Source organism: Chenopodium album, chromosome 19 (genome assembly GCF_948465745.1).
Source record: "Chenopodium album chromosome 19, dcCheAlbu1.1, whole genome shotgun sequence".
Lineage (NCBI taxonomy): Eukaryota > Viridiplantae > Streptophyta > Magnoliopsida > Caryophyllales > Amaranthaceae > Chenopodium > Chenopodium album.
The window spans coordinates 186,386-329,915 of record NC_137852.1 but is presented as its reverse complement, the minus strand read 5'-3'; the positions used below and the strand labels follow the sequence as shown (position 1 = coordinate 329,915).

The window sequence follows — 143,530 nt, the reverse complement described above, 5'->3', positions numbered from 1 at the left end:
TTCTTAGCATGTTAAATACATCTTAAACCTATAACCATAGTTCAAATGGATTAGTTGATTTACTTTTTCTCTACCTGGGTTTAGTGCAAGTGGAATTGGCGGGCCATATATTATAGTGACTTAAATGTGATGGTTTAATTGGGGAAATTCAATTGTTTTCGGGGATATCGTCCCAGATACGATCATGATCGCAATAATGTTTTCAAAAACCTTTTTCATGAGTAATGCAGTTAGCTTGCTAAAGTGCAGCCTAAGATCACAGTTGCAGTATGCTAAATGAAACCTTTAATGCAGTAGAGATGTGAAGGAAGGTTGGTTTGTAATGGAAAATTATAATTGTTTGGGCTGCATATCTATTACATGATTACATCCATTGATTGGGCTTCGTATCTATTACATCCATTGATTGGGCTTCATATTTATTACATCAAAAGCTATAATTAGAAACTTACTGTTATATAAAGGACTGTTTTACCCTTTGCTCTCTTTCTCTGCCACCTTTTTGGAATTCCTGAGTCCTGAGTTCCCTTTTACTTGATACTTGTCTGTTGATCAGAGCGAACATTGAAATCATGCGAAGAGGAGACCGAGTCTTTTTTTGTGTAATGTAGCCTACAAAATTTCTGTGCCTTTCTTAACCCATAAGAACAGAATTTTAAATCTCTGAATGTGGTAAAGTTACGAACTTGCAGTCATTTTATTTCATCTTTGGATCTGTAAAATCCTCCTGTGTTACATTCTGTTTCACTTTTTCATAAACAAAAAAACTTCTGTTCTTTCATTTTCAGCTTATTGTCCTGTATTTCTCTTATTTGTTCAATCACTTTCACTAATGAAGCGCTAGTCACTTTTTACTGTTTGTTTCTAGAGTTAATATTAGTATCCAGCCTCATTATTGTTGATGATCTTATTGTGTTGTTGATTTCAATTTAGTTGGATTAGCTGAAAGCTGAGAATATCTTTATAGCTTAAAGTTTGAAGTCAGTGAATTGGAAGGTATGTAGGATTGTAGATATCCCACTAGTCATGACATTGGAAGCTCCTGTACCATTTAATTGTTTTGTCTATTAACGATACTAATTCCTAGCTTTGATGTGGAAGCAAGGCAGCTTGAAAGTTGTATACGAAGTACTTGGATTTTTAATTGTAACTTAGAGGTGGTCTGTGGTCCAGGTGGGACTTGCCATTTGGCTACCGGGCTCAGCGGACCGAATAAGCCCGACCCAGCTAGCCTCATGTTATTGTTATAAATAAATGTAGTGTCTCACTTGAACTTGTGTAGCTCTATTACTTCGTTGGCCGGTCACCAGCTCAGCTAGCCCAACCCGCTGCCCATTTTCTATGTGAATTATTGTTATTTGTGCATTTGGTGATGATACTAGTACATAATTAAGGTCTGGAGTATTGCTGTGTGACTCTCTTAACTACTAACTGCGCATGATGTATTAAACTAATTATTTATGGACTATGTTTAAGACCTGTTAGATTCTGCTAACTTCTCCACTTGCAGTAGGGTGTATCCGGTAAAGTTGCAGATAAGCGTTCTGCAAGTATATAAACTTGGCCCTTTAAGATCTGTAAAATTAGCTGACAGTGGCTCAAAAATAAATGAGGTTCCATCTCTGACATTTGCAGTCGTTGACGTTACTTATTACTTGGGAAACTTACACTAATTTTTTTTTTGTTGATTGGCTGCTGGAATGTCTAAACTTCAATTCTTTATACAGCACTTCTTGTAATGTTTATGCATTTCTATTTATGTGATCATGTAAGTAAGATACCTCTACATAGAGGTAGTGTTAGCAAGTCAGGGGAATCTTGACCACAATATGTGTACAAGCCGGGATATCCTGCTCCCAACCCACCCGCTACTTTGCTTGCGGGGTGGGGGTTGGGGGTGGTGGACTGGTGGTGCAGTTCAAGCTGGTGCTGGCCAGGCCATGACTACACTGACTAGAAATAGAACCCGGCCCACTGACCTCCATTACCATCCCTCTAGGGAAATAGATTGATGGTTGATGGCATGATGCAATATCTAGAAGTCTATATCTAGAAGATTTTTCACTAGATATCACTTGCAAAAGGCCAAATGCATTTTATGTTGGGTTTGGTGTTTCTACTCTCTTGTCTTCTATGAATAATAGCATTATTAATTAAACATATAAAAGTTGAATACAATGCTTCCTATGCCATTTTAAATGCTATTTCCCTTAGAATTCTACTGTTGATTGGGACATTTTGCTCACAGTTTGTGGTACATTATCATTCTTGTTTGTCAGTTACTGTCTTATAGTTTAAAGCAGGATCAATTGGATTGTTTATGAAATATTGAGCTGTTTCAACATTAAAGATTAACTTTGCAGATTCTGACAGTCTTTCGTTTACAAGATTATGAACATGAAATTAACCTCCAAATTTTGTTACAAGCTGTGTATTCGGATGTCAACTAAACTAGTTGGTTAACATCATGAATCCAAATTTTGTCTACATAATTGCTTTTATGACTCTTTCTACACCCAAATTAAGCTGAAAAACTGTCAAGGAAGAAAAATCATTTTTACCTTTTGTCATTAGAAAATTTACATCATATAATCCCAGGAAGTAAAGAGAATAATTAAGCTAATAATTTTCCAAGCATATTGTAGCAAACCCCTAATTCTAGATAAGAAAAGAAAATATTCCTGTAAGAAAAAAAAAAATAGTTCTCAAAGCTTGAGAGATAGATCAAGCTTTGTAGATTCTTCTGAATTACTTTTAATCTGACTATCTCCACTCCACCAGCCGCCACTGGTGACACCCTCATCTACTATACTGAACCTTCCAGCTCCACCTCTCGATGATGGTCCTGCGGTGGCGCCACCGTGGTAGGTCTCTGACACCAGCTTCCCTACGGCGGGTTGCTGCTCGATAGGTAACCTTAACCACCCATGATGTCCGTACACATTTCCAGAAGAAGACATTGTCATATTATTATTAGTAGGAGTTTTATGGATCATTGAGTGTACCTGAATTCCAAGAGATCTATTGGGAGAACCATGTAATGGTAATGAAGCAATGTTTGAGTAACTGTGCTGCTGGTGCAAGTAAGGATGCCCAAAAGCTGCTGCAGTCGCAGCGATTGTTGCTCCTATTCTCTGGTTTCTTTTCGCAATTGTACGCTCTCGTTTATGAGCATTTTGGTGTCCACCTAAGGCCTGCGAGCTGTAGAATTTTCTCTGACAGTAGTTGCACGAGAAAACTCTCGGCTCGCAGTTTTCTGATCCTTGGGGAGGAGATTCTGACGAACTCTGAGATGATCCTACGTTTAAGCAGTCGATGAGATTGAGTTCGGCGTTGAATTCATTACATGAATCTTCATTAGAAAGCATTAAATCTAATGGTATTTGTGTCTGAGATACTGTTTCTTGCTCTGCATCCTGATCTTCTAGTTGTTGTGCTTCTTTGCTTGCTTTATGTTGCTGATGCAGTGACCTATACAGGCGTTCTCGTGGCTGATCTTCTTGTGATGCTGAGATCGTGCTCGATGTGCCCGAAAGACATGGCTCTAGCTCTGCTTGTTCCATCATCAGGTAAGTGGATTTTCTGCACTCCCTCTTGCTATTTTATACGAAGAATTGAATGGAATGAACACAAAAAATTCAATTTTTTTTCGAAGTTGTTTTTTTACTAGGTAGTGTATTGGGTTTGAGTGTCTCTTATGTTGATCTAAGAGCAAGAGACTTATTTATTCACTCCACAAACCTTTTTTTTTTTATTTGACACTGCACGTTATGCCTATATCTAATCTAAAGGGGCCTATGGCTAGTCTATTCATCTTATTTATATATTATTCTCATGGAATATGAATGTGCGCCATTTACTATGCTTGAAACCAATTAAATAAATGAGGGGAGAAGGGATGACAAACTTGTCTCCAAACGGGTAAAAAACATTAAATTTCAAGGGCATTTGTGGATTTTCCTAATCAAATACCGAGATATATTTAGAAGAAATAAAAGACTTCAAATATTGGATGTTTTTGTCCGTCTTTGAAATAGGCTAGCACCACAAGGACGAGGAAATTGTGTACATAATCGCTTTGAGGCTCTCTTGATTATTCCCTTTCTCATTGGTTAAATGGACCCCATATAAGTTGTAAAGATGCATATTTGGCGTAGAATTGGGGGCATATGATAAGAGTTTTGGTTAGAGGTGATAAGTTTTGATATACAGTACATAAAATTTGTCACTAGGCTAAGTGCCTAAAGAGTGAAATTTATGTGGGCTTATACCTGTTGGAGGTTAAGGAGTGCTATAGTAATGGGGGGACAAAGGTAACCTTGTACTGCAGATTAGACTATCAGTTAGAGGCAGCTTGTCCCATGTCACTTGGGGTTTGTTCCTTTTGTGAATTTTTATGAGGTGCCGCTTTTTTTGGACTTGGGGTGTTCCCTACATTAATTATTTTGCCACTAACTTAATTGAGTACTTAATTCATTAGCCTCCTTGTGCACTTAGAACTAAATTAGTTGTTTACCTCAATCAAAATTATTGCTTGGGTGGTACCCTCTTGATACTTATGATGACTTCTTAATTCCCACCAAATGAAATTGTAGAGAAGTGGTAGAAAGCCGAAGTTTCCCGTAAGTTCATATTTATTATCCTATTATATGTTTAGTTTTAATCATTTAATGCTTCACAATGTCAACATATAAGTTGATGTGACAAAAGTTAAATGGTTGGAACACATCGATACAAAGTGGGACTGAGATTCGTGTTACGATATGTCTCACACCTAGATATTGAAATGATTTCAGTAACAGTTTAGACTGATTGATCATTCGTAAATTTTCAAATTACTATTCAAGTAAGATAGGTACCAAGTGGGACTATGGATTCAAAATACGAGAATCCTTAGAGCCCCACACCTAGAGATTTTAGTGATTTCATCAACTAGTAGTTAAGGGTGGTTGATCACTTTGTGCTACTCAAGTTCAAGTGTTTAGGACTTGATGTTTAATGTTTAGTACTTCATGATGAAGGTCCCACAAAAAAAGGTCTAGTTATTAAACCATATATAGCAGAATGTTGCATATGGTAGAAGGTCAACTGTCATTAACTAGTTTGGTCTAAACTGTAATGATTGTCGGAGCACATCTTGTTAGAGACTCAAGATTGATTGGGTTAATTTGGTGGACAAAATATTAGGAACTAATCGCTTTCTCTTAAGGTCCTTGTCCAAGAAATTTCATTGTTTCAGTTTTGTCTCCCCACTTCTTTTGTTGCCATAAAATTATTCAAATTTCTTGCATATATTAGAATAAATCACCATGCGTTTAATCAAGAGTCAAAATTATGTGCTATGCGTCTATGCTTAATCTTAGACAACCAATCATTATTATAACGATTGTATATAGTTCATCATTAAGATTTGCGACGTTCACTACTTACTTGTATGTTACATGAACTTTTGTATAGAGAAACTCCTAATTGATTTCCGAGATTACAATAAAAAGTCAATTAATTTGTTTTCATTTCCAAAACCACCCTTCTCTCTAGCTCAAAAAATCTGAAAAGCACCATCATGTACACCATTAAACTACTAGAAAAACATATGTAGTACAATACAAAGTACTTTGTATCGTAAGAGTGTATTATCATTTGCTTGTATTGCATCATTTCCATGCATATAAAAATAACAAGTGAAAATGTGGCCGAATCAGGCAAAGCCATGTGTCAAATAATACATCTGACATATACTACTGCAACAGGGCAGTGCATGCTGATGGGTTTGTTTATCTTCTGATTCCTCGTTCATTGTCAGAATATGTATAACTAATTAGTATAATCAAAGATAGTACAATTTAGCTAATTATATTCCTAGAGGGAAGCATACTTGTGTCCTAACTTATTAAGCCTCTGACTAATTGCAGATTAATGTAATGTATTAATTTGTTTGTTTATAAATTGTGTTATCTTCTCATAGATTGCCAGTTGCCAAATATTCTAATGGTAGTGGTTGTACTTACAGCATGCATCTTCTTTAGTCCTAATCTTATTTTCTTAAACACTTAAATATAGCTATTATTTGGTGGGATACTCATCAGTTTGCACTCAAACTTTTAAGGTTTTTAAAAATCATCAAAAAGTATGTATGTGCATGTCAGAGTATTCTCTTTCTTTACCACAAATTAATTATTGAGATGAGATTTGTGGTATATTTTCTTCAGATTTGATGAGAAATTACCTATTTGAAGTGTCTCACTTAACTTGGTTCATGTTGCTCTTTTGCATTTTAATATTATTTTAATATAGTCCATGTGGTATAAATCAAATGTTTTGACACCAATATATTGACTGGTGTGATTACTTGAGAAAAAAAGGTTTTTCAGGCTTAGGTATCCATGTCCGACATAACATGTTTAAGTGTCCAATCTGCTTATTTAATCAAAATTTTCATGATTTTGGTCAATATTGTAGGGTTGAAGTGTCCTATCTATATGTTTGGGTGCCATATATTTAACATGAGTATTTGAGGTAAAATAAAAAGTGAGTTACATAGGTCTTATGGATTGAATAAGGGTCTGTTCTGACTGAGCTGAACTGAATATTTTATGAGAGAGGGAAATTAAGATAAGAACTGGACTTATTGGAGATGAATTGAACTGAATTGAAAATAAGCTGAAGAGAACATGCTCTAACTTTTTATCTTCACTATGAGATGGTTTGAGGTTTGACCTATTAGTTTCTTCTAATTATTAGAGTCTAGTTGACACTAACTTCCAACTCAAGTAAGCTAGACATCAATTGTAGGGATCGGAAGACATTCTCTAATAAACTACAATGATCTTTCGCTAGTTGATCTTAGCACTTGTTAGTTAGAAACATCGAGTCGGACTCTGAGGTGGCTTAGGTTGAATGAACTTGTATGACTTTAATCAGAGGTTGGAACTAAAAACGCGGCCCAATGAGACGCTCCCACGTGTCAAAAGGAGATGTGAGGGGTGTTTGTCGTATATCTGGAACACAGTGGCGATGATGACAAGTGGCCGACAAGTTAATGGGGAAGGTGAGGTGGAGTACTAGTCTTCTTCTAAATACAAGCCTAAGTCTCATTAAGCTACTTCAATATTGTGGTATTCTATGCTGTATTATTATTAGTTTAGCATCATCAAATCCTTAAAGTAAACTCTTTAAGATAAGTATAATCTTAGCTTTTGTTTTTATTATGATTGAAAACCAAACTCATGTGACTTTTGCCTAATAAATACCCCACGTAAAAAAGGTCCTTTGAAAAGAAAGAACCAAGCAAGTGCAGTTTGGCATTTTTTTGGTTGCTAATTACTCTCTTTTCTAATTATTAAACAATTTCCCTTTAAAATGATTCCATGTTGCACATCTTTGTCTAATCAAATTTTACCAAATCTCTTTATAAGATCTTTGTCTGTCTAAATAAAGCTTTGGTTGACACCTGAAAGAGGGGAAAGTTAAGGAAAGAAATTGGACTACCCCTTAAACTTTGATTTATGATTATTATGTTTAAACTAATGGATAAAGTAGACTTCTTTCATACACCATTTGTTCGCTATAATCGCAACGTGAAAGATGTACAATTTTATGAAGATGATATAGACTTGACTAGGAAAGTACCCCGTATGTGATAAGGAGAAAGAGAGAATCATACACCAAATAAAAAATATTATAATTATTTTTTAACTTTTTGATAAGAAATCGTTGCGATTAAAAGGAGTTGTAGAAGGGTATTCTTTCTATTTATCAAGGATTATGTTTAGGTGTGAACAATCTACGTTACTTAAGCTGCGCTCCTTCTCCTTGAGTACCTAACCCCACTTATCACAAGTCTTATTCTTCTTCTGACTTCTCTTTTAGGCCATTTTCAAACTAGTTAGAGGTAGTTGAGAGAGTTGAGATAGACTAGGATTGGTTAATATTATGATTATTTTAGAGGAGATATTTTGTGCCACTTTATTTTAATGGGAATTTCACGCATTATTATCAGGATTTAAAGGAATTCTAGTTGAGATCCTCTAATTTGTTAATTAAGTGTTTTACTTTGTATCCCGAAACCTCTTCTCCTTTTGACAGATGAGCGTTTCAAAAGTAAATAAGTTGGTTGTTTTCAGTTCATTAATTATTATGTGAATAAAGGAAAAGACGTTGAAATACTAGATAATAAAGAATACATTATCTCTAAATAGAGGAACTATTCTGATAGCCACATAGCCCACATTGGAGTTCCTTGTTTGGAATTTTGATGATAGGTTGTTAATGAAAATTCTATGAGATCGATGTTATCGAGTATTATGAAAGAATAAATCGAGTACATACCCCCTTTTCCTCTTAAAATATCTCTATTTCGCCGTCTCTAGAAATGCCATATACTTATTTGTCATATATTTTGGATGGAATTGACATTGTACATACATATACATGTATTGTAGAGGTACCACTCATGTTTGTTCGGACGGACCATGAACATAACAGTGTAATGGTGTATTGATTATTGATTAATGTGTGATCTGAATCTAAACTTTAGCCGTACCTTGTAATAATAGAAATTTGGGTTTCCTTTTATGATAATTTACATGAACTATGTAGCTTTCTTAATACATGCAGCTGTCTTCGTTCTGCCGCGTTACAATGCAATTTGACCTTCTTGAATCTTAGCTTATTCTTTCAAGTATTATCAATATATTAATAAATAACAACTAATCAACAATTTAGTCCAACTTTTTTGAGATTCGTCACTTTAGCTCCACTAAATTTTCATGGATGTGTACTGTAATATATTATGGTGATGAGGTTTTATTATAAATTTTGTTACTTTTGTATGATTGATTGCTTTAAAATTCAAAGCAAATGTGCTATTGGTTGATCCAACACACAGCCACCTTGCTTTCTGTTGTTTTGATAATATGGATGAGCTTAGACATCTTTAATGTCATTTCTTTAATCCTGTCTACTTTAATGGTGTCTTCTTTACTGTTTTCCTTTCTTTTCTTGTCTTTACTTTTATTTATTTTTATTTTTCTTCTTGAATCCTTGATTGATTTTTCTACTTGTGTTTGTCCAACATCTGTTAGTTGAATGAAGCTCCATATGTAGTCATCCGAATCATGAATTAAGAAGGGTAGTTATAAGTTTTCTATATAGTACCCCATTCGTTTCAATAAATAAAATGGTTACGGAGTATGTATGATTTTTCAAAATAGATCACTTTTTTTTTTTTTTTTCATATGTCATGCCAATAGTACCTCTCTAGGCTCTCCTTGTTGAATTGCATGGTTCTATAGAAACATGCGCTATATATAAGGTTTGTTCTAATTTACTGAAAACAACTGAACTGAATTTATTAGGGCTAAATTGAACTGAACTGTTTATGAGAAAAGAAAATTAAGAACTGAACTGATTTGAGCCGAACTGAACTGAATTGAATTGAAATTAAGCTACAGAATAAGCCCATAATACGGAGTACTTCATTGATTTTTGAGAAAGAGAAAAGAATAATATGGGAAGATTTATTTAAATGTATTGAGTAAAATATATAAATTAGAGAACATGCATATTATTTTCATCAAGATACTCTTAGGAAAGATAGTTTATTGTAGGCCCTCAAGGTTCTTCTCCAATAATAGGGCCATGGGAGGAATAGGAAACCCTACCTTAGAATTTGGAGTGAAATATCAGTCCAAATGCTAGAAACTAGGTTTAAGGTTGCGAAAAAATTACTCGTATAATGTTAGTTTCCCATGACGTGTTCTATGAACAACTTTGTTTTCAACTTTTTTTATTTTATTTATTTATTTTTTTTTTTTTTAAAGAAGGTAGGTCAGTATCCAACTATTTAGTATTGTTAGTTTACATTATTTGAATTCTTTATCTCACCAAAAGCATCTTTGTTGAACACATAACTAATAATTTGTAATATAGTTATGATTAAGTGGTAGATTTGCTAATCTATCACTATTATCTACGTACAAACTTTATTGTTTAGACCTATCAGTAGAATGTCTATAAAATCACTTGATCACACTATGTAACCATTTTGATTTGTTTTCATAAAATTGACAGAGTAAAAATAATTGAATACTTTGTATAGTTGTATTTGAATTTGTGCAAGATAGTTTATTACACCAGACTTATTCGTAGGACATGCAACCTTGGATCCATGCAATTGTCCTGCCCCAAAAAACACATCGCGCTATTTAAATTGACAAAATTTGAACTCGTTTGATCAGCAAATGTCCCAAAATCAACTACTGCCGATGGTCGGACTGTATCAATTACCAAAATAAAATGAAATTAATATTAAAAAAAAAAAATTATTAGTGACTTGCTTGTACATTATATTTAATAAGCTTTTATAATTTATATTTTTTTCGCTCTCTTTTAATTTCAACGTTACACTTGTCAATTATATTTTATACAATTAATATTTTTATAGATTAGTTATAATTTTAATATGTGAAACTATGTACTATGAAATATATATTAAGATGAAGTACTAAATAAGCATCTCCCCCAACTTAATTTAATTTAATTTAATTATAGTCTGATGTTCAAAGTGTCCTTTTAGTTTTAAGTCAAGTACATAGACTGATAAGTGGGTGGCAATTGGTCCCATATTCTTTGCTGGAGAGCAAACAAAACACCCTTTATTATTAGTTATCCTTAGCCTTAAATTGAATGAATTGCCCTTCACATCCTTTAAATTAGCTCCTCTATCTTAGCTTTTTTGTTATGTCCATGAAAGGGAAATATGAGACCTTAGCTTGGATTCTTTCTTTGGTTAAGATCTTTTTTTTGAGAAAAAGTTGCTACTTTTATTGGAGGTCATTTACACTTGCCTTTTGTGCTTCTCTTTAAAGCAAGTTGTTTCTTGCCAATAATGTTGTATGCAAACAGGCTATATTCAATATTCGCGTCCACGTAAAATGTACTTAGTAGTGTTAGTACAAGTTACTTTTGGTGATAACATTGTGTACTGAGTCAAGTGTGCACGTTACATGATTTTTTTTTTTCTAAAGTGAAATCGACTCGATCGATATTCTTTGTTGCACCCCCCCTCTCTATCATAGATGATTGACAATAACTATATAAACATGCATATCCAAGTAATGAAGGTAATAATGTTATGATTATGAAATAAAGTTTGGGCTGACTTTAGATGTAGAGCACAGAAGTAGGAGATTGAAGAAGGAATGTGTAAGAATGAAGGACCACAGAGTTCCAATGAATGAGCAACTAATCCCAAAAGTGAAGGGAATTGAAGATCCTATTTTATCAGAGTTTTATGCCCCTTCAACTTAAGATAAGGTTAGGTTATACTACTTGTTTACTTTCTTTCTTTTTCTATCCAAAAAGCTTACAATTAAAAGATGTAAAGTTGCCGTTGCCAAGAAAGTAAAAGATCATCATATATAAATAAATTTAATCTACAAGCTAAGCTAAGGCGTGTCATTCATCAAATCATACAAAAGTAGTACATTGAGGTTATTTATAATCATTTTTTGAGACTATTTTAAATATATTTGGTGGGTGCTCGAATCTTCTCAACCATGAGTATTGGAATTGGATTTTTATCAATTCAATTATTATGACTAGGGTGCATTTTTAAGGTAACATGTCCCAATATGATACAATATATTTACAACTTTATATCATAATGCATTTAACACTTTTTTTTTTCAAGGTCAAAGTTTTCAAAATTGATTGGATTTTCTAATAATATTGTAATATATAAAAAAAAAAATCATCAAACGTAATCTTGTTAAATTCTTATTGATGTGAAGTTTCGCACTTTTAAATTTTTATTTTTAATATATGTAAATATCAGTATGTATGATAAAAGATATCAAAACTAAATAAATATTTTCAAATTAAATTGTCATGGCTATTGTGAAACCGAGAGAGTAAAAAAAATAATGAACATTTTTTTTTTTTCATATATCAATTCATCTTTCATATAGGGAAAAAATACATGTTGTAGATAAAATATGAGTTGAAGATGGGAGATATTGTATCATATCATATGTCATATGTTTATAACTTTATATGATTTGAAAAGGAAAGTGAAAAAACCTACATATCCTTGTTTCTTCATTCTTATCCATGTAGCTTTTCCGACTATCTTTGCATCATTATCCAAATTTACTTATCTAAGTATTAAAATTTGTTAACTTAGGTGAACTTTATAAAACTCATTTAAAAAAAAAAAAAAAAAACAACCCCAAATAGAACTCATTTTAATTATAAATTGAACTTAATAACCCAAATTTAGAGCTCATTTTTTTAAAATTTAAGTGAAAATTCAGTGGACTAAGGGTCTGATCACATTTACTGAATTGAGCTGAACTGAATTGATTGGAGTTGAACTGAATTGAATAGAGCTGAAATGAATATTTTACGAGAGAAGATAATTAGGATTTGAACTGAACTGAACTGATTGAAGCTGAACTAAAATTAAGTAAATGTGAACAGACCCTAAATAAGGCCTAAGAACTAGTGTAATAGTTAAAACGAAATAGGAAAAGTATAAGTTGATATATGGGTTCAAGTAACAAAACATTCACCAATTAAAAAGTATAATGTATTAAAGAACAGATCCCCTGGGCCTGGGCTGGTTGGCTGACCCATTTAGTTGGGCTGATACTGGACCTTTCAGTTCAGTTGTGGTAACCGAGCATTAATTACTCCATATATTCCGAAAGGATCTTTAAGTCTTTGTTGTGGGCTCATTGCTCAAAGCCCTCCATAAACTTGCAACATTCTGATTTCTTTTCTAAATTTAAGTTATAGTTAATATTCCTACCACTTCATTATTATGACATCGAAAACATCATTATTCATCTAGTCGATAAAAAATAAGGAAGCATATATGTTACAATTATTATGGTTTATAAGATTGTATTGAAAGGTTTTAGTGAGTTAGATGGAGGAGGGGAAGAAGTTTACTATAGATATGGAGAGGAGGTTTTTATTTTAAAATGCATGGTAACATATATTCGTTATTATTATATTATTACTATAAGTTGTCATTAATCAAACGAGTTATTTATTGGAATGATGGATAAATCATCGAATATAGTTTCAAAATGATACACTACTAAACAAAATGTATTATGTTGAGAATCTATCTTTCTCCTTTGTTTGAGCAAGGCACATATTGTTAAGGAACAATATATAGCTGAAATCAATGAAATGTGGTTCATCAACGTCCAAAGATTGCAAATTATATTACTCATAAAATTTTGTTTGGAGCAATAACTTGTAAATGTTCATCTTATTGATAATCTCTATTATACATTCGAATGTATCTAAAATTTGAGTATACCTAAAACATTATTATTACATACTCATCTAGTCTAAATGACTAAAACTATAACTACCTATATATACTTGATTATTTGTACGGAGTAACTTGTAAGGAACTATTCCAATATCGTCATATAATTCATATTTTTTTTTGGGTATATCAATAATATAGTCGTACTTGTACAATTAGTTAAACGAGTCAAGCGCATGCATGTACTAAAAAACAGAACAAACAAACTAACTTTGAAAATATCTTTCCAAATTATCTCACGTTCTCACTTCTCTGCATACCAAAATGAATGAAGATAAATTATACTCACTCAGTCACTCACTAATAACCTATTTCTGGCATCACTTAACTTTAGTGGGAAGCATACGGTACGTCATGCACGTGACTCCAAAAGGCAAGGAATCTCAAAGATTTTGCAACAAAGATGAATCTTTTGTAACCAATAACATAATGGTGCTTAAATAATATTTAGCAGACAGTGCTTAGCGAAAGTTTGGCTACTTTGCATATAATTTATACGTTTTAATCATCAAATTATGCTCATTAATCTTGTGTTACAACCCATGAGATTAGTTATGGATCTTGTCTCCATCACAATGTGGGTGCACCACCTGTTTCTGTCTGGATCTGATTCCCCAAGAACTCGGACCTGAGATCCTGATACTCCTATCGGCAAGCTGAGAACCTACACAATGAGAAGAAGTTAGCTAACCCCGGGATGATCCGGGGATAACCACTCCAATGATAAAGTCAGAAAGTGTTTAAGAAGAGAAGATAAGTATGAGAGAGAAGGTAGAGAGAGAGAGAGTGTAATTAATGTCCTCATTAATGAGGTCTTACCTACTATTTATAATGATCCAACTTGACAGGTGGCTCTCATCCATGCAAAGCCTCCTACGCCAAGTGTCAAGCTTCTGCTGCCACGTGCCGTATTCCGACAAGCCGATATGTCTGCTTTCTGGTACTTATCGGCGCCTTTTTCACAATTACTCAGGGTTTGGTCACGTGCTTCTACAAGATATCGGTCCTGCCTAGATATCATCCCATACACCACCATTTCAGGAAAACGAATCATATTTGGTCTTTCTTAGAAATAGGATGTTGCCCCCTTCTCTTCTTATTTTAAGTAAAAAAAACTCATTAATCATATCTTATTTTAAGCTAGCTCTTCGATTGTGCTTGTGTTTATGAATTATGATCGACCTTAATTCAACAAACTATGGAGCAGTAATTAATGAGTTGTCTACATTGGTTTTGAAGATGGCAAAGGATAAGGTTAGTTTGTGATTGGTGAGACGATAACATAGGTGAGACTTTAAAGGGTTTCACACTTTCAAATTAAAGATGACAGTGGATTGTGTCGGGTACGTAATACGTTTGCCTTTAACACTAGATAGACCAAAAACATTACTTGTAAGTTGCATTGTATAAACATTTCAAACAGTCAATATTTAACTTATGTTAGCATGCTTTTCGTGTTGGTTGTGTCGTGCTTCTCTAAATAATGGCTTATGATGTATCTTACTTGATAACGTGCCGTGTCATGTCGACTATGTGCTTGTGTCATGTTCGTTGGGTGACACCATGCCACAGGTCGACTCAACCCAATGCCATCTTTAGACATGTCATCCCCTTCTGCATTTCTTGATTATTAATAATTAATACAGCTATCTTTAAATTTTGAATGTGTTTACTAATTATTTTAGGTCAATATCTAAAATGACTCTCATCATTGTCCAAATCTCGCATCGCCTCTAAATATAACCATCTTTGTTGTTAGTTACTTAGGATTATACAATCATTCTCTCACTAATACTAAAAACGAATTGATTCCATATTCTAACATTAAAAATAAAGGACATATAGTGGACCTATGATCGATCAATGAAACCAAGAGAATTAAAGGAAGGTATTTTTGGGGAGGATTTAAAATAGAAAAGGATGTTTGTGATAAATTATTGGGTAAGCTAGTCAATAGCAAGCTTCCTTTTTCCTTTTTCCAAAAATGCATGTCATCAAAGTCTACACAAAATCGTACTTATATATTTTATCTACTCACACTATCTTGTTCGAGTCATCCATAAATATATTCCTTTGTTCATTGCTGCACAACAGCACAAGTACTAGTTCATTCATGGTCAGAGTTATGGTCCATCGCTTTTCAAAATTAATAAACCAAGATAAAAAGTTGCTTTCATATAATCCCTTTTATTTTTCTCTTTTTGTTTTGCAAGAATATATAATAATCTCTTTGATTATCTTAATGGTGTATTATTATTATTCTATCCTAGTCATGTAATAAAGAGTTAAGTTTTAATCAATCATTGAAATTTAATTCATCAATGTAGGATACCTAGGTTGGCAGCTTAACTTCATGTCTAAGTGTACCAAGTTGGCAATACTTATAATTTCTTCATGTTCAATCCCCTTTACTTGGTTGTTGCTCCATCAATGAAGTGCCAAATTAAATATACTAATACGAGTACTTGATTATGATTTGATTTAATTAAACATAATATGGAGTACATTTTATATTGGTGTATGGGGTTCAAATTGCAAACCAAGTTATTATTAATAGTCTTTAGGCATGAAAAATGTCTCGGCTTAATAAACTCATATGTGAAAAATCATACTTAAGTAAATGATCATAAAACTTCGATTAAATACATAGTACGGAGTACTACAAATAGAGCATATTTAATTTGATCATGTGCACATGCACAAACATGATGCTCATTATACGCATATGTACACTCCAAAGTCCAAACGTTACTATATTTGGTATCGTAAGGCATAATTTCGTATTCTTATCGTTAGACATATCAATAGGAGCTTTATTGATTGCAAAACTCATGGAAACACCACATCAATTTGTAGCCAATTTAGTGTTTAAATTCTCGAAAGCAATAGGAGTAACAACTTGAAAGAGTCAAGACAAAACGTCTCCATTCAGAAATTCATAATGCTTTGTTACGTTGTTGAAGCTAAGGTGTGTGGATGGCCTAGATGTTTGATAGACTAGGCCGGCCTCTTGTTCACCTCGACCTCTACTCGTAGTTGTCAAACAACAAGGCCAAAATTTCACCTCTACATACTACTTCATCACCTTTTTGTCGAATTTTGTTTTCTCTTGGCTTGGCTTCATTGTCATTTGTGTAAGTGGGAATAGAATGACAAATAATTGAATAAAACAAAGATACATTACCTCTGTTAATTTTAACTTTTACAAATGGGTATTATTTGTGAAACATAAAAAATTCTTTTGTTACATCTAAAAATTAACGGTGGTAATAGTAAATGTAATGTTCAACATGAGTAGTTATTACACACCAATCAAAAAAAAATAAATTATGTCAAAATGTCATGCTTTGTGAAAATAGCGTGAAAAATAATCTATCAACAGTAATTTGAAAAAAATTTAAATGTGCATGCAAAGCTTTATCATATGTGAGAATGTGAGATTATCTCATTCCTCCAAATCACATGTAAAATTTGTACTTTAGGCAAAAAATAATACTACTGTAATAAATCCAAATCCAAAAACCTTTTCCTTAAACAAAATGACATGCGTCTTTAATCTGATAAAAAAGGGTGTAAACATGAAGCTTTATGCATAAAGCAGCTAAATAAAGTGAAATGATCTGACCCCTCCAACACCCTTAAAAGGATAAACCCCAACCCTCCTAAAAAGCCAACTCCCCTTAATTAATCTGCCAAAAGCTTTGCTTTCTTACACAAACAACATACGACTGTCGTTCTTAGCCACTTAAATATTTTAGGACTCACTATATTAATCTAATTGAACTACCATTATTAACAACTTTGTTCTATTTGGCATTTTATTAAATTAAATGTTTTCTAATGACAGACTAATAGTCTGGAGGCATGTTCACTTTAGCTTAATATCAGTTCAGTTCAGCTTCAATTGATTTAGGTCAGTTTCGGTTCTCAATTTTCTTCTCTTATAAATAATTCATTTAAGCTCTATTCAATTTAGTTTAGTCAAGTTTCTAATTTCATTCTCTCATAAACAATTCATTTCAACTCTATTCAGTTCAGTTCAGCTCCAATCAGTTGATTAAGTTTAGTTCAATTCAGCTAAGTTTAGTAAATCAAAACATGCCCTGATAACGTCTAAAATAAGTGTTTCAATTTGGCTTTGCACAATTCACGTACAACATTTATATCAGTGTGTATGTTGTATACATATGATAAAATATAGCTATATAAACATCTGTTAGTGTTTGGGTCCAATTTAGTCCAATTGGGCCTAGTCATTAAATGATCCAATTAAAAGCCCAAGGTCAAGGTTCAACTCTCCTATTGTGCTAAAGTCAAGATCAGTCAACAAGGCAAGTCCATTGGGCCAAGGCCCACTTCCCCCATATATGGAAAGGTATAAAAGCCATCAATATTACATTTGTACATTCATTCAAAAACAGCCTCAAGCAATTAATTCTCTTGCATAGCTTTCTCTCTCTACACATTGTACTGACTTTAGCATCGGAGGGGCCTTCCTCGGCAACACCCCCGAGGCTAGTTTACGTGTGTTTGCTGTGCAGGAAATCCTCGGCCCAACATCACTTGGACCGAGCCTAGTCTTCACCACTTCATAGGACTTTCAGCAAGGTCCCATTGTTTTTACCCGAAACAATTTGGCGCCGTCTGTGGGGAAGACTTTCAAAAAAAAATCTTTAAGCCAATTTCAATCGTTCTACCTCAATCTTAGTTCCAATGGCTAAGAATCGCAAGAACAAAAGTAACGGTGCTTCTCCATCGAGAAAACGCCGAAAATCACTAGGAGGGGATCCCTTAGAACGCCCCACTCCTAGCCTATCTCCTCCTCGGGATAGGAGCCCCTCTGCGGGACCCGACTCTCATGAGGAGCCTAGGGAGAGATTCACCGAATCTCCTATCATCCAGTCCAATCATCCACCGAGCTCGCCTCGGTCAAATGAGGACAACCGATCCACTCAAAGGACCCAATCTCATGCCCGGAGCCAATCCCGGAGCATTCACACCCATTCTCGCTCTCAGCCGAGGACACCCTTGACGGGGCCCAACTCGGAGGAGGTAGTGAGAGCTTTGGAGGTCCTCATGGAAGCCATGAAGGCCCAAAATATGCCGCCTCCACGCGACCGAACCCCTCCGCAAACCAGGAACCAGCGGAGGAACCTCGGCCAGGAGGGGAGGAAACTCTCCTCTTTCAAGGAGCTCGGCGAATGGGAGGAGGATACCTGGAGAACCGAGAGGGAGAGAAACAGGAACTCTCACTTCTTCAGGGAACCTTCCACTCATCTCACTACGAGCAGAGCCCATAAAAGCAGCAGTTCTGCCTCTCGGCCGGAAACTGCTCGCCGAAGCGTTCACGATTGTCTCGGCGATAGGGAATGGAGCGTGCACAGCCGCCTCTTCTACCCTGTAGCCGAGGCCCATACCTCCCAGCCAGGGACGAAAACCACTTCTACCTCTCTAAGAGGGCGGAGCGCGGTCCCTTCGGCTGGGAATAAAGGCAAGGCCGTAATGCTGCCTTCCAGTTCTCCATTCGAGCAGTGGATACTGGAATCCCATGTGCCGACGGTTAAAATCCCGTCGCACATTACTTATGATGGAACTTCGGATCCGAAGGACCATATTGCCTCATACGAGGCTCACATGCATCTCTGCCCCAGGTCCGAAGCGACTTGGTGCAAATATTTTCCAACCACTCTCAAGGGGGTCGCGCAAGCATGGATCTCCAAGGGAGTAAAGAAGGCTCAATCACTGAGTGGGACGATCTGTCCACCAAATTTAAGAGCAAGTTTTTCACGGCAAATCGCCGAGAGAAGACTACTGCAGAGCTTATGGGTCTGCAGCAAGGGGAGGCTGAGAGCCTCCGGGACTATCTGACTCGCTTCAGCAACGAGTCATCCAGCATTTCTCAGCTGGACCAAGGGCTGGTAGTTTTCGCCCTTCAACACGGTCTCAGAACTGGACCGTTCTCCGACTTCATGGTCATGAATTCACCCAGGACCTTGGAGGAGGCACTGAATGCATCTGACAAGTTCATCCGAGCTGAAGAGTGGAACAAAACAAAAACCCAACCTTAGTTTGGGGGAGGGAAACAAAAACAAGCACCCTCGTCTAAAGGCCAAGGCCAGAAGGCAAAGGGAAAGGCGAAAGCCTCGGAACAATCTTCGGCCAACGAGTCGAAGAAGGAAAAATCTGCTCCTTTCGCGGGCAGATATGAATCATAGACTCCGCTCTCTCTTCCGCGCGCTAAGATCTACAGCGTGACGAAGGAGGAGCAGAGTTACAGAAAGTCGAGACCACTCCCCGAGTGGTATCAGCGAAAGAATAAAAATCAGTGGTGTGAGTTCCATGAATCACCGGGACACAACACTGAAGAGTGTATCCAGCTGAAGGACCAAATCGAGGATATGGTCCCGAAGGGATACTTGAAAAAATATATCGCGGATCACCGCGAGAAAAAAGAGGCCGAGAAGTCTGAAAAAGACTCGGCAAGAAATTGACTTCCCCCGAAAGAACAGCAAAACTGCGGAAGGAAAATTCCCTCCAATCCATGTTATCTCGGGAGGAGCATGCTCTCGGAGGGAGCACAAGCGTCACCTCAGGGCTATGACCCATCGGTGAATCATGCTGACATTCAGCCACCCCAGTCACCGGTGCCGAACATGACGTTCACAGCCGCTGACTGTCGGGGGGTGACGTACCCTCACGAGGACCCGTTGGTGATCATCGCCACGGTGGCCAACCACGACGTCAGCAAAGTTCTAATTGACGGTGGTAGCGGAGAAAATATTTTGTTCCGAAAGGCCTATAATCAAATCAAGCTGAAGCCCAAGCATCTTACGCCGGTGTCCTACCCAGTATCCGGATTCAATGGGGCTTCAACTTATCCTGATGGGAAGGTTCTACTTCCTGTCACCATTGGCTGCGATGAAGCAGCTAGGAACGTCATGACTGAATTTTTAGTCATCGACGCTCCTTCAGTGTACAACGTGATTTTGGGGAGACCCATAATTCACGAGATCCAAGGGGTTGTCTCAACTTATCATCAGCTGATGATTTACGTTTCAGACGCCGGCTTCCCCGAAAGGATCCAGGGCAGCCAAAAGGAGGCCCGAAGGTGCAACTACCTCAAGCCATCCACTAGTCGCCCGGACGACGACGATGAGGATGAGGAGGAGAAAGAAAAAGAAAGAGAGCCGAGCACAAAAAAGCCGAAAGTTCTGAGTGCTTCGGCCTAAGGTTCTGTACCCAAAGAAAAAGGGTCAGAAAAAGAAAAGGCTAGCTCTTCATCTGAGCCGAAAAACTCAGAGAGCCAGCCGAAGAAGAAAAAGTCTGGGACGCCTGCTGATATAGACAGCAGGCCAGATTGTGAAGAGTCCAGTCCATCAACAATGGACCTGGACTAGCAGACTGAGACGGTCGAGTTGACCGAAAGAGATGCTGAGAAATGTGTAACAATCGGGATGGACTTGATCCGAGCACCCGTTGTGAGCTTATTCAACTCCTTCGGGACAACAGAGATGTGTTTGCTTTCTCGGCAGCTGATATGCCTGGGATAAGTCCAGACCTCATCTCCCATAAGCTTAACGTCGACCCAACGTGTCGGCCAGTTAAGCAAAAGAAGCGGAATTACTCCGCAAATAAGAACCGAGACATCGCAGCCGAGGTCAAAAAATTGCTGGACGCAGGCTTCATCGAGCCTTGTCAATATCCAGAATGGCTGGCAAATGTGGTGATGGTTCAGAAGGCCAATGGTACCTGGAGAATGTGCGTTGACTTCACGGACCTAAATAGGGCTTGTCCGAAGGATTTCTATCCCTTGCCGAGGATCGATCAGCTAGTCGACTCGACGAGTGGCCATGCCTTGCTTAGTTTCATGGACGCATTCTCGGGGTATCATCAGATCTTCATGCACCCCGACGACCGAGCAAAGACGGCTTTCGTCACGAACGCCGGGGTGTACAATTACAAAATGATGCCCTTCGGATTGAAAAATGCGGGGGCAACTTATCAAAGGCTGGTGGATCAGGTTTTTGCCGATCAAAAAGGCCGAAACATGGAAGTTTATGTTGACGATTCAATCGTCAAAAGAAAAAAATCTGAAGACCATGTTAAGGACCTGGCTGAAACCTTCGCCACCTTAAGAAAACATCAAATGAAGCTGAATCCGAAGAAATGTGTCTTCGGCGTGAAGTCAGGGAAATTCCTTGGATTCATGGTCAGCAAGAGGGGGATTGATGCCAATCCCTCCAAAGTCAAAGCAGCTCTCGATCTTCCTGAGCCGAAAACAAAGAGGGACGTTCAGCGGCTCACCGGGAGAATGACAGTTCTCTCGAGGTTCATTTCCAGAGCTTCGGACAAGGGGTTACCTTTCTTCAAAGCCTTAAAACTCCCAAAAACAAAAGAGCTCGTTTGGGAAGAAGAGCAAAAAGAAGCCTTCAAGCAGCTTCGGGAGCATCTGGCTCAACTCCCAACGCTGGCTAGCCCAGTGGAGGGAGAAACTTTGTATCTGTACGTGGCTGTCAGCCCAGCTACCATCAGTGCAGTGCTGCTGAGGGAAGACAATAAAATTCAGCAACCGATCTACTTCGTCAGTCACACCCTGACGGATGCCGAGACTCGCTATCCTCTACTCGAGAAAGTTTCATTTGCAGTAGTGGTAGCTGCTCGAAAGTTGAGACCCTACTTTGATTGCCATCAGATAGTGGTCTTAACTGATCAGCCGCTGGAAAAAGTTCTCGGTAAAGTTGAAAAATCTGGTAGGCTGGCCAAGTGGGCTTTCGAGCTCACCGAATTCAGCATCAGCTACCAGCCGAGAGAAGCCATCAAGGCTCAAGCTCTAGCGGACTTCTTGGCCGAATATTCGTACCAAGAGACGCTAGACGATGAAAAGAAAATCTGGACCGTGTTTGCGGATGGATCCTCCACCGTAAATGGTTCGGGGGCAGGGGTAGTGATAACCTCTCCCGAAGGCAAATCCTTTGAGTATGCACTCAAATTTTCTTTCAAGGCTTCGAATAACGAAGTTGAATATGAGGCAGCAATTGCAGGCCTAGAATTATGCATCTCTCTGGAAGCCGAGCATGTCTGTCTAAAAACAGACTCTCAGCTAGTTGCATATCAGATCGGTGGCAGCTACGAGGCCAAAGAGCCCTCCATGATAGCCTATCTTGCCAAGATCAAATCAGTTATTGCAAAGCTGAGAACTTTTGAATTTCAGCTGATCCCAAGGGGTCAGAATGCTCAAGCCGACGCACTCTCCAAACTTGCCAGTTCAACTCTCACTAAGCTGAACAGATTTGTATATGTGGAAGTGCGCCGAGAAAGAAGTGTCGACGAAGCACCTGAAGTGTGTTGCGCTGACCCAGAACCCAGCTGGATGGACCCCATCCTAGCTTTCAAGCTTCGGGGAGAAATTCCCGAAGACAGAATTTTGGCCTCCAAACTGAAGAGAACTAGCTCAAGGTTCATCGTCTTCAAGGGAGAGCTTCTGAAAAATTCCTTCTCAGCCCCATTGCTGAAATGCGTGGGGCCAACAGATGCAGATTACATCCTTCGGGAGATTCACCTCGGCATCTGTGGAAACCACATTGGGGGAAGGACCCTAGCCCATAAGGCATTGAGGGCCGGATATTACTGGCCTACCATGATCTCAGACGCAAAGGAGCTGGTCCGAAAATGCGAAAAATGCTAAAAATTCGCACCAGTCATCCATCAGCCAGCTAGAGACCTTCAGCCGATTCTTAATCCGCTTCCATTTGCCCAATGGGGGCTGGACATTTTGGGACCCTTTCCAGATGCACCTTACCAAAAAAGATGGTTAATAGTCGGCATCGACTATTTCAGCAAATGGATTGAGGCTGAAGCAGCTTCGAATATCACAGAGCAAACTGTCAGGAAATTTATTTGGCAGAACATTATCACCCGCTTCGGTATTCCGAAGGTTTTTGTCTTCGATCATGGGAGGCAATTTGATAATTTACCGCTGAGGCGGTACACAGATCAGTTCGGCATCAAATTGGCATATTCAGCAGTGTGTCATCCACAAAGTAATGGCCAAGCCGAAGCTGCAAATAAACAAATCCTCAATGCTTTGAAGAAAAGGGTTGAAGACCAAAAGTCCAAGTGGATAGAGGAACTTCCAGGAACCCTCTGGTCACTTCGGACAACTGAAAAAGAGGCAACGGGCTATTCACCTTTTGAGCTGGTGTATGGTGCCGAAGCCGTTCTTCCAGTGGAAATCGGCTCTGAAAGTTTGCGAGTGCACCACTTCTCGGCTGAGAACGAGCAACTTATGAAGGAATCCCTCGATTTCCTCGATGAAGTAAGAGACTCAGCCCGAGATAGAATGACTGCTTACAAGAAGAGAATCAGCAAATTTTACAACCGAAGGGTCCATGCAAGGCCTCTCAAAATTGGAGACTTTGTCCTTCGGAATGCTGCTACAGTTCAGAAAGGCCGAATCCATGGGAAACTCTCAGCTGCATGGGAGGGACCCTATGAAATTTATGACGAGCTTCAGCTAGGGACATACCGACTTCGTCAGTTAGATGGAACTGAGCTGAAAAATCACTGGAATGCTGATGTACTTGAGAAATATCATGTGTAAACCCTTTGGGGCAGAACAATCTTTGTAAGTACATTTTGAATTATTAATGAAAGGCCTCAGAGCCACCATTTCTATAATTTTTTGCAACTTTTTATTCTTTCAAGTTTTCTTTATTCTATCTACTCTTTAAGGGTTTTTACTCAGCCTCGTCTGAAACCTTCACCTCTAGGTAACTGGGTTTCAGATTGCTGACAAACTCGTCTTTTTAAAGAACTCTGGTCTTTCAACTGAAGTTAAACTTCAGTAAGACTTGTTCTCCAAAGACATGAGTCCATGGACAAGTCTGGGATATTGCCTTAACTGAGCCTTGTATCCCAGAAAGCCATTATCTGAAACATTGCCTTCAGTTGGCCTTGTGTTTTAGATATCCATTTTTAAAGATAGACAGAAAATCAAGGTTAACAGCAACTGTTAGAAATTTTCTATTCAGCTTCGTCTGAAAGTTAAAGAAACCTAACTCAGTAATCCAAAGACTGGAGTCTTCAGATTACTGAGGGGGGCAAGAAGCACTATCAGTGCAAGTTTATCTTCAGCAGAATTCTTCAAGCTGAGGGCTTTGTACTTAGCAAATTTTTGCAGAAAATTTTTCAAAATTAGAAACGGTAAAGCGTTCAAAGTAAGACAAAGCAATTGAAGGAAATGCATCAGATAAATGAGAGAATTGCTCGGAAAACGAGCTACAAGTTTAAATGTTTTAAAGACATAATGAAGTATCGGCAGCCGCCCACAAGCGGAAAATTACAGCTGCCGAAGTACATACAAAAACAGATAAAGCAATTTGTACATCAAGGCAAGCTGAAGCAAAAAACAAGGCAAAAAATATTCAGAAGCGGCAAGTCTAAAGTTGAGCGCATGATGAACCGCAAGATTCTGAAGACGACTACCCGAGTTCCTATGCTTCAGCCCGAGGATCAGACTGACCAGCAACACTGGGTCCCATTGTGGCCTCAGTTCCAGCAGCAGATGAAGCAGGCTTCGCACCCTGCTGAGCCTCCCTCTCCCTCTGTTCAGCCTCCAGCTCCCTTCTCTCAGCTTCTTCTTCGGCTTCTTCAGCCTCAAGGATTTCAGCTTCAACTGGAGTTGGGAACTGCATATGAGGGTCTTCGGGATCCTGGATCCATTCAGCACATTTGGACCAGTCCAGCTTCGGCTCAGCATGAAGGCAGACTCTTCGGCACACTCTAACCCCGTTCTTGAAACCCATGTCGTACTCTTCTTGGGTGTAGATACGGATCTTGAGTAGGGCCTCAGCATCGGCCAACTTCTTCTGTACCTCCTCCAAGTCCTTCTTGGATTTGTTCAGCTCGTCTGTAAGCTTGGAGGAGGAATCTCTCTGCTCGTTCAGCTCTTGCTGAACTTTGGAAGCTTCAGTCTTTACTTGGGTCAGTTCATCACTTTTGACCCTCAACTGATCCTCAGCCTCTTGGAGCTTCAGCAGCAGTAGCAGCTTCTGAGAGTTGGACATCTCGAGCTTGGAGCATCTCTTCAGCAGCCATTTTACTAGCTTCAAGAGCTTCTAGCTTCTGGTGCACCTCAGCCTGTGCAGCAGCTCCTTCTTTGATTCTGCTCTCAATAGCAGCCTTGAATTTGGAGATGTCCACTCCCATATGCTCCCGAAGGAAGTTCTCCCCTTCTATCAGCGGGGGAAAAACCTCCTTCTCCATTGCAGCGCAGAAGGTTTGGAGGGCCTTAGCAGCCTTTTTCTCATATTCCTCACCCTTCTGCTGCTTCTCTTCAGCTGCTGCTTGCTTCAGCTTAGCAAGCTTCAGCTCCTCATCTGCCACCTTCTTATCATACTCGGAAGCATCCACCCTATCTTGTAGGGAGTCTATCAGCTCTACAGTAAGAGTCTGATTGTGCACAAACTGGAAACAGAGGCACAAGTCAAAAAAAAAAAAAAAAAAAAAAAAAAAAAAAAAAAAACTGAACTGAAGAGTTGAACTGAAAAATAAAAGTAAGGAAAAATATTTACTTGCATCATCAGCAGTTGATTTGACCTTGCGGGGTCTGGAACTGATCTGCTGGATTCGCCCATCCCAGCAGTGGCCTTCAGCGACCAGATCCTTGCCCTATCTACTTTGACAGGCCAGCAAAATTGCCGAAGTAGGCTGCAGCACCTTCTCGGTTCTGGCCCCATATGAGATCCCAGATGTGATCTGAAATTGGAATGCGGGGGGCTGAGAAACCCATTTCTCCAGAATGCAGCGTCTGGAATGAAGGAAAGGAAGATTCGGGAGCTTCCTGAGCCTTAGATGGCTCAGCGTCTTCTTCTTCTTGCGCTTCTTCCTCATTCTTCTCAGCAGAGTCAATGACTATGACCTCTGCTTCTTCTTCGGGGGTGAGGACGAAAGCCTCAACCTCCCTCGCAATATCAGCTGCGAAACCCTCAGCAACGGGCTTCACAGCGTCCTCAGCATTGTGCTCAGCAGCACTCTCTTGGACTTCCTCCTCTTGGACCCCTCCCTTTGGATCGGGAGTTTTTTGATCCACCTCCATCTCAGGAGGTGGTGGAGGGGTCTTCGGCGGAGACTGGGGTGGTGGCTGGGGAACCCTCGGCGATCCACCGCTTTCCTCAGGTTCCCGAATGTTGATGCCGACAGACCTCGACCTCGTCTGGAAGTCGTGAGGGCCGATGATGGCCATCCTTCTTCTCCTTTTGCGAAGGGGCTGCTCGTCCATGTCTGATTCTTCAGATTCTTCTTGGATTTGGTCTTCGGGACGAACAGGGGCTTTCCCTTCTCTTTCTCCTTTGCTCTCTTCAGACTGCAAAAGACAGGGGGGCAGGAAGAATGTGAGTAAAAAAAAAAAAAAAAAAAAAAAAAAAAAAAAAAAAAAAAAAAGAAGCTAAAGCCTGAAAAGCTAAGTATAACTCACCGAGGTCTTCAGCAAAGCCTCGTCTTCTTCCTCAGCTGCCCTTGCCGCTGCTTCTTCCTCAGCAGCCCTGGAGGACCCTTCTCCTCCTTCACAAGCTTCAATAGCCCGTGCAACCTCCTCGGCTGTACGGGCAGCTTCAAGTTCCTCAGCTAACAGTTGAAGCCAAGGATCTCTCTTCTTCCACCAAGGCTTCTGCCTCTGATACAGAGCAACTGCCTCAATTTGGAGATGGGAGTGGTCTAGATGGACTTCCCTGTGCTTCGGATCGGTGATAGAGGGGGCCCGATCGATGATGACTCTCTCTCAGGTGACGCCGAGACGATTGTAGTCGACGCCGACGTTAGTCTCGTTTCGCTCTGAGTATGAGAAAAAGGGGCAAAGATTAGTTCAGCAAAATAAAAGACGCTGGATTGACTCAGCAGAAAGGTGCGAAACAAAAACAGAGAAAAATAAGCAATAAAGGCCTCGGCCCCAGCCGAAGAAACTTACCATCCCTAAACTTTCGGCTGAGGCCGACAGTTGCTAACATATGCTCTTGGAAAACGTAATGGTTATCCGGGAGCCAAGTCTCCGGGATATACTTCATTCGGCCTCCGGCGCCCCCAGGGTTCAGCATTCTGCCGAAGATATTTTGCTGATTGAGGTTCAGATCTGGGCCTCTATCCTCGGGAGGGCCCAGGCTTCCCATTTCAGGATCAGGCTCAACTAGATACCTGGGAGCGCTGAAGACATAAAGGTGGTTAGGATCTGTGGGCGCCCTAACCCAGATCCATTGACCCCTCCATTCCTTGTCTGAGGAGTCGTTCGGCCACATTGTTAAATACTGGGGCCGAAACTCAATTCGGTACCACCCAGGACCGTGATCTCCGTGCCCACTTTGAGTGTTTGGCACCAGCCGATGAAGCTTTTTGAAGCAGTGAAGGTTCGGCACATATCTGAAAAACTTGCAGACCCACAAATACGTCATCACCCTTCGGATGCTGACGGGAGTTAGCTGGCACAGGAAGACCCTGTAGTGGATCAGCAAATCTCGGACGAATATGTCCAGAGCAAACCTCAGCCCATACTGAAGCTGTCTTGTGTACACCCCCACATACCCCGGGGGTGGACGATGGATTCTATCGGATGCAAGGGGCATTCTACACCAATACCCATCGGCTTCCATTATGCCGTAGTGGAGCTCTATTTGTTCAGCAAACCGATATACATCAGCATGCTCTACCCACCAAGAGTAGGGGCAGTTCTTTATCATGGCTGAGGCAACCTCAGCATCCTCCCACTCATCAAATCCAGGGAGGACATCCCAAAGGACGACGGGGACCTCTTCGTCCTGCCCAGAAGCACTTGGCCCCTCCGTTCCTTCAGGAGGCGCCGATGAAATTGGGGTCGCCCTAATTCCTTCAGCAGGGTCAGGCCCCACTCTTTGTCCATTCCAAGTCCCAGTCCTGTTCCTAGGATCGGGAAATTGCCTTGCCCTTCTCGGAGCATGGGCCCTACCTCTAACTCCTCTCACCATTGTTGAGTTTTGAAGAAAAGTCGAAAAAAGGGGAAAGAGTTCGAATTCGAGGAAAATTAAACTAAAATCAAAGGAAATTACCTTAATCTGAAGCGGAATTTGCCGATCTACAAGTTGGTAGTGACGAATTTCAGTTTCTAAGCTCAATGCTCGGGGAATTTGCGAAGTTTTGATGCGGGTTCTTGGGTTTTCTCAAGAATTTTGGGTTCGTGTTTGTGAAGAAGTGAGGAGAGATAGTGCGCTTCTTTAGTTTTATTTCCAGAAAAGGGAATTTTAGGAGTCCGTGCTTTAATTTCTCTTAAATACCTCATTAAGTAACCGTTAAACACACGTCCCTATGATTAACCGCCCATTATCCGTCCAACTTCCATAAATTATCCATCCAGCCGCCGTTATTTCATTAATTGCGGTTTAAATTCAAATTTTTGGATTAATTAAATCATTTACTTCCATCCTTTTTTCTGGTTAATTAAACCCGGCCCGTCATCCTGCCAAATTGGGTCTGGGGGGCAAGTTGTTTGGGTCCAATTTAGTCCAATTGGGCCTAGTCATTAAATGATCCAATTAAAAGCCCAAGGTCAAGGTTCAACTCTCCTATTGTGCTAAAGTCAAGATCAGTCAACAAGGCAAGTCCATTGGGCCAAGGCCCACTTCCCCCATATATGCAAAGGTATAAAAGCCATCAATATTACATTTGTACATTCATTCAAAAAAAGCCTCAAGCAATTAATTCTCTTGCATAGCTTTCTCTCTCTACACATTGTACTGACTTTAGCATCGGAGGGGCCTTCCTCGGCAACACCCCCGAGGTTAGTTTACGTGTGTTTGCTGTGCAGGAAATCCTCGGCCCAACATCACTTGGACCGAGCCTAGTCTTCACCACTTCATAGGACATTCAGCAAGGTCCCATTGTTTTACCCGAAACAGTTAGGATTATCTCAATATATGGTTTTTGATGATCAACTTTTAATTTTATTATTGATATTGTTAATTAAACTTATTATTGATCAAAGCTCCGTGTTGATGAGTTAAATCTTGGTTCAAGCATGAGTTGGAAAACAATAGAGTAGAAAAGATAGATGATTTACCTTAATGGTTTCATTGTGTCTGTAACCAATGTGGAAAATGTTAGGTCGAGTTTCCAATTTGTAGGGCTCACAGTGGGCCTACTATACTTACATTTTTAGGCTATGTTAAATGTTTCAAGTGCCAATTATTGCTCATGAATGTAATCATCATCCATTCATCACATATGTGAGTACGAAGCAGGAGGAAACTTAAATTTGTAGTTCCATTTAATTAGTGTTTATTAATTACTCTTGTTTTAAAAAATTAAAACTTAATAATTTTCTTGTCATATTCATTACGGAGTAGTAAGATTTTATTATTTTTTTTTAGGAAATACATATTTAGACTGAAAAAACAAATAATGTAATGATACAACTAAAGTTTGATTGAGAAAGAAAATCATATTAGTATTCAAACTTAAATCATCACGTATTAGCGAATAAATTAAAACACAGTTTAAGTACTCTTTAACTTGTGAAATACATTACCATAGAAGGGTCAATGAATACGTTATGTCACCAAGTTTTTGCCAAATGACAAGCAATACGTAGTAGAATAAACTTGTGGAATCTAAGTTTAATATATTTAGGGCATGTTCACTTCAGCTTAATTGCAGTCCAGTTCAACTTCAATCAGCTCCTAATTCTCTTCTCTCATAAAATATTCATTTCAGCTCTATTTAGTTCAGTTTATCTCCAATCAGTTCAGTTCAATTCATTTAGTTAAGTTAAGCTCAGTTCAATAACTGCAAACAGGCCCTTATAGTCAACTATATAAATTTTTTTACATGTTGATGAATTCAAAGAGCAACTCAACACCTAAATATTGTTACCAAACACAATTTAGACTAGCTTAAAGAGGCATAGACAAAATGACTAGAATACTAGATACATGATTGAGAAAATAAAGAAGTCCATGTGAAATTACTTCAAAATTTTCAATTAATTCAATCTTCCAATTGAAAGAGAAATAAGGAGGAAAAAAAAAAAAAAAGTGGCGTGAATAGAAATGGAAGGTGTATATTGTAGGAAAAAATATGAAAAATATAAAGGAGCAAATTAGATCCTATAATGTTTTATGATTTGATGATTTCCCATTATTAGAAGGCAAACGTATAGCAAAGAGACATGTACGGTCGGAAACATCAAAACTGTTGATGTCAAAACAAACGACTGTCGTTACTATTTTAGAAGACATTCATCCTACGCAAACTGCCATTTTTAGGTTTAGGGGCTAGGGGAACCCTTAATGAAAAGTCTGAAAATCAAAAGTCACAAGCTAATACAAGGTTTTGACGTATAATCAATATTCACCATGATCTATCTCATAAAAACTTGTTTGATATCGAGCTTTCTAACTAATCAAATAAAGATTTGAGAAATTAATTGGACTAAATAATTTAGTTTCAAACAAAAAATTTGATCTTATGCATTTGGGTCAAACTTGGATGTTGACTTTTCTTGGATAATAGTTTTTCAAATGGCATCAAAATTAAAATTGAAAATATGGGCATGTTCACATTTACTGAACTGAATTGAAGTGATTAGAGCTAAACTAAACTGAACTGAAATGAATATTTTATGAGAGAAGAAAATTGGGTGCTGAATTGAACTGATTGGAGCTGAATTAAACTGAACTGAAATTAAGTAAATGTGAACAGATATTACATACGATGAATTATTATCATAATAATTAAACCTCCGTAACAATTTGAAAAAGTATAATACAATATATTAGCAACTACTCCAACGTTAGAAGATTGAACATTTATACAGATTACTAAACACTACGGAGTAATTATCTGCGGGTATTTTTTTTTATTTTTTAATAAATATATTTTAACAAATCATAAATGTTTGTGTGCTTTTATGTCCTAGTACTAGCTTATCACTTGCTTATGAAGGTAGAGATGAATGAATGATCCATGTCTCTTGCTTTTGAAATTGACTTTGATTATTTATATAATATTTATAATTATAATCATTATATACTTATATACAATTATATATTTTTTTTTTGACAGAGTACTTGATTGTTACGGAGTATATAAAAATTAATATTCATTTGATCAAAAAATTAATATTCATGATAAAAAAATATTACTACCTCCGTTTCTTATTTCTCGCAACAAAGGGGTATTATTTGTGAGATATAAAATATTCATTTGTTGCAAGAAATAAGAAACGGAGGTAGTACTACGTATTAAAAAAAAAAAACCCTTACAATTGAAAAAAAAAAAAAAAAACCTAAATAAAAGGAGCAACACTTTCAGCAAGTCTGACTGCTTGCATGCTTCATCCAGCTTTCACAGTGCCATCCATATATGGTTAAACTTTAAAGTCAGATACCATATAATTTTCTAACATTTAATTCTCATTATTTAAAATTTAATCAATTAATTACTTTTAATTAATTATACAGGGTACCTAAATTTTTCTAATTCAAAGTCTTCCTTTTTACCCCTTTTAAGTTTTACTCTTTCCATCCATCATATTATTCTGTCTTTCTCTTTCTGCAAATAAACTCTCAAAAATTTCTCAGTTGAAATTCATTGATAGTGACTTTAACTAATTCTTACTGTTTTTATTTATTTATTTATTTTCTCTCTCCTCATTTAGACTTTTAGTATTGCTCTGTTTTAAAACAGGGGAAAAACAGAGTTCACAAATCTCCCAAAAAATAAGAAAAGATAAGAACTTGTTGAATTTTTGGGGATAATTTGGTGAAAAAAATGACGGTTGAACAAAGGGAAGATGAATCAATTGATCAATTTCCAGTGGGTATGAGAGTATTGGCTGTTGATGATGACCCTATTTGTCTTAGGCTTCTGGAATCTCTCTTGAGAAAATGCCAATATCATGGTATGTTTTCTTAATTTATTATTTGATTTTTTTTTTTTTTAAATTTCATTAAATAATTTTTAATGGGTTTTTAGATTTATGATGATTTTCTGGGATTTTTCGGATATTGTGTTTGTAATAATTTCATGCTTCATTTCTTACCCTAGAATAAATTTCTGTGTTGTTTACTAATAATTTTCTGATAGTGTTCTAATTTTCTATTCTTAATTTACTAATGAAATGCAATTTAATTTTATAGATTTTTTTTTAACTCCTGTTTTATTATGTGTTTGCTATTGATTTTGTATCTGGATGATTTGATTATAATTCAGATATTATTTGCCTTTTTTTTTTTTTTTTTTTTTTCCAATTTGTGAATTTTCAGCATGATTTTTAGTTTCTTTGCAAGCAATAGATTCTCAGATTTGTGTTGAAAAGATTGTTACTTTGAGTTTTTTTGTCAATATAAATCCTCAGATTGAATGCCTATAATTTGGGTTAATTTGATTTATAATCTACAGTAACTAAATTTTGTAATATGAGCAATCTGTGAAATTGGGTTGAATTTTTAATGCCATATCATATTTTCTGAATATTTAGCTGTGACAAATGAGAATAATGAGATCTATTTGCAAACTTGAAGGGGATATTACTGACTTGTCTTTTAATTTTTCCATATTTTTAATAATTTGGAAAATTTTGCTAACATTGTTGCAAAATCAGTGTAACAATGTCTATTAGTCTCAAATGCATAATTCAATGTTTATTTGTTTTTTTTTTGGGTAAATGATGGTCTGATGTATGAGAGTTTTGAACATTGTAGTTACGACGACAAGCCAAGCCATTCAGGCTCTGAAGATGCTGAGGGAAAACAAGAACATGTTCGATCTCGTGATTAGCGATGTTCATATGCCAGACATGGATGGATTTAAGTTGCTTGAGCTTGTTGGGCTTGAGATGGACCTGCCTGTTATAAGTAAGCTATGAAAATCATTTTATTGTTGATTTCATTTCTTTTTAAATCATATTCTGTGTATCTTCTACTAATAGAAATATGTATAATTGTAGAAATCAATTTGATTCATTTCATTAATTATACAATAATGTAGAATATCTGCATTGATTGGGTGTATTTCCTGAATCATTGCTGTTTATGAAATAAATTAATGACTTGATTGTAGGCTAAAATTTCTTGGTTACATTCACCTCACTTCAATTTGATGATTTTTTTTAAAGACTTATCAAATTGGTTAGTCAGGGCAGTTTTAAGCCCGTTAGTTATGAGGCGGGTTGATTTGGATAATCTTTTGTGTATTAATTGTGGAATGCTCTCTTCACTTGTAATAAAGTCATAGTGCTATTTAGGGATGCCTAGAAAATTTGTCATCTTTAACAAAGTAGAGTTAGACTATTACTGAATTCCAAACATACTCTCATGTAAATAGAATTTTGGATTGTTGGAGAAATAATTAAAAGGAGACAACTATCAGTAAGACAGTTTAAGCAAAAATATAGTGAACACTTAGTTATGAGGTGGGTTAATAAAAATGTAAATATTAACTTTGAACATAGAGTTTTCAGTGGGTTTTGTGTAAGAAAATCTTGTTTAAACCCTGGAATATTTGGGGCAGGCTCGGTGTATGTAATGGGGGATCAACTTCTAACAGGTCTAATTTAGAGTGATTGTTTGTTTATGTGGGTTATTAGTCTTATTACTATAGCACAAGTTTAAGTGCTAAAATGGGAAAACTTGTGTTTACAGTGCTGTCTGCTAATGGTGATCCCAAGCTGGTAATGAAAGGGATTACGCATGGAGCTTGTGATTACTTGCTAAAGCCCGTGAGGTTGGAAGAGCTGAAGAATATCTGGCAGCATGTTGTCAGGAGAAAGAAGTTTGATCCTAAGGACCGAAACAGCTCTAACAGCCTGGACAAGAATTCCGGTGGAGATAATGGAACTGGAGGTCCAAACTCTGATCAAGATGCGAAATTTTGTAGAAAGAGGAAGGACCAAAATGCGGATGATGATGAAGACGATGATGAGGATGATAATGAAAATGAAGACCCTTCTGCTCAAAAGAAACCCCGTGTTGTCTGGTCTGTGGAGCTGCATCGCAAGTTTGTTGCTGCTGTTAACCAGCTTGGTCTTGAGAGTATGTTCTCTCTTATTCTCCTCTTCTTGCAGAATTTATGATGATTCTATAGTTTCCTTAAGATGGTCATTCTATATTTCTACAAAGGTATATGATATTCGGCCCAAATTCTATCAGTATGATCCTAATATGTACCTCAATTTACATTATAGTATCAACCATCAAGCTACATAGAAAACATCATGAGGTGCCGAGGATACATTATCACCAAGTTTTGCTATTAATATGAAATTCAACTTATAATGATGATTGTAATGCTCATTTCTGATCCAAGAGCTTTGAAGGGGTTCAGACTTCAGAGAGTAGTGCAAGATTGTTCTTGTAGCATTTTTTTTACAATTTTATTTCATCATTATTGTTATCACTGGTAGCTAGCTATTGTACTTTGTACTCAAGAGTTGAGATTTTCTTATCTTAAATGCTGATAATGTCTTCTTTTTGAAATGCAGAAGCTGTACCTAAGAAAATCCTGGAGTTAATGAATGTCGACAAGCTTACTAGAGAAAATGTGGCCAGTCATCTCCAAGTAAATTTCTGCAAACTCAGTGTTTTTATTATTGTAGAAAAACACCATTTCACAAACTTAGAATTTTCCTTATGTTTTTGTGTTTCCCAGAAATATCGATTGTATTTGAAAAGAATCAGCGCAGTGGCTAATCAGCAAGCTAACATGGCTGCCGCGTTAGGAGGGCCTGATTATCTCAGAATGAACGCAGTGAATTTTCATGGCTTCAATGCGAGTCCACAATTTCATAACAACTCTCTGAGACCCATCCCGCCCCCTGGAGTCTTGGGAAGATTGAACACTCCAGCTGGGATGGGCGGCCTTCACGGGCTCCCTCCTTCTGGACTTGTTCAGCTGAGCCAGCCCCAAAATCCAACTTCTTCCATCACTGACTCCAAATTCCACCCCAACTTGTTTGCTGGGGATCATACTGGGAATGTACTTCAAGGGATGCCGACATCATTGGAATTTGATCAACTCCACAAAAACAATACCATCTTAAGTGGCTCAAGCAATTCAATTCTCAGCCTTCCTAACAGTTCATTGACGATGCAAGGCCGTTCCTCTCAAGAAACACAAAGTCTTGACAGTTTTGGGGTGAACATGAATTCTGCCCCTAACTTGCTAGATCATAATAGATGTAGTAGCAGTTGGCCAGCAGCTGTCCAATCGCAGCCAAATTCTATGAGTCACATAGACACTAGGGTGCATGATTTTTCACCAAATATCTCTATCCAAAACCGGTTGCAGAACTCGAACATGATGGGTGAGAATATGATGCAGAACACGAGTCATGTGGCCAAGCAAGTATGGGATGTAGATTTTTTGGATGGCTCGGCAAATCCTTCTTTGACTGGCACTCACAGTGCATACAATCCAAGCAGCAGGAGTAGAGATACGGGATATGATATGTTGGGACAACCGGGGTTTGATTGCTTAGCCCCCCAGCATGACCAGATGCTCCAAAATTCAGCAGTTGACATGACAAGAAAAACAAAGCAAGGGCAGTTCATGGAACAAGGAGGGAGGCCTCTGGGAAATTATAATGCTGGTAATGGTGCCGGGTCCTTGGAAGATGTTGTGACCGCGATGTTTAAGCCTGTATGATCTTTCGTTTTCTTTGTGCAGGTATACTTCTTGAACTAGGTTTACACCCTTAATTATTGAATCCAATGTGCTGATAATTATCCTGTAAACCTTGTTACTTCACTGTGGGGTCGGTTCTATGTTCCCCCTTCATCATACTTAATTAAAAGACCTTTCACAGGATAGTAAATCATACCTTTGTGAAAGCATGCCTAGGTTCACTTGTAGTTTGTATGTCACGATGTTTTGAGCAATGCTGGTTTTTGTTTTCAACTAATTTGCCGTTTCTGTTTCAGGAACAAGATGTGAAAACGTCGAAGAATGGGGAATTTGAATCTGATATGTATTCCTAGTTAGTTGAAGGCTTGTTTAATGGTAGAAGGTAAACTGGAGAAGCACAGCCCAATTTGGGAAATCTCCTTTATTTGTAGTTTTATGATACATTTGCTACCTTTGTTTTAGGCTAAGTAGTTGCTGTTCTAAATAAATATTATGGTTAGTCGGTACTCAGATGCTTACCATGCCCCATTCTCTAATTTAAGGTTTCGTTCTTTTTACATGAATCTCCCTTTTTCGAACGTATCTGAAATTTGCTTCCATCTAGACTTTCTTCAAGTTATATGTACAAGCTCAAGATACCACCTAAGCAGTCTTTTTTCAAGGCAAATATGTTCACACGATGGCCTAGAAGTTCGTTCAAACATGTTTTAATAAACGCTATCCAAAGTCAAATCACAACTAGTTGAATTTCAAGACTTCAAGTGAAAAGAACACGCTTCTACGTTCTACTGTTATTCGCGTCTTGATGCTAAAAAATACTAGTATATGATTTCCATGATTATGTTTATGATTATAATTTGAAATATTTTGTCAGATTCAAAATGTACAAATTTCATGGAACCAGGCATCTAAGAGATTGGATAAGGTATTCCATTATTACTCCTCTGACATGAAGATGCAATCAAATGATATCCCATCTCTGAACAAGATACTCCTATTTATTTATCTACTGGAAAAAATAATAAAGACAATACTCCCTCCGTTCCACAATGATGTTCCTGTTTTCCATTTTGGGTGTTTCAAAATGATGTTCTTGTTTTGGAAACTTTCCTTTTTAGGATAATATTTTTTTTCCATGTCTACCCTTACAGAAAAATTAAAATGCCTAATATATCCTCATTTTAGTCTGACTCATTAATTACTTCAACATTTATTAATTCTGAAAAATGGTTTTACTTAACTAGGAAATCCCAGAGAGTTTCCAAAACAAACAGGAACATGGGGTACTTAAACAGCTGGACAAAATCTTTATCCACAATTAATGATATTCTCATAATCTCCATCTTCCTTAATTTTCACAAAAATTTCAAAACAGGAACATCATTGTGGAACGGAGGGAGTACTTTTTTGTACTATTACCTCGTATGTTAAAGACATCTTTGTCAGATTTATCTTTCAACAATGCAATGATCCCATCAATATGATTAATAATCATAATATGCCAAAGTACACATACATTTAATTTCAGGGTAATTATTTGCTAATGTCACCTTACATAAGCATGAAAGAAGCCAAATTATCTAGGGCTATAATTTACAACCTTCTTCATCACCCATCCATTCGGTGCCACATTTAATTTTAGCCGATAGCATCTATTCCAAGGAAGATTTTACAATGGTTACAAATTACAATACATTTATTGTCATTACAACAATACATAAGATTAATTAATAATTAGTGTAATTTTTTTTTTCTTTCGACGGCTACAATAAAGTTGTAGCTATTATGAGAGAAATATATAACAAAAGTTAATAAAATTAAAGGAACAAACCAAAATAAAATAAATTGTGGGTGTTAAGAAATATTGTTGAGGAAATAGTGAGAAAATGTAGTAAGGATTTGTGAGTTTAATCCAATCCTCACATCAATACCTTTGTCATCCTTAGGACTTTGCATGAAATATGCAACTTGTGGGACAGGAGGAGTTAAAGGGCATGCACAAACAGCTGAATTTGCAAAAGGGTGCATGAAATTAACCTTGTGAAATGGCATTCTAGTCCAATCTGAGACCATGGTGAGCTCCCTTAGGGATGGGAGGGCGTCCCCGGACCCCTCGAGTACCTCGAGATACGTGCTAACGTAATCATTGTCGACGGAGTTCTTGGCCATTTTGATCTTGTTGACAAGGGCTTCGTAGCTTGCGAGCTCAAGTTCGCCGGCTGTGAGGGCGACGGAGGCTAGAACATAAGCATTTCCACTGAAGCCTTGGGAGAGTTGGGGTGTGAGTCTTGTCCTTGTGTCTACTGCAAATTGGAGACATACCATTCTTTCTCTTCTTAGCCCTAGTGCTTTTGTTCTTGCCTGTAGTATTGTATAATAGTTCATTGATCATACATGCTACTCGTATAATATAAGATTATATATGTAAATGTTGTGAAATTATAATGAACATAAATTAATCTTATTAGCAATAGATAATCATACTATAAACAGATATAGCATTCACTAGAACCTTTACAATTTAAATGAAACAATTAGGCAATGGTACGGTAAATTGAAACTTCTTCCACCATAAATCATATTTGTACTGATGCAGCTTTGTTCAATCATCCCTCAAACCATGACCTAAAATGTGTGAAATGATACATACGTGGTACATGATACGCTGATACACCTTTAGACTTAACTTAAAGCTAGTTTAAAGTAGGTAGCAAATTATACTACCGTACTAGCTCATTCCATGTACCAGTTCAACTGTAACACGGTTTAGATATAAATGTAAAAAGATTAAGTCAATTGCTTATTAGCATATGATTTGATTGATTTCCATGCTTATGATAACCAAATATTCATTCAAACACACTTAATTAATATTAATAACTAGACGCCAATACGTTACGTTCGTGTTCATTTTGAACTTAACATGAACAACATTATATCATAAAACCCAATTATTGATTGTTTAGACGAGCTCAGAATACTTACCTTCCATAGGTGTGCAGTGACAATCTCAAAAGATGAACACGACGATGAAGAGTAGCTATTAAGGCCATAAGTTCTCCTCTTCAAGGTGTCAATCATCGACGAGGTGAAGTGAAAGGTTGTAAGAACACAATCATCTTTAATAGAAGACGGTACAAACAATTGAGGATTCATAAGCATGCCACCACTAGGAGCTGCTTGGGTGATCAATTGGTACAAATGTTGAATAGCCGCGACTTTTGTTAATGCAGCTTCTGGATTATTGTTGTTGTTAGAGTTGGATTTGAGGTGTAACAATATTTCTCGGTCATGCACGGGTTTATGCCAATCAAGTGCCTTAATTCCAAGCTTAGTAGCTTGAGTATTGGACGCCCAAGCTGATAAAAAATTGAAGGTTGCTTGACCGTCGAAAAGTGCGTGACTTGTTCCTACCCCAATTGAGTAGCCTCCACATCCAAATTTTGTCACCTGCATTATTAATCAAACAAGTAACATGTATGGTTACAAACAATGCGTTACATATACTTATTACAACATATATACACTACACTAAATCGATCGAGGAACTCCTAGTTGATCAATGATATTATATTGGGAAATCCCAGAATACCTACATAGCTACACATGTACATATAAGAGGTATTATTTCCATTAGATGTAAATATTCCTTTGTTGCAAATAATATGAAATAGAGGTAATAATATAAAATTGTTTTGAGTATGGACTAGATCAATAGTTTGATCCCTGAGATTATATTTCCGTTAATTATATAGATCATTGAAGTAGTATTATACTTCGTATAATTTATTATTGGCAACTAAATTCATGGATATAAATAGTTAAGAAATCGTTAGTACATGATTCACTTGAAATTTCTAAGGGAGTTATGGGCATCATAAAATAACAATCCTAGTAGCTATCTTACAAATTCACTTCTACGATTTAGACCGAAAAAGGATAATTGCTAGTTTGCTACTTAAAAAAAATATTTTCGATCAGTTATGAAGTGCTTCGTATTACCACTGAACTTATATTAGATTATTAGCTAGTAATCTAGGGGAATCATATGTGTCCAAAACCTGCTAAAGATATAATAAGATTAAATAGCTACATACATAAACATAAGCTACAATCATAAAGGCGTCGAAATCAAGATTATCTCAGTTCTATAATATAAGATGCTTATTGATAAACGCTTAAATATATAAATAGCATAATCTAAGAAAAAAATTAAATTTCATTTGATGCAATTAAGATATAAATGGTGAATTCCTTTTTCCATATCATAATCTTTTGATCATTGTGTTGGCAAGGTCTATAAAAAAATTAATCAAGGGGTAAAATAAAAGTCTTTTTCAATGGTTAAGCAACTAGCTAGGGCTAACTTATAAGAGCTTAATTAACATACATGTTGATAGGAAACTTGGATCATTTTAAACTCAAAGTTAATGGAAAAATATGGTCTAATTTTATAGAATATATAAAAATAAATACTACACTTGCAATAGTGAGTCATAAACATTATTCATAATAAAAATTTATATGTAGGAATATCTTTTTGAAGCAATAAGGAGTATTTTAATTTTCTTCTTTGGGTATGAACAAACAAGAAAACAAATCAACAAGAGTGAAAGAAGTGCAACAGCTTTTATATATAAAATTAAAAGCTGAAGTGTATGTTGTACAACATTAATCAGATCATATAACATTATAACAACCTTAGCTTCATGGTACACATATAAAGTACAACTATAAACTTACACATCACAAAACCTTTCTGACTTTCATCTTTTTATATTATTTAATTTGTAACAAAATGAAATTTTATTAGAGTTAAAGCAATTCAAGACTTAATTTATGTTATACTATATACGAAGTAACATACATTTATTAGCGAAACTTGCAATAATATACACATATTAAAATGTAAATATTCTAGTAAAGAGGTAAAATATACCAAATTAGAGTAAATTACCTGAGCAACAAGAAGGGGCATATCAGAAGTAGGCTTATAAACCAAATTCTCAAATAACTCATTATATTGAGAAAGATTACCGAGCTCCGAAACCCTAGTTTGTGTAACAGCTTCAACCATAATTGCACCGCCATTGTTGCACCAAAGATCAAGCTTATTCCCATTATTAGGGTTTTTACTTAATCTCCCGGCTGCTGGGTACCATAGTGACAACGTCTCCTCTAAACCCAATTTCAAGCTACTAAATACATAATCATTACCATAATTATGATTATGATGAGAAGGATTATAGAAAAACACCAAGTACATAAGTGTAGGACATTGCCTATCTAAATTGGAAAGCTTCATAACTTTGGTAGGTTGCATGGTTTTTGGATATACATTTACCTTTTTGGTGACAAAAACACTAGCCATGATTTTTTTGCTAAATAAAGCTTATAAATTTAACTAGTGTAATATATAATAAGAGTAAAAATGAATAATTTGGTTTTAATGAGATATAGATGAATGAGGGTTTATGAACATATATAAGGAGTAGAAGATACTAATTTGTAGCTAGGGAAGTAGATTCCTAGCAGCCGACCTTTGTCTTTATTAATAATGGATTTTGTTTAATAATCTATCTTATTAATAAATTAATTAATTAGAATGGTGTATGCCCTTTTTAAAAAAAAAAAAAACAAAAAAAACTTAACTTGCAAAAAATCCATTGAATTTGCATGGTACTGTACATATATTTGTGTAAACGACATGAAAGTTTATAAGTTTATATAATTATATATTATTTGACTTACATATTATTTATTGTCTGGTTCCCGCTATTTTTTATTTTCATTTTTAAAATAAATTGACAGAGACAAAGATATGCACGGTTAAAAGGTGGCCGGTTCGTCCATATGCTAAGTAGTTGTTATAATTTTCTAAAAATAGTTGTACGCTTAATTATAAAAATGAAGTATATATATTTCAGGAATAACAATAAAAGTTGAGGTGCAAAACTTATATTCATGAACCTACCTGAATTAAATTTAATACATAAAAGATGAAATGTTGTGGTTGTCCAAGGGATTTTTTTTTTAATTAATTAATAAGTTAATTAAGTTGTTAATAATGGGAAACAAATGCAGTTGTTAAGGCAGAAAAGTAGCAAAATAATGAAGAAAGACAAAGGTGTTGTAAAAAGTGTATTGATTCTAGTTACAGCGAGCTTTGTTTGTAATGTTTTCAAGTACCCAAGAAATTCTGGTAGCATACGTACAGATGCTCTCCAAGAATTTTCTTGTTATCTTTTCTTGTCTTTGGTCGAAAAATCTTTGTTACCTATCAACATGTCGATCACCAGGTTTAATTTTTCCAATGAACAATGAACGTGTACTCTCTTTGTCCAGAATTGATGGTCACATTCCTTGTAGTAATACAGAAGATAAGAGTTCTAATATTTCTCCTATATATGTTGTTATTTCTCCGTATTGTAATTGAGTATAATAGTTTAATTTTATTTTCTATTATACGATTGTTTGTTGTTTCGTAGAAGTTGAGAGTTTAAAACTAATATGATGCATGTATTATGTATAATGTATACATATATATGGTTTCAAAAAAAAAAAAAATGTATACATATATATCATGTAAATTAAGACATGTTAGCGTTAGTTAGAGTTTAAGACAATAATGTGATAATAACGTGACGAATACATATATAACTTATACGACTAAGGTTTATGAGGCTAATGAATCAGTATTTTTCTAATTAGTCGTGATGAATTAGAGATAGTATACATTTCAAAGTGGAGGTTCATAATTCTTACAAGATCAAAGGAGATTCTATCAAAAATTCAATTGAAAATGGGGAAAGAGAGCTCTTCAACCTTCTAAACGGTTAATATCTCTTCCTTTAACCTTCTAAATAATGGTTTATATCTCGTCTCTTTTCCAATAACAATGTAATGTATAGTTTGACATCTTAGTACTCTTGTACAATATTAAAACTCAACATGATCCATAATAACAGTAGTTGACTAGTGATCATATATGGCTCCAAACAACATTATATGACCCTGGAAAGCATCCCCTACAATTTCGAGATTTTTTGACACCGACTCTCGAAACCTCTAAATTTGGTCTAAAATCGTGGATTATAGACTTCATTTTGGACAATTTTTGACTTTTTTAGAACTAAAACTGAAAGACCTTGAGGTGTTTTCCTTGGACCTCACAAAACCTCCAGAGGCTATTTGAGTGGTTGGAACTAACCACTTTGCTTTTAACACAGTTAATATGACTGTTTTTGTATACGTCTCCTTTCATTAGTTAAAGGCCACCATGGACCTTTATGTGACCGACTAATGATTTTATACAGTCCTAAATAACATTATATAATCTATCTCGAGATGGATGAGTTCCTTACAATTTCGTGAGATTTAACACCAAACCCCAAAACCTCCGAAATTTGTCTGATTTCGTGTATTATAACCTTTAACTTTAGCTTCAAAGAATGATTTTAGACCAAGCAAGACGTCTATATATAACATAATAATTCCAGTATTAATTCTTAACATAATCTCATATTATAAGTATGGAAAAGACGTCTTATCACATTGCAACTTCGCACATGTCAACCCAGTTTGGGAACAAAGCCCCTTGGGAGTGAGGGGGAGGTAGCATGATATTGATGTATGAATATGAGATGATATGAAGGAAAAATAATAATACCTTTTTATACTTTAGTGAAGAAGGTTGGGTATATGTAAAAAAAGTCAGGGATTCTGTCTGGTCGTACAAACATGATTTTCGTACACACATTGTACCACTAAAAACTAACACAAAAGAAAAAACATATAGTTCTATATATCAAGTCCTAAAGAAATAAAAGATTAATTAGTATAATTGTAGTACTAATTTAGTAATAAAATAAGGGGATGTTTGTTAATAGGGGAAAAAAGAGAGGTGGGAAATTGAAGCAGCAAAGTTAAGCGAGTGATTTGTTGGAAAAACAGGTTGGCAAAGAGAGTTGCTGTTTGAGTTAAAAGCATGCGTGTTTTTGAAGCTCAACTTGTCTTTCTTTGGTTTCCACTTTCCCAGCACTTTGCCGTTTTTCCAGTCATCCCACAATTATCTTTACACTTTTTTACCTTTCTTACTTTTTTCTCACTTTCTTCCCTCTTTTCTAATTTAATCTTATATTAATTAAACACTACGGAGTAATAGATTATATTAGGTTGAATTAAAACATACCAAGTTTATCTCTATCTTGTTCTATTGTATTGCTATATTGTACATTTCCTATATTATCTTATGCGGTTATGCCTTATGGTGTGTGAATTCAATCATAGATTGTAATAAATTGGTCACTCCTTTTTGGCAGTGTTTGCCTTTCCTCGCCGGGTTGAGTGTACATATGCTGGTCGAGTATATGTACCCGTCCAGTAGTTGTTGCGTTGATATTGTATCACAAAGTTTAAACTAATACAAGTACGTAGTAGTACTGTAGTAGAGCTGTCAATTCGGGTATTCAACTCGAGTTTGGGTCGGGTCGAATTAGGTCTTGGGTTGAATCAATATCAGGTTATGTCGGGTTAATCTAGCTTTAGATCAGGTTCAGGTCGGGTCAATTTCAGTTCAAGTTATAACGGGTCGTTCACCTTTTCGAATATAGGTCGGGTTCAATTCGAGTTAAAATCAGATCGGGTTCAATTTCAGGTTCGGATTGTGTTGAGTCGGGTTTGGATGGGTTAACAAAATGGTACATTCGGGTTCGGGTTAGTGTTGAGTCGGGTTTTGGTTCAAGTTTAATTCTAATAAATATCGATGTGGCCAAGTTGAACTATATAATTAAGCCTTTCATAATTTGATCAAGCATAAACAAGATTTTATTAAATCTATATACGAATAATAGAGAACAAAAGGTATATAAGCAGAATAAAAGATTTTATCAAATAGGTTTGGGGGTTTACAGAATTATACCAATATATAAGCTGAATAAAAGGTATATAAAATTTTATTAAACCTTCCATGACTCGGGTTCATGTTTTAATTGGGTCGGGTACTAGTTCGGGTTCAGATTGTTTCGGGTAGGATTAAATCGGTTGACGGTTACTAACAAGTCGGGTGCAAGTTCGGGTTCAGGTCATAAAGTATTGGAAATCGGTTTTCAGTTAAGATCAGGTCAGATTTAGGTCGTGTTACAGGTCACTAGTTTCACAGCATTGTTCTTGTATAGGCTGGGTTCAGATCATTGTCGGTTAAGGTCAAGTTCTCGGGTCGAATCAGTTTTGGACAGCTATAATAATCCACACTTTTTGAGGAAATTTTGAGGTTTCGGGGCCCAGTGGCAAAAAGTGTTGAGACCGTAGGGAATATATCTCGGGGTCATATAATGTCGTTTGAAACCATCATTATATGTTGTCGTAAACGTACGTGGTAGGCTTGAGTTTACGAAATCACTATAAGTTGTGAACGGGTAAAATGACCGTTTAAGGGCATATTGGATGTTTCCACCGAACCAATTGGATACCCGAAGGGTATAAGGGACCATGGTAAATATCCCGGAAATTTTTATTTCTAGGTGAAAAAAGGTCAAAAAGTTGCAAAATTGAAGGCTGTATAATCCACGTTTTTTGAGGAAATTTTGAGGCTTTGGGGCCCAATGGCGAAAGGCCTTAAGACCCTAATGGATACATCTCGAAGTCATATAATGCCGTTTGAAACCATATATGATCATTATATGTTGTCATAAACGTCTGTGGTAGGCTTGAGTTTACAAAATGGATGCAAGTTGCGAACGGGTAAAATTACCTGTTAAGGGAATATTGGATGAGTCCACCGACCCAATTGGATTCCCGGAGGGTATTAGGGAACATGGTAAACATCTCGGAATTTTTTATTTATGAGCGAAAAAAGGTTGAAAAATTACAAAATTGAAGGCTATAATCCACGCATTTTGAGGAAATTTTGAGGTTTCGGGGCCCGGTGGCGAAAAGTGCTGAGACCCTATAGGATATATCTTGAAGTCATATAATGTCGTTTGAAACCATATATCATCATTATATGTTGTCGTAAACGCCCGTGGTAGGCTTGAGTTTACGAAATCACTATAAGTTATGAACAGGTAAAATGACAGTTTAAAGGCATATTGGGTGGTTTCACCGACCCAAAGGAACTCCTGAAGGGTATTAGAGATCATGGTAAACATCTCGGCAATTTTTATTTCGAGCAAAAAAAGGTCAAAAAATTACAAAATTGAAAGCTATAATCTAGGTTTTTTGAGTAAATTTAATTTTGAGGCTTTGGGGCCCGATGGCGAAAATTCTTGAGACCCTAATGGATACATCTCGGAGTCATATAATGTCGTTTGAAACCATCTATAATCATTATATTTTTTCATAAACGTCTGTGGTAGGCTTGAGTTTACGAAATCGGTGCAAGTTGCGAACGGGTAAAATGACCTTTTAAAGGCATATTTGATGGTCCACCGACCCAATTGAACTCCCAGAGGGTATAAGGGATCATGGTAAACATCTCGACAATTTTTATTTCCGAGCGAAAAAAGGTTAAAAAATTACAAAATTAAAGGCTATAATCCACGCATTTTGAGGAAATTTTGAGGTTCCTAGGCCCGGTGGCGAAAAGTGTTTAGACCCTATAGGATGTATCTCGGTGTCATATAATGTCGTTTGAAACCATATATGATCATTACATGTTGTCATAAACTTCCGTGGTAGACTTGAGTTTACGAAATCACTATAAGTTGTGAACAGGTAAAATGACTGTTTAAAGGCATATTGGGTGGTTTCACCGACCCAATTGGACTCCTTAAGGGTATTAGGGACCATGGTAAACATCTCGGCAATTTTTATTTCCGAGTGAAAAAAGGTCAAAAAAATTACAAAATTGAAGGCTATAATCCACGTTTTTTGAGTAAATTTTGAGGCTTTGGGGCCCGTTGGCGAAAATTTTTGAGACCCTAATGGATACATCTCGGAGTCAAATAATGCCGTTTGAAACCATCTATAATCATTATATTTTTTCATAAACGTCTGTGGTAGGCTTGAGTTTACGAAATCGGTGCAAGTTTCGAACGGGTAAAATGACCTTTTAAAGGCATATTGGATGGTTCCACCGACCCTATTGGACTCCCGGGGGGTATAAGGGACCATGGTAAACATCTCGACAATTTTTATTTCCGAGTAAAAAAAGGTTGAAAAATTACAAAATTAAAGGCTATAATCCACGCATTTTGAGGAAATTTTGAGGTTTCGGGGCCCGTTGGCGAAAAGTGTTGAGACCCTATAGGATATTTCTCGGAGTCATATAATGCCGTTTGAAACTATATATGATCATTATATGTTGTCATAAACGTCCGTGGTAGGCTTGAGTTTACAAAATTACTGTAAGTTGTGAACGGGTAAAATGACCGTTTAAGGGCATATTGGATGGTTCAACCGACCCAATTGAACTCCTGGAGAGTATTAGGGACCATGGTAAACATCTCGGCAATTTTTATTTCCGAGCGAAAAAAGGTTGAAAAATTACAAAATTAAAGGCTATAATCCACGCATTTTGAGGAAATTTTGAGGTTTCGGGGCCTGGTGGAAAAAGGCCTTGAGACCCTAATGGATAAATCTCGGAGTCATATAATGCCGTTTGAAACCATATATGATCATTATATGTTGTCATAAACGCCCGTGGTAGGCTTGAGTTTACGAAATCACTCTAAGTTGTGAACGGGTAAAATGACCGTTTAAGGGCATATTGGATGGTTCCACCGACCTAATTGGACTCCTGGAGGGTATAAGGGACCATGGTAAACATCTCGGAAATTTTTATTTCCGAGCGAAAAAAGGTTGAAAAATTAATTGTAGGCTATAATCCACGCGTTTTGAGGAAATATTAAGGTTTCGGGCCCGGTGGTGAAAGGCCTTGAGACCCTAATGGATACATCTCGGAGTCATATAATGCCGGTTGAAACCATATATGATCATTATATGTTGTCATAAACGTCCGTGGTAGGCTTGAGTTTACGAAATCACTATAAGTTGTGAACGGGTAAAATGACCGTTTAAGGGCATATTGGATGGTTCCACCGACCCAATTGGACTCTCGGAGGGTATTAAGGACCATGGTAAACATCTCGGCAATTTTTATTTCCGAGCGAAAAAAGGTTGAAAAATTACAAAATTAAAGGCTATAATCCACGCATTTTGAGGAAATTTTGAGGTTTCGGGGCCCGGTGGCGAAAAGTGTTGAGACCCTATAGAATATATCTCGGAGTCATATAATGCCGTTTGAAACCATATATGATCATTATATGTTGTCATAAACGTCCGTGGTAGGCTTGAGTTTACGAAATTACTGTAAGTTGTGAACGGGTAAAATGACCGTTTAATGGCATATTAGATGGTTCCACCGACCCAATTGGACTTCCTGAGGGTATTAAAGACTATGATAAACATCTCAGCAATTTTTATTTTCGGGCGAAAAAAGGTCAAAAAATTACAAAATTGAAGGCTATAATCCAGGCTTTTTAACGAAGTTTTGAGGTTTTGAGGCTCGATGACGAAAAGCCTTGAGACCCTAAGGGGTTACATCTTAGAGTCATATAATGCCGTTTGAAATCATATATGATCATTATATGTTGTCATAAACGTCCGTGGTAGGCTTGAGCTTACGAAATCATTACAAGTTGTGAACAAGTAAAATGACCGTTTAAGGGCATACTGGGTGGTTTCACCGACCCAATTGGACTCCCGGAGGGTATTAGGGACCATGGTAAACATCTCGGCAATTTTTATTTCGGGCGAAAAAAGGTTAAAGGAATTACAAAATTGAAGGCTATAATCCACGTTTTTTGAGATAAATTTTAAGGTTTAGGGGTCCGGTGGCGAAAACCCTTGTGCCCTAAGGGATACATCTCGGGGTCATATAATGCCGTTTGTAACCATATATGATCATTATATGTTTTCATAAACGTCTGTGGTAGGCTTGAGTTTACAAAATGGATGCAAGTTGCGAATGGGTAAAATTACCGTTTAAGGGCATATTAAATGGTTCCACCGACCCAATTGGAATTCTAGAGGGTATTAGGGACCTTGATAAACAACCCGTCAATTTTTATTTTCTGGCGAAAAAAGGTCAAAAAATTACAAAATTGAAGGCTATAATCCACGTTTTTTAAGGAAATTTTATAGGTTTTGGGGCCTGGTGGCATAAAATGGCAAAATTGAAAACCCCATTGTTCGAGTATTTGCTGGGATCAGATCATTGTTGGTTAAGGTCGGGTCCTCGGATTCAATTTGAGCCAAATTCAGATCGGATTCAATATCAGGTTCGGGTCGTGTGCAAGTCAGGTTTGAGTGGGTTAATAGATGGTACATTCGGATTCGAGTTAGTGCTGAGTTGGGTTTTGGTTCAAGTTCAATTCTAATAAATATCGATGTGCTCAAGGTGAACCTATATAATTGCACTTTCCATAATTTGATACACATTATCAAGATTTTATTAAACCTATATATGAGTAATAGAGATCAAAAGGTATACAAGCTGAATCGGATTTGGGTTTACATATTTGTACCAGTATATAAATTGAACAAATGGCATATACTCGTAAATTTTATTATACCTTCCATGACTTGGGTACAGGTTCTAATTGTTGTTGGGTCGAATTAAATCGGTTGACGGTTATTCTCAGGTTGGGTACAGGTTCGGGTTCAGGTCAAAAAGTATTTGATCAAATCGGTTGTCGGTTAGCATCAGTTCAGGTTGGGTTACAGGTCACTAGTTTCACCCCATTGTCCGGGTACAAGTTGGGTTCAGATCATTGTCGGTTCAGATCAGGTTCTCGGGTTGGGTCAGTTTTTGACAACTCTAAGTAGTAGTTGATAAGTTTGCATTTTGGGTTAACTAAAATTGTTAGGATTCTAAAAGTTCTACTAGTATAGTAGTAATAAGTATTGATAAGTTCATTTGACATCCACATAGTTTTAGCTATCTCATATGTCACATATGTGTCAATATATTGATCAAATATTGAACTTCATGATCTATTAACAATTATTTTTTTATTGAATTTCACGATTACTTGATGAAAAAACGTAATAACACGTGTTTTAAATAAACAAAGTCATAATATAAACATGCGCACAACATAAACACTCAAATATAAAACCGGTAATTTGTTAAATAAAGTGCCTAGCAATCTTAATCTAGTTACATTGCCATTTCAAATAAGTTCAATGATTGAAAATTTATAGAGTAGAATATTGTACATACAAGTGTTATGTTTGCTTGAACTTCTATTAGCCACACACAAGATTCAACTACAAGATATGTAGGAACAAATGTTTTGACTTTTAACTTGACCAATAAAGCAATAAACCTGATTAATTATGATTAAAATATGTACAAGTTTCTATTGTGTTATAGTTAATTGGTATATTTTGCTAAGGTCTAATATCAGTCACAAGATTTAAATATAGACCCTTAATCAAGTCCTTAACTAACAGCTCCATAAAGGGCAGTACCAATTAAAATTCTTAGCACAAAATAAAGTAACATACAGTAGTTTGTAGTTCGTATAAAAGTCTAAAATACTTGTATGTATCTTTACTTAGAGTGGCAGACAACAAGGGTCTTCTATTGCTGCGGCTTTGGCAGGCAAATGTAGCTAACTAAGCTAAGCCATGAAAACTGCGAAGGTGGTCCTTTTAATACCCGAGAACTTGATTCTTGCAATAAGTAATCTAGGTTGCATGAAAGTGGATATGAACACGGTGGAATCCGGACCTATATGATGATATTGATACGAAAATTCTATTTTTATAATTGATGGAACCCAATACAACGAACAATGATAAAAACATAAATTGAAGGCTTGATACGTAGGATGAAACTAATATTTATACCTTGTAACAAACTAACAAGTAACTACCTTTAGAAGACGATAAAGCTATGCTATGGAGTACATATAAGAGGTCCGATGTACATAAAGCAAAGACGACACCACCAAAATAGGGGGCATCAGTCGGAAGCTAATAGGGTTGATCGAAGGCAGAACTACCAAAATTAAAGAACAAGGTCTACGTCTTTGTAGAGAGTAGTGCTAAATTTATGTAATTTGTAAAAAGTCGGCGGAGATTGATCAGAAAAAGGCCGAGTAGCTGCCCGTACTTCTGGGTCGGGAGTCTGTCCCACAGGTGGCCGATCATCGGTCCCCTCTCATGCACAAACATATTACAAATAGCATAGAAACAATCACTACCGAATTAGAGATGGTACTGAATGGTAGCATAAATTTTCAGGGTAGTGCATATCCATCACAAAAATATTAAATTTAACATAGAAACATTCACTACCGAATTAGAGATGGTACTGAATGGTAGCATAAATTTTCCTTGCAAAATTACATTAAAATTCATTACCAATTACGCTTTATGGTCGGTAAATAATGGGGTGTTGTGTTGATGCATCTCATTGTGTTGCTATTTAAAGTAAGATAATCTCTTACAGCATGGTCAGTAAACAATCGGGCTGTTGATGCACCACATTGTGTTAAAAGTAAGATAATCTCTTACAACGCTTCCTGACGAGAAAGAAAGAAAGAAAAAAAAATATAAATAAATAAATAAATAAATAAAATAAAATTATGCAAGACATAATTTTTACATATATAATCATGAAGCAACCCATAGCCCAATATAGGTGATTAGGCGCCCTTTGCCCATTCAGCAATCCTTTGTTCAGAATGCAAAGATGAAAGAGCCTCTATTAATTATAGCAGGCTGCCATAGTCCCATTTTTGATATAGGGAACAAGGAGAGGATCAACCATTTCGAGAAAGATCCTGCCTTCTAAGATATATTAGATATTGATGAATAATATCAGCTTGACTTCATAACCTCAACAGGCAGGATCACAACAAAGTTTCCAGTTTCATGTAAGTTGTTCCAAGTAACCTTTGAAAAATCAACTAAACCTGTGGTTTGAAGAGTTTCTGGATTGTTTGAATACACTACTTTGGGAGGGAAATGAAATACACAATAGGGTTAGATCTGAGTCTAAAACATCTAAACCCTATTTTCCTTCTCCTTTCTGCACAGGTTCATCAGTAGCAGGACCTTTGTTTTTTTGTTGAAGGCTCATCAGTAGCAAGACCTTGTCCTTCATCAACTTGTGTCTTTGCATCAACTTCATCATCCACCATCTCCACGGAAGCTTGCCCAGATAAGTTACCATGATTACTTTCAGTTTGGGTTGCTTGAACCGGGCTAGAACCAGACGGCTGGCCTAATTTTTGAACACTACTCTGAGCTACATCATGCTGTTTCTGATCTTTTGATGCAGGTACATGGGCAGTAGGATGACTCTGAGGCATAGCAAGAATTTGGTTGACCTTTCCACAAAGATCTTCTAGCTGGTGAAGTGTCTTGCCCAAATTTGGATCAACTTCATTACTTATACTAGCTTTAACAGATATCTTTTCATTTTCAGTCAATATCTTGCACATCTGTACACAAATAGATGTAACAAAATACAACTTAAAATCCTTAATTTCAATCAGGGAAATATTTAGCAATTTTTTTTTTCTTATTTTCTTTAAATCATAAGCAGAAGCCACGAGACATTTTTGACAGGCTAGGTTTTACACATTATAATCTTTGTAGACTGACAATAGGAACAGAAAAGCTAAATCTTGAAGAAATAGTCACCTGATTATAATGTTCAGCCAGCTGCTGCCGTCTAGGATCAGTATCATGACTAGCAGAAGATACTTCTTCTGCAGCTGCAGGAAAAGCAATAATGGTCATTATTCTTTCTAATATAAAGACTTTGATTGATTGATTCTTTCTACTACCTCCGTTACATATTAGTTGCAACTTTGGGGTAATATTTGTGAGACAAAAAATATTACAAAGTTGCAACTAATACGTAACAGCGGTGGTAACATAAAAGAAATGGCTAATAGTAAAAATGTGCTGCAGTCTCCAGAGAACCAAAAACAGAAAAAGTTTATCTATTTGTCTTCAAATAGTAAAAACTACTTTATATTTTTTGACCAATTCTAGAAATAATAATGAGTAAAGCTCATACCTAGCACTTCAATATGAGGAAGCTTGTCTGTATATTCTGCTGTTGTAGTTGCCATGCTTGTTGCTTTGTTTCCATTTTCAGAGTCTTCAAAATAATCACCATTAGACTTCCCATCACCCTATGTTACAAACATTTAAATTTTAATAAATACAGTCAGAATTTGCCAATACCAAAGAGACATGCAGTGTGATGCTTCACAAAAACAAATTTAGTTAGTTATTGGACTTTGACAAAAACCCATCATATGAATATAAACAAATTTGCCACTACTTTTGTTTGCTCTGTTGGGGAATAGTTACTTTTTGGATGAGTCAGCTTTCCTTATTTCAACACCAACAAGGACCCTGCTAGTAGCAAGGTCTGAGGTTGAGGTGAAAGAAGCCTCACATGTGAAAGGTATCAAGGGCAGTCCTCATTTAATATAGTTATCAAATATTAATCAGTTGCATGCGGGAAGGCTGTATCTCCCATTCCATTAACCGAAGATTATTAAGTGTATGTGCACGAGTATGGGGGTTCACAAACATATTATGATACATGTAGCACAAAACAGAGAACCTGGTCCATCAGTCCATGAAACCATATAAAGAAGGCAATTGTTCAGTAACCAGCCACAGTCTCAGATATAAAAGATAACATAAGGTTCATGCAATACACAAATGGACTTACAAAGACTTCTTTCTGACATTCTGCTTGTAGGCCCTTCTCCAAAAGCAGCACCCTTTTCTTAATGAACTCAACTTGTCTTCTTTGCATTTCTCGAAACTGATACAATATGGTGGTAGCATCTACACCTGCTGCTGGTTCAGAAGCTGAATTATTTTGACTAACAGTGCCCTTCACAGAGTCACCAGATGGTTCTATATTATTTGCCATTTGTGATCCACTTTGTGCCTGATTACCTCCAACAGCAAGGCTAGCAAGATTTATCACTTGAAGATTCAACTCTTGACAGATAAGTTCCTGAATCCTCAAGTCTTTATCATCAAGAATAGCTTGCCATCTTCCATACCCGTGCCTTCAGAATAATTTAAAGCTAAGGCGTGACCAACTTATCAAAACTTATTATCACTACAAGCAAATAGCACAACACCACAATGGAACGAGGAACTATAATATTCAGAAAGAGAGTACAAATTTCTTTGACCAAGAGTAACAATTTTACAGTTCTATAGTTTCCAAATTCACTTTATGGCCTGTTTGGATACATGGATTTCATTTGAAATCCTGGAATTGGGCCAAATACATTGTTTGGTAAGTTTAGGAATTTGGATTTGTATTTGGCCCAAATCCAAACCAAGCCAAACTTATGTTTAACGTTATGAATTTCAAATTATCATTAAAATTACGTCATTTCAAATCCTTCATTCTCTTCTTCATCGTATATCTCTAGTCTCTAACCAACCTCTTCAACCTCCTCCATTACCATCATTACACCACCACAACGTTTCTCTCTCCTCCATTATTCTCAACTGCAGCGAATTTTTTTTGGAGATTCGTCAATCAACTACAAAATGAAGGCAATTGCAACAATCTCGATGTTTACAATTTATTTTTTTTTTGCTCAATTTGAAGTAAGATTCAAGATTTAATGTTGTAGACTCATTTTAATTTTACAATTTCTATTATTTGGCATGTAAAAAAAAAAAATTCATTCAAAAAATAATTTATGGGTAAAATTAGGGTTTATAAATTCAAGTATTATTTTCATTTTGATTCAAATCGATTAGATTGTAATTTTCGAAGAATTAGCATGCAATTTTTTTTTGCTTCTGTAATCGTTAAGAAGAGCGAAGTCGCATTGTTTGCCCAGTTTGTCGGATATCTGTACTTTGAGTTTTTCTTTTTTTTTTTTCTTTCTTTCTTTTTTTTTTTTTTTGTGAAATTTTGTGGTGGAGTTTATCTTTTCTTATCAATTATTAGTTATTAATAGTTTGATTGCTATAACTATTGTAAATTGAATCTTTTATCTCCCAAATCTTATTTGTCTCCAAATATGGTTATTGTTGAAATTCTAATGCTTCCCAAACATGTATATTCAAATTGAATTCCAGATATTCAAATTCTGAATTTGAATTCAATCATTTAAAATGAATTACCCATATCCAAACACAACCTTAGCTTACTTATTATTGGATTGATGAGACTAGAGCTGTCAATTCAAGTGTTCAAGTCAAGCCAATTTATCAAATTGAATTTGATACTGGGAAATTCGGAGTTTATCTGTTGGTTCCAAGTTCAGGCCAGGTTATTTTGGGTTGTGTGTGAATTGCGTCATCTCAGGTTTTCTATATTTCTAATCAGGTAATTGCTCAAATCATATTCAAATCAAGTCATCTCGGGTTTTTCCATTCAATCACTTCAGATTTGGATCAGGCTAACTCAGGTTAATTTAATCTGGATCATTTTATGAGATTGTTCAGCATTTGGGTTGAGTTATACCCAATCCAAGATATTTCTAGTTAATAATACCTCGCATCATTTGTTTTCTTACACAGTACCCAATGCACTGGTTTGACCTTAAAGACTTCGATTGTGCATTGGTTAAAATTAGAAAAAGTTAAATATATCGAAAATACACATTATGACCATTAAAATAGATACAACTCAACTATTTTTTCTTTTACATACTCCCTCTGTTCTATGTTCTAGTTAATTACGATGAATACACAAATTTAGAAAATATTGAAAAAGGTGAGAGGGAGTAAGATAAAATAAGAGAACGTAAACAAGGTGGGTTTGAGTTAGAAAAAAGTAATTAAAGTAAGAGTGTGTGTGGAAAGGTGTAGTTACTGTGGGGTTGATGGGGTAAAATAGTACAAGGGGTAATCCAAAAATAGAATAAAGCCAAGTAGGTGAAACAAAACAAAGGACTAAAATGGAAAGCAAGTAGAACAAAAAAGAACAGAGGGAGGACTAGTGAACAATTATGGTAGAAGATTATAAAGTTTGATCTTTAAAAAAGAGATGGTGCAACTATTTAGTAACAGAGGTACCAGGGTAGTATTAATTGAAGTCAGGCCAACACAAGTCTTTCAAGAGCTTAATCAGTTATCGCTCAGCATCGTAGTTAGGAATTAGTATTGCTATTGGATGATTTTGTATTATTTAAGCTTGGGACAATAACAAATCAGATTAGATCACGTTATCAGGTTTTGTTCATTTGGATGCAGATTGGTCTAAAATTCCAAGGTCTTTATAAGGTTTAAAGTTTTTCTCCAATACGGATGTCATATGAGTTTAGGTTTCCAATATATTGGGTCACATATGGTCAGGTTCATTAAGGTTTACTTTTCCTTTATTGGGGTGTGCCAAAATTAGTTTCTCCAATTAGATCAGCTTTTAATAACTCGATATATCATGCCAAATTATACCTGAACTAAATTTGCACTTGCATGAAACATATGACCTAATATGGGCCCAAAACCCCTCCAAAAAGGAAAACATAAGAAAAATAGACTTTGTAGAGTAAGTGCCAGTGGCTATGGTCATGGATCAGGTAGATTCGGCAGGGGGTTGGGCTAAAGTCCAAGTGGTCATTGCACATCTAAAGAAGCTATACTTAATACTTCTCATATTAAGGGTGAAAGGTCAATATTCCATGTAGAATATTCAACTAAAATGATAGATTTTTTAATGCTCAAAGTAAAAAAGTAGAACTTACTTCAACACTGCTTGCAATAATATAAGGTCATGCTCTCTCTTCCAGACTCTTCCACCCTTTAGAGTTGGATATCGCAAAAGTATATCATCTGCAAACAGGGGATCATCAGGGCTTCCTGAAGCAGATTTAACCTGTTGGGTAGTACAAAATGGTTAGTGAAAGGAATTAACAAAAACAAAGCAGTAAACAATGATTTAAGTATGATAATTCAGGATAGACAAGTTCAATAAACAGAAAATGAAACAAGCTTTAGAACATTAATAGTAAGGTTGATATACTGTTGTGTACCAAAAGGTAGCATCTGGCATGAGGAATAATGGATATCATCCCACCCAGATCAACTTAAGAAGCTAAAACAATTATGTTAATCAAGAATACTGGCAGCATATCATGACTGAAAAAGAGTGAAACTGCAGATACCTATGCCCAATATCGTCAAAAATAGAGGCTCAAATAACCACATGTAAAGCAAATGACTTATCATGAATAAGAGACTGGCATAGTATAAGTTGCAGAAGCTATCTTCAATATGATTCACAGAATTCACTTAGCTTCATCATAATGACAGAACGATAGCCATTCTTTGCCAAATATTTTACGTTTTGTTTCCCTATAAGGATTCTGCACATAGCATACCAAAAAAGACACAACAGAAAATTTGTGCTATCTACCTTATCCCTAATCATGATCAGGGTTGAAATTCTGACGAGAACATCTTGAACTCTAAGCCCTTCCTTTGGAACACCATCTGTGATCAGCATAAGCAAAACATTGGGGTTCAGCAAATTAAAACTGACAATTCCAAAATCAAAATGTCTCGATGAAAAAGGCTGAATAGTAGTTACGTAAATTCCTGACAAAAGGAAGTACTATTATCTTCTTAAAAAACATCCGAAATTCATGCATGCATGGAGAAACACAGAAGCAAATAACCTGAAAAGTTTAATGAATCCGTGATATCCTCAGAGAGATGAGACAAGAAAAGTGCCCCATATCTGTGTACAAAGAAAAAAAATACACCAATAATAATAAATTTCTTAAAATAGAAATAGCACATAAAACTGGAAGTGAAACGAAAACAAACAATAGATTAACAGGACATGTAAGACAAACGTTACACAAATCTTAAGCACTTAAGCTAGCTATCAAAGTTAAGGAGTACACATTCAACGGAATCATATTAACAAAGGGAAAACAAACTACAAACTTCAATATAGTTGAACATACACTAATACACACAATCACTTGCGCCCTTAATTAAATAATTTTAACAAGGGACATAGAAGGTCTATAACAAAACTTTCACGCAAAATTTCCTTTGTTTCTTCCTGGATAAATGTGGCATCAGTAAAATAACTGCCAACAAAATTAAATTAAACAGGAAATATAAAAAAGTGCTTCCTCCGTTATCTTTTATTACAGCTTAAATTAAAACCCTTTATTACAAGATTACCATATTACCCTTAGATAAACCAACTATGAAACAAATTAACAAATTGCCCCAATAACTCAGCCCACTCAGCCCACTCAGCCCATACTCTTTCTTAACCCTCACAGCTTAAAAGATATGTTTAAGAATAGGGTCCTTTCCTTTTGTTGTATAAACAATATTACAAGTTTACAACCTATCTTTTGAAGATGCACAGACTTCACAACTCCAGATGCCAAAAACAAATACAATCTGAGTCACGATAGACTTTTCTTTGAGCTTCTGAACAAGAATTTTTCTCCATAAAAACACTTAGCAACCATGCAGTCCACCAATACACAAATGAAATATGAAAGTCATGATCGACCTTGACATTGAAGCAGACACAAAGACTTAACATTCAATGAAATAGCTTGAACTAAAATACTCTAAGGGAGCTGACAATGATTCAATTCCACAGGCTAGGATTGACAGATAGTCATTGACACTCCACTCCTGCACTCACATAGCATGTGATGGGACACAAAAGCACAGTACTAATTGCATCTCAATTCTTACAATCCAGTCACAATTTCACATTCAACAACATATAACACTACTGTAAATCAGTAAATCACACATCTATTTGAATCTTTTTTAATATCCAAAGGTAAATTTGAGACTATCTTCCTATATCTGACCTGCGAAGCTCGGACTCGGCCAACCACCCCACCGTACCGGTGTCGACGCGACGCGACCCGGGTGCGGACACGGAATCCGGGTCGGACGCTTGGGAGAAAAAGTGGACTCGTCAGTCATAAACCCTAGATCTAAAATAGAAGGTCGGATTCACCAAAACAAGAGTCGAAATCTTAGGGCTTTTGATCGGAAGGGAAAGACGAACAGGCAGCACCAAGAAGTTGCCGGTTTTCTTAGCCGGTGACGGGAGGCTGGGTTGTTCTAGTTCTTCGACATTTTCAAGTTGCAATTTCTGTTTTCTTTTTTTTTTTATTGTGGAGGTGGGAGTAGGTGGGGATAATAACGTGTCCTCTAACTCCTCTTTACCAAGTTTACCTTTTCTTTTTTCCCTTTTCTTTTATCTTTATTTTAATCTGAACAATAAATGTACTTTGACTTTTCTTTCTTACTTTGTTTTTTTTCCTGTCAGGTACAGAACTAAACAAAAAATTTAAAATAAAATTAAAAAATCATTGAACAATTAACTATTTTTTTATTATTATAGTATTTTTTTTTTTTTTGCATTTTCGTGTCCCCGAGTCCAAATCCAAAATTTGGACTCTTTAAAAGCGTGTCCCCGGATCCTTAATTTTAGAATTTTCCGAGTCTGACACTTAGACCCATACCCGAGTCCGACACCCGTACCCGAGTCCGTGCATCCTAGTATCTGACCAAGAAAGGACATAACAAACAAAATAAGAATTCAGCTCCCCCTTTTGGCTCAAGACTGTGAAGTTGTGCCTTCATCCCAATAACTAGAAACTCCACTTGTCTACTAAAGCTAAAGAGATACAGAGAGATTAAGTGGAGAGATAACTGACACGCTGACAAGGTCAATAACCAGGGCAACACATCTCCTGTCTTGGGAAGCGCATGAAAGACAGAGCTCACCAGACAGCCGTAGGAAAGACAAAGCATGGCAGAGATGACCTGGGCCCACTAGACATCATTTCCATTAACAGGAAGCTCTAGTGAACACAGGCTTAGCAACAGACAAAGGCAACAAGAAGCTCATATAGGCTGTAAAGATAATTAGCTAAAGTATGTAAATAAACTGAAACAAAGTGAGGCAGTAACACACAGACACAGCAAATATTGAGAAGCCTATAACGGTGGCCAAGGACAGGAGGCCTTGTCAGAAACAGCATTTCCCAATTAAATGCCTTTAGCATGATCCTGATCAAAACCATTTTAGATATTTGCAAATCTGCAATCATTAATTCCAACAAGACCTCCACTACCTCTTCAACTCTCTGTCTCTCTTTTCAGAAATTTGGCCTTTATTTCAATTAGATTAAATGCATTCCCTCATAGGGTTCTCATTAATTTCCTAACGAATGTAGGCCCATCGACAACCCACCCATAACCTCCTGTGAGAATCCCAGATTCATTCCAACAATAAAAGTAAATAGACATATATCAGGTGATAAGTCAGTAAAGAAAAATGATCTTCCAAAAGGAGGGAACTTCACTTTCTGTGAGATGATAGCTCAACTTTCAGACTATAAAAGGGCATTAATACATACTGTTTGATTTCTTCGTAAGTCTTCTGTTTCAACCGTGGTACAAACTCTACCCAGTCAAACTCGCCACATCCAAATCTATATAAAAAAAGATTAGTAGAAGTCAATGAGGCCACAAAAATAAATTTTCATTTTACAACAGGGAAATGTATGAACTAAAAACCTCATCAGAACTTGCACAAAAACAGCTCTCTGGCTCTGATTAAAACCAAGCACTCTAAATGATTTCCCTTCACCTTCCATCAGCGGAAAAGCTTCCATACCATCAACTGCAGAGAATTTTTCAAACGATATTCACCTAATCAATATCCTTTAACTTACATTCGTTCATATTTTTAAACATAAGACTGGAATCACATACCACGAGCTCTCTTTTTGTAAGTCCTTCTGCCAGAAGGTACTCCAGATGAAGTTGTCTCACTGTCAGTTAATTCAGCCTCGTAGTTGTCATCTTCACCATCAGAACTAACATCTTCTAAACCGGCCAAGTCATCATCTTCAACAGATACCATCTGTAGGTGGGTAATGTCATAGTGTCAAGCATATATCAGCCTCCCATCTTGTGCATATACTCAACATCAAATTATGGCTTCAACCACAAAAATACAAGAATTGAACCCCCTCCCCCAAAGGGAAAAAAAAAAAAAAAACACATACAGAGTTAAAAGTAAGAGCTTAATTTTAATTAATCATCTTACACAACTTTGCGAATAATCCACCAAATTTATTTAATATAATAGCACCATACATGGACGGATAACTAAGTAAAAAAAGGCAACACAAGACAAATATGCCCTACAATATTGAAACAAAGATAGTCCATTCCTTTTTGTTTTTCCCATTTGCATTATTGGTTTTTTGCACAGTTGCACAAATTTGTCCACACATCTTCAACTAGAAAATTATAAAAAGTTATTTTTAAACTGCACAATGAGAAGACGAATCTAACACAATTGCACATGAGTACGTTTTTTCTTATATAATTAGATAAAAATCAGAGTCAAAGCCCATGACTTCAAATGCTATATTCTGAATGGCACAAACAAAAAAGAATGGAAAAGGTAATTTATTTAACAAATGCTTAAAAGGGATAGCTAAATTTAATTCATCATTGGATAATTACAAATATGAATAACTAAAGGTGTACCCAAGAAATACATTAGACCAATTACGTATTTAAGACACCAGTCATTAACATATAAATTGTCTTATAAAATTAGCAAACCTAAACCAAAAAAGCAAAAAGTCAAGGTAAAAGCTATTAATCTGGACTACTGATGCAATATGTTAATCATCATAGGCATCTATTTATAATTTACAAAAACATTCCAATGTCATGTAAAAAGAATCATGCATTCACTTTACAATTCACTTTCACTACCTTAAACAAGTACTAATTTTTTGCCGAGATAAAAGATTGACAGCATTCTTCTGTCAATATGTATTACACCCAAAACAAGGTCTATTACAAGATTGATAGTTTTCAAAACCACTAAAAAAAAATGCAAAAATAATGAGCTAATGATGGCATTGAAGCAGTCAAAAGTCAGGTTCACAATTAATGCACATTTATATTTTGTAGCCATTATCTTCAGCTAAAAAGTCACAAGTAATACCTGCTTACGGCTTCTCTTTCCTTTTCCAAGAGAATTAAACTCCTCAACTTTGTGCACCTCATATTTATCTTTTAATAAATTCTCCCAATAAACGGATCTTTCCGAGCTATTCACATTGCTTTTGGTTTCAGCAGCAGCCTTCTGTGCCGCTGCTTCCTTTGCTGCAGCTTCAGCTTCATCTATGTACTTAAAGTTTGCCACCTAAATAACATAATAATTAATTTCAGACCAGACCTCTTCGAACTAAAATTGTGGTTTGATCCTAGCAACAGAATATTAAGTCTTGGCAGAAAACAAATACATAGGGACATGACAAGCTTACAACAAAAAAAAAAGAAAAAAGAAGAAAGGTAAATACATTGAATCAGAAAGCACGAGGTTGAAAATCAACAACAAACATTAATTTATCTTTCCAATGGCAAGCGGTTACAAGCTATATCAATAGTCAAGCAAAGAAAAGTAGGCTTTGAGTCAGAAACTAGATCAGAATGCAAACCTTAAATGCTTTAAGAAACCCGTTGTCATCCACTTCATCTAAAGTAGTCTCTTCATCTCCAGCACGCTCACGATCAAGTAATCTAAAAATTATAAACGTTATAGCTCCTAACATACAGATTTCACATTAAAGAAAAAAGGACAATCAGATGTACTAACCTATCTATTGCAGCATCATCATAGTGAATCTGGCGGGCCTTTGCCTCTTCAGTTTCATCAACAAAAAGCTCTTTTGAGCCATATCGTATGATATCATCCAACTCTTCCTGAAAACTAACAAATATCAGCACTGGCGTTTGTATTTTCATAATCAAAGCAGCCTAAAAAGAATGATTTGCCTAATTGCATTTTTTTCGACAGACAACAAACAAGGATGAATCATGAACTCAATTACATTAAAGCAAAGGGTCATCCCAGTTGCCAGGCCAAAAATAAGGGGTAAAAGTAGTCAAACGACCAAATTTGAGTGCAAAGTCCAAGGTCACTAAATGGAATTGAATGAAAAATAATCAGCCCATGCAAGTACAAGAAAAATATTACTAGAAGTGCATGTACTAGTCAGCCAAGATATCAAGGCTGTCACCAAAAATACAAAACAGGAGACTTAGCAATATTAAACTCACTACAAGGCCAGGTCCACCTCTTGAAAGTTTCTAAGATTCAAAGCCAAGTTTTCTCCATATAGAGGAGTCTATTAGACTGAAGACTGTTAAGTCATTTATGTGAAGATTCTTTAGTGAGGAAGATCTTGAAATGTTAACTTGAAAGTTCAAGGTCATTAAATGTGACACTGACAACATCTACCAGTTGGTTGCAATAGAAGTAAAAACAGGTCTATAATTGGCATTGGCTATACAGCGTTGAAAACTTTTAGTGTTGTGTAAGACAGTAAGTTACACTTATCTCCCTACCCCTGTCGTGGTGTGCTTGTATCCACGGCTTCTACTCCATCTGTTCCTAGTGGGGTATCTGTGTGTATATAATTGAAGTTATGTAATGTGTCGCAGTGGCAACAGCATGGAGCATGATAAGTTGCCCAAAAGGCCAAAACCATCTATTATGGACATTTGATATAAGACGTATGAACAAATATATAAATTTGATCTTACCTCTATTGCATACACTCAGAACCTCTCATATGAGTGAAATCTACTTACGAGAAGGAAAAATAAAAAAAAAAAACTATTCAAAATAAGCCAACCAAATTCCTTTGCTGCTATACCTCCTTTACAATCCATTACTACTACCTCCCAACAGTCAGCCTCATCCAGCATGCAACATATTATAAGCTACAGAAAGAAGCAACAGGCAAACAACTTTGTATGCACTCAGCTATATAGTTATTAACTATGAGTGTTGTAAACCAGTATTTGGTGCTACATTATCATGCTCAAGCTGCAAATGGATAAATTATACACTTGGAATGGTATAATAAACTCTTTCTCCTAGTTCCTAGTGGATATGGTAGCACTTGTGATCCATTGAGCTTGTCACAAAGAAACAAAGACAGTGACTTAATAAATCTATGAAAGTGTGAATCGAGTTCCACCCAATTAGCACACAAAGCCAAGTCCAGTCAAACCACCCAATTAGCACACAAAGCCAAGTCCAGTCAAACAGCATTTGGCGATTAGAGTGAAGTCCAATCTTGTTCGAAGACAAATTACAATGTGTAACAAACCCACAGACATCAACCAAGCCATGGGTCGCTAGGATACGCCCAACACATGGCATGCATTTCTTGCCTACACTAGATTATAATACACCACTAGATCACAGATCTACTTTCTCAATCCTTAGAGATTTATTCCCAAAATATTTCAGCACTTAACCATAGTGAATGACTTATCAACAAGCTGATTCCATCAGTACCAAATAAACTAACATGACAGCAAAGATATTTTAGTATAATCTCTCACATTAAAGAGATTAGAAGATTTGAAATACAGATGATTATAATCTTTGGTGTAATTCCACAGCATTTTGCATAAGTCATCAATTAAGTGACAATCTGACAATTCAGACAGGGAAAAACCTGATTGATATTTTGTGTCTTCAGCTTTCCAACAACTAAATGCTCTAATACCATCTTCTTCTTTGTCATCTGCATCATTCTTTCTTCAATTGATCCTCTTGTTATGAGTCTGTAAATCATGACCTGCAGAAATGAAAAAAAAAAACTTAATCCAAGAGAAATTAAACCCAAATGCTATTATGCCACATCTTTTAGTTCAAATATCAAATAACTCTACGTTAGATGGTTTAGGCAGCAATAGCCACATGTAAATTCCTAAAAAGACATTGAACAGCCCATATAAGCTATATTAAAAGATAAAATCTGCCAAAGTGGATAAAAATGAAAATTAACCTTATTAGTTTGCCCTAGCCTGTGAGCTCTGGCCATTGCCTGCAAATCAGCATGTGGATTCCAATCGCTGCATCAATGCAGAACGTGAGAACATTAAAAATCAACAGAATATGGTTGAAACATGAGGCTGTAGTAAACAGCTCAGGGTTAATGATAAAATATACATTAACCATGAAGAAACATAACCTGACTCAGGAATTATATTACATCCAGCAAGATCTATATATTATCTCCGTTTTTTGTTTTAGTTTACAGGTATTCCTTTTTGGGAAGTTTTTTTTTTTAAAGTTGACACGTTTGCTTTTTAGCATATTTTCTATGGTGAATAATCAATTGTACCGTTATTCTTATTCTCTCTCCTGCTCATATTAGATTGTTAGACCAATCTCTCTCCTTTCTCTCACCTGACCCAATAAACATACCACCCACATCGTAGTATTGTACCTCATTCCTCACCACCACCCCTCATCAGTCGTCACCTCTTTCTCTCTCCTCCCTCTGCCTTCAACACATCAGAATCCTTCATCATCGCAACGAGATTTAACCCACTAGATTAAGATCTTGTTTCCGTCAATCTTGGCATTCCTCTTTTGATTCCGTAAATAGGACTAATAATTTCATCCCCGCATAACAAACTAATTAAGTGTAGATACGGAATTTTTTTGTTTCAACTCTTTTAATTAAATTACTAGAACTTTGATTGTAGCATCATTTTTGTCACCTTTCGTCATCGCCGTCTACTTTTTCTAGTACGTGAGATCTAAAGGTAGTAGGCAGTGAATGCTTTTGGATTTTTTAGAAATTTATAAAGGTTGAGTAATTTTGCGGGTTTAATATGATGAAGGTGGTGACGATGGTGCCGATGAAGTACATCTGGGTGGTGGTGGACAAGAATTAGTATATGAAGGTGGGGTGGAGTTAGGGTGGGCTGGTGGTGGCTCATATGGCTGTCAGTAGGAGGAAGGAAAAAGGAGGTTAAATAGGAGTATTATCGTATTTCACATGTCTATCTCACTCCTTAATATGTGTACCTATATAGAACGTATCATCTAAATAGAAACAGAGAAAGTATTTAAGAACAAACAAGCCTAATCCGAAGCCACGAAAGTATAAGAATCCCAGAAAATTTATGATCCCAAGAAGTCAAACATTAAACACAATTAAGTGGGAAAAAGAAACTCCTAAAGTCCTACCTGAATTCACACTGCTAAATAATTACCACAAACAAAATAATTATCACAAAAATTGTAATATTATTAACATCAAGTCTCCATTTACTTCCAACAAGTCCAAAGGCCCTTGCACACCAACTCCTTTCCAGGCTACACCAAATCTTATATCTTCGGGCACTCATGCAAACTATTACTCTAAAAATTTCCATCTAAATCGTCATAACCGAACTCGAAGTCCTCCTTTTCCTTCTTCCGCCTTTATACCGTGACATAAGCTAAAAAAAAAGTCAAATCCCAAACTATGTTACTCTAATTCTGAATTTCACTTTAAATGCCTGTATCAGATTCGAACCTGACAAAAATATGGACATCTAACATTAAAATGTAGACTGAACGTGCAAAGTTTTCATAAAATTACCAGGTCAGGAACCTGATTACATACCCGCATCCAACACTAACATCCAACTTTGAGTAACATAGGTCACAGAGCACCTAGCCAACCGCATAAACTATATCGAGCCATCTTTTGAAATCCCTTCCGCATTAACGGGTTTTTAGCAATAGAAAACAAGGATCCCTATGTACTTACGGCAATGCTTTATCGAGCACTCTCTAATTTCAAGGACATGTCTTAATGAATCACTCCCATGACCAACTCAACCAGCAGGTTAATTTTATAATTTTCAGCCAATTTGTGGTCTTAACCGATCCACAAACATCTTTCAAGACCAATTCCAAAGTTGGAACATGTTCCTAATCTAATGACTTTCTTACTACAGAGAGCTATCCCAATTAAGTGAGAAGCCAATTCTGAATCATAGATTTACCTACACATCTGTCCCAGGCAGAATCAGAGAACAAGATCAAGTTAATCTGTTTTTATTTTTTATTTTTTTGGTAAACAAAAATAAAAAGAACCACAATTCAGTAATTTATTTTTGTTACAGCATCGTATTACTTATCCGAAAGTAAATTAGAATAAAAATTATTCAACAACTAGAATCGCAGCCTTGCAGGTGTAAATGTGCTAGAATTCAACATATTGGCCAGAATTTCAGCAATAAAGTTGGAATTTGATGTATTTCAACTTTCTAGCATTTTTTATATTAGGTCTCAATTAAAGCAACTTAATGAGTTTCAAAATGATGCTATAAAACACAAGTACACAGCCATTGCATTTGGCCATTACAAGACTGATAATCGGAAATTAGAGGTCACCTGTCATAGATTATAACTGTGTCAGCTGTAGCAAGGTTTATCCCTAAGCCTCCTGCTCTTGTAGATAGCAAGAAGCAAAATCTGGAAGAGTTCTTGGCATTGAATCTATCGATGCGAATTTGTCTCTCAGCTCCACTGACCTTGCCATCAATACGTTCATATTGCCATTTCTAGAAAAAGAATGTAATCAAGTACCACCGCTAAAAGACTGTTGTTGAGCAAAATCATAATATAATATAATGCTGTTCAAGAACTACATAACACTACAGACTTCCACATCAACACATTTAAAAGAGCAAGAAACAAGATTGCATAAAACATGAAGTCATGGAAACTGAAATATGAAATATGGCTGTGCAGAATTAGATCATCCAACAAGGTCAAGATCTGCAGAAAAGATGCAAACCCAACTATGCAGTACATAAGATAAAATAAAGGCACCGCCAATGAAGACAAAATGCAACAATTTCAAAACCTTGTAAGTCATGTAATCTTCAAGTATGTCCAACATATTCTGAAATTGAGTATAAATAAGAACTCTGTGTCCTTGCTCCTTAAGCTTCACCATCATTTTGTCCAACAACTGCAGTTTTCCGGAAGATTCAAGAAGTTGTCTGTCATATAGTACAAAAAGGGCAGTTAGCCATTTTCAAAGTTGAAAGTCAGCCTCTTAACCAAAGTCCAAAGATCCCAAAAATAAGACAAGGGTTCACTAGGAGGCAAAATATGAGAATTTACTTAAAGGACTCAGTTGAATCTGGTATTATTGGCTCGACACCCTCAAGCATGTAAGGATGATTGCATAACTTTCGCAATTCCATGACCACATTAATAAGAGAAATCTGGAAAATCAAGAGCACTCAAACATTAGATCCTATCATGTCTTAAAACACAGATTTGCCAAAGCAGTAGCCTCACCTGCCCACCGCCCTTACGAGTTAGAAGCTCATAGTTACGAGTCAAAATAGCCTTATAGTATTCCTTTTGCTTACTACTTAGCTCAACACGTAAGATGAGCTCTTTCTTAGGAGGCATTTCCTTCAACACATCTTTCTTTACCCCTGGACATTTCAAAAATTGAAGTCATAATCAAATCTACATGCAAGACCTATATAATTAGATAGATGAAAGTTAAGTACCAATTTTCAATAAGTATATAGCCTCTCCATCACATTTTAACACAGTTCAAACAGACTAATGAACCCAGCAATTTCTCTTCCATTCAAGCTTAACCAATAAGACTGCAGCTATTTCATTTGACTTTTTTGCGTTGGGAGAGAGGGGGGTAGCAACATAAATAACTGAGGTAGTTGTTAAACATATTATTACCAATTTAAAAATCAAGTTTCAGGAAAAAAAAAACCAAACAAACAAACTAGTTGTGGAATCAAAGACTAGTAAACTACACATTACAGTAAGCACAGTTTCAAAAAAGTTCATATTTCACATAATTTCATATAAAAGCACTTCAATTTTAGTTTATAATAATTCATATCTTAGAATACTGAATACAAGGAGATTCAAATTAAGAGTTCCATTTCCATATCAAACCTTCTTATTTCTTTATTGAGGTTAACTTCTCAATTGAAGATGTGATGGAAGTAGTGCAAAAAAGGAGGCAGGAGGAAGAGGAAGGGACAAGAAAAACAACAAAATATGTTCATGAGATGCCAAAGAAAACAGCAGGTTCACTTTGAACCGGATGAGCACAATCTTCTAAAAAAAAAAAGACGTTAGCTAGCTGAATGAAAGAACAGCGAACAACATCATCAACGACAACAAAAAAAATAGAGCACAAATGCAACACCAGATGGCTTGATCAGATACTAACTACTACTACTACTTATACTATATAACCTTAATTGAACAATTTCATTTCAGAAAAAACTGAATCAAGTGACAAAATCACACAACAATGCATCAACAGAACAAGGTTCGTGACTCATACTTCGAAGAAGATGAGGAGCCAACATCTTGTGAAGCCGTGAAATCTGCTCCTCTTGGTTAATATCTTTGAACTCTTCCTGGAATTCCTCCAAGCTTCCAAACTGCAGTTTATTTATAATGAGCACAGACGAATACAAATGAACTATGAAAACAATTATGATCTCCTCAGAAAGGATAACAAAATGACACTCTCAAAGCTCCTATCAAAAGACTGACCTTCCCAGCATCAAGAAAGTGCATCAACATGAACAGCTCATCAAGGTTGTTCTGCAAAAATTCACCAAAAGATCATGAGGTGGATTAGTAGCAAGAAACTTCAGCAATTCAATCATGGCAAACATGAAGGAAAAAGATCGACCAGAGACAGAAATGGAGCTGAACCATAAAGTGAAATTCATAAACCGTAAAACCCATGATATTGTATATCCCTACAATCTATGATGATATACTCCCTCCATTTTATTAAGTGTTACACTTTCCTTAATCGGCAGTATGTTTTGAAGTGTCACACTTCCTTTTTTGGCAAACTGTAATGAACCCACAACCACCACCAGCGATCCCGACATACAGCACGCGACAGAGGAGGCAGCAGCAGGGGAAGGATCACAACCCACCTCCACTAAAGGATCAAGCAACAGTCCTTAAAGCTGTTGGCTGGCAACCTTGGTTTATTAGCCTTTTACTAGGGTAACTTAGGAAGAAGACAAGAAGTAGTAAATTGAGCAATTAAGGCTTTACGCCGCATCATGTAGTAAAGTGAGTAGTATAAATATTACTAGCCTTAGAGAGAGAGGGATTGTCCAGAAATTTCTCTATTTTGTATTGTGAACTTTGGAGAGCTATGGCCTAAAGCCATTAGACCTTGTACGCAAGCTTTTAGCTACGATTAATCAAAAATTCCTTCTTCTTCCTGATTTATTATCTGAATTTGTGATTGAGAGACGCTAGTCGGTTGCAAAAACTACTACATTTTATTATTATTATGTGACTCTCCTCTCATGGTCCACACACATACCCACTATACTTTTTTTTTTTCTATCCTCTCACATTCCTTATTTTTCAACATACTATTACCCCAACTACCCCACTTATATCTTTTCTTATAATTTTTAATACCCCAATTACCCCACTTATATCTTTTTATATTGAAGTCAATTAAATAACCAAAAACTATGAGTCGGTCATAAGTGTAAAAATATAGGGAAAAAATAAATAAATAAATAAATAAACTAGAGGGATTGCCCGCTTACAATTTGAGGTGTTTTTATATAATGTACCAACTTCAACTTGGCATATATATCTCAACATCTTATCCTCCTTGAACCCAAGATATTTTTACCTTTCCGCTCACTCTCTCTATCTTCATTCATTTTTTTTCCTTACACCCACCCATTTTCTAATCCCCCTGCCTAACTTTATTTACCTTTTTCATACACAGATCCACACCTCCTCAAAACAAGAGCACGTTGTAGTTAAGTACATCATGATAAAAAGAAAGGAGTATAGTATTATATTAAATAGAGCCATCTAAGCATTTCACAATACATAAAAAGATAGGTGAACTATGGCATGAGAATAACATGGCAACTTGATAACTTAACAATGCCGATAGCTAACAGCCAAGGTTAATAAGCATAAATGGATCTACAAAATTGAGAAAGAGAGAGAAATTATTCAATACTTCCAATTCGACATAAAACTCCAATAGATTGCATTCTCGTGAATAGATCTAGAGTGAATTAAAGAGGAGATGCAAATCTAACGTACAATTTCCATCACAATATAACATCTCCCTACATGATTCTTATGTCACAATATAATATCTTCCTACATGATAAGTATCCTGAGATTCGCATGAATCTATCTGAGGGAAAGGATTTGAAGAGATAAAGCTAACAATACTATTAAAATTTTGAGGCTACATGTATCCAGAACAAAACATATCAATAGGTAAACTATAAAAAATAACTAAGTTTCTTTCTAACATCTCTTTTAAAATCCAAGTAATAGACAATCAGACATTTGTAAGGTCACCTAATCTTCATACCAATGCATAGTTAAATTAAAATAGACTATAGACCTCATATCACCTAATCAGAATTCAATCAAGCATATCATTATATCAACAGTCAAACCATAAAAAGCTAGAAAAATTGTGAACCTTATGAAATTGAAAATGAGGTTGCATATTGTAAACAGACAGTAAATTGTAAACACTAAGCTAAGATTTATAACACCATATACTAGGGTATGATAAGAAAACCTGAAGAGGTGTTCCAGTTAGAAGCACACGATGTTTACTCTGATATTGCTTCAATTGAAGAAATAGTTTTGAATCCTTGTTTTTTAAGCGGTGACCCTCATCCACAATCTACAGAACAAATTGAAGACAATTTACAAGAAAACAAATCAGAATCTATACTGGTGATGGCATTGATTCTTTATATAAATCAGATTGGATTCAAAAGCTTTGATCTGCTGCAAAAATAAAGGACATTACCATACACTCCCATTTAATTGGCTTCAGAGATGCAGAATCTAGGTTGATCATTTCATATGACGTGAGCAGGACGTCAAATTTAATTCTATCTTGTTTGCTTTCACTGGAAATGTGACCAGATTTCTTTTTCTTAAGCTTCGTTGAGAGAGACTTTTTTGGATAGTAAAATTCATATTCCCGTATGACACTACGAGCTTGAGAAGAGCCAACATACATAATCTGCATTTATTAGCAATCTATAATCATAATGAATACTCAGAGGAAATATAGAGCAGGAAGCCCTGTACTGGGGCCATAGATTGAAACTCCAGGATACATACAACATTCATTTGCGGTGCCCAAGTTGCAAATTCACGTTCCCAATTGCGCAGCGTTGACAGTGGTGCCACCACTAGATGGGGATAAACTCCTTCTTCAAGAAGAGATGCCAAAAAAGCAATACTCTGAATAGTCTTGCCTGCAGTCATCACAATTCTTCAAAAGCTATAAAAACAAAAAAAAGAAAAAAAATTAACACACTCACAAACATTTGAAATCACAATAAATTACCAAGACCCATTTCATCAGCCAGTATCACATGCGTCTGTTTGGACCATGAGAAGCGTAAAAAATTCAGCCCTTCGAGTTGATAAGGATGCAGTGAGCCTTCAAGTTAAGCAAATCAAGCTTTAGAATTTATTTCAATAAAGGAAGCAGAATACGTAGAGGAAAAATTGCAAAAGAAAAAATAATGTAACAATGTAGGAGTATAAAAAAATTATAAACATTAAAGGAAAATTTTGATACACCTCCAGTTAGAAATTCAGGACTCTGTTCATAATGTTGAAATTCTTTTGGTTTCTTATGAGATTCTGCAGAATCACGATGGACGTTCTTCAGCTTATTAGAATGTCTACGACGCCTAGACTGTATTTTGTTGAATCTTTCAATATCGGGCCTGAAATCGGATATATCGGGCTCGAACTCCCAAGAACATTCATCATATTGCAGTTCTTTCCACTTCACGAGGTACTCCTTTTCATCATCTCCTCTGCAAAAAAAGATAAATACATAATAATAATTAAAAAAATAAAAAAAAAAAAAAAAAAATCAGTAAACAACCATGAAATTAATAAATCAAGACAAAAAGTCTGGTATAAATAAGAAATTGAAGGTTAGTATTGTGTAAAAATAGCCCAAATATTTTTCTTGTTAATAACCATCTATGCCAAAAAAGATAACTCGGAAAACAATATGGGGCACAGACAAAATTTTAATATTCCATAAAAACTAAAGCCTAGATCACCACATGTCAGTGATGCTTCCCAAACCTAGACAACCATAACAATGGAACTTAATGGTTTAAAACATTTGAAGTACTTAAAAGCATGAAGGTACATTCATCACTAGATTTACAATTCTTTCAGAAATAAACCTGCAAGCAAGGATCCGATCAACAGTAGTCCATTCAGATCGAACAGCAGCAAAATCATCTTCTGAATTGTTAGCTGACGACATCTGCCGGTGAAAGTTATTCACTTTGGTCTTCAAACGAGGAAGGGTTTTATAGGCTTCAATAAATTGTTTCTCAGGCACCCTGCAACATATGTATATCAGTTCTTAAATGGGTATCAGATAGGCTTCCAGACACAAGAAGCAGCAAATGAGTGTGTGTGTGTGTGTGGGGGGGGGGGGGGGGGGGATTACCATGTGCAATGCAAGTAGGAATATCCCTTCCACTTCACAAGATACTGCTTGACAAATATTTGCTTCGAACCCAACATGGAGGCATCACCATCCTCAGCTGCAGTAGGGCGCGTTTCATAGTCCAGTATTTTCTCAATGTCATTGAGCGGGCTAACCTACAAGGCCAATAATATTTCACATAATCCATTCACCAAAAGATATCCTACAAACTTAATACAAGTAACTCAATTGTATGCAAGAGCATACACATTCAGGACACTTCCAATCAGCAGGGAAGGGTGCTTTCAGTTTTGGAACTAAGCACTTGGGATGATAAGCATAAGAGCAAGTTTCACACTCCAGCAGATTTCCACTTTCTCCACATGTTTGGCATAGATCTTCTTTCTGCAAACCATTAGAAGACATGCATTACAACAAATGTCACAAAAGGCTCAGTTCATAGGCTGCAACTCTGCAAGTATGGAAAACCACAGAAAATTTATCATGCCCCACAAACAGAACACCACAATCAAAGAACGACATAATTCTAACCAAACACTCATACCATACACAGTAACACAATGGGGTAAAGATCACATCATCAAAACCAAGATAACACACAAAATCATATATCTACATGGGAGGCTAAACAAACATTATGTGCAATCATGCACCAGAAAACAAATTAATAGCATAAAAAAAACAAAATACAGCAAGAAAATTGGTACACCTGATTTTATATCAAATGAGCATGTCCCTTCCATGGAAGAGCAATCTGAGGGACAAAGAAGCATCACTTTCATCTAATGACCAAATAATCATCTTGTCTCGCCAAATGCACACAATCAAGTAACAATGAAGCCTGGACTACATAAATCTCCCCGTACAAATCCTTGAGTTTTAATCTTGTGTCATGTATTTAAATTTAAAACTTGTGTACAAAGATGGGAAGAAAGGTTAGGTTTTTGCACATCAGCACATCCATCCATATAACTACGCAGAGATCACATTAAGAACAGTTAAGAAAAACTACTATATGCTACTGCAGGGCCACAAACAAACTGAATCATAAGTTTTGAGCAATGTACAGTAAACAACACGATTTCAAACTGAAAACCAACAGAGTGCTTTAATTCAATATACCAAAGAAAATAAAGAATCCTTAAGTGTCACAGACCGTATCTTCTCTAGCTATCCTCTCAGGCTTCTCTGAAGGGTTCCCAGATTTTCCACGTGCCAAATCCGCCTCATCATCAGATACATCAATGTTGTACACAGGCCTTCGCTCTGACCTTACACGGAGCCTCTCCACCAAGCTACTCATTGTCTGCAAGAAAATAAATTCCATTATCACACTTCCCCATCAAATTCATACAACCAAGTTACCACCAAAAAATAAAAGCACCAGAACTACAAGCTTTCACTTACCATAGAACCCTAACCCTAACCCTAAAAGCCCCAAATTAATAGATCTTCTGAAAGAAAGACAGCTAAAAATGCTAAAAAATCTCCATTATTACTACCAGAAAAACAATTTATTCACTTAAATAATTAAATATCAACGCAAAAAGAAAATCAAAAGATAAAATCCCAACTCCTTTTTTCCAGCACTTTGCTTTCAAGCATTCGCAAAAGCAATCTGGGAAAAACGACAAACCAAGAGATTCTAAATCAACCAAATTAACATTCCAAAAGAAGAAAAACGAGCTTATTCGACACGAACAAAGCATTAAAAAAACCCTAAAACTCATGAATTGCCCAATTTGCGAAATTCGAAATACAAAACCCTAATTCTTAAAAATAAAAAATCACTAATTAATTTTTGAGATTCTAAACGATGATTAAATTAAGAACAAAATAGTTACCTTAGTAGCTCCGAATTTAACAATGCAAACTGCCGTCAACAAATAAATCGACGGCGAAAATTTTCAGTGAAATTTAGCTGTTGTTCAGTTGAGTTGCCTTCTCCGGCGAGTATAAAGAAAGAAGAAGAAGAACAGTTATACTTCGTATTTAATTTTATTTTTTAGTATTTAGATTATTTTTTGGTTAAGAGTCTTAGGACACAGTTTTTACTTTTTACTTTACATTTTTTTATATTTTTATTTATATACTACTGTATTTTACTTTTAAACTTTATCTCATTTCTATTGGTTTTTTTTTTTTTTTTTTTTTTTTTTTGTGTGAGTTTGTAATGGTGTTTTGCTATTAAGAATGAAAATTTTGAAATGAAATCATGTTTAGTGTAGTGAATCAATTATTAATGGAAACAAAATCAAAAATCATGATTATTTCCTTTTTTGTGGATATTGGGAATAAGTTACGATAAGTAACAATTATATAAAAACTATTACTATCAAATGAAATACAATAATTGATTTGGATTTGATTGTTTGATTCAAAATTGTATGATATCAAACTTCAACAATTTGGATATTGATTTTCTGATATCCAAAGTGATAGAGAATGTTTGACATTATTCTTTCACGATTTTACTTGGAAATGTGTGAAAACATACGGAGTAGGATATTGGATACATGAGTATCAATTTATTGAATTAGATTGCTTTCAAAAAAATAAATAAAAATAAAAAAAACATTGAATTAGATTATTTTTGAAGGCCTTCTTCGAAGCTACAGTAGATTCACATCAATGTTTAATTACTTTTCTAGGTTAACTTTTATTGACCGATTTCGTTTGGATTTTGCCTCACAAAAATGGTTTCAATGGTTCACTTATCATAACACATCTCATGTACTTGTTCTAAAATATTACTACATATGTATATGTCCATATCCTCAAGAGGCTCTTTCTCTTACATAGTTGAATTTTATCAACACTGGTATATGGTTAGTGATCTATAATTACACAAGTTTTAATCATATCACATTATTCTTTATAATTTTATCGATAATGATTTAGAAACACTAATATATTAGTAAGTACCTAATAAAACCAAAGCATAGCATTGCTTCAAAAAAAAAAACCAAAGCATAGTAGGATTGATTATAATGTGCATTATGCCCGGACATTATACATTTATACTACAAAGTAAAGCCAAAATTTATAACCCAAATGCGTTTCAAAATATTCGATCTGGACATTATACATTTATACCACAAAGTAAAACCAAAATTTATAACCCCAAATGTGTTTCAAAATATTCGATTGTATAAGAAAAGAGCTTTTTACCGAGTACAGAGTACTATTTAAACAAGCATTGTACAAGAAAAGAGCTAATTATCTAGCTTTGTGACTTACGCAGTTATGCACATATCCCCTAATCGGCTAATCATCTTAGCAAGCTTGTTGAGCATACTCTCTTTTTTTCTGCTTCCATTGATCTCCTACAGGAAGGTTATATCCAAAGAGGCAAACACTCGTCACTCATCAATGCCAGTTTCCAACACTTTAGAACATTCAAAACGAAAAAATACATCGTACACCCGTACACTCAGATATATCATAAGTGCACAGTAAACAGTGAGTTCCTTCACCAAGTATATATTAGAACTCCAAAATGAATGTACGCAAACCTCAACAATATTCAAGACATTTGCATCAGTTACTGTGTACTGCTTGCCTTAAAAGTCCTCTTCTGCTACAAAACAGCACAAAGTGCTGCTGAAAATGTTTAATAAGTACCAGCTGAAGTACTTAAGTGGTTGTTAAGACTCCAGGCAACAGATATAAGCAGAAAAAACTGATAAACTTGTATAATGTGAAATTTTGCACACTCCAGAAGAGAGGTATATAAGAGAGCCAGTGATTTTTTAACATAAGTATACAGAACAAAAATTGAAATTAGTATACATCATGATTCATGAGAATTTGGCAAGTAAAGTTTCCTTTCACTCCAAATGAAGTCGCTATTTTCACCTATAGTCCTATATCGCAAAGCCATTTTCCTCTTTTTCTTTTGTTTGGATCTAATTGACAAAAATGCAAAATTGAGTACAAGTCTGTATAAACATGAAAAAATGTGGGAGTATTAAAAGCTATCTGTTCAAGGGCTCCAACTGAACTTCCATTCTGTCTGATAGATGAGCCTCTTTCTCAGCATACGTGCCAGTAGGGCTCAAGAGATCAGCAGAATCATCTTCTTCATTACCCAGAACCCACTTGCCTCTTCCTGAACTTCTATCACCATGTTGTTTTTCCCGATACTCCAAATATAGAATGGTCAATCCACCAAACAAAAACCAGCATATCAGAGCCCACGTAAGCCTTCTGACATCCTCTTCATACCTCTCTCCTAAATGTTTCATTCCTGTCAAAAGTGCAGCCATCCCTACGATGATAGCTGATCTGCCAATGATTACGTGAGAGTATTCCCAAATTACTCTTTTTAACGATGGAGATTCACCATTGGATGCTTTCTTTGGCCTTAGTGATGCATTAATGGGTTGAAAACAGGCCAAAACAATACCAGCCATCCCGAGCTTCACGTGTAAGGAGGTCATAAACAAGCCTTTCAGCTCGGCAACTGCAAAGAGAAATCCAAGCAGGACAATTGCCAACCCTGAATACTGCAAATAAACATGGACTTTGTACCAACCATCACCTTCCATATGTTTCAGATATCTCGCAGTGAGTACCCCAGCAGGAAGCAAAATGCCCCATGCTAGAAACATCATAAATCCATGGACAGCTAACACCGGTCTCAAGTCCTGCTCTACTTCTGCTGAACCACGATTCAGCATCACCCTGACAGGGCGACTGCTGTGAGCAGAATGCATGTTTTTCTCGGTCAAAGGGTCACCGGACCATGTAGAACCCACTGCCCAGATGACTTTCAGAGGAGTAGTTGGATCTATAATGTTTTTGCATTCAGGCCTTTCATCCTTCTTGGGGCATGATGGATTAAGGGGACGAGTAAACTCCAAAGTGATGACACCATTCTCAGACTTGCATCTCACATATGTCAAGTTCTCCTTTGTTGGGTGGACATCAGAGGCGCCTCTGCCATCAATCCAATAGGTATCAACCCGACCTTTCCCCTCACCATCAAACCAACCGACGTAAGCAAAACTATTCACCATTTCACTACCAAAACCAATAGCAAGATAACCACTTTTTCTCTCACCCCGAGCTGCAATAGAAATAGAGTTTTCAGACAAGGTCCAAAAGAAACTAGCTTGCTGGTCATCCAAAACAACACTGTTGTTATACATGTCTGATAATCCCCCATCAACCACTTGAACCTTCCAACCCATTTTCTGCTCATACGCTGATTGATAATAAACAAGATCTGGAGTGTTCCTGTGAGGTGTCCAAACTAATTCCTTTGGGCTTGCTGGAACTCCTTCAACTTCAGCTCCACCAGCATATATAGTCTCTGAAATATTCCTCTCTGTAGCATTTCCACCTAAAGGGTCAGATGTTATGTAAAAGGGAACATCATGCCCAGCTTGCACCGAAAACTTAACTTGAACACCTCTCTCCACTCTCAACAGAGGAGCTTCTTTCTTGTTGATGTAGAGAACCTTAGAGGGGTTTGGAGGATTTGGGTAATGCAAAGCAGTCCCCGAAGTAACAAGAAGAGGCGCATTAGCATCTGCAATGACAAGATCTTGATCTTCCTTGTCAACTGCATCGAGAGGACCCACACAATCGTTTATATGCTCTGAAACATTTAGAACTAAATATCCATAGGTCTCAAACCGAGGGCCCCCATGGTTTTGGGGAAGAGAGTAAGGTCGGAGATAATCTGGTGGTTTAATCCTGCCCAATGCCCAAATCACAGTCGCATTCTCCATTTGATTCACTGGGACATCATTCTTTGGGTCGTTTGCTTTAAGTGGCCGCTGGTAACGGATGAAAGAAACACCGTCTTTTCGATGGCCATAAACTAAATGTGTATCATTAACTGAATCAGACCCATTATACAATGAATCAGGACACACGCCGCGAGCAACATGATTCTCATCTACTGAACACTCACTATAGTCCGTAATATAGTAATCCTCCGCAAAGGGCATACCCTCCTCGGTAAACCCTGTAACAGCAACATCAGCAAGAAGCATGTACCCTGAAGAAGCCTTAGGATTTGCCCACCCAAATGCCATATAATTCTGAATCCCAGTCACTGCCTCCAAACCAATATCAATCACATTATCATCTTCTCTCAAGGTCCACCGAACCCTATACTTAGGTGACAAAACCTTACAGTTCTCAAACATCGTAGGTTGTTCATACCGCCATTTCTTCACATTTGTTGCATTATTACTACTACTATCACTAACTGGTGCAGGTGCTGGAGGGGCCGAAATCTCTGACCCATTAACCGAATTATGAAGTACAACATGCCCAAAATCAGAGGCAGTGGGAGAATCCCAAACAGCAACTACTTTAATCTGATCCCAACTAACATTACTTCTCAAATGAACAACAAAGCTATCATTTTTATAAGTCCTATCCAAATTCTCATCAGAAATGATAAACCCATTTGTCAAATTAACAAAACTATCACCTACAGCACCCCACCAATGCACATGATCAGACCCAGGGAGCATATCAAATTCACTAACCCTAAATGAACAATTATCAAGTATGGTAAAAACCCCTCTCAATTGATGTTGAAGCATCATAAACTCGGACCGAAAACCGGCCAAAGAGGTGTCATTTGAGCATGTTGAATCAGAAGAACCAAATACAGAAAAACAGCATAGATGCAAAACTATAAGGCACATAAAAAGGGGTTTTAAAAACCCGAGAAACACCCAACTATAAGCCATGGGAAGGGACGATCCAGAATAGATCTGAGCACCCTTCCCTCCCAATTGCCTCCCCACAAATTAACCTTCAAAACTTCCAAATACCCTTTTCAATTCAACATCAAAACTACCCAAAACAGGTCTAAATTATGCTAATAATGTGCAATTGAAATTTTGAGATTGCCCAGTAACAATTAAATGGGGGTCTAGGGAAAGGGGGAATACCTTGAGTAGGATGAAAATGGCGAGTACCCAGAAAAGGAGGGGTGGTCGTGGTAGCCTCAAAGGTGGGATCGCAGCAATGAAAGGGAGGAGAGAGAAGGATAGGAGTTGGAAAGAGGGAGAAAAGAGAAGAAAAACTGGAAAAGGAGATTCTTGGTGAGTTGGGGAAATATTAAAATGGGAATGGAGGTTGAGGAATCCAAGTTTGGTGGATTTCATGGAAATTTGGGAAAGAGGGGAGGAAGGTAGTATGAGAAGAAAGAGACGAACGTGGAAGACTGGAATATTGGTTTGGCAACACAATGGTCAATGGCTCAATGCCTCAATCAATGGTGCATGGTGCATCTGTGCAAGTAGTGCAACATGCCGAGCTTAGTGGTTACGAACTTACGACACTCCTTTTGGGATTTCGTCTCTGAATTATCAATTGTTTCACGATTCTAGTAAATCATTTTATTTGATTTAAGATTTTAAATATTTATTTGCATCATTCATTAGATATTTGGATAAAGTTTCTTATACCATAAGATGATTTTTTTTAATTTTAACGCTAAAATTATCTTTCGTAGTTTTATTTATTTTACGTGGCACTTGAATTTAATTTTTTTTTTATTATTTGCTAGAGAGTAGGGAGAGATTAAAGATATTTGCGATCAATAATTTGCATCCATATATATAAAAAAAGATAATTATTAGTTTTTTTTTTTTAAATGATTGAAATTTTAATTATTCATCATTCGTTGTTTTTACCTAGGTGGTAAATTTCTTAAATCTTATTCGTCACTTTTGCTTAGGTGACGAGTGAATTTTTTAATTCTAAAATAAATTGTTAATCTAATTTTTCATTGGTCAAAATAATACCTTTCATATGTGGCGCACCGAATGCTCCGAAAAATGTCTACTGTAATGTACGGAAAGGAACTCACAACTAAAGTACATACTCAACATTACACCCTGTCTCCCATCTTGCATGAGCCACGGTATTACAATTACGCTTAATGTGAAAAAATACGTACATCGAAGAAGAAACTATCTTTTCAAATACAAGTATGTGAAAACAGAAGAGCAACGTAGCATATGTCATTATGTGGAAAGGATTTTTCCTCCCATCCAAATACAATTAAGTCCCTAATCAGTAATCACCACAGAGTAAACCGCAAAAGGTATAAGTATTGAGCGTAAACTTGTACTCCCGTATAAACTATCAATGATAATCTTGAGATCAGAAAGATGAGAATAATCTCAAGAAACAGAATTCTGAAAGATTCAACATGTCTTAAGTTTTTTCCAGCATACAATTAGTTCTACTGAATTCTAAATCTCTAAGACCATTCTCTGATTTGATCTCTGTTGGTAAGAGAAATCTCATACTATTCATTTTTTCTTCTTTGGTTCCTTGTTATAGTCATCTACTAGCCCCTCGACATCTTTCCAGAAAAGACCTTCCACCAAAACTCCATCCTTGGTAAACCTATAGGATTAACCAAACAACACAAATAAGCAATCAAAACAACCTCAGAGTATGAATGTATGAAAAGTATGTCTTCTAGAGTATGTAGAGAGAAACCATTTGGTGACACTCTTTGTCAATTCAACAGGTTTGTGGGCGGAGATTGATTTTGGATCAGCGCTTTCGATTGTCAATGTGTACATATCAGAGAACCTTGGTAATTTTGAAGATATGACAAGGCCTGTAGCATTGTAAGATCCCTGAACATAGGTAAAATGAAATCAGAAGTCACACATTTTATATAATAAGCTATGAAACTCCGCATAGGCCAATAATGTCACACATCCTCATATAGAGCAAAGAGGGAGAGCACTAAAAAAACAAATGGTGTGCAGATGAAAGCTCGTTCAAATAACAAAGTAAAGCCTCCTTCAAATTTCAATGGTGGAAAAAAAATAACCCCTCATCTGACACTAATCCTCATTCAATCACATTATACGCCAAACATAGATGGACACGAAGCATGGACAACACATTCCATATGTGAATAAATTGCAGGGTGATCCTGAAAAGATATACTAAGCCCCAAATACTTAACAGACTGAAACATACAAATAAAAGGAGATACAATAGATGATAGGTCAGCAAAACCCACAGGGAATGAAAATCATTAACAAGAATGGTTGCTCATAGACGGTCAGATTATCTAAGGAAACAAACTCTACTAGTCTATTGTAGTAGTAAGGTTAAAGAGTTTCATCACAAATCTATAGGAAAAGCTGCATAAATTGATTCCCTTGCCCTACCATAGTGAGAAACTGAGAACCTTGTAAGAGGCATTTGGGAGCTATCAGCACGAGACAGTAATGATGTTAATCACTGATTTCAGATACCATGTTCAGAACAATATATTATATATCATACTTGAATCATTAAATCATCCTTAAACTACAGGACAGGCTACAGAATGGTGCCAACTGCCGACATATATTTGCGAGCTGCAAATATTCTAGATTCACCCGAGTATCTTTTCATCCAAGGACAAACCTATACAGCAAAGAGGCATCTTATAAATGGATCAGTTAACAATTTGAACAAGCTGTAATAAAAGTGAAACCTTTTCATCCCATGAAATCTAGATAAGAAGAGGCATATGATTAACATCAAGACCATGAATTTAGATGTTCAGCCTTTTAGGATTAAATGCTCCACATATACTAATTATCTAGACGATGAAGATCGAAAAACAAGTTAGTAAATGACTATCTATTTTGAGGACACACTGAAGCAGTGAAGCATAACAATGGTTGTTTTCCAAAATACTTAAGGATATTCAAATCCTTTTCATGATCAACACTTACAAATTAGTCCAACACTTTAATTCCTCTATATACCAAACAAATAAACTAGCATCCAGTGACCTAATCAATTATAAATCCATGAATGGATGATGATATTGATCTGAAGATGAGCAAAACGCATCATTTGTAAATTAAATGACCATTTTATTTTGTATAAAAGTGCCTTGATCTTTCACAACCTTAAACATCATGAGATTGATTCATGACTGTATAAGACTAAAACACTCAATGAGAAGCATAACTCATTCAGGAATCACACTTTTCTCAAGATAATATCAATTGAATCACATTCTGGCAGCAACCCAGCAAGAAAATAATTCATATTGGAAGGATAGAAAGATGTCTTTTCCATGATATAACCTCCAATTTCCGAACTTTAACAATTACAACAACAATAAAGAACAAACACACACCCAAACAAACATAAATTGCTTTTTTAAGATTCTGGATACATACCGATGGAGGATAGGTGAACATTATAGCGTTCTTTTCCTTTTTGTAAATGATCAGCTGCAACAAACAATTGAAGACGATATATGTGCAAGGAAGTCAAGGATTAAACATTATTCCATACTTAAAAATATCAAAACAGCAGTTACTGTAGATCGCCGGTCATAATAACATGCAGTATTTTCTAGCTTATTAGCCTTGTACCCCCTGAGACTTGCATAAAATTACTGTCTGAGAGGGTAACATTTATGCCATATAAGGAAGGCTGATAACCAGTTAGTGCAAACCGCAAAGCCTCGAAAACAGGGGAGCCACAAATAACCTACAAGCAATAACATAGCTATGACACAACAAGCTCTAATTAAAGGCTAAATAAACTAACATCAATATCCAACAATCCAACATCAAAAGCGCTCCAAAGACTCCTCTGCACTAACATAGCTAATCAAAACGACTCACAAACAAGCCTACAGGTCTAAATTTACCCAACCATAAACTACATTCTACATAATATTTAAAGAGGCTCCTAATCCCAATCTATTGTTTCCTGTGTAACTCAGACTGCAAGCCCATAGCACTAATACTCAATTCTTGTGTCATGAAAAATATTAATAGCACTATAAGAAGTGGTCTTGACAAGCATGAGTTGACAATAACAATACCAAACACTTTTGACCCAAAGTGGCTAAGCTCTTAAGAGGTCAAAATTCATAATAAACCCAACCTTTCTAATTAGTTAAGACTTTAAGATATATGATGACACCTGTTTCAAAAAAGCTAATTCACAGCTGATCCTGCAAAGAAGAATCTGTAACATAAAGATGGGGAATAAACTCCGATTTCCTTGTAGCTATGGACTTCAAAGTTCCCATGGATCAGGGACAAACCCAGACATAATACAATATCACACCCAATAATTTCCATTACATACAGCCTAAGTTTGTAATTCCATGTTAGCAAGATTGTTACTTTGCTAAAAAATGGTAAACAATGTTTGCAATATTTAACTAAGGTAAGTGGTAAAAGAGAAGCAATAGCATGCGCCAGTAGTGTTAACAGTAGCACAAAATCTAGTGAGAATCAAAAACAAAACTATAAAAGAAAAGGATATAATGTGATGCATCCGATCAAAAAATCCTTGTTCTCCGGGAACTTCTTAGGATAAAATTGTGCCACCAAGGCAATGGCTATGATGAAGATTCCCATCAACAATCGTACATTGCTCATCCTAACATCCTCCACATATCCACGATTCTTAACAACCTGGAAAAATGATGATCACATTGTCATAATCTCAGGAGAAATGCAGCTATCTATTTCAGCCAAAGTTCCATTACTCCCTACTCACAATTTAGCACCTTGAACAGTCCAAACAACAAAATTATCACTATTAACTATAGAAACTCGACACATTACACATAAAAGTCTGCAAGAAAGACTAATTTAGTTGTAAGTTGTAACTATTGTATAGTTGGTTAGAATACAAAGACAGATTGTCTGAATACCGACTGTTCCATTGGGATGCGATAAGCCAACGTCAAAGTCCTAGTTCTCCGAGCTTCTAATCATTCCAGGCAACAATGATTGCCAGAATTCGTAATCTAATCTATTTTCCAAAATTTGCGTAGGATCAATAAAACTATCTTACTACACTAAAACTTCATCACTCAACTGAAATTAATTAGAGCGTTGACTGTCCTTGGGTGAGTCAAGTAAAACAAATCACAAAACTCATACAACTTATTACAACCACAAATTGCAGATTACCAAACCCTAAGTGCAAACAATCGATACAAAATCACAAATTGACATAAAATTCGTTGATTTCGGAACAATCCAGAGGTACACAACATCAAAATCGTTCGACAATTAATAAAAATACAATCAAAATCGAAGATCAGGATAAACAAACACAGATTACGAAAAAAAAAATCGATTTTTTTTATAAATTGAATTCAAAATAGATACCTCAGTAGCAGATTCGTCAAGAATGTGTTTGAGAGAATTATGATCCAACAAATTGGCTTTTTTAGGGTTTTGCTGCTTCGTCGAGGTGGTGTTTGATTCGTTCGACATTTTCTCTCTCTAAAAGTTTGGTGTGGAAAAATTGAAGTGTAATTGTAGCTTGGAATTTTCTCTGATGGAAGCGATTTTCTCTCTCATCGATTATATAGGATTTGCGTTTGTAGAAATAAGACTGAATGGAGGGGAAAAAAGGGAGATTTGAGGGGGGAAAAATTAATGCTCTCGTTGAGAGTCGAACTCAAGACCTCCCGCTTACTAAACGGGTGCTCTAACCAACTGAGCTACGAGAGCTACTTGTCAAGTTGATGTAATAAATGTATTTACATATTACTTTCTTCGATCTTTTTACTTTTTCTGTTTTTTTGACAAAATTCTATATTTTTACTTGATCTGTTTTGACTTTTACGCTGTTCACTATCCCTGCTTTAATCGAATTTTGTGAATTATATATAAGGAAAAGGTGTATACAAGTATGTGGGATCTTATTAGAATCGTCTCAATAAATATTATCACAATCTAGAACTTTTAAAATATGGTTATGGAGCATTAAATTTATTAATGGCTAAAATTGTGGCATTGTTCCCTCCTGGGCTATTAGATTACACCAACTTCATTCGAGAAAGAAATGAAAGGCTTACATAAAGCAAGGCATCCAAGACTGAGAAAGAAATGAAAATCAATACAATACTTGTTTAAGGGAATAATAATTAGGCTGATGCAATTAGAAGGCTAGCAAAGAGTAAAGAGACTGGAAAGATGAACCACGTCTCATGCCCTTACTATGAGTCTACGAATATGAAAGACGGAGAAGGAGATCCATGCGGGAATGAAGGGGGTTTGCTTTTCCCAATCTTGGTTATTTTATGTTATTTATGCTAGTATTGGACCCAGTGCGAGGCTCGATGTAATTGAGTTCTAAATAGAGAGTAAAGAAAAAAAGTAAATCATGAAGTTTGCTTCACAAAAAGTTGTGCCTAAAGTTTAATTATCTTCACAAGTGCTTGAACTTTTATAAAACACGAGAAGTATCATGTAAATAAATTTTTGTAAAAAAAACTTAACTTGTCAAACTGGTAAACATTAATCTTGAAAATTGAAATAAATAAGTTTATTACTGGGAGTAATCCACTTGCCAATCTAGCACATTTGTTGCATATAAAATTTCTAATGTAATATATTAGAAGAAAATATTACAAATAAATTTCGTAATCACCTGTCAGTTAAACACTAATATTAATATATATATAGAACAGTCGCCTTTTACTTTACAAAACACAATCAATATTCATAACCCTTTATTTTATTTATTTTTTTTCCATGTGAAACCTTGTTAGGGCCAAGGCTACGACATGCATTTTGTGTAAAAAATGAAATAAGGTATTATGAATTAGCTTAAGTAAATCAAATGACAATACCACATCATGGTTTTCGGCATTCAAATTACATGTTAAGACATATGTTGCACTTATTAAAAAAATAGAATAAGAAATAATAATTTATAGTCTAAAATATCCCATGCTAATACATAGTTCATTCTAGCATACACATTTACACCACATATATTTTCATTCTACTCGTAACTTTGTTTTACACTTCATTTTACCTCCGCTAATCCAACTCAAGTTAATATGTGCGAGATTTCTATTTCAAAGGAGCTCTTTCTTATGAGTAACTTTTTTTTCTTAAACGTAGACCGTAAAAATAAAAAAAATAAATAAATTTAAAAAAAAAAAAAAAAAAAAAAAAAAAAAAAAAGTGGACTGGTAAATGTTAATCTTGAAATTACTGAGAGTAGTCCACTTTGCCAGTCTCCTTCAACCGCGTGCATTTCTTGAGTCTCTCTATCGCCTTCGCCGCCTCTATCTCTTTCTCTCTCCTCCCTTCCTTCCTTTCTTCTTTATTTCTTCCCTCTTCACTTTTCTCTTTCACCCCTTCTTCTTCTCCTTCAAGCCCACTTTCACAGTTTCACCCACCCCTCAACTCTTCGTTGACTCCTTCTTCTTCATTCTACTCTCCTAGATCTGATGCTCTAGTTCCCCTTTTTCATCGCTCTAAGGTCAGATCTCCTGCTTCACTCTACCACTTTCATGGGTTTTCTTTGTTTTTTATGTTTTTCATCTTTTCTTGTCTTTATTTTGCAGATCTGCTGCTATTATGCGCTTTGATTGAATACCCATGTCCTCGATTATGGAGATTAGCGAAGAAACTGTTCAAATCAGGGAGGTTTGGAATCATAATTTAGAACAAGAGTTTGCTTTAATTCGAGAAATTGTTGATTCTTATCCTTATGTTGCAATGGATTCTGAGTTTCCTGGGATTGTTATTAGACCAGTTGGAACTTTCAAGAATATTACAGACTATAATTATAAGACCCTTAAAGATAATGTTGATATGTTGAAGTTGATTCAGTTGGGTTTAACTTTTTCAGATGGAAAGGGGAATTTGCCAACTTGTGGAACTGAAAAGTATTGTATTTGGCAGTTTAATTTTAGGGAGTTTAATGTTGGGGAGGATGTTTATGCTAGTGATTCCATTGAGCTTTTGAAGCAATGTGGGATTGACTTTGCCAAATATAGGGCTGAGGGTATCGAATCGAATCGATTTGCTGAGCTTCTTATGTCATCTGGGATTGTGTTGAATGCTGATATCACATGGATTACATTTCATAGTGGGTATGATTTTGGGTACTTGCTTAGGTCATTGACTTGCCGGGACTTGCCCGATACGCAGGCCGGGTTTTTTAACTTGATCAATATCTATTTCCCTTTTCTTTATGATATCAAGCATTTGATGAAGTTCTGTAACAGCCTTCATGGTGGGCTTAGCAAGCTTGCCGAGTTGTTGGAGGTGAAAAGAGTTGGGACTTGTCACCAGGCTGGTTCGGATAGTTTGCTCACTTGTTGTTCATTTATGAAGTTGAGGGATAATTTCTTCGGTGGTAGCACTGAGAAGTATGCTGGTGTTCTATATGGCCTCGGCGAGGACGGTTAGGGTTTATGCCTTTTGTTTTTAAACTCTTTTTAGTTAAAAAAGAAATACCATTGACCAAACCAAGCCATTGTTGAATTATTATGTCTGATTTAGTCTGTTGTGGAGTTTCCCATTTGTATCTGTACACATTTAGTTGAAGGGTATTGTTGTTCTTACTTATAAGAAGAAGGGTGTCGATCGCTTTGTAGCTTGTGTAGTAGAGTCAATCATAATCAATGTAACGGAAACCTCTGCTCTTTTAGGAGCATAGTTCTCTGTAAATTAGAACAGTCAGTTGTTCAACATGAATCTAATCATGCTTACCTTCTTTCAACTTTGTCCTTTGTTTCTTTAACATCTTTATTTGGTGATTTTTATTTTCAGCTTATGTACAGGGTATCCCAAACGCAGTGCTTTTCTTTTGAACAATTGGTATTAAAATGATCCCAAATGGTAAAAGGGAGATTGTCCAAACTTAGCTGTGAGTCACAATTATAGAATTTTATTAAGAATTTCACTTAAGATATCGTGCCCAGTTATATTTCTCAATTCTTTTAATTTTAAAATAATGTTGTCCTTTTGTCTTCACAATATAATGTTGTGCTTTCATTCATAAGTTATGGTACATAATTTGTTGTTTTGTGCTCACCTTCAGATTTCATTGTTTTTCTGACAATGAAATCTGAAGTTTTGAGATGTTTTTACCATGTTGTGAAATGGTGTTGGGGTGACTAAATGTTTAATTGTTCTTGGGTTGACTAAATGTTTAATTGTTCTACACTATGATTCTTGCTGGTTGTCTTGAGTCCTAGTTATTATCGCATGTTTTGGACTGCATAGTTGTTGATCTGTCGCAGCTTTCTTTTGATGACGTCGTTTCAGTAATGATATGTCATGTAAATCTCAAAGCCATTTCTAATAACAGTGCATTTGTTTTGACATTTTTCTGCATATCCTAGTATACCAAGCTATCAGCATGGTTGACTTAAGTGTTAGTGTCTTACTATCTGTTTGATTATTGAATACCAAGTCTGCCTTCTTCAGGAGTGTATATCGTTACAGTTTTGTTTCTGAATACAATAAATTTAGGCAGGTGAGGTGCATGACTTTATCTTTTTTCAATTTTTTTTGGGGTGTAAAAATGGCTTTGATTGTGGCTAACTGATACGGTTTCAATAAAGATGCTGATTTCTTTGCTCAATCTTTTACTGTCTCTTTGTTGCCTGGTGTTTACCTGGCCATGTTATTAGATTATCTGGTGGAAGTAAAACTGTAAAATTCTTCTATTTTGGTATATATTCAACGTTGTGTGCCTTAGTCTTTTGTTACTTATAAGCTTATCATTAAGAAAGATTTTATAGAGAGATATAACTTTTACATGTTAACATTTTTACTTTTATTTTTATGTTGCTCACTGATTTAGATTCAGTCTCACATTGAGCACCATTTTTTCTGGGCAAGATGAATTGTTCTATAAAAAGAGTATCATGGAATCAAGAACTTGCTTGTTGATGCTGTAAGTTAGTTTGGATTGATTGCAATAACTCTATGTGATCTGAGTCATCTGACAAGAAAGATCACCTTAAGTCTGGTCATTAATAGATGAGCTTGTTATTTTTCATGTAGAACAATCACGTACAGGCTGATCAGATGTGTTGTTGGTTTGTTTTACTAGTTCCTGATTGATTAATTTTACAAAATAAAAAAGTTACTTGAGTTCCTATTTATTCATGTTCTCTCTCTTTCACTCGTGTTTTTTTTTTTTTTTTTCCATTTTGTGGAGACAGCTAGTATTCAGCCAATTTTATCATAGTTGTTTTGCTCACTTTGACTATGAATGAATCATGGTGTGTCTTAGAACTGTTGTGAAGCATTAATGCTATTTGTTGTCTATGCTGTCAAAATGCGTAGTCTTGGATTTCAGATTGGCTAGATTTAGCTTCTTTCCTTGCCTGTCCGCTGTGCCTGGCTGCTTTTTATTTTTTATTTATTTATTTTTTTTTTTTTTTGTCCTTGCCTCACAGATAGGTCTTGCTCGATTAGGTTCTTAATTTTATGCTACAGTCTTAGATTGAAATTTGTTGTTCGCGAAAGACTGAATAATTGAATGAGCTTTGAAGCTAAATCCAGATCAGTCTTTTTTCTTGTTGATTAGGCTAGGTGCATTGCTCAGGTTAGTTTTTGCCTTTTTGGCAACTGTACTTATGTAGTTATGTTGGCTTGGTCAGTTGTCTTCTGTTCCACTGGGATTGTGTACCTTGTTATTACCATTTTTTGCCTGTTGCTTTTATATTTTCACCACCAGCGTGTCTGAAGCTGTTTAAGGAGATCTTTTAATTTTGATGTCCATCAGTTCAGATGCCTAGTTTCCTATCAAGAACATTTCTCTTTGATCGTACTTGTGTGAGATGTTTATCTTTTTTGTCGTCGTGACATGTCCATCCCTTGGCATATGAACTAGAGTATGACATTAGATTGATGAGTACATGTATGTTTAAATCAGTATAAGTTGCTTTTACTCTTATACGGAGTAGGTCTGATTTTGCGTTCAGAGAAAACAAGTGTTTGGAAACTTGGGTTGTGTGATAATGGGGTGTTACTTGATTTAGCCATTGCCATTGTCAATTTTAAGGATAATGATTTTTCTTGTTATAAATTTTTTGGTCATAGTCATATACTCATATCTGTATATTGCTGACTGATTTTGACTCAGAACTCGCTCTGAGTTTGTGGTAGATCTTAGTACTCCCTCCGTCCCTAAATTACATTTCTCTTTGGAAATTTGCACGGAAATTAAGGAGAGAAGAATAAAACAAATAACAATAATTAGATAATGCAATGGGAAGTACAAAGATAGATTAGTTATTACTCATGACAAGTCATCAATCCTTTGCAAAAAAAAAGGACTAATCACATGCTCCTAATTAAAAACTTTTAACCAACCACATTCATTGTAATTTGGCACAAGGATTATGAGTGAGATTAGGTAGGATGAGTGAGAAAACATTAAATATAAAACTGAAAAAGAGAGTTGATTTACTATAAAAAAAACTTACCAAAAATAGAAAAGAGGAATGTAATTTTGGAATACCAAAATTAGAAAGGAGGAATGTAATTTAGGGACGGAGGGAGTAGTTCTTGAGAGGTTGTTTTAGCTTCTCCTTTGAATATGACCTACCAAACTTTAAACTTTTTTAGGTTCCATTGTTAATTTTTTTTTTTTTTTTTTCGTATTTCTGTTATTAAAACTAATTTATATTGAATTATTGACCTACCAAAAATATAGGAATTGGCTTCAAATTTTTTAGCCCATCCCCCTACTCAACCAATTCAAGATCCAACCCAATTATGAACAATTTTTTTTCTTTAAAATAACATGATAATAAAGTTAATGAAAATTAATTTACAGTAATTTATAAAAATATTTTGAATGTAGACATTAAAAAAAAATCATTTTTTTTTTTAAAAAAAATGGGCCTTGTACATTCAGCCATACTTACATTGTTAGACTAAGGGTCTATTCTCATTGACTGAACTCAGAACAGGCCTAAATTCTCAACATAGCTTCACACTCCATTTCTTTTTAATCAACGTGTTAAAGTCAAAGTAAGTTAAGAATTTTAATTTTGAGTGAAATAACATGCCAGCTTCTCTTTCCTTTTTTTTCTTGCCAAGGGAATGCTCGTGGAGAAAAATATAATACTACTCGTAAAAGTGGAACAATTAATAAAGTAGGAAAGCATTATTTTTAATTTTCGCAAAAAAAAAAAAAAGTGGAACAATTAATAAACTATAGAAGGATTATTAAACGGAGGGAAAAAAGTTACTGAAAAAGCAAAATTTAAAAATTGGGCATAAACCATATGGGAGAAAAGTATTTGGAAATTGTATCACCACCATCATAGAATGATGTAATTTTTCCGGATGGGCTAAAACAACCTCTTTACAAAAATCAAAATCTATAAAATCAAAAAATGAAAAAATAATCGACTTGAAAAAAAAGGACTACAATACCGGAGTAAAGGTGGAATTAATCATGTATAATCAAAAGGTTGGATTAATAAAACAAGACCGGCGAAAGGTTGGATTATTATAATCAAATTTTCCTCTAAATAATACAAGTACATAATTATAAATGTTATTGGTCAATACTATACATTGACATATGTGTGTGTCAAAGAATATATACTCTATACTACATATTAAAAAGAGTTTTCATATTTGTTTATGTGTCACGTGTATCCTTTCTCATACAAATATTACGCCACATCATCATTCAACGACCTATAATATCATGACACGTCGTCATTTAGTGATTTAAATTTAAAATGCATACAAAGATATTCGAACCCTAAACCTCTTTGAATGAAATAAACATGTATTACCATCTTAGCTAGAAGTGGGCCGGTTAACTTTAGCTTAATTTCAGTTCATCAATTCAGCTCCAATCATTTTAGTTTAGTTTAGTTCAGTTCAGCTCCTAGGTTCCTTCTCTTATAAAATATTCATTTCAGCTCTATTTAATTCAGTTCATTTCAGTTCAGTTTATTTCAGCTCCAATCAGTTCAGTTCAACTCCAATCAGTTTAGCTCAGCTTGGTAAATGTGAACAGGCCCTAAATCATGTTCTATTAATACACATTTATATATAAATACAAGTATTAGAATGCAGAATAAAAACAAAATATCCAAAATAAGTTATTTTTATCATTGTATTTTAATCCAGCCACATTATAAAAGTTAACACAAGACTTTTGAAGCACCTAATATAAAAGTGAAATTATTTAAAGTATCACCTGCAGCGAAGCTCGGGTCACACACTAGTCACAATTATTATAAAACGTAGGAAGTATATTAAGAGTTAAGCATAAATACATGTGCACTTTCGGTCTCTCAACTTTTAAATGCTCATTATGTGATTTCTAACCAAATAGTCTGTAATAGTTTAGAAACCTCATTTTAATAACATAAGGTAGGAAACACACTTACATTGCCCCGTCAATAAAAGAAATCTATATGGCTCAATTTTTTTTTTTTTAAAAACATTATCTTATTTATTCTAATAAAAAAATAATGTATTTAAAAATTAATTTAGTCATGAGAATAAGATTTAACTCAAATAATTAAAGTTTTTTTATTTATTTTTTATTTATTTTTTTTTATCCCGATTCGGATCGATTCTCACCCCTACCCTCACCAAATATCAAGTCATATGCTTGACAAGAGAGGAGATCCTACTAATGTTGGATAGGCGCTAGAAACTTCCAAAGTGTTCACTAGAACTCCTAAATCTCTCTGTAACATTCCACTGTATTCCTTCCTGTTTTTTCCCCTTCTTCAAGCTTCCTTCATCTTCCACACTCTGTACTCTTCATTCTACTCCTTCAATTCTTCCAATCTCTCACATTATCTCTCCAATTGCTGGGTCTCCAATGGCTGCTAGAGCCATCACCACCAAACGCCTGATTACTCGCTCAGCTTATGCCGCCATTTCTGCTTCCAAAACTGCCCCTTCTTCCTCCCGCTCTCTCTCCTCTTCCAACCCCTTTTCTGCCCCTAAAACAGCTGTTCCTTCCAATTCTAGCGGTTTCGCAAATGGGGTTTTGCAGAGAGAGCTTTTTGGGAAGTCCAGTAATGGCGTTGCCGTCAATTCATTTCTGGGTTCTCGATTTTACTCTGCTTCTGCTGCTCCTTCTGCGAGCTCTGGCCAGGTTACTCATTCATTCAATTCAATTCAATTTTTTCTTATTTGGTATTTTCTGGTGATTTTGATCATTGACTGTTCTTTTGTTATAATTTTCTAAAATGGTTATATTCAATGATTGTTTGGTAGGCCTTACATTCTAAATACACAATTAAAGTAGAAATTTTGATTTTTGCATTGTAAAATGTAATGTTGACCTTCAAATTTTGGCATTGTTCTTGTTCATAGTTGTGGCTGTGTATTTTGACCATACATTTGAAATCAAGGTTTAATTAAATTAGGGAAGGGCTCATAACTGTCATAAGTTCAAAAAATCTCAAATTATATTTTGTTCAAATAAGGCTACACTCTAATAAGTAAGCTTGACATTAGTTCAGGGTTTTTGTTTGGTGAGAAGGTTACACTCTAGGTTTATACAAATTAAATACAGTTAGGGAGTATGATTTCGAACCGTCAAATTAAGAATTGCGGGCCTTAAGTGGTAATGATATGACCTTACTGTAGTTTTTCTTAATTGTGTAACTCTTATAAGTTATGGTTGATCATTTGAGTCAGTGGCCGATGTCATAGTTTGGAAGTCCCGTCGTGGTGGATGTAGATGTTTGGCTACTAATATTGGTGAAATAGATTCATTGTGTTAGATAAGTGAGATTCTAATAGGGGTGGCCGAATTGCGACTCTTAGATGTGTCTGAGGAAAGCCAAGATGAATTCTCTTTCGTAAGCTTAATCTGTGGAACCGGATAGACAAGCTGCTCTTCCTCTTGATTTGAGGTGCGTATAGGGTACTTAGACTGGTATTAACATTTGCAATTGGGGTCAATTAGAATTTCAGTGAGGAAGAGTGAATCATTGTGCCCTGATGCAGTGAGTGCAGGCAATTGACAAATATGATGATACCTCAAAAGTGCTTTTAAGTAGCCTATATGTTGCAACCTGTAGATTCTTTACCAAAGAAGGTATTTCACGACAAATTCTTACGATCATCTCACACAGTAACACGAGGGCTGTTCTATTATCTGTCTGATCGTTTAGAGTAAGCTGCTTCTAGATTTAAAGAGTAGGAACATTGCCCATAAGTAATAATTGTTTGTCTTGCCCCTTTTCCATATGTACTCTTATCAGTGGCTATGATATATCTTATTGGTTTGAAAGATTGTTAAGGTGTTAGCTTATTGCTGTTATAACTCTTGGAGGGGAAGGGAGTCAAAGGAGAGTTTTCTTTGGTTGAGCCTTGGAAATTAGAAAACATACATTGTAAGGTTGGTGTAGCATAATTGCCGCTTTTATTTCTTGATGACACTGTCTTCTAATTGCTTGTCCTCACTTTGTGTTTGGTACCTCACTTTTGAATTTCTTGAAGCTGGCTAATTCAGTATTCAGTTTATTCAATATGCATTCCCTTTGTTCCCTTTTCCTAGCCCTTGCTCGTAAAATACTGCTTAACATTATCGCACATTTTGTTCTAGAAGTTTTTGTATTTGCTTTATCCTCATAATGAATAGATGAATAACTGTTCTTGCAATCTTGTTGCATCCTGATGTTTACGTTTTTTCAGATTAATCAACCAGAGTTTACTGAGATGGCATGGGAGGGGATTGTTGGGGCTGTTGAAGCTGCACGACTGAGCAAACAGCAAATTGTCGAGACTGAACATCTAATAAAGGCGCTGTTAGAACAAAAAGATGGTTTGGCCCGTAGAATTTTAACAAAAGCTGGGCTTGACAATTCATCAGTGTTGCAAGCTATAGATGACTTCATATCCAAGCAGCCAAAGGTATGTTTTCATGAGCTTAATTAGTTAATTGGTTATCTATCATACTATTTAAAATGAGCTGTTTTGTGGCTAAATGACTTTTGATATTGCAGGTTGTAGGTGACACTAGCGGTCCTATTCTTGGCACAAATCTTGGTTCCCTTTTGGACAGAGCCAGAAAACACAAGAAAGAAATGGGTGATGATTTTGTGTCTGTAGAGCATTTGGTTTTGGCATTTCATTCAGATCCAAGGTTTGGGAAGCAATTGTTTCAAGATTTTAACCTCAGTGAGAAGGATTTGAAGGACTCCATTCAAGCTGTTCGTGGAAGTCAAAAAGTTACAGATCAGAGTATGTTCTTTTTATTGTTTTGAAATCATCATTGATAAAAGCTAGTTGTTTTCAGCATTACAAGTTTGATGATGAAAATTAAAATGGGCTCTATTTGACCAACCTGGGAAATGGGGAGATATTGCTAGTATTACTGCAATGTGGATAACTCTTGCTATGCTATTTAAAGTCAAATTGCTATCTAACAAGAACACTATCATGGTTGTTGCTATTAGTATATATGTTGTTCATTACTTTTGCGTCCATTATGTGGCAAAAAAATTTCATGTCTCTCATTTTGACTCGTAAAAAGTGTATAGCTATCTTGAGCTCATTTCTTCCTGCATTGAAATTAATCTAAGTTCTTGGTAACTTGAATTTGGTCACCATGGCATGACTTTAACAAACTGCTCTCGTCATTCCAATTTATTGATTCACTTTTTAGAGAATTTATTTTTTCTCATACTCCCCATTCCTGCTTGAAAAGTTGTAGATCTTTAAATCTGTGCATTTGTAAGGCTATCCTTGTAAATTTGGGAATCTAGTCTTTCCTCTTCCACTGCCCTAATACTATTATGGTTCTCATTTCTTGAAATAGATCCGGAAGGGAAATATGAAGCACTAGAAAAGTATGGAAGTGATCTTACTGAATTAGCCCGGCGCGGTAAACTTGATCCTGTTATTGGGAGAGATGATGAAATTCGCCGTTGCATTCAAATATTGTCCAGAAGAACCAAGAACAATCCTGTAATCATTGGTGAGCCTGGAGTTGGTAAAACAGCAATTGCGGAAGGGTAAGCTTACTTTGTTTGAATATTAACATGCCTTTTGGGTTCAACCGTCTTTCCCCCTGCTCAGTCACTCACTGTAAAGTCATGATCATGTTATGCTATTTTGCAGATTAGCCCAACGTATAATACGTGGTGATGTTCCTGAACCATTGATGAATCGGAAGGTGCGTCTCCTGTTAGAAGTAACAAGTAATAATTGTTTAAGCGTTTTGTTGGCTGATGCTTGATAATCTAGTTGGTCTTGTTTTAATGATTAATTAGTGCAAGTGATGTTTGGATTTTGCTAGTAAAAAGGAAAGCAATAGTTATCTTCAGAACATCTTTCTTCGTAAATCATCTCATGTTCTCATTTGGAATTGTTTCCTTATTAGTTGATTTCACTTGATATGGGTGCTCTGCTTGCTGGGGCTAAATTTCGCGGAGATTTTGAGGAGAGACTTAAAGCTGTGCTGAAGGAAGTGAGTGCCTCAAATGGACAAATAATCCTTTTTATAGATGAGATTCATACAGTAGTGGGAGCAGGTATGTTTTTCTTGGTGACTTTCGTTTTAAGTCTGTTGCCACTGTTTTTACTCTTTGTCATCCTTTGCAATAAATTTCTTTAATAACTAATTTCTTTAATTCTGTTTCACTTGTTTGACTTGCTATTATAAACTTTACAAAATGGAGTTTTAACTTTGAGTTAGGACAATATTGAAATTTCCATGAGAACACCCTCTAAACTAGATTGTAGTTTAAGATATATAATGCAAAAATGTTGTTGGGACAGTGTTGATCATTGGATAAAGCAAATGCAATAAAGCAAATGCAAACAAGCCTATTAATTTTCACAACTTGATTGCAGGGGCTACTGGTGGTGCTATGGATGCTGGTAACTTACTAAAGCCAATGCTTGGTCGAGGAGAACTTCGGTGTATTGGTGCCACAACATTGAATGAGTACAGAAAATACATTGAAAAAGATCCTGCACTTGAACGGAGATTTCAGCAAGTTTTTTGTGGCCAACCATCCGTGGAGGATACAGTTTCCATTCTTCGTGGGTTGCGTGAACGTTATGAATTGCATCATGGTGTTAAGATATCAGATGGGGCTCTTGTTGCAGCTGCTATACTCTCTGATCGTTACATCACTGAAAGGTTTTTACCTGATAAAGGTTTGTCTTAGCTTATTCTCATCCTTACCCACTGTTTTCTGCTGTTATCTTATTAAAAAATGCCGTATTTTTATTTGTCTCATAAGAATCCTTGCCTGTCCTATACAGCTATCGATCTTGTTGATGAAGCTGCTGCAAAGCTGAAAATGGAGATTACTTCTAAGCCTACAGAGTTGGATGAGATAGATAGAGCAGTGCTAAAATTAGAAATGGAGAAACTATCCTTAAAAAATGACACTGATAGAGCATCTAAAGAGAGACTTAGCAAGTTGGAAAGTGATCTCAGCTCATTGAAAGAGAAGCAAAAGGAGCTAAATGATCAATGGGAAAGCGAAAAGGTTCTTATGAACCGAATCCGGTCAGTCAAAGAAGAGGTACAGAGTATATCCTCTCTGTTATTTGCATTTAAAAATTACAACTACCCCATCAAATAAATAAAAAATAAGAATCACTGTGCTTGTCTTTCAATTGATCTTGATGTAATTATAATCCTTTTTTTTTTCCATTGAAAAACGCCTTATCAGATCGACAGAGTCAATCTGGAGATGGAAGCTGCTGAACGTGAATACGACCTCAGTCGTGCTGCTGAGCTGAAGTATGGAACCTTGATGTCTCTTCAACGACAGTTGCAGGAGGCTGAAAAGAACCTGGCAGAATATCGCGAGTCTGGTAAATCCTTGCTTCGAGAAGAAGTAACTGATGTAGATATTACTGAAATTGTTAGCAAGTGGACTGGCATACCCTTATCTAACCTTCAACAATCAGAGAGAGAGAAGCTTGTCTATTTAGAAGAGGTCCTTCACAAACGGGTTATTGGACAGGACATGGCTGTCAAATCCGTGGCTGATGCGATTCGCCGTTCAAGGGCTGGATTGTCTGATCCGAATCGACCAATAGCAAGCTTCATGTTTATGGGCCCTACCGGTGTAGGGAAAACTGAGCTTGCAAAAGCTTTGGCTGGTTACCTTTTCAACACTGAAAATGCTCTTGTACGTATAGATATGAGTGAGTACATGGAAAAGCATGCAGTGTCACGGCTGGTTGGTGCTCCCCCTGGTTATGTTGGATATGAGGAAGGTGGGCAGCTCACTGAAGTAGTGCGACGACGACCTTACTCTGTTGTCCTGTTTGATGAAATTGAAAAAGCCCATCATGATGTCTTCAACATCTTGTTACAACTATTGGATGATGGACGTATAACTGATGCTCAGGGAAGAACTGTCAGTTTTACTAACTGTGTGGTTATTATGACATCTAACATTGGGTCCCACTATATCCTGGAAACGCTGAAAAATACTCAAGATAGCAAGGATGCAGTGTATGACTTGATGAAAAGGCAGGTTGTAGATTTGGCTAGGCAAACATTCCGTCCCGAGTTCATGAATAGGATTGACGAATATATCGTTTTCCAGCCTCTTGATTCCAGAGAAATCAGCAGAATTGTTGAGTTACAGGTAAAGATTATAATTTGGAGCAATGCATGGCTTATCTGCAAATTCTAGTTGTTCAACACGATGCCTTATTTGAATATTTGCCTTACCTTTTTGTTTGATTTGGTCTTGGAAAGGAACATCTCAGGTCATAACTAATTTACGGTATTTATGTTTAACATTCCAACGTGCGTAAGATTAGATAAAACCTAAATCTCACTCGATTTATAAGTCTGCATGGCAAACAGGACCATAGAAATTGAGGGGATAATTTGTACTAAGCCACCTTTTTCTAAAGTCTTTTGTATAGCTGTCCTGTCCTTTAGTAGTATATTTTTTCTCATAATTTCCAGAAAACTAGAGTTTACTGCAGAGATGGTGCTGTGAGATATTGAGATTATCTCGACAGTTTTATTAATTTAACTTCAACTTCATTGCAGATGAATCGGGTGAAAGATAGGCTGAAGCAAAAGAAGATTGATCTTCAATACACTAAAGAAGCCCTGAAACTACTTGGGACATTGGGCTTTGACCCGAATTATGGAGCCCGGCCTGTCAAGCGGGTGATACAACAGATGGTTGAGAATGAAATTGCAATGGGAGTTCTGAGGGGAGATTTTAAGGAAGATGACTATGTCATCGTTGATGTGGATACACTGTCATCAGCCAAAGACACGTCACCTCAGAATAAGCTGGTCATCAGAAAGCTCGAAAGCAGTCCCATGGAAAATGTTATGGTGGCCAATGACTAACGTTCTCAGAATTAATACCTAAACCAGTAGATCAAAATTGTAAATGAAATAAAACTATGTTCATGGGTTGCCTTCTGTTTTTTGCTGACAATTTTGAGGTTAGTTACTGTACAGTCCCTCTTGATTTTTGCTGATCTCTTATCTTATGATGTGGTATGTCAGTGTCGATTCTTTTTCATGTTCAATGCTATAGTACGATTTGTTAATTTTTGGTGGCCAATTCTTCACACGTAGTAAGCTAGATATCTCAAGAGCGAATAAGCCGTGATTGAATATGCTGGTCCTTATTATATGTGGGGTTGCTCAGTATTAAGAGTAAGATCCACGTTCTAAATGCATTTTGTGATGAAAGAGGTAGGAAAGTGGGGTGCATGGGAACTTCATGTACTCAAGTAGCGTCGGTGCACTGTGACATTGGTTTTCTTTTTTGGTTGCAATGTGATATACACTTGTATCATTTTATGGGTATGGTATGAACTTAATAGAGGTATGTAGTCACCATACTCACACCAGTCGTGCGTGTCGAGATATTTGAAGGTTGTAGTTGGCCCTTTTCTAATGACCAAGGTCCTAAATGTTGTTGTGGTGGGGTGAAACAAATCCTTGCTGATATTTTAGGTAGATCTAGCGCACCTTAATAAAAACTTAAATATCATGCATGCATCAAGTCAATGTTGCGTAACTAGCGTAACGCCTTGTTTGGTGTAGAGTTTTTTTTTTTTGAAAGCTTTTAGCTTATTGATCACTATTAGAGGTTTGACCATATTAAAAAGCTAATTTGGGTATTTGGTAAATAGCTTATTAAAAAACTTTTTGGGTCTTACAAGCTCATTCTGAAATAGCTCATTTTAAGAGCTTTTTTCAAATGGCTTATTGAAAAATTAGCTTTTTTGGTATTTAGTACTTTAAAACAGCTAATAATTTACCGTTATTTACCAAACATTTTTACATAATTAGCTATTTACAACTAGCTAGTTAAATAAACTAATATAACCAGCTAGTTAAATCAGTTAATGTAATCAGTTATATCAATCAGCTAAAAGCTAATTACCGAACATCGCCTAAACCTAAATCAAGTCCAATCAAAGTACATAATTTTCATCATTAGTTTATGTTCTCTGAGCAAGTTATAAGGAAGTTGATTACAGTACTTCCAATTTTCATTTTTCAACAAAAAACATATTTTCATGTAACGTGGCACATTGTTGTCTTGTTGTACATGGAGACTGGAGATCCATGTCTGTACAAAATAAAAAAAAGGGAAATAAATAAAAGTGGGGCCAATGAGTTAAATAGTATCGTCGGTGAATTCAATATGGGCTGCATTTTGGTCCCAGCAACATATTTCCGTTTCAGTTGTGTTTTGGCCCAGAAACTTCTATTTGGGCGGTGTTCAGTCTTGTCAATTATAAACATCATCAATTCAAACATGTTTCACCTCTCTTAACACGTACAAGTTACAACGGTACAAGAGTAAGGGACTATGGAGTAAATATTTTGGTTTTTGTAGTCGATCTGATCTTATTCGAATTGATGATTTGATATCGTTGTTAATGTGTGTTATAGAGTAGGGTATGTTCTCTTCAGTTTATTTTCAGTTCAGTTAAGTTTAGTTTTTAATTTCCTCTTCTCATAAAATATTCAGTTCAGTTCAGCTTAGTTCAGCTTAGTTCAATAAGTCAAAACATCTATGAGTAATAAGATATTTAATCGATAAGTTATTATTGTATTTCAAAATTTTATCATTAATAAAATGACCATCTATCGAATAATTAGGTGTTTAGAAATTAAAAATATGTCTGTTGTTTAAATTTTCCGACACATCTTATGTTACCAATTTAAGACATTGCCACTATGGTCTATGCGTACGTATTAATTGAACCAAGAAAATTGAAGAAGAAGAAGTAGAAAATGGTAGGAACTAGGAAGAAGTTGAAAGTTAATGCAGGTGAAGAAGTCAAAGTTATATGAAATTTTCTTGGGGGTCAAGTATGAATGTGGTCCAGAAGAGAATTATAGTCATGACTCATAAACAACGTATATGATACCTGGTTTAATTACAACTCCATGTATTAATAGTTATGCTAAGGCCCTGTTCTCTTCACCTTAAAAAAATAATATTAAGTAAAAATAATTTCAGTTCAGTTAAATAAGTTAAGTTCAGTAAAATTCATTTCAGTTCAGTAAAAATAAGTTCAGTTCAGTAAAATTCAATTTTCTTAAAGAAGATAGTAGAAAATCAGTAAAAATAATTTAAGTTCAGCAAAAATAATTTCAGTTAATTTAAGGCCCTGTTTGATTCACCTTAATTTTGTTGAACTGAAATTATTTTTACTGAACTGAACTTATTTTTACTGAACTGAATTTAATTTTACTGAACTGAAATTATTTTTACTGAACTTAAATTATTTTTACCGAACTGAAATTATTTTTACTGATTTTCTATTATAATTCTTCTTTAAGAAAACTGAATTTTACTGAACTGAACTTATTTTTACTGAACTGAAATTATTTTTACTGAACTGAACTTATTTTTACTGAACTGAAATTATTTTTACTTAATATTATTTTTTTAAGGTGAAGAGAACAGGGCCTAAGTTCAATAAAAATAATTTAAATTCAGCAAAAATAATTTCAGTTCAGTAATAATAATTTCAGTTCAGCAAAATTAAGGTGAAGAGAACAGGGACTAAATGTTGCTATCAATTTAGGGCCTGTTCTGATTGACTGAAATCAACTGAACTGAACTGAAATTATTAATTAGTGATTTTTAACTACGGATTAGTGCTCTTTGATTATATATTACTATACCTATGTGTATATTATTATTATTATTATTATTATTATTATTATTAATTATTATTATTATTATTATAATTAATTATTGATTATTATTATTAGTATTATTGTTATTGTTGTTGTTATTATTATTATTATAATTAATTATTGATTATTATTATTAGTATTATTGTTATTGTTGTTGTTATTATTATTATTATTATTAATTATTGATTATTATTATTAGTATTATTGTTTATTGATAATAATAATAATAATAATAATAATAATAATAATAATAATTATTATTATTATTATTATTATTATTATTATTATTTGTTGTTGTTGTCGTCGTTGTAATAAGAGCTTAAAAGAATGAAATTTGGCTTTATATCATTAGCAATATCATTAGACATAAGAGCTGAACTGAACTGAATTTCAACGGAAGAGAACAGACCCTTAGTTTGGTCATTTTGTTAATAGATTTTTTCAAACACATGTTCAATCGGTGATTTCTTTTTTATTTTTTTTTATTATTTTTTTATTTTTTATTTTATTGTTTCTGAAAAACAAAACTAATAAAAACTAAAACTCTTAAGGAATATACAAGTTATTTTAACTTCTTAATTAACAACCTCAAAGTTTGTACATTTGTACTTTTTATAATTGTACTACCTTGAGTCCTTGAGACATCACATAAATAATTACTCGTATATGACAATCTAATATATATATATATATATATATATATATATATATATATATATATAAAGGGGAGTTTTTTCCCGAGTTTTTAGAGAGCCACGTAGGATCTAATTTTCTCAGCGCGCCATGTAGGATTATAAATCTTAGTATTAGCCAATTAAATAAGAGATTATTAATTTCTTTTAGAATTAAATAATTCAAATGCCACGTAAGTAAAATTGGCGAATGAGATTTTTAAGTTTAAATTAATTAAATATTAAATATTATCTTTTAATATTAGGAATTTTATCTAAATATATAACAAATTTTAGCTTATAAATACAAAAAAAAAAAAAAAAAAAAAAAAAAAAAATCAAACAAACCGTGCATCGCACGGACTTCATCTAGTTAAAGTTATTACGGAGTAACTTAAGGATTGTTTTGTTATGGATACGTGGTATAATACGATCATAATTCCTTTAATTTTTTAATTATAATATTTTAATGCAACATTGTTATTTTTGCAAGATGACACAATCTTCTAATGATCTAATATCTTCCTCCACCGCGTGCGTTGTAATTTATTTTTTTACGGTAAAAGAAGGAGAAAATTAGTCATCCAATCTTTTTTAAGAGCCTTTATTTATATGCAATATCTTTGGCCAATTGACCAGATTGGTAAATAAAAAAGAACCCTAGAGACAATTTGGTATAAAAACTTATTCCGTCGATAATTTGATAAAAAAAGCTAACCAAATGCGACAATTTGGTAAAAACAATTAAATCCGGCGACATTTAGCCCAAAAAATTAAATTTTTTTCGACAAACTCTTTACAAATCCTAATTTAATTTGTTTTTGTGTTTTTAAATATATTTTGCCCATTTAAAAAATTTAGAATTAATGTGTCATCCCCTTTTTATTTTGCTAAATCCTAATACCAATTTACTTTCAACCCCTTTTTTAAAAAAAAATTTGTTCACTAAGGGGTACAAAACTTAAGTGAAAATTGATACTTAAACCTTTTCTTTTCTTGAAATTGTTATTTTCATAAATGGGTTGGTAAAAAAAACCACGAAAAACGAACTAAGTTAAGCATTCACAAGTAATTTGTCGGAATTTTTGTTTTTTTTGGGTTAATTGTCGCGTGAGATTATTTTGTTTACCAAATTGTCGCTTAGGGTTAACTTTTTTTACCAAATTGTCACTTGGGGTCTTTTTTATTTACCAATCTGGTCAATTGAATATCTTTCTCTTGGTTATGAGTTTATCAAATTATTATTGAAGCATGTTGTTGCATGTAATACATGAATGCATATAACAATATTACATCATTCTGAATGGGTTGCACTGATTTAGTTTTGTTAAAATCAGGTACAAAAATAAATAAATAAAAGCAGATGATAAATGTTCATGCATCATAATAATGGCGGAGGCTTGTAACCCGTAAACAATTGAGTACTTCCGTATCAAAAAAAGATATGCTCGTGCAAAAACATGCTTGCATTGTCGAATAATGCTTTCAGATACGAAATGAGGGATCCAAGTTTACTTGAGATTATGCTATTATGTATATTTACCAATTATCAAACACTTTTAAACAATCAGCTAATTATAATCGGCTAATCAAACTACCTAATATTATAATATATTTATAATCGTTCTTTTCTTAAACAAATACAATCAGTTACCAGCTAATTACCAAACAGAGTCTAGAGAAGGGAGCGAGGACACATGATGATAAACCGCACATTAATTAACTGGGAGTTGCGCAGTGTTCACCAGGTGAAGGTTTCAACGCCTTTCCCTACACAAATATGTCCCAAATTCCGATCCAATGTCACTATATGTCTATATTATTATTATTATTATTATTATTATTTTGGTAACAACTGTATAAATTATTATAATAATTCTTTTTTTTTATTTAATTCATAATAATCCTTAAAAGTATAAAAGATTCAACGGGGTAATGTATGATGATGTATGCATACGTGAAACAACTCCAGAGTAGAGTAGAGTACTCCGTAGCAGGTTGGTAACTTCTTTAATAATCACCCCCATTCTCCACTGTCTCCCTTGCCTAGAAAAAGCTTCCACTGTGTTTAAGGAAAGAACGATTATAAATATATTGTAACATTAAATATTATTTCAAGGAGAGAACATAGCGGCACCTAAATAAGTAAATATGCACAACAATCCATGTCTTGAGAGTGAGAGATAAGCTTCCCTTACGATTTCAGGAGATTTTGGGATCGATTCTCATCCCATCATTGTAGCTCTTTAAATACCAATAAAAAAAATACATGTATCGTACATAAAATAAGCTGTGAAACATAGAAACAGCGACGATCATATTGGTTCATTCGAAAAAAAACACATTAAAGTTGTGAAATGAGACTAAAAGTCAAACTATGGACTCTATAAAGTAATTACAAAGTACGGAGTATAAAAAAATAACTTACTCTATTTAAAATACTAAGGAGTAAAAGTCAAACTATAGACACACTTGTACTACATAATATTTATTCCTTTGACTATTAATACCATTTTTGTAAATGCATTTTATGTGATAAATTTGTTTTTATTTCATTTGTGGGTAAAAAAATTTGTATTTAGCGCAAATTATGACATGGTGTTGGTGAATATAAATTATAAAATGAAAGGAGTATAATACTTGTTTGACAATAATAATTGATTGTAGTTATGTAAGTATGATTTTTCCACAAAATAAGTTAGGGTCTGTTCACTTCAGCTTAATTTCAGTTCACTGCAGTTCAGTTCACTCTAGCTCTAATTAGTTCAGTTTAGTTTTTAATTTCCTAATCTCATAAAATATTCATTTTAGCTCAGCTCAGCTCAGTTCAGTTTAACTCCAATCACTCAATCAGTTCAGTTCAGTTCAATTAAATTTAGCTCCAATCAATTCAGTTCAGGAAATGTGAACGGGCTCTTAGTGTTTGACAATTTAAAATTGGAAACCAAACAAGATGGTTGTAAGCCGTAACCAGTGAATCATAGCTGATACACACACACAGTGATAGTGTGATACAAATTAAAATAACGTCAACCTAGTTAACCATGAAACAATTCAAAACTAACAGTATTTAATTCTATAAACACCAAGTATTCCGTAATAAAGTATCATCTCCACTTCCATACTTCCTTCCTTCCCTTCTCTCTGTTTGCCCATCCCTTCACACTCCTCCACTACACAACACAACACACTACATTAACATACTCCTTAATTCCCTATTCACTTTCTTCCTCCTTCAAACAAACCCCCCTTTTCTCTCTCCTCTTTCTTTGTCCACAATGTAGAATCAAACTCAAACCTACCAAACTCAAACTCATATTCCTAAATCAATGGCCAAGTGTCATCCTCCTCAAAACGACGTCGGATCTCTCATCCTCAACCACTCTTCCTCTCCTCACAACCACCACCATTGCCGTCTCTGGAACTCATTCTCCCTCCGCAAACTCCTCGCCACCGTCAGCTGCGGCGGCGCCGCCATTTCCAAACCTTCAAAACCCAAAAACCCAAATACCCAAACCAGCAAACCCGAACCCAAACCCACCCCACCAACCCATGGGTCCGGGTCGGGTAAACTGGCGGATCTCCTCAACCTATCTTCCTCCTCATGCTCTTCCGAGAGGAGAGAGAAAGTCGAACAAAATGTGGAAGACATAAAGCAAAAGGAAGAGAGATTAGAGGAGTTAAGAATGGCGGTGAAATTGTTACATTCAGAGGAGAGAGAAAATGGGGCTAAACTTGTCAGAAGCTTCGCGAAAGAAGATGCTGAAGCTCGCTCTACTTTATCCATGCTTGGGGCTATTCCTCCTTTAGTCGCCATGCTCGATAATGATAATGAAAATGATGATCAATCCCTTATTCAAGCTCTTTACGCCCTTCTTAATTTGGGCATTGGCAATGATATGTAAGTTTTTTCTTTTCTTAATTTATCTTTCATCAAATGCAATGCATGTTCATTATTAGAAATAATTTATTGCATCATGTTGTTTATTGGAAATCATTAAATCATAAATCAAACTGTATCTGTAATTTATTGCAGTTTTTTTTTTTTTTTTTTTTTTTTTTTTTTTTTGAAAAAATAATAGTTTTCCGATTTGGTTTCTGGGATTTTTAATTAATGAAATTCAATGCATGTTGTTTCTGGAAAATAATTTCTTTTTTATTTTGGTAAAAATGGGGATTATTTTTACTTTATGAATTCACTTGTACTGTAGAAGGGGAAATATGATAATCTATGGTCGTTTTCATTTGGGGTAAATTGGAGTTTTTGTTTAGATTCTTACATGAGACATCTGCTGCATTCCTGCTATATTCTGTTTTTTTGTGTGATGTTCTGTTGTTTTCATCTGTAAAGGGTAAAATTGGTGGAAATGTGGCCTTTGCTTTTGATCTTGGTCTCACTTTTTTTTGGTGGTGTTGTCAATTTAACAAATTGGTATATTTCTTACAGGAATAAGGCTGCTATAGTTCAAGCTGGTGCAGTACATAAGATGCTAACGAAGATTGAGTCCTCAAATGGGTGTCTTAACTCGGCTGTTTCGGAAGCCATTGTAGCGAATTTCCTTGCGTTGAGCGCGTTGGATTCTAATAAGCCAATCATTGGAACATCCGGGGCGATTTCTTATCTAGTTAGTGTGCTAGAGGATAATGAGAAAAAGTCTAGCTTCCAAGCAAGGCAAGACTCACTTAGAGCACTATATAATCTGTCTATAACTCCCTCGAATATTGCCTTGATTCTTGAGACTAATTTGATTCAGTATCTTGTGAGCATGTTGGGAGATATGGAAATGAGTGAGCGTATCCTTTCGATTTTAAGCAATGTAGTATCGATCTCGGAAGGAAGGAGGGCAATTAGCAATGCCCCGGATGTTTTCCCTATTTTGATCGATGCTTTGAATTGGTCGGACTCACCAGGGTGCCAAGAAAAGGCCTGCTATGTAATAATGGTGATGGCGCATAAATCTTATAGTGATAGGCAGAATATGATAGAAGCGGGGGTTGGATCAGCATTGCTCGAATTAACCCTTCTAGGTAGCACATTAGCACAGAAAAGGGCATCAAGGATATTGGAATGTTTGAGGGTAGACAAGGGGAAGCAGGTCTCTCGGAGCTTTGTTAACAATAAAACCACAGCGGCTGTTTCTGCACCTATATGTGGGTCTTCCTCATCTACCGCCAATGTTAATAAGGAAGAGGAAGATATGATGATGAGCCAAGAGAAAAAGGCGGTAAAGCAATTAGTCCAGCAGAGTTTACAGAATAATATGAAAAGGATTGTCAAGAGGGCTAACTTGCCCCAAGATTTTGTTCCTTCGGAGCATCTCAAGTCTCTCACAGTGAGTTCAACATCGAAGAGTTTGCCCTTTTGAGATCATTGAAGATGAGATATTTCCGAGCAGTAAGAGTTAGTGCTCTGATCTCTCCCATTTTCCTTGAATCAATGTTCATGTGCAGCATGTAATGGTGGCATTATACTGATATCATATGTTCATATAGATTAGCTATGTTTTGTATCCATGTTTGGCTAGCTTAATACTAGAAATTTTCGTACAATTAGCATTTTGGTTGTTAAGAGACATTAAGAGGATCATTGTATAGTAGTGTCCTTATCATTAGTGAATGACAAGAATAAATTTCAATGAGCACAATCTTTCCTTTTCTTCTTCAAGTTTGTTCACAATTTGCTGAAACTTATACAATACCAACATTTTCTTGGGTTGGTTTTCAACGAAATGGTCAATCCTTGCATACCAACCAATATTAATTCCCTTGCCTTAAACAGTTATGAGTCATACTCTTTCGTGTTTAATACTCGTCACCCTTCTAAATCAGTTCACTTACTTAGTGAAAGCTTTGTTAAGACGCGTAGGAGGAGTAATTAATAAATCCTAGGATCTCGATTTACTCCGTATTAATTATCTGCATTGTTAATCCATCTCTGAACCATTTGAATAATACTCTCCAACTGAGTATATTTCAAAAAAATGTTGCAGATTAGGAAAACAAGAATTAAAAGCAGGATTAGGCTGCTAGATGTGTGATTAAAAAAGCAACTTCAGCTTCTCTTCTTGTTTGGGTAAATATTTTAAACAAAATGATGCACATGATGAGTCCTGGAAACATGTTATTTTCACCTTAAAATAACTGTCAGTTCCAATTTCTCTCTCTTTTCCTGTTTTGCTTAGCTGTAAGTATGCTTCTGGATCTGTGTTAATATGATAATGGACTGACCAAATTTGTTCATTTTCACACTTGCTGCATTTTATTATTAGATTACTATAGTTTGTTAATTGTCAATTGTCTTATATATTTATGGAAATTGTTAGGTTTAGTCTATGTTTGTGTAGAGTCATGTGAACTTCCCACTAGACTGTTATGAGATGATGTGGTCTTTGACATTTATATTGATGTTTTATATAGCCAGCTCAGAGAGTTAAGACTGTTTAATTTGGTTAAATTTTGGAGAATTTGTGCTAGTGGTTGGTAGGTCAACTTCTATGTGTATATCTTGTTTGTGGTTACCCTTATGCTAGTGTTTTTGAGTGTTAAATCTCAAGTAGGAATTATTCTAGATCTAGTACTCCCTATCTTGTTAGGGTTCGTTCGATTCACCTTTTGCACTTACTCCATCTGTTTCAGAATAAATGTCTCGTACTGAAGTAAATGCCTAACGTTGATTTACTAGACCATTGATGGTAGACCCGCTAATCAAATTTGGTTCCCGAATACATGTAGAACTTTTTGCACAGTCTTTTCTTTCAAGAACACAACTTTTGAAAACCATTGCATATGATCTCAACATTATGAGATTTGGGGAAATGTCTTCTCAAATCTCTGGATTTTTGCTAAGGTTAGTAGACAAACACATACAACAATCTTTATGAGATCATTCTACCTACCCAGATTTCTTGGATTACTGTTAAATGGTCATAATTTCACACTCATTCAACTGCATTGATTCGACGTGACGACGTATAATGACTAAGAGGAGCCAATACAGACATATCATTAATCATTAAGGTGTATTACAGCCAGATTTGTAGAGCCTTGCTAATCTAAGAGAGACTATTGAATCACAACTTGTTCAATAATTTGTTTATCTAAGGGGGCCGTAGCATCATATCAAGGTCCCTACACTACACATTTTCAAGAACCATACTACTCTTAAGCTTCCCTTTTTTTGCAAGTAGTGCGTATTCTTTTTTGGTATGAGTTTATTTTATTTGTTTATTTTTGGGATAAGGTAAATTGATCATGTGGGATGCTCTCTTTAGAGCCAACCCAACGGCCCTAACTGCATACCCTTGCACTTGCTCGCCCTCTCGGTTCGTTTGTGGTTGAACTCTTGGAAGGATGTTATTGGTGATGCTTGCCAGTGGCTTTATGCTCGGTTTGGCCGTTTGATTTTAGGAGCTTGATGTTTAGATGACATATAGCCTGTGTCTAGAACTTCCTGAAAAATTATTAGATGCACATAAATGGCTATACGCAATCTAAAGTGTTCGTAACATGAGAGTGAGGAATAGATCAAGTGGTTAGAACTCTCCTCTCGTTTACAGGTGATCCTGGGATTGATTCTCATCATCCGCCCTTGTGGCTCTCTAAACAGCACCAAAAAAAAAAAAAAAAAAGGTTCCTAACATGCACCTTATAGGTATCGTGATTTGCTAACCCCTACGGCCCTACCTCCAGTGCGAACTTTCTTTAAGTTAGTGTGTAATTAGCAAGTTTTAAGTGAGATCGTCTAGTACGGAGTCAAGATGTTGACATTATATAGATGGGATATCGATGGCGATAAATTAACAAGGATCTTTATCTTTTTTATAAGTGTGAATTTCAAAACCTTTTTCTTTCTTTTTTCCTTTTAGAAGTGGGAAATCTTTAATGGTACGAGTAGTAGAGTTGATTAGGGTGGTTTGAATAATTAACAAGATAAATTGGGTTTAACATTTTTTTTTTTCAGGCAAAAAATTGGGTTTTAACATGTTAAAAAGTAGATGGTGGGAAGTAATTTGGAGTACAACGTAAACATACATGTGTGAAAAGAGGGTTAGAAGTCTGCTTTTGTAAGTGAAAGTCCAAGTTAGTCAGAGTTAATTTGTTGGTTTGTGTGTGTGCCATAATTCAACGCCAATTTTGTCAAAATTTTAGCAGATTTGTGAGTACCGATAATGTAGCTTTGACTTCAAGGGGATTACACGAATGCTTGGACATTGTATTGTTAATTTGAACGAACTCAATCAGCATCTTCTCAAATCTCAAGTATGTTAATCAATGAAGAGTATGGGTTTTTAGCTTTTTACACACTTGATTACATATTCTAATTGCATAATGATCAAAGGGTGATCTACTGATCTCAAGCTATCACACTTAAATACCAATTTGGCATATGATATAAACTCACCGACAAATTTATATGTTTTTGTAATAGTAGTACTTGTATAATGTACAAGAAAGAGACTAGACATACCATTTTTTTGGACCCCTCAAAAATTTGGATGTCTTTAGTTGATTTATAAAATTTAAGGAAGCTAATCTCACATTTCAACTACAAATTGTTTTTTTTTTTTTCCCCTTTCCTTTTATTTAGCATAATGCAGCTTGTCCAAAAAAAAAAAAAAGGTACAAGACTAAAAAAGAGACCTTAAATTAGGAAATAAAAATTTTAAGTACTTTTGTTTGTTTGTTTGTTTTTTTTAACTTGTAAGAACTTGTTCTCTTCAACTTGTTTCAGGTACTTATTATTAATTCAGATCAGATTAGACCAGACCAAAAACATTCTGATAGATTAAGACTTTTAATTAACATTTACTTATTACTAAATATTGTAAATTGCGTATTAAAAAATTTTATGAAAATTATATATTTGAAAAGTTCATAATGAGATATATCTAACAAGATCCATTTTGACAATGTTTTTCTTTATAGATTAGTATTAAAATGCGGTCAAAGTTTAGTCAAATTATTGAATCAGATTAAATCAGACCAGATCTACTTGTTTTAGGTGAAGAGAACTAGTCTTAAGTTGTAGCACTTCTCTTTTCACACTTATCGATATATTATTTTAATTGCTAATATCTTTAGTTACGTAAAACTTATAAACCTTTGAAATTAAAATAGTATAAATAATTAAAAGTCAAAGTAGAATAAAGTCAATAAACTGGTCTAGCAGAACAAAATCACAAAGGGAATAGAATAAAAGTCAAAATATTACGGAGTACAAGTTAAAAATCCGTGAAAAATAATACTTGTACTCCCTTCGTTTTAAAATACTTGCTCCACTTTCTTTTTCCAGCAATACTTGCTCCATTTCCTTATTTTGAAAACTTTTACAATATTTAATTAATTTCTCTCATCTAGTGGACCCAACATAGATCATATTCTATTAATTTCATATTCTATCTCCTCCAATTCTCTTCACTACTTTTACTTTGTACAATTTTTTAATTTTCTACCCACCCCACAACCTTCATATTTTTATTAATTTTTTCAATTTCTTCTAAAACTCCGCACATGCAGAATTGGAGCTAGTATTTAAAAATATGGAAGTAAGAAAAAAAAAGGGACCAAATTAAATAAAGTGCAATTCTTTTCAATTTATTACCCCATCTAGAAAGTGATGATCATGTGCCTTTGTCAGCAAAAATTTGATGAATGTAAAGTGGGCCTTTTCTGTTTGGACCATCTGAGCCCCTCCCTTTTGGGCCTATGCAATTTGGTTTGAGAATTTCGTATCACCTTATGGAATCGGAAGCACTATTGTCTATTGAGTTGTTTGGTTCATCTTATTTTTTCATCATGCCTATTTTTTACACGGAGTAATCTGTTTATCACACACGACTACAAAATGAGCAAAAAGAACAAAACTATTTCTTTTCAGTACAGTCGGGTGTATATAAGAATTTTCACTTTTTCCAGTGTTTAATACATTATTTATCGCACTTTTAATCAACCATTACACTTATAATAAGTAATAAAATAATAGATATCTCGATTTTTCCTCTATATAATAACCTGTTTTCTAAATGTAATATATAGTACTAGTTGATAAGGTATTACATTCTTCTATATCTTTTCTATGTTTAAATTAATGGATACACGACAACATAATCATAATGGAGGTTGGATCTTTGATTTTACGATATATAATTTCACGTTTTAAAAGCATTGCTGAATTCTGTTGAATTATTCAATGGGAAAATGTGCTGAAGAAGATTCAATAATAGAGCATCTAGTCCAGAGACAACATAAAATCAGTTATCATCCCGGCCCATCGCTGTCAATTCGTTCATAATACGATGTGACATAACAATCAAAGAGGAATCATAAAAAAAGGCGTAAACTTAGAAAGTTAGAATGCTGTCAAAATTTTGATCAATTATCATCATTCATTCAGTACATTGCTTACCTGTGGAAGCACTTGCACTACATGTGCTTGTTTGGAAATATGGTATGTTATGTATGTCAATACTATAAAGATTAATGAAAACCCTCAAGGCCTCAACGCGTATCGCTAAGTGCTGTGTTTGCTTTTATTCACAGGGAAGTATACACCCTCAGCTGCCATCCAAATATTGTCACTCTGCTTATTGATCACCCCACAAACCTGGTAAAGGAAATAAGAAAATTAATTTGTGATTAGTGTTCGTACATAAGAAGAGTGAGTGGGATTAAGGAGAAAACTGAGGACAATGACAACACATCCAACAATTAAGTGTATACTTGATGCTATCAGTTGCTCCTTCAAGAAATTATTTCTTCAGTTGTACATGGTCTTTATCAGACGGAAAGAAACAGCTTGCTTAGTTCAATATGTACTTGTATAACTTAAGTTCTCTGTAGAGCTATGTCCCCGAGCAGCTCCCTAAAAGGAAAGCTCCAGGGGCTTGTCTAATTATCATCTCCAAAAAAAAAAAAAAAAAAAAAAAAAAAACAAAAAAAAAAGAGAGGAATAGCTCCAAAATTGCTTACCTCTTGCTGCCCCATGCCAAACTTCTTCTTGTGGCTATGTAAATAAACACCAGTATCCACATGCTGAAGCCGAACCCTTTGATCCTTCATCCACATTTTCCCTGTTCCTTCAACTATTAGCCTGAAAGAATAAGTACTTTAGAAAAAGGAGAATAACATAAACTCAGGAAATGCTAATACAACAGAACAAAAATCAACATTACAACAAACCTCCAATGATCACCCGTGTCAGACTTGCCATCATCCCCAAAGCAGCTGACCTACACATGGTAAGGCATAGGATTAAAATCTCGGCAGTGAACTACCCAGGAGAAACCGTTTTTTTCAGGGGCAGAAAAAACTATCTTGCCATGTACCAGAAGAGAACTAAACAAAGATAATAACCTATATGTATCCCGCCATTATAAGGTTTATATGCAGCCTTACACCGATTTGGTTCAATATAGAGCACAGACCTGTACTGGAGAAGTGAGGGGACGTTTGGTTCAGAAAATGGAAACGAAGTGGAAAGGAAACAAATAACAGGGGGAAAAGGAATCATTTAGCTATTACCTTTTCATTTGTTTGGTTTAACTACGAAAGGGTATTTATTAAGAGGGTGGTAAGGGTATTTGTTACCACAAGTTTTTGAGAGGTAACAATTGAGAGGTAACCATTACACTCTTAGGTAATGGTAATTGTTACCATTGTTACCATGGCTTCAAATCAAACACACAGTAACGGTATCGGTTTAATCGAATCCGTTTCCGATCCAAAAAAAACACACTAACCAAACACCCCCTGAAAGTTTACCTCCAGTCCTCCACTCCCACAGTTTGTCCCAATTTTTATGGTCTTTCTCTTTTTCTATTTTCTTCATAAATGCATATTTAACTCAAAGCATTCTTTATTCCCACTATACTAAGACTACTAACACACTATATATAAGTAAAATCACCATTTAGTAACACTCATGATTTATGAAATATTTCGTAAGAAGTATCAATCATGAGGTGGAGTATAATGAGATGCATATAGTTTCACTTTGGAACATGTAAATATGAGCAAACTGTGGTTACAGAAAGCTTGAATTGAAATACATAGGTATATTTGCTATTTATGTTCTTAAAGAATAATCCTTTTCAGTTCTCTGTCTCCAGTATCCCTGAGGGTTTGATCTCATCAACACAAAAAAGGGTACATGGAAACAGTGGCCTAGAGATGATATAGCGGTAGTTTTATCAGAACCTGAACATGTACGCAGTAGGCACATTGTTCAATCATCCGTGACACATGCATCATACAAGCATACAAACATAGAGGAGAATGACTGGAAATGATTACTAACAGTTGATTCACTGAATTCGAGGAAAAAAAAAGGGGGGGGGGGGGGGGGGGGAGATCATTTACACTAGGACTATTTTTCTATTCGTAAACAACCAATTTGGCAATTTTCAACAAACTTGCCTTAATGGCTGGCCACTCAGCATCTACACAACTGCAGTACTCTTAATAGTTAATACTCTAGGGTCTTATTCAGTCTAACCAAATTTTCACTCATTAAACCTTAATAAGCACCTGAAGCAAGCTAGAAGGTTACTTTTAAGGCAATTTTAAAGTCCCAGATCAAACTGATGTAGAGCAAGTCATAGCCTTAGGTGTACGCCTTTACAATTGTCACAGTTTTCCCCAGAAAGGAAATAAGACTTTTCAATATACCACTGAGATTAGTGGCAATCACTTTGATTTTGGGACCCAACAATCTGGACTTTGTTACACACAAGTTTACATCAAATTCGAAGAGACCTTGAACCATTTACATGTTTATGTATCAAAGCCCTTTGATATTGTTATGTATATTATAAAGGGAGAAGAGAGGGAGGGAGGGGGGAATGTAGGTTCTGAAATATGGATTGGTTATCTCCATTCACTTTAAATCTTATAAGAAAACTCTGGTTCACTCATTTCCCTAGACACTAGAAGGTATATCCCCAACATAGCTCAATTTTTTTTTATTTTTTTTAATTGCTCGATCTTTAGCTTTAGCATCACCAATTCCCCAACATAATGTAGTTATCAGGACAGCTCCACCCTATGTAGTTCTAGTGATAATAGACACTAGTCACACTACCGTAAAAACGTAAATCTGCACAAACCTACCCATTAAGATGCTGGGGTGAAAAGTCATCTGCATGATATGAGTTGTCCACCTTTAGTCTGGTCTTGCTTTCAACTACCCTACACTTCACTTGACTCAGGTGTGTTTTGAGTCTTACCCCTGGATTTTGGGCCTTTTGGCCAACTAAAGCATCCCTGATGTGACCAACTGACATGTCACATACCTCGATAAGATGTATGACGTCAGTAGTACATTTACACACAACAACTAAGTCATCAACTTTGAGGTTCGTATTATACTACTACATATTATATGTCATTGATGGGAAAGAAGAGCAACTATGAGAGAGTGTTCCCAACAGCATGTCAAGATTGCCTAGGACATGTAGCACATGTCAAAAGGCTCAGCAATGATCACGGACTGCTTTCCATCTTTCATAGGACTTTGTAGCAATGTCAATACATTTGACACGTAGATCAGAATCTAAGACAACACAGAGTTTTTGTTTCAAAATGACCCATGAGGATGTCTCACTCTCTCTCTTCCAGAGGACTTGCTCATGGGCTTCTCTATGCAATTAGCTTTGAAATTTCAAACTTATAGGTTATATACAACTATGGAACTCCTCATCCGGCAGATGTCCAAGTTTTTCACTTTATATAAGAGCAGGCATAATTAAGTTAATAACCAAGACTACCTTTCACTTAGGCATGTCTTGGCTTCCTAATTCTTAACAAGCTAAATACTTCACCACAACAGATTTGAACTATGCGCTTCACTCCCTATTGCGGTACACTACATACTCTAGTAATCAGTGACAACAACTCTCAATTCTTGCTTGAACTAAGCAAAAGTGGATGCATCAGAATTCTTCAATAATAGTTCAAGTCCACTTCATAACCTTGAATTTAACACCAACATATTGTTATCTTCCTGAATCAATAGAAAGTTTTATTTAAGTCTGTGGAACTCCTGGTAATATCTACATTAGTTCTATTCAAGTTCTATTCAACCTCTCCCATCCTTGGTAACATAAAGGGGTCCTGCAGGACCGGAAATATTGTTGTTGAACAAGAAAATTGGAATAGTTAGCCCTACAAATGGTAAATGACTTTTTCACAGTAACAACCTATAACAGTATAACATCATAACATATAACTGTTTCTTAGCATTTTGTAAAGTGGTGCATATGGAATCTTACTGGTCCAGTAAAACATAACTGGAAATAAGAACATATTAATTTTTAATGTCATCAGGATGGTAAAAAGAGCAGCTGCTAAAAGTAAACTCTAAATCATAAGGTATATTGGCAGGTCTTGAATAATGACACAGAAAGAATTGTTTCTGAAGTTGATATTCACCATACACAATGGAGTAAAATTAAAAACCAAAATGCAGTAGAAGTGCAGACGTAGATACGAAGTATATTATAAAAGTATGAGCATACTGAATCAGTATAAACTGGGACCAACCTCCTGATTGCCTGAAAGGGGTGATGCAAAGGAATGGCTGTGCAGCCACTTTCTTGTTGTCATATGCTGCAGCCTGATAATTGTGGCACTTACAATCGGGTCACCTTGTTTGGCAGATGATCCCAGCTCTGGCCTAACAATCTCCAGTGTAAATACACTAGTTAATGAACAATCTACCATACATCAATATCAACATTATCCAATGCATTAAAAGAAGCTCCCGCCTTGAGTGGTAGAGAGGTCAATACTCAATTACATGCAGCAATAACAGAGCAGCATTACTAAGTAGCCCACATTATTTACAATTTTACATTCAAGGCCAACCATTGCATACATGCACAAAACGCCGATGCATCAAGCACACCTTATAATCTTTTACTAATCATAAGAATTAATACTAATGCATAATATTAACAGTAATGTTACACTTGCATTTGCATCCTAACTAATACTCCATCTCTAGATAATTGTTACGCACATTCTCCCATGCCATCATAACTAAGAACATATGACACAAGTTCACTACAGAACCAATGTTATAGTCAGGTTATTCTCATACTCTTATCAGCACTCAATTAAGGTACTGGCATTTTGGAATATAATCATAACCCGTTCCTCAAAATGCGACAACTTTTTCCGAACATTCCAAAGTAGTAGTACTATAAGCAAGTACAAAGAATGCAATCTTATAAAGAAGTAAATAACCATATCACACCAAACAATCCACAAAATGTATGTTCATCATTATTCTAAATTGCAGGCATGATCAAAGAGAAATACAGAGCAAGAGTGAGTACCCAATAGCTATTGGCATCATCAACAGTGGGAAAACCAGTAACAGATTGCTGTCCACTGCCAGATCCATATGGCAAATCATGAGAATGCAACCTAAATTTAGTCTTCTCATGCATCATCTTCACAACTGACCCATATGTAATCTAACATAAAAACACCAACAAAATCAATTAGAACACAAAATAAGCAATACCCAGAAATCAAAACTTTAAAAAAAAATTAAATTTCTATCAATTGTAGGTAATAAAAAAATTCAAGAAGTTAAGACCCATCACACCTAAATTAATTCCAATCAATTGCATTTGAAATGGGTATTCAAAAATAAAAAAAAATAATTAATCAAGACCCATCATTCCATCATACCTCTACATCATCTGAAGCGGCGGAAGCAGTAATTGAGCAGAAAAATGGGTTTAATGAGAAGAAAAGGAAGAAGATGAGAGCCAAAGAGGTGGAAGACATACTGGTATTATGTTTATACAGCACTAAATCTAGGTTTTGATTCTTTTGAAGTTCCTTTTTCTTGGATTTTTAAGATAGTGTAATTGTTTGATGCAGTTTTTCCGAGTTTATAGTAGCTTTGGATTGATTTGTTTACATTACATTACTTAGATCTCTGAAAAGTGATAACTTGAATTGCACTGAACATATACAGTCATACAGTCATACGCATAGAAAACGGATGTTAGTCGTACCACCACCACAGTATCATATCTGTCATTCTATCATCTTATGTCAAGCATACATATGGTCGTCCAGCCAATAGACGATATCATAAAAACAATAGATAATATTATCCATCTTATAGAGGATATTATTTAACCAATAGAGAATATCAAAAACCAACTGGACTGACGAAACATTTAGTCAGTCCGAACTGACGTAATACTTTGTGAATACTTATTCAGTGATACCAACGAATGCAAAAATGTTTTGTTAGTATCGATATAATTCGTTGTTGGTATTCATCTAAATACAATGTAATACGGAGTACCAAAGAGTGTAATTAGAGTCATTCATAAATCTAACTATTAGAGGCTAAAAATTCCTCGTGTTTGAAAGACACGTAAACTCCATATAATTTTATATTTTTATGATAAAAGATAAATTTATTGTCTTGTGGTAAGTTAGTGCAAGACCTTCAAATCAATCTTAAATTTTCATGATATAGTTGGTGTTATGATAGAGGAAGTGTTTTGGAGACATTGCAATGAAAGTTAGATAGGACGTAAGGAGGCATTGCATCTAACCAACGTACCAAACCCTTCAACCATGCCAATTGCCAACAAAAAACATAAAAGTTAACATAACTATTTTGGGTCCATTTTAGTTTAATGGACCAACATTATTGTTGAAGGTAATAAGAAATTAGATCCACATATTATAAGGCATGAAAGTGACGACCCGATTGGATGATATGCGGACCCTCCCAACTACCCGTTTAAACGCCACGAGATTGCACGAGGTTAGTTTTCTTCAGTTTGTTTTACTCGCACCAAAATTGTTTTGGACTTGTTAAATTATTATGAACAAATGTCCACTATATAGAGTATCATTTTAGTAGTCTTGTAATAGAAACAAGAGGGCTAATTGTCTAATGTCCCTTTGATTTGGAAATTGAATTATAGGTGGAAAACCTCTCTTATACTTAATGTTCATCTTGTATATATAGTTGTATCTTGTATAGACTAACTAATGGTTTGACATTATTTATTTATTTATTTATTTCTTAAGAGAAAGTTTATAAATTACACTGATTTTTGTGCATTTGATGAAAACAAAATAGAAATATTTCAGTATATTTAAAATACTGTGATTTGTTAAGAAATGTGTATGTACCTTAGGCTGACTTAGTCAATATAATTATGTTTTTGTTTTTCTGTGCGGATAAGCCATTAGAGTTATTTTATATTACAAATGAAATGGAAGGATTTGTACCTACTATCTATCGTATACAAGTCACTAATCTTTATCACTAAGGGCCTGTTTTGATTGATTGAACTAAATATTTTATGAGAGAAGGAAGTAATAAGAAGTGAACTGAACTGAACTTATTAGAGCTTAACTGAAAATAAGCTGAAGAGAACAAGCCTTAAATCAAAACCTCATTAGTTGACTAGCTTATTACTCGTACTACCTTTGTTAACTCTTAGTTGCAATTGTGAGGTATTTTTTTTGTGAAATATAAAATATTGCATAGTTGCAACTAAAAGTTAACGGAGGTAGTAATATGATAGGAAGTTCAAAATACTACATTACAACAATAATTTAAAATTAAGAGGGTACTAATTAATAAGAAATTAGAAATACACACTACTACACTAGCAAATCCAAATTTGCAAACCCATAAGAGTTAAGACAAGTCAAAATAGTGGATGTTATACAAAATTTTGGTAACACTTGGCACGTTTAGAACCACCTACCACAAAACTCAAAATTGTGATCAATTTTAAAGCTCAACTTCCTCACTTGTAAATTAAGTCTTGGCACCATTCTCTTTCAACTTACAAGCACACAACTGCTGCTTCTTCACCCACCTCATCCTTTGCTCCCCCTTTTAACACCCCAAATTTTTTTTTTCTTAGACAAAATTAAAAGAAGAAGAGTTTGAGTTTTATCAACCAATCTGCAATGGCAGGAAATGGTGTATTTGCTGAAATAATTGAAGGGGAAGTTTATAAATATTATGCTGATGGTGAATGGAAAATTTCATCTTCTGGTAAATCAGTTTCCATCATTAATCCTACTACTAGAAAGACCCAATATAAAGTCCAAGGTAATCTTTATTTTGTGTAACTAGTATTAATTAGACCGTCTGATATAAGAATTTACGTACCCAGTTGATTAAACTGGGTGCGCATTACTATATGATTCTCTGATATTTATTTATTTAATAATGTGTTACACATATAGCATGCACACAAGAAGAGGTAAATAAGGTGATGGAAGCATCTAAAGTGGCACAAAAATCATGGGCAAAGACACCACTTTGGAAAAGAGCAGAGTTGTTGCATAAAGCAGCTGCCATTTTGAAAGAACATAAAATTCCAATTGCTGAATGTTTAGTCAAAGAGATTGCTAAGCCTGCTAAGGATGCTGTCACTGAAGTAATCAAATTTTTTCCCCTCTTCTTTTTTTTTTTTCCTGTTAATTGTACTTGCTAAACTTTGTTTAGTTACTTCTTAATTCATATAGTAATTGGGGTATTTTACAGTTTTTTTTTTTTTTTTTTTTGGTTAATTGTACTTGCTAAACTTTGATTAATTCATGGACTTCATAACATGGTTTTGAGAAAAACAGGGGAATGAATCCCTGAAAGAATAGTTTGGTGATATTCAAATGTGTACACTGTGGATAATGTGTCAAGTATAACATATGATTAATATAATAATAAGATTCAAATTATTTGTCTATTACTTAACTATCATTCTTAATTGAATATTGGGTAGACTTTTGCACAAAAGTGTCATTATTAAAATATTTCCTTAGAAATGTCATACAATTATATCTTCTGATGGCAAGATTTTTTAAAAAAAAGCAGCTTGATGTTACAATAAGTTATTGTGAGACCGTCTCATATAAGATTTTACCGTGTTCAAAGTCCCTAAATTTGTGCACAAAATGGTGTAAAATCAAGTGAGATCTTCTTAGACTATACCGAGTTAGTATACATTTCATTAGCAATTTACAAATTCTCTTTTACGTAGCATGATCAATATTTGTTTGATTTAGTATATGTGAACTTTTGTAGTTAATTTTTGGTTTCGGGTATTTTCTTGGCCAATAGGCTGTTAGGTCTGGAGATTTGGTGTCTTATTGTGCTGAAGAAGGGGTGAGAATTCTTGGTGAAGGAAAGTTCCTGGTTTCTGACAGTTTCCCTGGAAATGAGAGGACCAAGTATTGTTTAACATCCAAGGTAATATATAAGTTATTTCTATAGTTTTGTTGAATTTTTTATACTTGTCTTTGTATTGCTTATACTATGGATGTCATAAGCTCAAAGATTTAGATAGAAACTTAGAATTATGCATATCTTTATTCTTTTGCGTCTACCTTCATTTCTTGCTCTTATGTACTCCTTCCATCTGAAAATAATAGCCACATATTGTATATTATCTTAGCGTGCCTAGAATTAATGTGTCATAATTCTTATGATAGTATTGGTGTTTTAGAACTGTTGCAACTACCATAAAGGGGTTCTTAGTGAAATTGTGCCTTATGGTTAACTATGACGTGTTGGGACACTATGACTTTTAAATCGGATTGAACGGAAACATACACTCGTATTTTTTCAATATGAATTGAGCTTGATCATTTAAAAGTCTAGATTGTGGGGTTTATCTCATTAGGAACACATACAAAATACTATCATTTTGGATATGTTTTTCCTTAAGTTGTTTGTCTACTAGTAATGTGTTATATGTTGTCCAAGAAAAAAAAAAAAAAAAAAAAAAAATAGTGTTATGCATGTACTGTATGTTCACATCATTAGCTTCCTAAATTTATGGAAATGGATAGATCATTCACGGTAGGTGACAGAGTTTACTAGCCACTGGCTAATGGTCCCCTTTTTAAGATGTGGATAGCTAGCTAGCATCTGTATCTTTTGGCCATGGTTTGAACCACTCGAATGACAATTGAGAATGACAGTTGATATTGTAGAACCAACCTGTTAAATTTTGTGAAGCATATCGCTTTGCGACCCACCTTACACCAGCACTTGATTAATGAAAGATTACCACCTAAACTGTTAAACAGCTGATTTACTTAAAAGTATTGCTGCTTTATTGTCAAATTACTCCATGAATTAGTGACAAACAATAGAGAAACCTAAGCTATTTGTAATTTGACTTGATAGTCATCGCTGTAATTACTGTTTGTCTGTACACATGTTTATACTCAATTTTCCTATAGAAGTATAAGCTGCTAGACTTTTAACAATCACCACAGATAATGCTTTATTGCTCGCAACATAACTTATATCGATCAGTAAGCATCATATGTAATTACTGTTTGATTGCTTGCAACATAACTTACATCGATCAGTAAGCATCATATAATAACTACATGATTATTTAGTCATGAAAGTGATAGATTTTATGTCTGTCCATTGTTCGATTATCCTTGTTCATTTCATATAGATGTGTTCATTTGCAGATTCCACTTGGGGTTGTTTTAGCAATTCCACCCTTCAACTATCCTGTCAACCTTGCTGTCTCAAAAATTGCACCTGCACTTATTGCAGGAAATTCCCTCGTGCTAAAGCCTCCAACACAGGTATTAGACTTACAGAGAGTTACAGCTTCTGTTTGTTTTGCAATTTGAAAAAACAACGTTTAACATTGAGAGGGTTTCTCTTATGGTAGGGTGCTGTTTCTGCACTCCACATGATCCATTGCTTTCACTTGGCCGGCTTTCCTAAAGGACTTATAAGTTGTATCACCGGAAAAGGATCTGAAATTGGAGATTTCCTAACATTGCATCCAGGGGTTGACTGCATAAGGTGAGGACATATTCACTTAGTTGATTTTGAAACATCAGTTAGCTTAAAAACATACTGTTTTTTGAAAGGATGTTTACTCTATATCTATGTTTGTTGGACTTCAGCTTCACTGGAGGAGACACTGGGATTGCAATTTCAAAGAAGGCAGGAATGATCCCTCTTCAGATGGAACTTGGTGGAAAAGATGCTTGCATTGTACTTGAAGATGCCGATTTGGATCTTGTTGCTGCAAACATTATTAAAGGAGGCTTCTCTTACAGGTATAAACTTCTTTTCCAAGCTTGTTTATCTTATAGTTTCATAGTCAAGCATCTTCCTGTTGAAAGTGTATGTCGAATCTGCTTCTTTGAATATACTCTAATAATATTTGCTGTTTGACATAAACTCGACCTGTCCTTTTCGTGTTTAGTTTTAGATTCATGTAACAACTTTAATCCTTTCCTTTCTTCATTTCAGTGGGCAAAGATGTACAGCTGTTAAAGTTGTGCTAGTAATGGATTCTGTGGCTGATACTCTTGTCGAAAAAGTGAAAGCTAAAGTAGCCAAACTCACAGTTGGTCCTCCTGAGGAAAACTGTGATATAACTCCTGTTGTCACAGAGTCATCTGCAAATTTCATTGAAGGATTAGTCAAGGATGCCAAGGAGAAGGGAGCAACTTTCTGCCAAGAGTATAAAAGGGAGGGCAACCTCATTTGGCCCTTGCTATTGGACAATGTTCGTCCTGACATGAGGATTGCATGGGAGGAGCCTTTCGGCCCTGTCTTGCCAGTTATTAGGATAAACTCTATCGAAGAAGGGATCCACCATTGTAATGCTAGCAATTTCGGTCTCCAGGTATGATTAATCTCTCTGGTTTGTCCACTAAGTTTTACGGGGTAATTATGAACTCATGAAATGTTCTGAAATTTTCCTTCCTAGCCACAGACCACAGTGAGTTTAACGTTGGAATAATTTTTCGCACGTGACATGAAAAGTGCTTCTCTATTCCTCTATTGACATAAATCATGTTATGATTGATGCAGGGATGTATTTTCACAAAAGACATAAACAAGGCAATTCTAATTAGTGATGCAATGGAGACAGGAACAGTTCAGATCAATTCTGCGCCTGCTCGTGGACCAGATCACTTCCCCTTCCAGGTAAGCTTGTGGTGACATACTGAAGATCAGCTTGCTTGCAATAAGTAGTAACCATGCATATCAATATGGAGTATTAACTTAACAGATGAGTCATAAACTCATAATATGTAGTCTTTCTTCGTCTGATGCTTATGATTCTTATGTTATGCAGGGAATAAAGGACAGTGGAATTGGTTCCCAGGGGATAACCAACAGTATTAATATGATGACGAAAATTAAGAGCACTGTAATCAATTTGCCTACACCATCCTACACAATGGGCTGATTCGTCGATTTGTGTTAACATTGTGTAATGAATAAATCATTTCCCATAGATCTTATCCCTAAGTTATGTTTTACCTTTAAGAAGAGTATATCTTTGAAGGTTGAATATTAAAATGATGTAATATTATGTTCTTGGAAGCTACCACTTAGCTGCTTACAGTATGAAAGATAGAACTGTCATTATTTTCCCGTTAACAGTTTCTCCTCTTAATTTCGACTATGAACTTTGCCAATCAAAACGGAGGACGAACACAGAGATGGTGTTCAAACTGTTCAGCTTACCATTAAGACAAGTATTGTTGAGATTTATGTAATGATTTTTTTTTTTAAAAAAAAAAAAAAATTACAAGAAAATGTCAAAGCGGGAGTGCAAATATATGGGAAATACCGAAAACAAGATGAAAAGATCCATTTAAGAAATTGTATTTGCGTGTAAAGCCTAAAGCTCAATGACAAAAGCCATGAAAAAATAACTCTGTAATCTCCCTAAAGGGATACTGACTAGTGAGTTCACATTAAATCTATTTGTCCTATATCAGAGCTCAATCTACATTTCTCCAAAATAAAAAAATATATCGTGAACATGGTTATGGAATTGCAAAACTGAGGGCAAGAAGCTAGGGTTTACAATACCTTCAGAAGGCAATCAACAAATGATTGGTACAGCATACAGGACCTACCTACAAAAAATTTACTGTAAAAGACACACTATTGGCGATGAGAGTGCTTCCGACTGCTAAAAATTGCCTCTCCCTTCTCTCTGTTCCTCCTTCGGATCATTCTGAACGCAAATGAAAGTGCTCCAATAGTTGCCATGGCATATAACACTCTATAAGGAGCCAATGCCAGGCCTGACAAGAATGAAAAATACCCAGCAAGCAGGTAGGCAAAGCTCAATTTTACTTCAAGCCCACGTACACCAGGGATGGGGTAAACGAAGAAATTAAGTTCTGGATTTGAGTCACAAACACCATGAAGGATGACGCCAATGCAAAGAACTGAATCTAGAAACCAAGGGAAGCTCTGACCCATTCTTAATCTCTGCAAACAAAAGCAATGCCCCAATATTAAGACGTGCCTAGGTAAAGGTTCACAAGAGAACTCACATTTAAGCTTAGTTTGAGTGAAGTGTACTAAAATTGAAGCATGAATGACATCATTGGGAGTAAAAATGATAAAGTAGACTTAGACATGAGTGGGACTGAGAAGTGAAGGTTGCAACTTTCCTAACTTTTAGGAAGTCTTAAACTTATCTGAAGTCTAAAATTTCCTTAGAATATCCCTAACTAGTGAGGGTATTTTTGCTTAAGTTTTTTAATCTCAATTGAACTTATCGAAAACCATCTTCAAAAAAGTTAACGGAGAACACAGCAATAATCCAGAAATCTGGTAGGTAAAGGCATATACCCTAAACCTATTCCTTATGTTCAAAGAAAGTTATGACTCAAGATTGATAGGGTTCATATCCAGTCATACACAGTGCTAGAACATAATCCAATTGGGTATTTTATGTGGTGAAAAAATAATAAGCAACGACATTTACCAAAAAAAAGTCAAAGAACAAGAGTACAAGACATTGGCATTCATACCTGTAACCAGGCCACTAGAGAAGGAGCAAACATTAGCATTGCAAGAAAATGCAAAATTAGCATCCCATGTCTGTGGTGGAAGATTTCTAACTGTATGCTATCATAACTGTAAAGGGGTCCACCAGGAATGTTATGATTCTCTTCTAAAGGCAAACCACGTTTTGAGCGACGGTTTTGCTGAGAAGCATACTGTTCCGACCGATCATAGTCTTTATCTTTAGAGTTATATGATTCCTTTTTTTGTGTTCCTCTGCGATAGGATGCTGTCAAATAGCTGTCACAAAAAAAAAAATGAAAAACAAATCACTTTTTAGTATCTACATGACATTCCCCAAAGAGGAGGGCGGGAATGAGCCAGAAGAAGCATGCCACAATGCCAGGAAGGAAAGGATAACAATTCGTTCAAAGTAGGCCAGCCAAGTAACCAATTTTATCATTTTGTTTTAAAAAAAAAAATCTTCACTGAGAAATAATATAAAGGTCTACATTTCAAATAATATTAAGCTCACTGACTTGGTATCTCCCAGCATATAGACCATTGAATTAACAATAAAAGTTGTTTTAATTTAATTCTATGACTAAATTTTGTTTCAAGATGTCCTGACCCTAATAAATTTAGTTAAACACTGGCATTTAAAAACAGGGTGATCTTTCCCAAAAAATGACTTGATATTCAACTTGCAAGGATTACCTGCACAATGCACTATGGCAGCATAAACAATGTGATATCAGCAGTAATGATAAGCCCAAAGCTGGATGAACAAAGCACACCAAAATGGTTGCTACCAAAGCCATCATGAGTACTGGATTAGATCTAATAACTCTCACCACCTGTCCACAGCAAATTAGGCCAGACAAACATTTTCTATTAGTAGATGAGTAAGAAAACAAAAGGCAAGAAGATTTTTAGGTTGTATTTAAGATTATATCAGAAGAGCAACTGGTATGTGTCAAAGTCACTACCTTAAATGAAAAGATCCTGGAAACAGGGTTGAAAAACTTTTGGAGACAGACCAAACAAAAGTTCCCTTCCCATACTTGCCACCTGTCATATAATGTGCAAGAAGACTATAATATGACAAAATAGTGATACTTTAGTACTAATAATGATAGTAGTAGTATACAGATCGAAGATAAATTAACGTTACATCAGTAGTATAAAGAGGTAGGATGACAGTCAGTTACAGAAGGAAACGCAAGATAAAGATTATTGACAGCTCTCTTCAGCCTTTTTAATTTTATTAAGGAAATACATAACTACCACTCAATTATATTTCAGTAATGTATAAGTTTGTACAGAGCCCATAATTTTTTTATTTTCTACTGTCTTCACATACAATCAGGAGTTCAGGACTGCTTTAAGGTTTCAATTTCTTTTTGCTATGCTGAGCTTCAATTTTCTGCATTTGAGCATTCAGTATTTGTCTAACTCAAGTACGTATACAAAATTATGGAAGACTGCAAAGCTTGAAAAGAATATTATAACACTATACTTCTATTTTATTTTATTTTATTTTTTACTTGCAACACTTTGACTTATACACTCTTCATTATACTCCAATTTGACTACAGGAAACTTATAGTCATGTAAGATATTGTTAGATGTTAGTGATTAAAATAATGCATTGGCAAGCGTGATTTGAAAAGTGTTGCAGGTAGAAACAAAAACAGAGGAAGTATTGTTTGTCAAGCCCTATGGTTCAGTAAATCACAGTCTCTGACAAACTTTTACTTTCATTTAGAGGATAACTATGTATCAGAAACCTTTCACAAATCAGGAAATATTTTACTCTGCGGATACGAATTGTAAATTCTAAAAATTCTCAATCCTCATGCATGAACTTGCACAGAACAAGTGCACAGAAATTGTAAAGAGGCATTCAAGCAAAAATGGCATCAGTTCCAATCAAGCACAGCCTGCACAACTGCCATTGCATGTTCGGAGACATGGCAAGTACTAGTCAGGCACAAAAAGTAGCAAGCGAGCAAAACATTTTATAATTGGGAAGGAGGGACTATCCAAAGCAAGGCAAAAGAAGAATACAGTTGTGGCATATAAACAAGTTGTTATTTATCCAAAAAAAACATTAAGTGTATGAAGGAGGAAAATTGAGTCAACTGACCTTTTCCTGAAGAAAACATGAGCAACGGCACTGACATGGAAAACCAACTGTGAGACTAAAACAACAATAATGATGAGGCCATTCGCAAACATGTAACAGGCAAGTGATACAACAAGGAAGCTTGAGACTGATGGAATGGGATGAAACTGAAGGACAGAGAGCACCAGAGGGGTCAACAGAGGCACTACAGTCACTAATAGAAATGGGGTAAACAGCTTCATATTACACCCAACAGCAGTTAGCATTGATGGTATAGGCAAATCACGCTCCCAGGCATGTGCTTGCCTCATGAGAGCAAAAAAGACTACGGCAATAGCAAGACCAACTACCTGCAACAGCAACCACATATCATATGAATTTGGGAAATCAAGAAATCCAATACTGACTAGGCATCTTTGTTATGCTTTGAATTAAACATGCAGCTTTGATACATTATTCAAAAGCAAAGCTTAGCAAATCTTAAAACGTAGCCCACATAGGCAAATCTGCCTATAAGTACAAGTTTGACAATTAATTTTTTAAAAACTGAAGTTGCACTATAATCAGGCATTAGTCATTTAGATTGTATCAAAGAAATCGGGGGATCTCATAGCAGGCCACAGAAGACAGTGAATGATGTCAACTGATAAAAGGTGATACAGCATATGTTAAAATATTTCTCTAGATTATGGAACCAAACAGCTGATAAGGAAACCACGTTCAATTACAAAAGGCACCATATATTACATATCGGTGATTTGACCTAGTCAAAAAAATAAAAGTACTAACTCCACATTTGATATCTGCGTTCAAATATCAAAATTCTGGTGAGAAGGAAAAGAAAAAGAAAAAAAAAAAAAAAAAAAAAAAAAAAAAACCTACTACAATAGTAGAAGAATAACTTAAGAAACCTTTGCTATAAATTACCCTCTAATGATTTTGTGAATTAGTGATAGAATAGATAAATCAAAAGTTGCCTGTTCTTGTAACATATAAAACATAGATAGTCTGTGACCAATAAGAGAAGTTGGGGGAGTTGGATTGTTGATCTTTAGATAAGATAGATTTTCAAACCAATCAACACATTGCAATTTTCTGATAATGTTCACCATGGAACCAAGGTATGAGTAACTTTCCAGTTGTAAACACAAATTTTATCTGCAAATCCTTGCTGCCACACCAGACTTTGATACAATTACCAAATTTCTAACAATAGAACATTTATTAAGATTCTTTACAAAATCAGATCTAGAGTTAAATGAACATGCTCTTTTGGTGAGTGACACATAGCAAAACTTGAGGCAAACAATATTGATACTTAGATCATAGAGCACAACTCATCACCTTAGAGCAGTATAGAAGCAGAAATCTGCTTGCAGCAGCAGTGATAGAAACAGAAAAGCTAGCTTTGTAAGCACAGTGAGGATCGACCTGTAGACAGAATCAATGGAAGTTAATGGATTAAATGAGTAGTCATGTACTCCATACTGAATAAATACTAAGAGTAGATACAATGAATATACTGATGATAAGTCAATAACTAGTTAAGAAAAGAATGATGTACCAGTAACAGGACAGTAGTTTTGTCTGATCCCTGGGCTGAATTCCAGAGTGCTGGTGCAGAGTCTACGATGACTGTTTCAGAATTCAGATTTGGGTATACATGAAGACCAGATGTCCTATCCCAAGCAAAGGCCACAGCTGGAAAGCATCGCATCTTGCAAAGCCCTAATGACATAGCAATAAGCAATAATAAATTAAAACAAATTGATGCAAAGCAATTAAATAGTCATGTGAAAGAGAGTGAAACACAATGTCAAAAGGCCAGATAAAAAGATACTGAAATAATTAACTTCACGGAAGAAATATGTTGATTTTTTTTTTTTGTTTACTGTTACATGGCTCTTGCACTGCCAGCTACAACTATCACTATATCACCTTTAAAATATATTCTCCTTCCATCCGCAAATAATTATTTCTATTATAATGTAATTTATACTTACAATGTGATAACTAGACAGGTAGTATAATACTGGAAAGTTTACAACCTTGATGTCTGAGTAATTGTCAATTAAAGGCACTTGGGTATAAAAAGAGGAACTAGGAGTACTCAGCACTATACAAGCCCAAGATATACACGATTTTTTATAATTAATTGCAACCCTAAAAGAACTGAGCGTCCATTCTGTTATGTCTTAAAGAAGCTGAATCTTACAACAGTTAAATTCCAGCTAATTAAAATGAAATAATAAAAAAGATAATTAAGCAAAACACTTTTAGATATTTAGATCTGCAGGAAAGGCACATCAATTCTTAGAATGCTTAGCATTTCATAGCAGGAAAAACGTGTCTTTTTTACATGGATAGTGAAAGCAGATTCAGCAAAGAACAAGAGAAACTTCAGCATAATTGTAAAAGTCAACTTATTTCATCCCAATAACAATGCATCTTTTCAGCTTTAGAAAGAGAATACAGTGATCATCATTCATCAAGTTGTCTTACTGGAGTATATGAAATTCAAGCCAAGAAGCCAAGAAGTAGGAACCCTCTAAGTTACTATCTATAGCATCTTATCATCATGGAATCCAAACTAAGGTTTAGGAAAGAAAAACCAGAGGCTATGCTTAAACATTTTTAGCAAATCTCCAATAGTGGGTACCAGGAAACAAAAGGAATCTGTAATGTATCAAGATTCCAGAATAAGATTAGCTAATTAAAATCTAAAAATATCATATGAAATTCTACTACACACAAACAAATAGAAACTGAGCACTTACGGCTGTTTTCAACATCATCATCCTCTTGAGCTGAAAATCCAGAATTTTTTATTCCACAACCACTTGTTTTTAGAGAAATCGTGACAGGTAACAGGCCTAAACTGATGGTAAAAGAAAGATTAAGAGCTATAGGATGATCCTCCTTGAACAATATCTCCTGCAGAGTCAGTAATTTAGCATATTAAAAATTAATAATGAATGTAGATTTTTGACAAATGCAAAATTAGAGAAAGCTTACATTACGCAAAATGGCAGACAGAAGTAATGAGAACCGAGAAAATTCCTTAACTCCCTCCCCTGGGTTGAAGAATTGTCCAACAGCCATTGAAGCTGCCGGTGGAGGTCTCCCAGATACCGTCTACATACAGAAGTTTGAGCAGATCAGTTGTAAAGTTGACATGATAGGGTAATACAGAATAAAATTAGTCTAGTGAGGTCTAAGACAATACCGGCCGAGGAGCAACTGAAATTGTTATGAATCTAAATCCCTGCATAGCTTCAGGCCTTAACCAAAATACAGCAGATGGAGGAGGCTGTTCTGTCTGACTCCCTGGTTCAATCTGATAGTAATGGCCATAAAAAAATCCAGAGATGTCAGTATGTTTAAATTACAATGAAGATTTATCGACAAGGGAACTATATCTTTTATATACAAGCTTATTTGAATAATAGAAGGATGATTTGCCTCCACATACTTCAATAAAAATCACAATGATTACTGAAAGTAAGAAATCTCAGCATAAAACAATTTAATGATTGAAGTCAACCGTTGACCATAAAAATTATACTACCTCCAATTCTGAATGTTCTTTTATTATGTTAATGTATGCACACAAATTAAAGCAATCAAAGATAAGGTGTTGACATAGTAAAAAGGTATGTGGGTGTAAGAAAAAGGTGGATTAAGTTGAATGAGAAAAGGTGAAAATATTGTGGAGTAAGAGAGGTAACATGGTAATAGGGAGTTGTCAAAAAAGGCATTAGTAAAATTGTCAAGAACTTTTTAAAACTGACAAAAATGGAAAGAGTTAAGGCCTTGCAATATATTCAACCAGATAACTTTGAGGATAACACCGGAAGTATCAGATTAGTACCTGCCTTGGTGCTGGTCCTGATGGAATTTGTGCCGTTGTTGATGTTACCTCCACTATTCTTTTGCCAAGAGGCAAGTCAGATGAAGAGTTTCCCTTTTCTGGCCAGAGATGAACTCTGATCCCATAACATGGGGAAAGATTTGTAACCAATACAAAATGGCTTTTCCCATTTGAGCCCTACAGACATGAATAAACTATTACAACTGATATAGAGCATTCAAGAATACCAAAGAATGAATGCAAGCAGCCAAGTGGCATAACTCAAACCATTGCAATTGTTTGCAGCTATGGACTTTCAAATCATTGTACCATAATTTTAAACTCCTAAGATTCAATTTATAGCCATGATTCCATGAACAGATTTTTAGACACCCTAAAAAGATGAAAAAAAAATTTTGATAGCAATTCTTTGATTCCTTTCCATGTTTTCAGACAAATAATCACCACATAGATGGCACTATGAAAATAGAGTTAGGGTTTGTTTGTTTCAACCCATCTTCTCTTATTCCTCAAATTAAGTTTAGACAAAATTAGTTCTAACACAGTGAAAGGTAACTTTGAAGTTTTGATATTCAGACAAAAGAAGTTGCTCCATAAAAAACCCAGACTAACCAGCTTCTGAATATCCAACCAACGTCTCTTTCCATCCATTGCTAAAACAGTGACTGTGGGCGTCTGAATATAAAGATCCTTCTCAAGATTGTCCATATCCCATAAGACATTTTTAGGACAAGAACCTGCAATATGAATTTTGATCAGAGAGATAATCACCTTTAGTTCAACTATATGAGACTGAAAGCTCATATATTTTCCAAACTATCATTGACCTTGCCTTTACATAGATGACATGGTAAAATGTTAAAATTCTACTATACTAGCCTAACGTTATTGAGGGGGGGAAAAAAAGCACAAATAGTTTTCTCTAGCTACAATCAATCAATCAATCAATCAATCAAAGCCTTAATCCCATAAGTGGGGTCGGCTAACATGAACCGAAAAAAAAAAGCACAAATAGTTTTCTCTAACGACAGACAACAGAAAAAAAAAAAGAAAAAAAAAAGCACAAATAGTTTTCTCTAATTACAGTCCTAAATCTAGAAAAACATTAGCCTTTTGAGTATAAAGAAACAGCATTCCTGTTCAATCATTATTTGTCATACATCTTTAAATAGAGTCATGGCATCATAGGTCGACACAAGCCCATCGTCAAAAAATTTACCAGATATGCAACTGCCTTTGTAGTACTGTACCATAAAACAAGGTGACTCGTATAATTGCAGAAAAAAAAAAAAAATTTAATTCACAAATCAGCATTTGCAGTTAGGAGTGTGATGAAAATACCAAGATAATTCCTTTCATCACCACCAATGGCCAAAACTCTTTGTCGAAGGCCACCATAAAGCATCTTTGTAAAAACCGCCAATCTTTTTTGTCTATCAGTGAATGGATTTCCTGTTTCTGAATCCACCAAACTAAGAAGTGTATGTGACACCTGTATTGAAAGTAAGAAAAATCACAACTCTGAACAAAAGATTTGTGCTATAAAGTATAAACTCTGCTGGTGGGAGACTTCAAATCCTTACTTGGACAACAAGTTGATTGCACCATAAAATTGCCTGGTGTTCCATTGACAACCACACATTCTTCATTTCTGTACTGCTGATCATAAAGCCATGGGTGGGAGGAACAATGCCATCAAGAGTTTCTAAATTCGACCGCACCTTTAGACAGGGTGAAAGGAGTTAGAACGCACATCACCTAGACAGCATATGCATATAGTTAAAGCACTCAGTAACCAGAGGCGCTGCAAACAAAAAGGATGAATACATACTCAGGATCCTAAGAAATGAGCATCTAACCAACAAGCTATAATCAGCAACTTTTCAGTCAAAAATCAAAGTCTCACCCGTTTTTTTTTTTTTCTTTTTTTTTTCTGGTAAACATAGAGCTAATTATATAGATGACTGTCAATCCTGTTTCCCAATATGAAGTACAAGATTATCTTAGTGCTTTTAAAAGTTGATTCATTAAACTAGGAATCTAATTTCATACAAGAGATCTAGCTGGTGACATAAAATTAGAAAATTTTAGGCTTCACCGTCGCCATCCTAATAGTAGAATGCACATGTGGCCAAAAGGAATCAGTGACACGATCGCAAAAAATCTAGACTTGATCAATATTCAAAAGACTAGAAATGCTGTACAGTACAGTTCCAAAATATATTAATTCTACTAGTTAGCTCATCAAATGTTTGATAAGTTGGTTATTTTATTTTTATCAAAACGATCCGCCAATAAAATATGCTACCACTACCAAAATCTTTGTCTAGTGACTTTCAATACTACTTCGATCATTTCCAAGATGCACAGTAAAAAGGAAATTATTCCCTCTCACAGTGTAAACCTCCTTACCATTTAAATAATACATCAAATATTCAAATTGTATATCCCAGATTCCTAGAGGATTAGTTATCAGTCTATGCATATATTATAGTGCATCTGAAAGCTCTCAGTATTGGTACTTTATCACTATTACTTGATTATAAAAAAGTCAAGTTGATAAACTAATGAAACAAATAATATAACATACTTCATCTATTGTATTTGTCCTCTTCTAAGAGAAGGGGGGTGGTGTTTACCAAAAGGTGAGAAAACATTGCAGTCGTGTCACTCTTTATCTAAAAACAAATATTAAATCAGGAAAATATATCATGGTAGGTAATACAAAAACCATCTGACTGACACCGTCACGAGGCAAGTTGGAAAAGAGCTTACTACAGACGACAGTGAAAATAAAACCAAGAGAACAATTGAGATATGTCAATACCAATAGCCAAATTTAAGATGTGAAGTAAGACATAAAGGAACCTGATAATCATTGATTCCTCCAGAAATTGAGATCACAACAACATGAGAGAGTGTAGGACGTGATGCATAACTGCGAGCATGAGAACCTTGCATATGATATCCTTCTCGCCATTTCTGATTTATGGACGTGTAGTAATAGCCCAGAGATGGCTGCAATGCCACAGGAGGTGACCTGCATCAAGTAAAGCTCATTTGATTAACTTTTTCAAATGCTATACCATTCAGTGAAAGCAACCCACTAACTCCCCAGTCCACTCCATAAAAGAAAATAACGAAATGATATAGGTACTCACTGGTGCGGACTTGAAAGTGTAACAATTGTTTCAACAGCTGATTTCCGTAAATTTGGGTGAACAGTGGCAGCTCTAGCAACAAAACCACCCATGGAATGACCAACTAATATAACATTTTTAGGCAATTTTTCAGAAACAGCAGCACCTTCCTTAGTTCTAGCATCAGAAGACTCTTTATATTGATCCAATATCTGGTAGCACATCAAGCAAACAGAAGATTCTGGTAAAAGAAAAGACAGAAACTAAGAAATGCAAAAAAATATAAGGGAAAAAAACAAGATCGTCAATTACAGGGAATCAAAAACATGTACATAATCATAAACAAGCTGATGACTCCATACCCGATGAATTGCATATACAACGTATTCTGTATGTTCTTCAAGGATCTGACCATCCATAGCGGAATGTTCACCTTCCAAATCCACAGCAAACCAGTCCAGCTTAGAAGCATATTGATTGGGTAGAGAAAATTTAGCTGCACCAATGTCCAGCCCTTCATCCTCTTCCTCTGGACCCAAAGAAGCCTCTTGATAATAACTACGTTCAGGTGGCCCTGAGGTGTATGCCCAATGAGACTCTTTTGCGATTGAGCGCACCTACGAGGAGCAAAGCAACAAAAGATAAATAGAAACTCTGACAAAGGAATCACGCCAAAGTCTACTATTCTCTGCTTTTGCAAACACTCCATTCAAAACAGAAGCAGGACTGCAGGAACAGCACACTGAGTACTAAAAACAGTTTCATAGTTGCTGCAACTCTGCAAGTACATAGTTGGCATGAAACCTTAAAGCATTATTACTTTGAGAGTTCATAACCTCGAATCACATATATTTCCACCTCTGTATAAATTTGTCTGTCCCAAATCATAGGATCATACCTATCTCTCTTCCTAGCTCTATAGCTTTCAGATTTTTAAGTATAAGATCATAGATACTAGTTTCACATCATCTGTCAATGCACAAGTTATGATTTCCTCCGAAAAATCTAACCAATTGTGACAACACTTATGGACTTATGGTCTATTCTTGATGCAAATTTTTTGAGACGCATACTTCCCATGGACACATATACTCCTCGTATTAGCTCGTTCGGAGTCAGATTACTCCACTCTAACCTCATTCTGTTCACTATGCATCAAATTTATAATACATCTAACCTCATTGCTCCTACAAGCAAACTTAAATATTCCAGCTAATCAAAATTATATGCTAACTTCACCGCAAACGCCGAATGTCAAATCCAAATAAACCAGACTCTGATTCAAGATTCAAATCCGAGTTAACATTAGGTTTATTCAGCAATCTTTTACCAATTTCGAATCCTAATCCCTAATTTTCTTGATTTTGTTTTTTTCTTTTGGAGAATGCCTAAAATAATTTCCGATAAAATAAAACCGAATCATAACTAATAATAGCAACAAAATTTTACCAAAAATACTGTAAATAACATCATAATCCAGTAATACAAGCTAAACGAATTTATTACTATCTAAAGCAACTACAAAAACGAAGAAATCCAAACTTAAAAATGGAATACCTGCTTATAACTACCGCCATTGCCAGGCACAAACAACACAGGAACACCATTAAGCTGCTTAAGATGCTGATCAAAATCAATCTTCTTCCATCCTTCATGATACAAATACAATCCATACTTATTCGACGACAAATTCTTCGGCGCCGAAATCGGAATATACATCGGATACATGTAAGTCATAGCACAACCATTGTGAATTGGCTTTAACAAGCCGAATAATCCAATTACACTGATTATCAATGTGATTGCGATCAATCCAACAATTTTAAGCTTCGATTTTGCAGTTTCCATTGCCAGCATTCTGTTGTTCTTGATCAAATCGGTTGGAATTTCAACGCATTTTGCAGCTGAAGATGAGAGATCCGATTGACTTCAAATTGATCGATTTTTGTAGTAGAATTGTGATGATCGATTGAGTTGGATTTGATGAAGGAGTTTTGCAGATCAAATGGGAGAGAGAAAGAGAGTTGGATGGTATGGCTACTGCAGCTGAATTTTGATGGAGTTTGAAATGTTTAAAATGAGGTGACGAAGGCGAACTGAATGATGAAGAGAATGTGAAAGAAAATGGGAAATTGAAGTTAGTTGAATTTGGGTTGATTCCTTTTACTACGAGTACTTATTAATTTCTATGCGATTATTAACTACCCACTCTTTGAATTTACGAAATGCGAATTATAAGTAAATAAGTACTCCGTAATACATAGTGATTTTTATATAAAATGCTCGAAAATAGCTAATTTTCTCATGTATATTGTATGATGTGGAGTACATTTTTACAAAACTTCCCCATGAATTATCCACGATAATCAAAATTTGACCTTTCACCAAAAAAAAAAAAAAAAAAAAAAAAAAACTAAATTAGATCTTTTTAAATTATAAAAGGATATAATCCCATTAAAAAAAATAAATAAGGATACAAAACTACTAAGGGCCTGTTCACATTTACTTAATTTCAGTTTAGTTTAGTTTAGTTCAGCTCTAATCAGTTTAGTTCAGTTCCAATCAGTTCAGTTCAGCTCCAATCAGTTCAGTTCAGTTCAGTTCAGCTCAGTTTAGTAAATGTGAACAGGCCCTAATTCCCAATTAGTGGTTTTATAAATACACATACACCAACAATTAATTTAGTATTCTTACTCTTAAGAAATCACTAATTGAGTAAAACCGCTTAAATTAGCATCTCAAAAAGAATGAAATAAGCGATTTTAGTGTGGACCGGTAGGAAAATAATTTGTGCGGATGTGGACAGTATGCCTGAAATATTGAGAAAATGTAGCATATTATGTAATTTAATTATTTTTGAGCAATTTATATGGAAATCACCCAATAATATATGAAGTTTTCTATCTTTTTTGTTTCTTTTAATTTGATACTATGGTTTTTTTTTTTTTTTTTTTGAGGAATTACCAAATGTCGTTTGAGATTACTTTTTTACCAAGTTGTAGCATTGGTTAATTTTCTTTTAACAAATTGTTAGAGGGGTTGTATATTTTTATTTTCTCTTGTCACTATATCTCATTTATTTATTTATTTATTTTTGTACCAATTTGGTCAATTGATTTTATTTCGTACTTTTTAAATAAATTAAAAATAAAAGAAATGGTATTATGGGACAGAAGGATTGATATGTGTTTTTTTCAACCTAAAAAAATGATTAAAATAAATGTCGAGAAATATTATGTGGAGCGATATAACTTGAGAATTAACCAATAACTTAGATCACAATGAAGGCCATTCATTTTCAATTTCAATGGAAAATTTTAATTTAAGTTTTAATCTTCAACCTTAAATAGACAATGAACAACCTCATTGCTATTTCAACAACTAACACAAGAACACTCACACACTTAAAACACACTAATTTAACATCAAAGTTAATGAAGGTTCCCCTGCCTTAGCTTCCCAAAAAAAAAAAAAAAAAAAAAAAAAAAAAAAAAAAAAAAAAAAAAAAAAAAACTAATTTAACATCAACATTGAAATAAAAAACATATAGCTTAGACACACATTTATTCCTCTACTATGTAGCTCACTTACATCATAACAAAGGCACACATTTATTCCTCTAATTCACTGGAGCTATCTTCTAATTCACTGTCGTAAAAATCCATATAAGGCAATTCCTTCTTTACAACACGTTGCAAAACACCTTGAATACGACGTGACAAAGAAGTCTGTAGAAGCTTCCTCAATGTTTCGTATATATTATATAACTTGTCTCCGTATCCAACATCCTGACAATCAGCATCACTAGCAGAAACCTCAACAACCAACAGTTCTAAGGCACTTGCATTATTCAATAAATACATTAACAAAAGCATTGCCTCAAGGTCATATTCTAGCCCCTTAAGGCAGATAGTTATCTCTTTGACACGTTGCAACGAGCACGGAGGTGGGATACTTAAAGGAATTGATCTCGGAGTTGTAGATATTAAACTCAATGAACACATTACTTCCAATATCTCATCAATTGAGCTCATCCTTATAGTTAGTTTCTCAACATTGGGAGCATGATTAAGAAAACGCAGCAACGTTTTCCAACAAGTATGAGATGTTTTCGTAAATTCAAGATGCCTTAAATTATGAAATATTGGCAATTGAATATCACCATTCAAGCCATTTAAAGCGATTATGATAGTAAAACACAACATAAGAGCCTTAACACCACGAAATGCCCAAAATAGCTCTGTGCCTCTACTCATTCGACCTTGGGAATAAGTCAAGCTTGCACTTTGTAACTCTCTTGGTTCACGGACAAACCTAAACTCCGAGTGACTTACATCTGAAGCTTCAAACACCTTCAAATTAGGGGCATCAATATCTACGTGAATGGTCCCAACTTTTCCCCTCTCATTGCGTGTATGAATACACAATGACTTTAAATTTGATGACGAAACAACCACATGAATGTCTCTACCCCCATCCATATTATCAAAATCTTCATCAAAATTCCCAGACAATCTTAAATCTTCAAGACGAGGGCAAGAATTAAACAGATTGGCCAACAAGTTTTCGTGATTATCGTTAAGATGACTCATGTTAATAATCTTTAGATTAGGAACACTAATTTCATCTGGCAAAGTAATTATATCAAGTTGTATGCCCAAAATGAGAGATACCAATGACTTGCATTGGAAGAGACAAGGTGGTAATGTGGTTGAAATTTTACCATCACTAGTAATATCTCCGATAAATTGAACCTCAATAGTCTGCACTTTTCGAGTGCAGAAAAATTGAAGCCACGAGGTGATATCTGTTCCTAAAGTTATAAGGTAATTCTCTTGACTTGTGTAGCGATTATATAAGGAGTGAGAATAACCAAACTCGGAGGCTTGGTACGGGTGGTCATCGAGAAGGAGTACAAAGGTTTTGATTTCAGGGGATAAAAGTTGAGGTAAAACATGATTAATGATAGAAGATGCATTAAAAGCCTTACTAGTTGATTCGTCGAAGCGAAAAGCGGTGATGAAGGTCCAAAGGCGACACCATCTCTTTGATAACACACCGGTAATGACAGCAAATTTGATAGGAAGGAGTGAGAGAATAACGATGAGAATTGCAGTTGGAAGTGAACTCAATCTGTCTTCATCGCCTTGAAGTCTAGAACATTTTTGGTATGTAGAATCCATGGAAGGTTGTAATTTGATTTTGTATGGAAGGAGTTTTGGTGGGTTTGCTAGTTTGATAAAGTGAGCAATTTCTAGGAAAATTTAATTTAGCTATTTGCAAAACAAGACAAATGGATTGGCTTATGGAATGAACATTGTAATTTAAAACTTTGGATCATCATATATATATATATACATATATAAAATTAAAGGTTATTAATTGAGGAGAATCACATCAGATTTTTCTTTTTTCGTAAATAATGGCAATGAATCCGTTAAAAGTGAATGACACCTCGTATGAAACAGAAAAAATAAATAAAAAAAATAAAAAAAAAATCACATGAGATCTCCTACATAGATACTGTAACCGTCAGTCTTTTAAGAAATCGAATTCACATTATAAGGTTGTCTTATTAGTAGGGATGCATGCCACGAGTTCGAATCCTAATTAGGTGAAGCTTTCACACATGTATCACCTTGCCTATTTTCCACATTATTGTTCGATATATTATCACATGTATGTCACCCACATTGACCCGTTATTGGTAATTTGGAAATAAATTTGTGTGGACTGAGTTATGGTCTGGATAAAGATGGCTATTAAACTACCCAACGAAAATTGGGACGAGATATGTATCAAAGGGATGTGATTCTTATACCTTCATATTGAATATGACTAGTAAAAGGGATTTTTCAGATTGGTCATGGGTCATACTACCTAGCTTTTGTTTCAAAATAGTTGCATCACTACATTTAGATTTGAGCATAAGGACAAATCCAATCCAAAATAAAATTTATGTTTTAATTTTTTTTAATTCAGTTCAATTAGAAATTCTTATCAAATTCAGTCCGAAGTAAAAATTAGTTATTTGGAAATGATTTAAAATTCTAAATTAAAATGCAATGCAATTTTTAGGGCCTAAATGACACATAATCCAATAAAAAAAATTTATATGAAAATGTAATTACAAAAAAAAAAAAAAAAAAAAAAAAAGGGTTGTTCATAGAATCTCAATACAAGCCTTGAAAACCTTTTTTTAATACTTGATTTTTTTTAATATTTTTTTTTTATGAGTTATCATTTTTGTGAATTTGTACTTTTAAAAAAAAATTTAGCAGCTATATCTTTATGATGGATAAATTTGAATTTCATCGTCTATTGACGGCGGAAATTTCCAATTTTCATCCGTGAATCTTATTTTTTCTCTTACTAAGCTTTTTGCAAAATATCCTCGATCTAAAAGTAAAAATATAAAACTTTTAACAAGATTGGATTTGATTTAGGGCATGTTCTGATTGACAGAACTGAGCTGAACTGAACTTAACTAAACTGAACTGAATTGAATATTTTATGAGAGAAGGATATTGAGATAAGAACTGAACTTATTGGAGCTGAACTGAAGATATTGGAGCTGAATCAAACTGAATTGAATATTTTATGGGAGAAGGATATTAAGATAAGAATTGAACTGAATTGAAC

General features: G+C 35.4%; 13 protein-coding genes, 1 non-coding gene and 1 pseudogene across 15 annotated transcripts in view; 6 read left to right on the top strand and 9 right to left on the bottom strand.

The window, feature by feature from the left end:
- The window catches only part of LOC145595476 (uncharacterized protein At2g39795, mitochondrial-like), a 22,166-nt gene extending 18,582 nt beyond the window's left edge, over positions 1–3,584 (top strand). The window contains exon 4 of the mRNA XM_081651895.1: positions 3,480–3,584. The gene's annotated coding sequence lies outside the window, so the exon portion shown is untranslated. The remainder of the gene's footprint in view (positions 1–3,479) is intronic.
- On the bottom strand, positions 2,536–3,566 carry LOC145595474 (zinc finger protein 3-like). Its single transcript, XM_081651893.1, has one exon. It carries the CDS (start codon positions 3,564–3,566, stop codon positions 2,706–2,708), a length of 861 nt encoding a protein of 286 aa, XP_081508019.1. The 3' UTR covers positions 2,536–2,705.
- Positions 3,585–31,948: 28,364 nt separating the features above from the next.
- On the top strand, positions 31,949–36,541 carry LOC145594810 (two-component response regulator ARR12-like). The gene is made up of 6 exons (XM_081651143.1): positions 31,949–32,264; positions 33,067–33,219; positions 34,006–34,395; positions 34,845–34,921; positions 35,012–36,028; positions 36,283–36,541. The coding sequence occupies exons 1-5, from the start codon at positions 32,135–32,137 to the stop codon at positions 36,005–36,007; spliced, it is 1,746 nt and encodes a 581-aa protein (XP_081507269.1). The 5' UTR covers positions 31,949–32,134; the 3' UTR covers positions 36,008–36,028; positions 36,283–36,541.
- Positions 36,542–37,815: 1,274 nt separating this feature from the next.
- Positions 37,816–41,421, bottom strand: LOC145595920 (brassinosteroid-related acyltransferase 1-like). Its single transcript, XM_081652351.1, has 3 exons — positions 40,944–41,421; positions 38,972–39,436; positions 37,816–38,347 (listed from the first exon to the last, which is right to left on the bottom strand). Exons 1-3 carry the CDS (start codon positions 41,355–41,357, stop codon positions 37,841–37,843), a joined length of 1,386 nt encoding a protein of 461 aa, XP_081508477.1. The 5' UTR covers positions 41,358–41,421; the 3' UTR covers positions 37,816–37,840.
- A 10,117-nt stretch (positions 41,422–51,538) lies between these two features.
- On the bottom strand, positions 51,539–75,456 carry LOC145594787 (CHD3-type chromatin-remodeling factor PICKLE-like). The gene is made up of 31 exons (XM_081651121.1): positions 75,207–75,456; positions 74,519–74,668; positions 73,609–73,746; positions 73,363–73,517; positions 73,091–73,252; positions 72,465–72,706; positions 72,226–72,321; positions 71,997–72,133; positions 71,677–71,895; positions 71,440–71,547; positions 69,393–69,443; positions 69,178–69,277; positions 68,148–68,290; positions 67,968–68,071; positions 67,705–67,843; positions 67,230–67,399; positions 64,840–64,906; positions 64,507–64,629; positions 62,631–62,737; positions 62,473–62,554; positions 61,977–62,177; positions 60,722–60,872; positions 60,524–60,629; positions 60,364–60,438; positions 57,625–57,686; positions 57,363–57,439; positions 56,692–56,822; positions 53,697–54,045; positions 53,028–53,145; positions 52,646–52,719; positions 51,539–52,443 (listed from the first exon to the last, which is right to left on the bottom strand). Exons 2-31 carry the CDS (start codon positions 74,663–74,665, stop codon positions 52,042–52,044), a joined length of 4,236 nt encoding a protein of 1,411 aa, XP_081507247.1. The 5' UTR covers positions 74,666–74,668; positions 75,207–75,456; the 3' UTR covers positions 51,539–52,041.
- A 1,632-nt stretch (positions 75,457–77,088) lies between these two features.
- LOC145594532 (DOMON domain-containing protein / dopamine beta-monooxygenase N-terminal domain-containing protein) lies at positions 77,089–80,473 on the bottom strand. Its single transcript, XM_081650846.1, has one exon. The coding sequence runs from the start codon at positions 80,076–80,078 to the stop codon at positions 77,340–77,342; it is 2,739 nt and encodes a 912-aa protein (XP_081506972.1). The 5' UTR covers positions 80,079–80,473; the 3' UTR covers positions 77,089–77,339.
- Positions 80,474–81,331: 858 nt separating this feature from the next.
- LOC145594511 (signal peptidase complex subunit 2-like) lies at positions 81,332–85,679 on the bottom strand. The gene is made up of 5 exons (XM_081650820.1): positions 85,509–85,679; positions 84,652–84,803; positions 83,547–83,628; positions 81,847–81,989; positions 81,332–81,750 (listed from the first exon to the last, which is right to left on the bottom strand). The coding sequence occupies exons 1-5, from the start codon at positions 85,614–85,616 to the stop codon at positions 81,654–81,656; spliced, it is 582 nt and encodes a 193-aa protein (XP_081506946.1). The 5' UTR covers positions 85,617–85,679; the 3' UTR covers positions 81,332–81,653.
- Positions 85,680–85,782: 103 nt separating this feature from the next.
- Positions 85,783–85,856, bottom strand: TRNAT-AGU (transfer RNA threonine (anticodon AGU)). The gene has a single exon. It is a non-coding gene; the product is annotated as a tRNA-Thr (tRNA).
- Positions 85,857–87,430: 1,574 nt separating this feature from the next.
- On the top strand, positions 87,431–88,869 carry LOC145594512 (putative CCR4-associated factor 1 homolog 7 pseudogene; annotated as a pseudogene). Its single transcript, XR_014102842.1, has 2 exons — positions 87,431–87,621; positions 87,707–88,869. The product of XR_014102842.1 is annotated as a putative CCR4-associated factor 1 homolog 7 pseudogene (transcript).
- A 4,997-nt stretch (positions 88,870–93,866) lies between these two features.
- On the top strand, positions 93,867–100,598 carry LOC145593611 (chaperone protein ClpB3, mitochondrial-like). Its single transcript, XM_081649894.1, has 10 exons — positions 93,867–94,245; positions 95,796–96,014; positions 96,107–96,344; positions 96,922–97,117; positions 97,224–97,278; positions 97,486–97,636; positions 97,959–98,267; positions 98,376–98,641; positions 98,792–99,721; positions 100,138–100,598. The coding sequence occupies exons 1-10, from the start codon at positions 93,967–93,969 to the stop codon at positions 100,447–100,449; spliced, it is 2,955 nt and encodes a 984-aa protein (XP_081506020.1). The 5' UTR covers positions 93,867–93,966; the 3' UTR covers positions 100,450–100,598.
- A 6,674-nt stretch (positions 100,599–107,272) lies between these two features.
- Positions 107,273–109,591, top strand: LOC145594980 (uncharacterized). Its single transcript, XM_081651335.1, has 2 exons — positions 107,273–107,847; positions 108,394–109,591. Exons 1-2 carry the CDS (start codon positions 107,276–107,278, stop codon positions 109,310–109,312), a joined length of 1,491 nt encoding a protein of 496 aa, XP_081507461.1. The 5' UTR covers positions 107,273–107,275; the 3' UTR covers positions 109,313–109,591.
- Positions 109,592–114,247: 4,656 nt separating this feature from the next.
- LOC145594938 (stromal cell-derived factor 2-like protein) lies at positions 114,248–119,934 on the bottom strand. The gene is made up of 6 exons (XM_081651289.1): positions 119,643–119,934; positions 119,282–119,422; positions 118,485–118,625; positions 115,125–115,174; positions 114,915–115,035; positions 114,248–114,549 (listed from the first exon to the last, which is right to left on the bottom strand). Exons 1-6 carry the CDS (start codon positions 119,739–119,741, stop codon positions 114,457–114,459), a joined length of 645 nt encoding a protein of 214 aa, XP_081507415.1. The 5' UTR covers positions 119,742–119,934; the 3' UTR covers positions 114,248–114,456.
- A 1,812-nt stretch (positions 119,935–121,746) lies between these two features.
- Positions 121,747–126,381, top strand: LOC145594785 (NADP-dependent glyceraldehyde-3-phosphate dehydrogenase). The gene is made up of 9 exons (XM_081651119.1): positions 121,747–122,055; positions 122,193–122,386; positions 123,067–123,195; positions 124,437–124,556; positions 124,646–124,782; positions 124,887–125,042; positions 125,239–125,617; positions 125,806–125,922; positions 126,074–126,381. The coding sequence occupies exons 1-9, from the start codon at positions 121,911–121,913 to the stop codon at positions 126,185–126,187; spliced, it is 1,491 nt and encodes a 496-aa protein (XP_081507245.1). The 5' UTR covers positions 121,747–121,910; the 3' UTR covers positions 126,188–126,381.
- A 197-nt stretch (positions 126,382–126,578) lies between these two features.
- LOC145594784 (uncharacterized) lies at positions 126,579–138,970 on the bottom strand. Its single transcript, XM_081651118.1, has 18 exons — positions 138,446–138,970; positions 137,251–137,505; positions 136,910–137,100; positions 136,617–136,788; positions 135,332–135,469; positions 135,090–135,240; positions 134,361–134,485; positions 133,749–133,925; positions 133,104–133,214; positions 132,893–133,012; positions 132,655–132,811; positions 131,442–131,605; positions 131,222–131,308; positions 129,899–130,227; positions 128,739–128,820; positions 128,467–128,606; positions 127,776–128,049; positions 126,579–127,227 (listed from the first exon to the last, which is right to left on the bottom strand). The coding sequence occupies exons 1-18, from the start codon at positions 138,743–138,745 to the stop codon at positions 126,895–126,897; spliced, it is 3,306 nt and encodes a 1,101-aa protein (XP_081507244.1). The 5' UTR covers positions 138,746–138,970; the 3' UTR covers positions 126,579–126,894.
- A 1,529-nt stretch (positions 138,971–140,499) lies between these two features.
- On the bottom strand, positions 140,500–142,071 carry LOC145596034 (F-box/LRR-repeat protein At1g06630-like). The gene has a single exon (XM_081652469.1). It carries the CDS (start codon positions 142,069–142,071, stop codon positions 140,500–140,502), a length of 1,572 nt encoding a protein of 523 aa, XP_081508595.1.
- Between the last annotated feature and the right edge of the window lie 1,459 nt (positions 142,072–143,530).

Excerpts from the sequence above, each read along its gene's own strand:
- LOC145595474 (XM_081651893.1), bottom strand. The coding sequence starts at position 3,566 with ATGATGGAACAAGCAGAGCTAGAGCCATGTCTTTCGGGCACATCGAGC.
- LOC145594810 (XM_081651143.1), top strand. The coding sequence starts at position 32,135 with ATGACGGTTGAACAAAGGGAAGATGAATCAATTGATCAATTTCCAGTG. Across the intron at positions 32,265-33,066 it reads GAGAAAATGCCAATATCATG|TTACGACGACAAGCCAAGCC; the intron begins GTATGTTTTCTT and ends TGAACATTGTAG. Across the intron at positions 34,396-34,844 it reads TAACCAGCTTGGTCTTGAGA|AAGCTGTACCTAAGAAAATC; the intron begins GTATGTTCTCTC and ends TTTGAAATGCAG.
- LOC145595920 (XM_081652351.1), bottom strand. The coding sequence starts at position 41,357 with ATGGCTAGTGTTTTTGTCACCAAAAAGGTAAATGTATATCCAAAAACC. Across the intron at positions 39,437-40,943 it reads TGCCCCTTCTTGTTGCTCAG|GTGACAAAATTTGGATGTGG; the intron begins GTAATTTACTCT and ends TTAATAATGCAG. Across the intron at positions 38,348-38,971 it reads TCACTGCACACCTATGGAAG|GCAAGAACAAAAGCACTAGG; the intron begins GTAAGTATTCTG and ends ACAATACTACAG.
- LOC145594787 (XM_081651121.1), bottom strand. The coding sequence starts at position 74,665 with ATGAGTAGCTTGGTGGAGAGGCTCCGTGTAAGGTCAGAGCGAAGGCCT. Across the intron at positions 73,518-73,608 it reads ATTGGAAGTGTCCTGAATGT|GTTAGCCCGCTCAATGACAT; the intron begins GTATGCTCTTGC and ends TTGGCCTTGTAG. Across the intron at positions 64,907-67,229 it reads ACAGTTATAATCTATGACAG|CGATTGGAATCCACATGCTG; the intron begins GTGACCTCTAAT and ends GCATTGATGCAG.
- LOC145594532 (XM_081650846.1), bottom strand. The coding sequence starts at position 80,078 with ATGGCTTATAGTTGGGTGTTTCTCGGGTTTTTAAAACCCCTTTTTATG.
- LOC145594511 (XM_081650820.1), bottom strand. The coding sequence starts at position 85,616 with ATGTCGAACGAATCAAACACCACCTCGACGAAGCAGCAAAACCCTAAA. Across the intron at positions 84,804-85,508 it reads TTGACGAATCTGCTACTGAG|GTTGTTAAGAATCGTGGATA; the intron begins GTATCTATTTTG and ends TCATTTTTCCAG. Across the intron at positions 81,990-83,546 it reads TGTTCACCTATCCTCCATCG|GGATCTTACAATGCTACAGG; the intron begins GTATGTATCCAG and ends ACCTATGTTCAG.
- LOC145593611 (XM_081649894.1), top strand. The coding sequence starts at position 93,967 with ATGGCTGCTAGAGCCATCACCACCAAACGCCTGATTACTCGCTCAGCT. Across the intron at positions 96,015-96,106 it reads TCATATCCAAGCAGCCAAAG|GTTGTAGGTGACACTAGCGG; the intron begins GTATGTTTTCAT and ends TTGATATTGCAG. Across the intron at positions 99,722-100,137 it reads GCAGAATTGTTGAGTTACAG|ATGAATCGGGTGAAAGATAG; the intron begins GTAAAGATTATA and ends ACTTCATTGCAG.
- LOC145594980 (XM_081651335.1), top strand. The coding sequence starts at position 107,276 with ATGGCCAAGTGTCATCCTCCTCAAAACGACGTCGGATCTCTCATCCTC. Across the intron at positions 107,848-108,393 it reads TTGGGCATTGGCAATGATAT|GAATAAGGCTGCTATAGTTC; the intron begins GTAAGTTTTTTC and ends TATTTCTTACAG.
- LOC145594938 (XM_081651289.1), bottom strand. The coding sequence starts at position 119,741 with ATGTCTTCCACCTCTTTGGCTCTCATCTTCTTCCTTTTCTTCTCATTA. Across the intron at positions 119,423-119,642 it reads CCGCTTCAGATGATGTAGAG|ATTACATATGGGTCAGTTGT; the intron begins GTATGATGGAAT and ends TTTTTATGTTAG. Across the intron at positions 118,626-119,281 it reads ATGATGCCAATAGCTATTGG|ATTGTTAGGCCAGAGCTGGG; the intron begins GTACTCACTCTT and ends TTTACACTGGAG.
- LOC145594785 (XM_081651119.1), top strand. The coding sequence starts at position 121,911 with ATGGCAGGAAATGGTGTATTTGCTGAAATAATTGAAGGGGAAGTTTAT. Across the intron at positions 122,056-122,192 it reads GACCCAATATAAAGTCCAAG|CATGCACACAAGAAGAGGTA; the intron begins GTAATCTTTATT and ends TTACACATATAG. Across the intron at positions 122,387-123,066 it reads CTAAGGATGCTGTCACTGAA|GCTGTTAGGTCTGGAGATTT; the intron begins GTAATCAAATTT and ends CTTGGCCAATAG.
- LOC145594784 (XM_081651118.1), bottom strand. The coding sequence starts at position 138,745 with ATGCTGGCAATGGAAACTGCAAAATCGAAGCTTAAAATTGTTGGATTG. Across the intron at positions 131,309-131,441 it reads AAACTACTGTCCTGTTACTG|GTCGATCCTCACTGTGCTTA; the intron begins GTACATCATTCT and ends TTCTGTCTACAG. Across the intron at positions 128,821-129,898 it reads CATGTTTTCTTCAGGAAAAG|GTGGCAAGTATGGGAAGGGA; the intron begins GTCAGTTGACTC and ends ATTATATGACAG.
- LOC145596034 (XM_081652469.1), bottom strand. The coding sequence starts at position 142,071 with ATGGATTCTACATACCAAAAATGTTCTAGACTTCAAGGCGATGAAGAC.